The following is a 124,728-nucleotide window of genomic DNA, read 5'->3' as shown; positions in this document are numbered from 1 at the left end:
AGAAGAAAGTTCAAGAGAACAACAACAACGTAAAAGAGAAACAAAATACAAAGTAAATACAACCAAAAACACAATAAAACAAATCATATATAAATATTGCAAATTTCGTCACGTTGTACACGTGTTTCAAGGAATAATCTCTCATCAGCAGCATTATAATCAAATGTATAGGAAGATCTCAATGCAAAAATAATTTGTATACAAGCCAAATTCAGCGCCAAGAAATTCTACATTGTACAATACATTGGGCGGAGCGTTTTTGGGAGGTTTTGAATTTAGTGATATATTAACACTAGTATCTATTATTTACTAAGCACGTTCTACCACGTGCAATACAATAAATGATGTCTCTTTTGGAGGCTTTTGGCTTTTTAAATATATACATGTATCATTTCAAGCTATGATATAATTAATGTCGTACAGGTCTGATTACTGGAATGGTGTTTATCCTCGAAGCAATACGTGAAGGCAAATGTAACCACATGAAAAAGTTATATTATACACGAACATGGTACCTATACTTTCGCTGAATATGTGATGGAGGTAACTAGTTCTGAGGAAACTGATTATCACTTTCAAGAACAAAGTATAGACGATGGTTGTAGCCATCTGACTGTTCTCATTGCTCTTCTGGAAAGAAAACTACCACCCTCCGAGAACAGAAAATTACCCCCGTATCAAACAATCAGAATACAGCAAACTGACATGAAGTATTATAATGAGACATGATATCCTCTACAATATGGTCTAAACTTTGTTGGTTTCTATTAAACCTATAACACATTTTACAAAAAAAAAGAAAACAAAAAGAAAAGGAATGGTACCTGTATAGCGCTTTAAAGTCTCGTTTTGTGACCCTGAAAAGTCGCGAAAATGGCCCTTTACTTTCATTCAAAAGCACGGGACCTACATTAAGTTAAGCCTACGCTATAATTGGTGTGGCAATAACACTAAATGCGAAAAATTGATAACTTAGCCTCCTTATTTGCTCTCTATTCATCGGAAACATTACTGTCCACATATTGTTATTAAAAACCAAATCAGTAACCCGAATAGTAAGGAAATGTACTTTTAAATACATGTATTTAATGACATGGATAGGTTTTCAAATTGATGGTAATAATCATTCTTTTTAGCCCATTTAATAAGTATGCCATAAGTATTTATATAAGGTATTGTGCAGAATTATTCTACTTAAATTTAAATCCATGCTTTATTTAATAATACCAATATTTTACCAAATAATATCCTTAAATTTCTGTTTGGCAGTTACCAAATGACTATAAGATTAATCCGAATTTTAAAAGTAAAAGGTTGACCATGTGTCAAAATAAGAAATCTTGTTAAAATGTAGGAGTCCATTTTGAAGCGGAAGTTTTCCTTGTTGATTTTTAAAATGGCTGCTTTGCTGACCATCTTTCTTGCCACTGTATATATCTCTGGGAAGGTGTATGCCGTACAGCCAACCGGATGTTCTTATGACAGCTCAGATTCATCAACAGGATTATACACGTGTGTATGGGGTAGCTATAGTGCCCCATTGGCTTTCACAGGGTTTACAGATCCCTACCCACAGCGTCTACGTCTCACCGGCGTAACTGGATCGATGGGTTCAAATTCCTTTTCCGGGTTTTCTTCATTTGCCAGCAATTTACTAGATTTAGATTATTCAGCTAGCCTGGAGATAGTCTGTAGTTCTGGTGGAACATTATCCCTCGCGGCATCTACTTTTACTGATATGGGTTATCTTCAGGAGCTTGTCATACGTAACTGTGACGTACAGACGCTGCCGACAAGCGTCTTTCAAAACCTTGGAACATTAGATACTCTTCGAGTTGAGGGTGGGTCGATGGCAGCTCTAACAAACAATGTACTTACTGGTCTAACAATAGAAAGACTTGATGTTCCGCAGCCCAAGGGCGAACTCGTTATCAAGAACTCACAAGTAAGTGGGGGGATTCCGACGGGAATATTCGATGGACTCACGACAACTAAGTCAATCATATTAGACAATATTGGACTGACAACAGTGGACAATGCATATTTCAGCCTTACAAAAGCAGTGACGTCCTTGTCTCTTGCCAATAGCGGGATTACCACCGTGGATTATGCACTGATCAGTAGTCTGGAAGGGTTAACATCCCTTGATCTAGGTGGCGTACTATTCGACTGTACCTGCGATAATTTGTGGATCCTTACTTACGCTAACACTCACTCGATTGAACTGCCATCCGGTATTCTTTGCAATACCCCTACAGATTACCAGAGTACGTATCTTAAGTAAAAATACATGTAATGTAAATGTATATTTACAGTAAATGCAATGGTACATATATTCTTTACAAGTAATATCAATGAGCTGGGATTTGTAATATTCATGTGGCTAATAGACTTCTGCTTGTGCCTTCCTGTACTTTGTCCAATATATATGGACAAGAACTCAAAAGAATATGTATAACATCTGTACATTTATTTGACTCATTGTTCTGTAAGTGTCCATATTTCATAACTTTTTCTTTTTGCCAACAGCAGCAAAATAAAGAATAAACACAAACACAATATTGATTTTTTACATTTCAGACAAGAAGGCAGAAAAATATTGGAGTGACGTTTGTGATGATACAAACGCATGCACGGGAATTCCAGGTAACTATATATGCCACAACCGCATTCACGGGAATTCAAGGTAACTTTACTTGCCAGAAACGCATTCACGGGAATTCGAGATATCAGTAAATGAAACAAACGCATGCATGATAATTCTGGGTAAATATACATAACACAAACACATGCACATGAATCCTAGATAACTATATATGACACAAAGCTTGAACGGGAATCATAGGTAAATATTCATGACACAAATGCATCAACGGGAATTCCAGGTAAATTTACTTGCCCAGAAACGCATTCACGGGAATTCCAGGTAACTTTACTTTACAGAAACGCATTCACGGGAATTAAAGTTATCTGTAAATGAAACAAACGCGTGCATAATAATTCCGGGTAAATATACATAACATAAACGCATGCACATGAATCCCAGGTAGCTCTACATGACACAAACGCATTCATGGGAATTCCAGGTGACTATACATGAAACAAACGCATGCATGAGAATTCCAGGTAACTATGTAGATGTGCAAATCACGATCAATAACGAAACATACTTTATTGTCATGAAGAAAAAACAATTTATCCTTAATGATAGGTTTGATCTTCGATAACTTTGTTGCTACTCTTATTTTTATTTAATAGATGAAAGTTTACTTAAAAAATCTAATTATAATCATTTAACAGTAACTCCGTATGTTTTAATCATATAGTAATCAACTGTCCACCTGACTGTGCAAGTCACTACATGTGTAACAGTTGATAAAATCCCCAAACCATAACTGGGATTGGTGTCTGCGACCAAGCAGTACGTTAACGGACGTTATACATTATAGTTTGAATTAGTATTTCTTGTAATCTTCACTACACATACACTTAACAAAATACAGATAGTGTCCATTTTGTAAAATCGAAAAGTTTCGAATTGGGAAATCAGTGTCACCATCTCTGTTTGGCGGCATCTGCTATTTAGGTGAACCTTTACTGTATATGATGCAATGTATACTTAAATTTATACAATTTTCAGGAATAGCTCTTGGTTCCAACATATGCATGACGATAATTGAAATTGTAAGCTATGGTCTAGTGGCAATTACGTTAATCATAGCAACAGTAGCACTCATCATAATCTGCTACACACGTAGGAAACTGGTTGTTGCTAAAGAAAACCTGAAAAAGAAGCGAAACAGCTCGTGGGCGCGTGTCCAGAACGCGCTCAGAAAAGGCGGGACCACCGGACAGAAACCACCGATGAAATCCCAGGCTGTGGACGGCTGGGATGCATAGAACTTTCAACAAGTATACTCAGTGAGGTTGTAATTTATTTGTATTTTGATTTGCACTGTTATATGTTTAAATAAAGATGGATATTACGGTAAATATATCTTTTTTATTTCTGTATATTTAAGGAATATTTTTCGACCAAGTAATGTGATGTAACCAAGATTGAGACAGTTTGTGCAGCTCCTTACTACCTGGATTTGAGACAATAACGCCCACTGAAAGACGTATTCGTTTTAAAATCAAAATTCAAACTGTACATGTTAGGTGTATTTTTATAATATTCAACTTGTGCGTCGTACTCATTATTAAAGAAAAGAAACAAAATTGAATTTATTTCGAAAAAAAAAATAAAAAAAATATATCATTGCGTATTCAATGCGGGACAGTCGATGGGCATTTGTGAGATTAACTTCCGCAAGGCAGAGTTTGTGATGGAACAACAGAGGTATTACTTGAGCATGCTGATCGGCCATCCTGTAGTTAACACGAAAGGGTCTATTACGATAATACCTTATAATTTTTATGAGGTAATTCATGTATACATAATCATATTTGCCCTTGTTGTATCATGGACGGCATTTATTAATCTTTAAGACTTAAAAAATTTGTATTATCATTTCATATAAAATCAGATGGTACATGTACCAATAAATGATTTGAATATTTAAGTGACTATACACATCGAACAAACGAGGTATTTTGGTCTATAAACGTTATAATTTACATTGCCTTTTCTTTACACAGTTCTGTATTGTAGAGAAAACCATACGGTCATCTCCCTCTAAAATCAACTAACCCAAAAACAATTACTCTCACAAATGCCATACAGTGAAACCTGTCTAAAAATAACACCAGTTGGACTTCAAATTTGGTTCAATTTAGACAGATATTTGGTTTACCAAGGTTTAAAAACATTTTTAAAAACGGATTTAAAGAGCCTTTCAAAAGTGTCTGGTTTAGGCAGGTTTTCGGATTTTTCAAAGTTCGGTTTCAACAGGTTTCACTGTACTTTTCGACAGCGGAATGACAAGCTAATACAGTTAACAGTGTGTGAGTTAGGGAGCAACCATTTGATTTTTATGATAGGATAAAATTTTTCGTCATGGATATTTTTTGTGTGCTTAGACTATTCTGACTTTTTTTTATTTTTGACTCCAGTCTGTCCTGGATTTTTTTCACGATATACACAAATATGACAAATTTTAGTGCCTACAAAAACATATACTGATTTTTTTTCAAAAGATGCATCCCGCCTTTTTTCAAATTTAATCCTAGCCGCCATAAAAATCAAATGGTTAGTCCCTTACGTATAAAAGTAAGCTTTGTGGGTTTTAAAAATGAAAGAATCACTTCCTGCATGCCCGATCTTTATAAAAACTGCTTGAAAGCCTTGTAATTGTTTACAGGCATTTTCAACCACACACACAACAATAGGTTTCTAATAGTTATAATCTTCTCATCAGATATCAAGAACTCAACTCCGAAATATTTTGGCGCAAACATACATATATAATTAAGGAAAGGCATTAATGAGTAATTGAAATAAAGAGATTCAGTCAATCTGGAAATATTTCTTTCGAAATGAAGTTCCGGAATAATTCCTCTATCCAATGCAAACAAGCAAAGCATCTGTCAATTTAGATTAATTTCAATGAAAAAAAGTTCTAGAAAGATTTCTCTACCCAGTGCATACTAGCATCCTTTATTGATGTTGTTCTGCATGTGCGTCTGTCCGTCGCATAATAGACTCTTTTGTGGTAAGTTGGTGAGCATTCTCAATATACACTTCCTCGAGGTAGGGCTTGGGTAGAACAAAAGAATTTTCCTCGCAGAAGTGTTTATGGAGCATGCTCTACGCATGCCCATCTACTAGTCCACAGTTAGCACAAAAGGTCTATGCTTCTGATGAAACTTCTCCTTGACAGCCTTAATTTTATTAACCCAAGTAGTTAACAAGGACATATTTTGGTATGATGTTTGACCCAACATTATGAATAATGATACAATTTGACATTTTTTTAATAAAAAAAAAATATAATTTGATTTGTTTCGTTTATTGTTTTAGTTTGGTTTATTATTTTTCTATAAATTATATTTAGAATTGGAAGTGTTTCATGATTGATTGTTGGGGTTTAACGTCCGAGCAGCAATATTTCAGCTATATTCAGACGAAGGGAAGTGTTTCAAATATATATGGAAGCGTAAGAGACATAAGATTTACGGCGTGAATTTTCTACTTTGCATAAATTAAAATTTTGAGGAAGTAAAAAATATGTTTTCAAGCGTCAAAATAAAAATTTGGTCTTTGAAAATATTTCATGTCAATTATGCGCTTCCGTACAATATTAAAAATGAATGGGCTTTCTCTTTAATTCCTTAATCTGTTTAATCTTTACACAATTACCGACATACCGTTCTAATCTGTTTGGTTATGGGTACATGTACATGTATGCATGGGTTCATAATACGACTACACTAACAAAATGTCACTTTCTGGATGAAATCTTAAAAAAAGAGGAACAATGTTGAAACAGATAGCGATCCTGATAACCCTGTTTTTGGTCTCGCATGCAGCTGGTCCAACTGGTTGTACATACGATGGTACCTTCCATTCTACTGGAGTTTATACTTGTGTTAAAGGAAGTTACACGGCACCCTTAGCCTATGGGTCTTTCTCAAGTCCACTAGCTCAGAGGCTTAAAATAACCAGTTTTACCGGAAGTTTTACTGGACAATTTTCTGGGTTTTCAAGTTTCAGTACTGGTTCTTTTGACGTTAACTATCCGGCCAGTTTAGAAATAGAATGCAGTTCATCTGGTACCTTAACCCTTAGTTCAAGTTCGTTTACAGATATGGGTTATCTACAGGAAGTGACCATCAGGTACTGCGCGATTGCTTCATTGGCTTCCGGTATGTTGTCTCCCTTTGGAACGCTAAACTCGCTAAGGATTGAAGGTGGTTCCGTTACAACATATTCAGCCGATTTTCTTACTGGACTTACCATTGTGCCAGTAACAACAGCTCCCGAACCCAAGGGCGAGTTCGTGATCAAAGACTGCACACTGGCACCCACCACGGTGCCTACGGGTGCATTTGATGCTCTCACCAAAGCAAGAAAGATTCAAGTCGAGAACACCGCAATCACTACCCTCGACAGTGCCGCATTTAGTCTGACTGTAGCTGTTACCGATTTATCCCTCGCCGACAACGCCATTACAACGTTAGACAATAGTATAGTCAACAGCCTTAATGGATTGTCAAATTTAAATTTGGCGGGAAACCCGTATGATTGCTCCTGCACAAATCTTGGAGTGCTAGAGTATGCATCAAAGAACTTAATCAGAACAACAGGACCGATATGCAAGACTCCTGCATCCTATGAAAGTAAGATTTCTTTGAAGTATTTCCTTAAGGTGAATTATGCAATATATTTGTTTTTGTAAATAGGTTTTTTTTCAAGTCTCTCAAAGATGACCTTGAACTAACATAGTCACTATAAAATGTTAATAAAAAATACGTGGGTCCACGAACTTGATTCTGAGCTACTTGAGCCTTAATAAAAACGACTTTTGTTCATTCCATATAGATCAAGTAGAGAATTTAGCTATTTCATAAACTTTACAAATAAGACTTATAATGACAATCTTCCGTGTCTGTTGATTCCATGCTTATATTAGTTTTATCTTGTTATACATGTAAATGTTGTGTATTTCAAATTTTTGTATGCATATATATACACTGTTAATTTGTCTACATTTTGGTTTATCACTACTTGAATCACTACTTCTCTTCAGTTTAACCTGTATAAAAATACTTAATTAAGCATCTTTTAAATATATTTAGTACATTGTAGCACAATATCGTCTACACTGTATACCCATGTAAAAAGGGACTCAAACCTTTTTGGACTGATTTTAGGTGTGTTAAACTGTGTAATATTTTTCCACAGTGACCAGATTTTAAAGGGGGAGGGTGGTGATCACGCCAAAGTACGTTAACCCCGCCTTAATTTTTGCGCCTGTCCCAAGTCAGGAATTTCTGGCCTCTGTATGTATTCGTTTCGTTTCATCATTTAAATTTATGTTACATTGTACTAGAGTATATATGGTCAACTATTTGCCTGTACATGTGTATAGTGATGTATTAGGTCCAGCTGCAACCTACCCTGTGGTGTGAGGGTTTCCTTCTCGTTTATTAAAGACACATGGGTGGCCTTGGGCTGACATTTTATCCCTGTGGCATTGTTGTCTTTTTGACATATTCGTCATATCCACTCTCCTTATATATATGTACCTTTCCTACCTTGAGAAGCTACTATTTTTCATAAAAAAGAATCTAGTATAAGGATGTTTCTTAATTCGTCTGCGTTCAAATGAAATCAGAAAACGAGACGATTCATCACCCTTTTCCTTTCTATATTTTAATGCATATCCTAGTAAACAAAAAGTGAAACCGGTCATAACAGAACCCTGTAAAAAACGACCACGCGTTGATTTAACACTTTAATCTTTAAGAGTCCACATTTAAATATACAATGTACTTTTAACCTGCAGAAACCGAACCCTTGTCTTTACCGAACAAATATTACAGTCCAAAAGTAGTTCGGTTTAGAAGGTTTTCAATGTAATAAAATTTGCAAATATACATTGATTCAAAAACAAGACAACTTCTATTAAGAAACTGTCCATTTAAAAACCAGTCAGTTCCTATGATATGGATGACACATAGTGAATTTTATCCCACGGATTTTTTTTTGTTCCAAAAGTGCACTGTTATGTTTTATATCATATGTATGTGCAATTATAGTACAATCGACAATGGATGGTTCAGAAAACGATTTTACAGTTCCCTAAGAAAGCAACCAAATTTTGCACAAAATGAAAAAGTTATCGCCCCTTTCCAATGCTTTTCAGTGCTTTCTGATTCATTTCTCATTAACTGTTGCAGTTAATCAAAAACCAACATAGAACTTTGAGAAAGGATGCATTTGCAATGCGAAATAAATGGGTTTTCTTAAAACGCAAAATTTGTCATGTGCCACCCACTGCCAGGTTTTCGTGGACTTAATTTGCCTTCCTTCTTTTAAAAAATCTCTTTTTATCGATACATTTATGTTCTATAAACATAATACAAAATGTTTTTATACACTTAATTACTTTATTATAGACAAAAAGGCAGCAAAGTACTATTCGGATTCATGTGTTACCACCGTGGATTGTGCACGTAAGTAAACAAGTTCCGAATAGCGGCTCAGACTGGTCCTCTCAGATTGCATTAATCTTGAAATGTCGGAAGTGAAATTCAATTATATTTTCTACGTTTCTGTTAGGTTAAAATTAAATTTAACAAACATTCTAAAGCCTACATAATGAAATCTATACTATACTATACTCGCTGTTTATGAGCTTTTACTCAGAGCTGAACCATGCCCTTTTACGAAAATAAGTAATTCACGGATTTGTTTGTAACGAGTATATTTAGTGCCAATGACTTGCGGATTGATATACATGTACGCAGTAGTTGAATCAGAAAGTGGTTAATTATAAGCTAGTGAGTAGGTTAAACAACCATTATTATATAGATAGCAGTGTTTTATCGAATGTTCCCAAGTAGTAAATTTCGAGAATTCACACTGTGAAACGAATTAAATAAGTAATCTCACTTTCGGACTTTCTCCTCCGAAACGTCACAACTTTGATATTAATCCGCCAATCACAGAATTTGAAATTCATGTTGAAAATATCGATAAATTATGCAGAAAATCTTCATCATAAGTAGGATAATCAATTGGTTATCGTGAATAACAAAAATATGATCACTCGTGTCAACGCTTGAGGATTTACCTCGTGCGCGGAACAAGTTCCGCACACTCGTTAATCTAGGTGTTCTTCGGCACTAGTGATAATATTTTGGTTATTCACTCTTTCAAATTAATTAACCTTTGAAGAATTAATTACTAGTAAGAAATCTAGGCCGTGGTGAAAACGATAGAATTTAGATACAAACGCTGTGTACGGGTTCCTGTCTTAAAACAACACTTTTTTTTTCATTTTTTTTCATTTGTAGACATCGCCATTGGACCCACGTGCATGACAATATATGAAATTATCGGCAGTTCACTGAGCTTTGTAACCTTGATCGTGTCGACTATCGCTCTGGTCATAATCTGTCACACCCGACGACAGTTGTCGTCTGCTACGGCCAGTTTGGAGAAGAAACGGAACAGCGGCTGGTCAAAGGTAAAGGACACAATGCAGAACAATCGATCGGTGAAGCCGCCGATGAAAGGGGCGTCGGCAGTGCATAATGGTCGTTGATACATCTTGGTCCCCTTGATTACTCTCATATCAACCTCAATTCGGGTTTCGGTAATTTTTCGACAGTGTCATTCGGATACTTAAAGAATCCTAATAAAATATTTTGAGGTTTGAGGTTTTATGTATAATTGCCGTCTATACACATGTACATATTGTATGCATGTAATAATAATTAATATTTGAGGAAATAAAATGATTACTATAAAAATAATGAATTTATTATGTACATTTGTATTTTAGTATAGCTACGCTTGCCTTTCCTCTTGCTACAAAGGGTATTATTTTCCCCCCGCATTTCTTTCAAGTTTAAGACAAAAGGCAGTTGATTATTATTACATGTAGGTCCAATTACCCATTTTTCAAGATGAATATTGAACGCTTTTTACGATTCCTTCAATTATATTTGATAAAAGTTGAGAATCAATCTTATGAGACCTACTTTAAATTTTGAAATATGATTTTTTTTTTGAAAAAGTACTACTTATAGTTTTTCGGATGTATTAAATACGTATAGAATATATTGAAGGCAAAACAGATCAAATTGAGAAAAAAATGATGTTCCACCGGCTGCCTGATTTTAACATTGAATTGTAATTAAAAAGATAAAAAAACAAAACGGAAAATAGAACAAGCAAAAGAAAAAACAATCAAAATATACATGTATCTATACAAGACAATGCAAGATAAAACAAGACATGTATTCCCTGCCGAGGCAGATAAAGTGAATGAAATTGGACGCTTGTGGAAATACTAGAATATTCAAATTGGATTAATGGAAAAATGATGGATAAAAATTCGACTTAATAGTTTCATCCAAAGATCTTGTATTGATATACACATGTTAAAAATAGTCTAAAGTCCTATAACTTCAACAAAATTCGCAGAATAAAAATGGAGGTATAGGATGTACATCTACACTATACCATACCATATATTAAATTAATGGCTTTTAGAATAGTTTTATCAACACAAGGGTTTTTATCGCTGAAACATGCTACAATAAGTTTCATAACTCCAACAAAATTGACAGAATCAAAATGGCAGTGTAGTATGCATATCTATACTGCATTTCAATACATCATACAAAATACCTGAAAGATCCATTAGGCGGTTTCAGAAGATTATTGCCCACAAGGTCTTGTATAGTTGAAACATACTGATAATAGTCAATAACTCCAAAAAAAAATAGAAGAATGAAAATGTCGGTATAGTATGTATACTCGTCTTCACTTCATTACAATACACAACAAAAAATATCAAAAGAAAACGTCATGTTTATATTTATTCGACGAATTAAACATCTTATGATATGTGATGAATCGATGTATAAATTCAAAAAACTGCATGAACAAGATTAGCTTTTTAAAAAAAACTGGGGTAATTCTTGTGGCATATTTGAAAGAAACTTTAAATTCATAAGGAATGAAAAGTGGATAGAAATAGTTTTCAAGACCTAAATTAGAATGTATTTTGGAAGTTGGAGAGTTCGAAGCGTGGTGCAATATCCCATAATTCAATTTTAGCATTCTTAACTACTCGTCGTTTTCTTAAAATGTATCCTTCTTCACAAGATAAAGGCCGAGTGGTTGCGATTGGAAAAATACGCCGTGCATACGATATTGTAACCCCCAAACCATAGAAAAAAACAGCATTAAATAGCAAGCGGTCATGTCTGAGAACACACATAATAACCTAAATATGGAAACAAAATGATTTAATAATATTTTTTGTGATAAAAAAAAATCCTGGTCCCAACGGCCCATGACATTTTTGTAAAATCGAAACGCATTGTCTTGATATATAAATTTCAATAAAATATTAATTTATAAAATCAATAACTCTCACATTTTAAAAACACAATATTTACTTTAAAATAACTTTTAGGGCAGAGGCAAAATACGCAAAGAAGCAAAACCGGAACTCCGAGTATAGTTTTCATTTATATCAAAAGAAATGACTGTACTCACGCATAGAATATCAAGTTAAACTTATGCTTTTCATTTCATAAAATGTCGAAACACTGATTTCATTTATTTGCGGAATGACTTTGTCTTGTGCAAGTATCTTTCTTAATAGAATGAATCTTCCGTTGCAATCTTCAGAAACAGATATTTTTAGATCAACACTCTATCAATTACCTAGTGAGTCTATTTAGTAAACAAATGATTTATTAGCATAATTATGTATGTTACAATGCATTTATTTTTTTCCAATAGATCCTAAACATTTGTACAATAGGTTTTAAACGCTTTGAAAACAGATAGCAAGACCAAAGCATGGTTGAACCTGCGTCACCGTCAAAATCATATTTGTCAGCGTAAAAGTGTCTTCAATATGTATACCATGTCAAAAAGTAGCTAAATTCACCAAGCTAAGAATGTAAGAAAATAATAATCAAATTTTTCTATGATAAGAGGTTAACATCTTCATTATGTATGTAATCATTATTCAAAGTTTGAATAATTTTGTCTTAATACTTTTTGGGTTACAGATTACACAAAAAAGTACAGTTCACAACATAAATGGCGAAAATTGCCAAGTTATACGTGCTCAAATGAAGTAAAAAAATAATTACATTTCTCCACAAAAGGAGGTGCAACATGTATATAATCAATGTGCAAACTTTGAATAATATTGCATAAATTCTTTTTGAGCTGCATATCAAACAAACTGAATAGCAATCAATGTGACGGACGGACAGAGTGGAGCAGCTACTAAACCTATAAGCTCCGACACAGCGTATGGCGTTCGATATTCACCCTAGACGCTGAAGCCAGCCCTCTCAGAAAATGCAAGAATCTTGCAGTCGGGAAAATGTGAATAATTTTACGCGAGTTATTCCATTGTCAAACAACGCTTGATTCTTAATAATGTCAGAGAAATTGGAAATGCCTGTTTGCAGCGGTTAGTAGGAGAGGAAACGAAAGACTGCCGCTGCGTTGAGTTTGCAATACCTACTGTCACCCTTGGTGACGTAGGTAAGTAACACAAGTGACGGATCTGGGGATGGGGTTAAAATTTTGTTAAATTCGTGCAAATTAAGAGGGGAGTAAGATAATTGTCTGGACCCCTTTTCGAAATCTGTGGACCCACCACTGAACATGGTTCAATTTTTCCTACATGTGTCAACAAAACATTATTTTGTTCATGATATTTTAGGAAACATTTAAATGTTTAATTGTTTCTCAATTAACTCCAGATGTGATCTCTGTTCTTTACATGTTGTACTTGAAGGGTTTATATATTTGATAAGTGGATTATATTTTGGTAAGATGTTCATCATGGTGTTTCGTTATACATGTGCATGTATATTTCACCTATTTAAATATTCTTTTGTTGTAGGAGAAATTAAAACTTACACAATAACACTATTTTTATTAAAGATTATTTTTGACCTACTTTAATATTTGATCTTTTGGCCACCATTACAGTAAGTACACTAAGTATTCTAAATACTTATATGAATCATGTTAAAGAGATTATAAAAACACCGATTATTATATTGAACGAATTTACGTTTGCGATTTGTAGCCTTAGAAAAGTGACCTCAAATTTCAAAATGGCGGTTTGATTTCAAAACAAGATGTAGCGAGCGTTTATTGAAACAAAATGGCGCCTCTTCTCGTTATATTTCTGTTTCTGGACATTGTCAGTGGGGATCCAGTCGGATGTACGTATGATTCATCAACAATCCTCTTCTCCTGCAACGCCAGGAGCTGGAGTTTACCACTGGTGTTCTCCGATTTTACGACCGCGCAGCCACAAAGACTCATGCTGAAAGATGTTGACGGAGAAATTTCAAATAGTGCCCCTAATGGACCGGCTTTTTCAGGATTCAGCTCCATCAACACAGCTACCTTTGATCCTGATTATGCACCTGCATTGTACATCATGTGTTATTTTGGAGGTCAACTGATTCTAGATAAGGCCGCCTTCACTGATTTTGGTTATGTCGAAGAAGTAAAGATTATTAACTGTGACATTTTATCCCTGCCAGTTGAAGTCTTTGCACACTTCGGTGATGTTAATCTATTTCATATATTAGGGGGATCAATTTCCAATATGGTGGCCGACAGTTTCAAAGGACTAGATGTTAAAAGAATGACGACAGTCCCGAACCCAGTTGGAGAGTTTGCCATTATTAATTCCGAACTGACATCAGGCGCCCTTGCATTCGGAGCGTTGTTTAATATGGCAAACACCGAAAGAGTCTTAATAGAAAATGCACACCTGTCCACGGTAACATCAGACATGCTTTATGCTCTTGGCAAGCTGAACTATGTCTCCCTCAGCTACAACACTTTTACCAGTATTCCGAACAACGTCTTCGCTAACGTTTTGGCTCTTTCCAACGTAGATATGTACGGGATAAAATGGGATTGTTCTTGTACCAATTTATGGTTTCTTGAATACTTGGACGAAAACAATATCACAATGAATGGCGATATTGTTTGTGAAACCCCGGTTAATTACCAACGTAAGTTCGCGTATATATTATATAGTTAGATCATTTTAAAATGTAATAGGTTTAACTTTTTAAAATAACAACCAAAGGAAAATTTAATGTACGCATGCTACGTATTTTGCGAGTAATGACCTACAAAATCAAATTGAAACGCATCAAAAACAAGCAACCGTTCTTAGCATCTATTTATTTCATATCGCTCAGTATTGTGATTATAAAGGAATAAGATTATAACATTATATTAGAAAAAAACTAGAAACCAATAACCATCAAAACCTGCCAAACCACAATCATAAAAAAAACTGAAAAAAAAACAACAACAACAAAAAAAAACACTTTATGGTCAAATGTATATTGAAATTGTAGATAAAAGAGCCACTAAATATAACACTGATTCCTGCATTACAGTCGATGTCTGTGGCAGCATTACGGGTAAGTTTGTGAAATTTAATCTAAAATATATCAAGAAACTTTCAAACAAATAGACGTAAAGTACAACAATTAAGCACAAGACGTGTAAATGAATTGAATACCCTTTTCTACTAAAATGTATTTATTTTTAGCTTTCTATTGTGTTTCTTACAGTTTCCATCATTTATTTTCTGTCATCGCCTGCTTTGAAATCTTCTTTTGCAGACACAAGGGGTTTGATTTAATCCCACAGTATCGTTGGTCCAATATTTGTTTCTTTGACATGATTACCGCTTTGTTTATATATTAATTCAATTTTCAGGAATTGCCATTGGTAGTCGGTGTATGAGTATTTTTGAGCTAGTAAATTATATCCTACTCCTGATAACACTAGTCATCTCTTGTGTCGCCCTTGGCCTTATCATCCATACCAAACGACAGGTCAGTGACACAATCGAACCCAACAAACCAGCGCCACCTGCTGGAGGGAAGAAGGAAGATAACCAGGACGAAAACGAAATGAATCAGGCACCGGAACTTCCGGAGAAGGCCAGCATCAGTAACATTGATGCTGTAGAAACTCATGCCTAATTTGTAAAGGGGGTTAAAAGTATTATTTATTGAATAAATTTGTTTTTGTTTGGTCACTTTAAGTTAGATGATATTCAAATATACCTTAAGCAACATTAATATTTCATTTGGCTGTTATATATTCGTGATAAAAATATATAGACTATGCATGAAATTGGCACTTTGTAAACGTTTTTCCGACGCAGTATAGTTTCGCTTTTTACCCTTTGACTTTAGGGACGCTGTTCTATGGAAACGCAAGTCACCTAATCGTAATTCTGTTTTCCGATTGGCCAAATACTGATAACTTAGTGGCATTCGAAAAAACTGCATAGAAAATTTGAAAGTACGTGCCATGTGTTATTTCCTGAATGAAATGTAGAAAATTATAAGTAAAAAGAACTGCGTCGACTCTCTTTTTTAAAGATAGTACTTGCTATTCTTGGTTTCGGTTTTATTTTGGTGGGTGATGAATGCATGTTTTCTAAAAAAAATACAGATAGTTATGTATACCGAAAGGCCTATCGTGATATATAACATACATAGAAAAAAAATTAGTTTTTGTGGGGTTTTCAACACCATTAGTCACCTCTACCATAGGACGTGCCTAAAATTTATGTGTACTGGTACTTAATATATAAATACCTATGATTCAAAAACAAAATTAATGTGAATCAGCATTTAAATCATTCAAAACACATCACTGACATACCATTTTGTTGAAAAATAATCCTGCGCATCTACAAAATGGACATGTGACTAGTCGGACCAAACAGACCGACCGTTTCAAGATTAGTTATAATAGTTTTTGAAGTTGTACTGGTATAATGAAATTTGTGTATCTTCCGGAGAGTACCAAATAGCAATTGTCTCATATTAGTGCTCAATTACAACTCGAAATTCTCACTTTTAATTCACTTTTAATTATCCTTGCATTAAAGTTGAAGGGTGGGGGAGGGGGGCCAAGATATAATCTTTAGGGATAAGGTTAACAGTGATCGAAATGCTATTCGATCTCCTGAACAGGTATATTGTGTTGCTTTGATGTTTTTTTACGGCTTTAGCTCTAAATTTCTTGCACGAGTGTCACGTACGGATATTCTGTTAGTGGTTGTAGCTATTAGTTATACTAAATTTGGTAGAGGAGTCCAGACTTCGGGATTCTCGGCCTTCGAAGTGCTAGGACAGAATTAAGGTATGCCATTCTAACGGCAGAGCTATTGTGCTGACGCTCTTAGACTTGCTTACAACCAGGCCATGGACGCCAACAGAGAGGTCTAAGGTATTACCACTATTTCAAAAACTTTTCTTCTCAGTACAGAGCCCCCTTTATATAAACAAGAGGCTCCCAGGAGCCTGAATCGCTCGCCTGGTTAACTTTTGGCTTTCAACGGCAATGAATTTAACAAGGACTTGTCCAACAATTTTTACTCAATAAAACTTTGGTATGGCTTATCATAAGGATCATTTCTTCAATTGAAAGTTTTCTTCTATCTATCATAGTATTCAAGATATTGGATGAAAACTAAAAAAACCGTCATTTTTCAGCTTTCTAGGGCAACAACTCTTAGAAGATGTCGTCTGACAATTTTGATCCCTGAAGACTTTTCTAAGCCTTATAATAACTTAAGGATCGTTTCAGCAATCTAAAGAATTTGGCAAAGCCTAACAATTTTGGAGATATATGCAAAAAAAAAAACCAACTGTCTAACTCCTATGTTTATTTTTTGTAACAGCGGCCATTTTTTTTCTCGGAATAAAAATCCCTACATCAGTTCTATGCAGGATACCCCAAGGAACATTCATACAAAGTTTGGTTTCAATTAGTCGAGTAGTTCAAGAGTAGAAGATTTTTGTAAGAAATAACATTACAAATAGCAAAAAAAAACAACGTCGAGAAAGGGCAATAACTTGAAAAGTTGATCACAGATAGATCTTAACATGCCGAACACTTTAACTTGTTTCATAATTTTGGCTAAACCTAACGGTTTTGGGGATTTTTGCGAAAGACTACTGTCTGACCCCTATGTTCTATTTTTAGTAACGGTAGCCATGTTTTTCGACGGATAAAAAATCCCCACTTTAATTGTATGCAAGATACTCCATGGAACATTCATACCCAGTTTGGATCTAATTGTCAAGTAGTGTCAGAGGAGAAAATTTCTTAAAAGAAATAACATTAAAAATAGCAACCAAAAAAAAAAAACGTCGAAAAGGGGTAATTACTCCAACATGGCTTTAAAGATTGAAACGTAAATTTGACCACAGGTAGATCTCATTATGCTGCACACTTTTAGCCCATGTCAGAATTTGGCTAAACCTTACGATGTTTGGAGATATATGCGAAAAGCTTTTTCTGACCACTATGTTCTATTATTGGTAACGGCGGCGATACCATTTTTTGGACGGATAAAAATCTAAACACAACTTTTGTGCAAGATACCATAAGGACCATCTGCGCAAAGTTTCATATACTTCGGCTCAGAAGTTTCAGAGGAGACAATTTTTGAAAAATTGTTAACGGACGACGACCCACCAAGTGATGACAATAACTTTGACGTATTTACATCCTTTTCTCTTTGAAGAAATTAGTGCTGTGTACAAGTCCTCTCCGCATTGGTATGTCTTGGACTGATTTAGCTGCCTCTGTCTACGGTCTTAATCCAAGACTATCCCCCTATCTTTCATCAGTTCTCAGTCATGTTTCTCTTGGTCTTCCTCTATTTCTCTTCCCCGCTGGTGTCCATGTCGGGTCACTTCTTGGATGTGTGTAATGTCCCTCTTCAAGACATGGCATGAAGGCTGATGATTTTCACTTTATGTAACTACCCGCCAGGTTTTGTTTGTGATATTTTGCGGCAAGCGTTTAACGTTGGAAGGAGTTTAAACAAATGTGTTTCCACCCTTTCTCATCTTCCATGTTTACAGCTGTATAAAAGGGTGGATATTACGTTAAATTTGAATAGTTTATATTTGATCTTTCTACTATTTTGGCTAGTGCCTCATACCGTACCTAGCTTGAAAAAGCACGTCTAAGCGTGCCCACATATGCCCTCCTTGTGCATCCTGTATTGCCAACTTTTGTACCGAGATCACATCATCAACTTCCTACAATGTAATTCATGATTGTTAAAAATTGATTGTTCTTGTAATTTAGACGAAACTATGTTTTTGAACATTACTTTTCGGTCCTGTTGATGTTGCATGACTCTTAAGCCTGTTGACCTTTCCTTGCATCTGATTTTTTTGTGCTTAGGAGTAAGTTAATTTTGTTGTCATTTTCCCCCTTATATCTGTATTGTCGTCTGCTGTGCTTTGTCTCCTTATCCAATCAATGGTGTGAAGGAACAGTAAGTATGACACGTCACACGCTTGCTTAACTCGTAATAATAATAATAATAATAATAATTTATGTAATGTCGTTTTGGGGTCAGCTGCAGCATGTCTTTATGTTTTCCTCGTCATTCAACAAAGACTCAAGTTTAGCCCTAAGCTGACATTTTCCTCCCGGTGGGGTTGTTGTCTCTTTGACATATTCATCATATCTGTATGCCATCAATAGCACAGCATCCATTGTTTTCATACAAGATTTTTAATCAGTTTATCTTGTATGTGATATGTGTCATGAACTTCCTTAGAGGTATCACGATGAACACTCTCGATGTTGTCAACCCCTTATGATTTTCCCCTTTTCATTTCTTTTATAGAGTACTTTCTATTTCAACTATAGTAGAAGGACTTGTGTTAGGAGCTAGTTCTACCCGTTTTTTTTTCAATTATATTAATTGTACATTCATTACTTTGCCGAAGCAGTCCTTTCATCTAGATATCATTTTGGATTGTGTTTAAAGTTCACCTTTTTGTTTATCTATTGTCTTTGGTTTTCCACTGCCAAGTATTTTGATGATACCATAAACTCCTACCATATTCCCATTTTTGCCAGATTTTATTTTGTCGTTTGCCATATCGTTTTTCCATCTCCTTTTGTCATATTTTCCCCTTTACTTCCCTATTTTGTTTTTGCTGTCTTTCTCTCTGAGTTTAGATCTTAGACGTTCTGAATTGTTTCGTCTTCTTTGTGCTTTTGTGATATTCTCTCTTCAACCCGTTTCTAGCTCTTTTGACATTTCCATCCGGAGTTTTTTTCTTTTTTTGGTGGCCAGTAATGTTCCTTGCAGACTCATTATACACAGTCTTTATTTTATTCTGCCTTTCTTTTACTTCATCCTGCTCATTGTACTGCTCATACTGTAATGCATTGTACCATACTCTAATGCATTGTACCACACTTCAATGCATTGTGCCATACACTAATGCATTGTACCATAATGTAATGCATTGTTCTATACTCTAATGCATTGTACCGTACTGTAATGCATGGTAACATACTGTAATGCATTGTACCATAAAGTAATGCATTGAATGTTTTGGGGTCAGCTGCAGTCTGCCCTGAGTTTTCCTCGCCATTTAACAAAGACCCATGTTTGGCAAAAATTGCGACTGACTTCAATTCGCAATAATTAAAACTCGCATCATGGATCTTTTAAATATTATTGATCCTGGATATTTATTTAAACGCAAACATAAAAATCGCAATTTTAGTTTAAATTATAAAAAAAAATCGCAATATCTGTATGCTTAATTATCTTTATGATTGATCATTGTTGAAGCAATTGTTAAGTTGTTGATGAAACAAAGTGATGTGTATATGTGAATCGTTGTTCATTATCTTCCTGTTTATCATTTAACCACCGCTGGATACCGCCCTCTACTGTTATTTCACTCTGACGTAAAGGTCACCTACAGTGTCATGTCAGTACTGTATGTAGAGATTTATAGAAGTTGTATTTTGATGTTATCTGCATTTTGAGTAGGTGCGTATACTTGAACTGTTGTTATATCGATGAATCTAAACCAAAATTCTGCAGTGATTATTCTATTGCGTATTGGTACACATTTATACAAAGTCTTAGTTGCTTGCCTAGAGCAACTCCTTTGCTGTGGTGGTTATCTTGCCTTCCAGTATATATTATAATGATTGTCCCTTTTGACTGTGTTTTGATCTTTCCTGATCCCTCCATCGACATTCACTTATTATAAGTATATCTAGACTGTATCTTATCATTTCAGAAACGCCATGTGCTGTTTTCCTATTACATATTGTACAGGATAATATATTTCTTTCCTTCGATAATTTCATTTCTCTGGTAAAGGTATCATCTGTCTGGAATTCGAAATCTGTCTGAATTTTCTCTTGTGCACTTTGACTCTTTTATCATTAAGACAGCAGTAGTCTAACTGTGCGAAAGGCTATAATTGGTAAGAAAGAATGACGCACTTTCGCTTCATTTTCGTAGCAAACTTCTATCCAGTCAATCACGAAGACAGCAACACACACACTGTAGGCATCACAGTCATTTGGTAGACTGTAAGTAAGTAAAGAAACAAACAAAAACTTCGCTGACTTGAAAAGAATTGTGTTGAAGATTTGTGGAACATTTTTACATACTGGATTGTACAACTGATCTCATAGCTTTTGAACAGCTGGAGCATAGTAGCGTAGTGGTTTAGAGTTTACACGAAGGAGGTTATTGGGTCTGCGGTGGAGATTGGAGATGATTCAATTTTAATTACCGAAATACAATAAATATAGACACTCAAATGGGTATGGGTGGATTTAGATCCCATCAATCTGCAAAACAGTTCAAGTTCTATTTTCTGTTAGAATCAAGCGGTGGGTGAATCGCGGTGGAAACAAAATCACACTAGTCCTCTCATCAAAACTTTTTTTTCAAAATGTGATCTGAAATGCGGAAATGGTTATCATTTTATAAGTGTCAGTAATTCGAGGTATAAATTATAGGAAATACAGTCCAATTTCATCATCAAATGGAGATAACACATTTTACCCCTTTCATTCTATTGTAACTTTGAACTCAGTTTTCTGCGACCTCTGTCACCTTTTAGAGTGCTAGTCCATATAAAATGCAGACACTGCCTATGGTAGAAATCATTCATTGTGAACAAAACCCATCGAACAAACGGTGCTTTCTCGTTGTACATATGTTATAGTTTTAAGTAATGATAGTCCTTTCTGCAATTAGTTCGGACTTTTTTTTATAGAAAACCGTACCTTCATCTCCAACAAAAATCGGCCACTTAAAACAAAACCACTAACGATAACTCTTGAAAAGGGACAATTTAATACACAATCTATATACTTATCTCGAAAGAGCAACAACCAATTGACAAACAAAGACTGGTTATGTGGCCTGTAACTGTTTCTTAGTTTTAAAGTGAATTTCAGTCGCAGATCCAGAATTTTAGGTAAGGGGGCCCCAAAAACAATTTCGTGACAGGATCACCGGTGAAGATCACGAAGTGAGTGTTTTTCGTGATTTAACACACATACAATTTTTTTAACAATTTTTTTTTCTAAGAGGGGGCCCCAGATCCGCCACTGAATCCTGTGAGTTTTTGACATGCTTTAATTACCTCGTGTCTGACAAAAACTATGTGCCTACATCGTCAAAGTCGTGTGTTTTTACTGATTAAGAGTCTTTTTTTCAATTGTGCATGATTTTTGCAGAATCCAACACTTAGTTATCAAAGGGGGTACGGCCTGTTTATATCAAATTCGGCTTTGAATATAAGTTTGGTCAAATCAGTAGGGATTGCGAATGATATCAAGTAAAATGTGTGATTGCTTACTTTGGTAGCAAACATCTATTCATGACGTAGAAATCTTACTGCAGAATGGATTCAAAATGTGTAAGGTTTTTTTTTCAGTTCGGTGAATAACACTGTTAATTATTTCGTTACATTATTCTTTGCAGGATATTGTGAACACATGCGTCGACAACTTTAATATTCCAAATATTAAAGCGTATTATATCATAACTTTGACAAAATATCTAGTTTGTTGAAGCATGTAACGGATATGTCCGTATAAAAAACACACGCAAATTTATTTTGACGAGTGAAGATTGTAACATCTTGTAAACCTTTTTTGCCGAAGTTAAATCTTTTTAGTAGGCAAGCCAACTTTTTCATCACATTACATGGCCGGAAACTGGCATAAACGAATAATTACTTAAAATGTTGATTTTTAACTATCAATATTGGTACAATCTGATTTTTGAATCATAGTGGTCATGGAAGTCTTATTCCAATGTTGAAAATGATTTTTACAAAAATTATACTATTGTGCACTTCTATAGTAAATATTCTTGTATGATTTGCTTACAATCAAAACAATGAATGCAAAGAACCCGTTGATCGGTGACGTTACGATTTTTTGCGGGAATATTTTTTTCATCAACAAAAGTAATGTCCCAGTTGCTGAAGTAATTCGAAAACCGTCATATTAAGTATTTATAAACATTTTTAAAGACTAAAGAAAGACAACCCCTGCAAAAATATATGTAATTAACATATTACCGCGTTTTATTTTTCTTACTTACGATTAGCCTTAAATGGTGTAATTGTTAAACATAGCTATGTATTAAGCTAATAATATAAATTTTACGGTGTGTTAATCTTATTTAAAGCTTTTAATCTTTGTATGCAAGAATTTGAACTCAGTAATTTATACATGTACATAGTACATTGTACCTTTATCTGGTTCGATGCAATGAACACTTAAAACAGCAGAGAAAATGGAACGATTTTTGTTTGAGTAGATGGTTGTTATTCCGTTTTCAGACCAAAAATTATGAGGGTCCTCCAATGTCTGGTGTGCATTCTTGTAATAGTAGGCCATGATGGTGCGCCGACTGGATGCTCCTACGATTCTACAGAAGTGTTGTACACGTGCAGTGCGAGGTCTTGGGCACTCCCGCTGGCGTACTCACAATTTAACAACGGCGAGCCACAGCGAATATTGCTCAAAGATGTAACCGGTACCATCGGATCTGGTACATTTTCCGGCTTCACAAGCATCAATACGGGATCGTTTGACTCCCGATACGTTCCGAGTCTACATATCACGTGCTTCGCTCATAGTGACGTCATTTTAAGTAGTGCAGCCTTCACAGATTTTAGTTTTATAGATGAAGTGAAAATAACCGACTGTGGTATCTTGTCACTTCCGGCAAACGTATTCTCGGGTTTTGCTGACGTAAACCTTTTCCATATTATCGGTGGTTCGATAACAAACATGCAAGCGGATGCATTCAATGGACTTAATGTAAAGAAGATGAATCAATACGCAAGTCCGTTAGGAGAATTCGGCATAATAAACTCTCAGCTCTCGGGATCGACAATGGCCGCAGGAGCGTTGTTTAGTATGGCAGAAATGGAAAGTTTGCGACTTGAAAGTGCTCACATGCTAGTAACACAAGTCGATATGTTTTCTGCTTTGAAAAAAGTGAAACGAATCACTCTCAACCATAACTCATTTACTAAAATCCAAGAGAATGTCTTTAGCGGTTTGGATGCGCTTTCTCACGTGGAATTCCACGGAATAAGTTGGTATTGCACGTGCGGCTATCTCTGGTTCATAGATTATGCAGAATCGAACAATATAACACTGAGTGGTGATCTTGTGTGTACTGACCCAGCAGATGTACTCAGTAAGTTAACATACAGATATGATCTACTAAAAATGTATATATACTCCCTTTCCGACGGATGAGATACACCAGAGGGGGTAATTGTAACATTCTAGGCCGTTCGTCTGTCCGTCAACACTTATTTTATGAAAGCTTTCTCTGAAACTATTTGTCATAACTATTTGCTATTTTAACATTTTAACATTAGATTTAAGATTGTGTGCGTTTTATCTTGGGAATTGATTAGGCACAGGCAACTTCCCGTCTGACAACTAAATTTTTATAATATACGAAAGAGTGAATGCGAGGATCACCGGTGGCCATTGGCTCACAAAATTCAACTTTAACCAACCAAAATCCTTGCCCTGTAGATTGACATACAATTAAGTACATTTTTGTAACAGGTATTCATTAAGTAGGCTTAAAATTTATCCTTATTGTACAGCAGTAGTTGATTGTATCTTACAACTAAATGTCTTGGTTTTGGAATGATCGGCGTCTACACTTGATACCAATGCGATTTTACTGACGTCAATTTCGGACGCGTCAGTTCTTTTCCGAGAATCATTCTATTGCTTCCATGCAAATTGAGTATAACATTATACGGTCGCTTCCCCTGATTTTCCATTGAAATTAGTAAGCAAAATAGTATTTTGTACTAAATGTTTAAATGAAATTGAAGGTTTTTTTCTGAGTAGATTATGCTCTGATAATATTATAGTTGATAAATAGATTATATAAAAGCATACTGTGTATTTTGGCTGTTTCAGATAAACCACTGGCTAAATACTACCAAGAAACATGCGTGGAGTACAATGTTTGTGACGGACAAATTGGTAAGTTTTCCAACTGTGAAGTTAACGACAACACATACATAATTGAATGTGTGTGAAGAAAGGTATGTAGCTTTCCGATATAAGTGAACACATTACAAGTTTCTCAACGACACTGGCACAGACGACACAAAGGACGACTCTTAGACTAATTAAATGCAAGTTTTCGTGTTAGCGCGAGGCTATATATAAGAACAAACGCATTTAACCATAGTAACAAGGTCCGCAGTCTCCTTCAATTAATATCTGATGGTCATGATTAAAACAAAACAAGCACACAGTGTTTTTTTTACCATTTTGGTAACTCGACCTTTTTGCTAATAAGCATAATTATAGGATTTGTATCTGGAGTAGTGTTCGCGAAATAGACCCTTTTGTGGTAAGTTGGTGAGCATGCTTAATATACACTTCCGCGAAATGGGGCTTGGGTAGAACACACAAAGTGTATATTGAGCATGCTCTACACGAGTTCATCGACCTCCCAACGGTTAGCACAAAAGGGTCTATTCAATAGAAAATCATTGATACCCCGCGACCAAGAGTTCCTGGGTTCTTTATCGATTGACATTGACGAGACGAGAATTGCATTGAACATCTTGCTTTAAAGTTTAAATTGCCTTTCTCTTTCAGCATCGGTATAAATAATAATTACGTTTTCAACTCATAAAACAAACTTTCTTCTTTCAGGTTTTGCTGTAGGTGGCAGTTGTATGACCTTGACCTTATTAATGACCTATGGCCTCACCCTAATTGTTTTGATAGTTTCCTGCGTTGCTTTCGCCATGGTTATTCATCACTTCAGGAAGGCACGAGCAGCGGGATTATTCCGCTCACCGGAAGCAGAAAAGGGAAATATTGGCACATGGAAGAAATTATCAGACGATGATGCAAATAAACCAAACATTCGAAGCAAGACGGGTGATCCAAATCAAAGAAAAATGACCAGGTCTGCCAGGCGAATGAGTGAAAACCAAATGAATCGGGCAAGCAAAACTGCACCTACTGCAACGGAAAGACGAGTTTCACAGAAAAATATATTGAGGTCACCTCGATCTGACCCTTCAATACATGCATTCGATTTTTAAAATATTTTAGTATATGTATGTTTAAGTAGCATGCCTGCTTCTAAAACATGTTTAAGGAGGTAGACTTAGGGTAAGGGACACAACTCTTAAAACTCATTGGAACGTTTGTATTTAGCATTTTACAAACCTCTTTCAAAACTTTTAACTTCTATACTCACAACTGTCAAAGAGGGTCTGCAGTCCTACCACAACACTTGTTACTCCCGTAGTGGTATCAATTCAATGTGGATCCTGAAAAATTCGAAAGATCTTTTGGAGACAACCAGTTCAAGACTATTATCTGAATATAATAGCATTAAAACCTATGATTTTTCAACACTATATACTTCTATTCCCCATACTCAGTTAAAATCCCGACTTAAAAACATTATACATCGTTGTTTTTCCAAAAAAAAGATGGTACACCTAGATACAAATATATAGTTCTTGGTAGAGATTCCTCATACTTTGTAAGAAATAATTCCCAATCATCTTCCAAATATACAGAGGAAGATGTTTACAAAATGCTGGAATTTTTAATCGACAACATATTTGTCCAGTGTGGTGGACGTGTTTTTCAACAAACGGTCGGCATTCCAATGGGAACAAATTGTGCTCCTTTACTTGCTGACCTATTCCTTCACTCTTATGAGGCTGACTTTATAGCTGATCTGATAAGAAAGAAAGAATATCGTTTGGCTAGATCCTTCAATCTCAGTTTCCGCTATATAGATGACGTATTATCTTTAAACATTCCTAATTTCGGGGATTTGATACATCGCATCTACCCAAAAAAACTTGAGATAAAGGATACTACAGACACTGTGAAGTCAGCCTCATATCTTGACTTACACTTAGAAATCGATGGTAAAGGAAAACTATTGACCAAACATTACGACAAATGTGATGACTTTTCATTCAGAATTGTCAACTTTCCTTTCATCTGTTGTAACATCCCTTTGGCACTTGCGTATGGAGTTTTCATATCAGAACTCATGCGTTATGCAAGAGCTTGCCGAAACTACATAGACTTTTTGTATCGCGCTAGAACTCTAACAAATAGGCTTCTGGAACAGGGTTATGTTGTTACAAGATTGAAGTCATCACTACAGCAGTTTTATGGTCGTCATCATGAACTCGTGGATCGTTATGGTATATCCATCAGCACCATGAAAACTGATTTATTCAACGGGTCATAGTTTTCCTTTCATTGTTTGTCTACCCCGGACTTAACATTTTATGAGCAACTCGGCGGGTGTTTCTACAAAAGCAGAGGACGCTTACCCTACTGGTGCACCTGGTCCATGCTCCCAGTTTTTAGTGGAGTCCGGGTTGCTTATTTGCTTTTGTTACTTTGTATGTATGATTTTAGTAGCTTTATGTTCTTTGTTGTGTATGTCTGTTTTCCATGTCTGGTCTTTGTCCCTGGATTACATTCTTTTGATTACCGCTATAACCTTAGTTACCCTTACATCAATCTTATGTAAGCATCTAATTAGCTTGTATTCATTTCATTGGGTTTCAAAAGAAAGCTTGAGAGGCTTTGGTGAAATTGAATACAATACAAACATCACTGATTTCATGAGTTACGTCCCTTACCCTAGGTCTACCTCCTTAAGGTGTATAACAGCTTGTTGTACGGTTTATATATGGACGTGAAAAATACATGTAGTTTTACTGTTTTTTTTTTTAGTTTGTAAAAAAGATAGCTCCTCTTTGGGGGGATCAAATTTTGTATTCATTGATACAAGACATTTTTATGGAATTTGTGATAACAAGATCAGCTGAAGAACGAAATCAAAGTACTCCAACCCATCAAAAACAAAATTATCATACCAGCAAACTAACGACATCTTGTTTCTTTTGGTCAAATTTTCATTACGTTTATAGAGACACCTTGGCGAACAAGTTGCACATGTAGGCCTCACGTCCGGTATCATGAATGCACGTGATTAAAAGAAATACCACGAAATAATGATAACATGAACGTTCAGGAGACTGTATTATTCTCTTCTTATTCCATATGTCAACATTACAATTATCCTTGAATAAAATCAAATAAAAAGAAAAGTTTAATACACAGTGCAAAGTTTTTTTTGTGGAAATTTGTCTGTACTTACTTCTATGAACAGTATATTTGATATGTTGACACTTGACAATAATATTCATGACTACAACTGCCAAATTTAATTTAGTAAATACTTTACTATATACTTATACAATTTATGTGATATTTTCTCCCTTTCAACCCGGCTAATACATATTCAGTGTCCAAGCATATCGGAAATATGGGTATGAGGCTAAGAAACGGGGGTTTCGAGAGGCTTTACCGAGCGATTTACGCGTGTTTCGCGCCGAGTAACCCATATTTCCGATATGCTAGGACACTGGTTTTGTATTGTGTTTATCCTGCAAATAAAAAAATATTGGTTGAAGTCAATTCTATGTAAAATCGCTTTTTACGTGGTTTACAAAAAGTACCCCTATTGCGCCTCTAACGACTCAGCGCGAAGTAATATCTTAATGACAGTATGGGTATGCAAACCCGTGCGGGTCTACCAATTCATTTTAATATAATACATTCGGGAGAAAATGCTTTCTGTATTTGTAACCTGAATATATGTATAAATGTAAATGACTTTAAAAGTATTTTGAAAAAGGTTTTCTTGATAATTCCACGCCGAAAAATGATTCTTATACAACACTACGGTTGTGGGGCTAAGTTATTTCTTTTTTGCGTAACTTTTCTGAAGCACTTGTTGACAATGGGCGCTAAAATGAGTTATAAATTTATGATTTATTTTGAACTTTACATGTGTGAAAACCACACATCACAATAATATAAATGAAAAAGATAACTGTTTTACACCTGGATAAAAATGTCGACAAGTCTTGTCAAACGCTTTTACTGTATCATGATGTCACGAAACGAGTCATTCAGGCATGGAATTCGGAGGTGGATGCATGTAAACATTAAGATTATTGAAATTCAATGTCGGCGACCAGTCCATGTTAAATTGCGATGCAGGCTCCGTTTCACTGTCGGAAGACATTTGTGGACGACTACCGGTCGTCAGCAGTGGAATGCGGAACGAGAAGGATGTTATACAAAATAACACAAAAAATGCAAAATACTCAGACATCATTTATTTATACACCACATAAAACCAAGTCACGACTGATTTCAATATTCAAAATTTTATTACCAATGAGGAGAAATATTCCATGCAAAAAACGTACAAAAGGTATGACTGCTTTTCTAAGCGACATCGACACGGAGGCCGCCATATTGTTTACAGTTTCCAAGGCAAAAAGTAGTTCCATGTTATTCTAAAAATAACTGCCCAATATCGATTTACAATATTGGCAGAAAATGCGTCCTTTGCAGGATAAAACGAACGTTCAGGAGGCTGAACATGCATCGCTTACTACGGGGGAATAAGCATCGCCTATTATGAGGGAACAAGTATCGACTTTTACGAGGGAACAAGCATCGCCTATTACGAGGCTGTGGCAATTAGCGTAAAGCTTATGATGGAAAGTGGTAAAATTTAAAATTTTAAACAATTTGTCTATGTAAAAGAAAGTCGGCTAATTGCCAGAAACAACATTCTGACGTATACAATACTTTATTAAGCGTCAAAAACTGATTTCCGTAGCAACAATACATATAAATAATGACAAATATCCAAACAAACAAAAATACAAAAAAAATTCTACCAGCAATTACAACTATTCCTGGAAATTTCACATGTATCAACTTTACAAATACCCTAGAACAAAATCGAATTGAAATGAAAGTTCATCTATAGATATATTTATCAGTATGTAACATAATTATAATGATAAAGGCTCAATTAAAATATTTTTACATAAATACTACATGTACAACTGTAGAGTGCGACCTTGATAGCACCCGCCTCGCACAGTACAAACCAACTATTTCTTGGCCACGCCACTTTATCCGATTGTCTTGAAAGTCACTTCCAATTTGAATGATGTCCGAGAATTTCGAAAGAACTGAAGAATTAAAATTGATACAAGATTGAAGAATGACTTTCGCTGTATTGAGCTTGAGTAATGTTATTGTCAGGACGCGGAAGTTAGAAGGACGATAACAAAGAAACGGGTGAAAATAACAAGGGTGACGACGACGATAGTACCAACAATCAACATGTGATACCAAAACAAAACAAAACAAAAACAAATAAAAAAAAAACATTAAGCTAATTAAAAGTAAATTATAATATCATGCACCGAGAAAACTTGGTGCACCAAACTGGTAAATATCTTGTTTGGAGTGTTCTGTATCAAATTCAGATCAAGAATACAATGAAGAATTAAATTTTGATTATGGTGGAGATGTTCAGGCATCATATAAGTAAATGATTTTATAAGCGAACAGAAACCCAGTTCTAAAAGCTTACCTGTTAAATATTTCATACAATTATGACAGCCAAGAGCATGCGATATCATGTGTAATGGAACACTTAACAGAGATATCATTGAGGCGAAAGAATGGTATTCCTATCCCGTTAAATATGCATCAATATGAACACAAATTACCGTATATAGCATTTATAATGAAGATATGTATGTACAATAATTATTTACATGGTCTAGAATATATGCTAAAATTCGCTACTTGCATATCCCAAAGACGACAAAATTTAAAAAGGGAAATTTCAGATTTACAGATTTCAACTCATTTTACTTAGTGAATTGTATTATTGTTTGAACTATCACGTTTTAACATGATTATGTTTGCTATTCTTGTTTTAATAGCCTTTGTTTAAGGTTTCCAGGAAGTAACTATGATGAATAATTGATATACCTATACCCCACTTCAGTTAACTAATGCTAACCTACCACTTAAGAAGTATGAGTTTTCAGGTGATGAACTTTATTTGCATAAACTACGTATGACATAGTTCAAGAGAGACATATATACAATAATGTATAACAATTATATGCATTGGTGAAAAATACAATACGTAATTAATTTAGAAGATTAACCCGGACGACTGACTTTCATATTAATCAACTGTAAAAATCTACTTAATTTTTCTAAAACTATAATATTTGTTGTGTTGAACAAATTATTAAACTTAAAAAATATTAGGATGTTTCCAACAATACTCAGGAAGTAATTGTTCTAAACAAAAAATATTTGCAAGATAAAATGTAATGGAATTCGTCACCGATGTCATTCGAGTCGTAAAGTTGACAGAGTCTCTCGTTCCTTGGAACACCCTGCCACCTTCCTGTCTCGATTGGCAAACGGTAACTAAAACATTTAAATTTTCATAGAGTAAATAACAAATTATCTGATAATAATTCAAGATATTTTTTCAAATTGAAAAGGGAAATTATACAATCATCTTTTTATTCAGTCAAATCAAAAGCATACACAACTCTTTAAAGTTAAAGAAAACATTTAGTTGTATCTAATAGTGTTGAAATAGCCACAGGATATATCATTTAATTGAAGATCTATTTGTCAATTGAACAACAATAATTAATTGGTATTTCTATAACCTTTCAGATTTCCTAACATTTTGCATATTTCTATCTTATAACTTCATTTTAGAAGCATCAAAATGCATTGCTACTGACGTTTAAAATCGCCAACATGTAGCGATCTTATCATTGTACGAGTTTTTCACTAAACATTTGCTTTTACGGTAGACTGAATAAAGAAAAATATTTTTTTCCATGGAAAATCATAGTTTTAGTTGGGTATCTGTAGCATTTGCCACCTACATGGAGTGCACATAAGTATGTCAATCATTTATCACATGTGTTACTTGAACCTAAGAGACTAACAATATTAAAGTTAGCACATACAATCACGTTTGAACAATTATATTAGAAATTTAAACAAATCACACAAATCACTGACAAAATTGAATGGTTAAAATATGGAAATCCTGAAATTTCCCCTTCCTATTATATAATTTTAAAATCATATTGTGACAAGAAAGTGGAAATTTTAGCATCTGTCCTGGAAGATATGTAACAATTCTATACGTATACATGTATAATAATCTTCGTAATAAATGCACAAGGAGTATTATTTATAGTTTATGTGTGCTATAACCGATTATTTTCGTTTATATTGAGGCCTATTGTAGCGGGGTAGGGGAAACCATTCTTTCACCTATAGGTGCTTTTTTTAAACAGACATATGTTCACACATCGATAAAATACAAATATTTGAAATGAGTCTTTGTCAAAGCAATAATGTGATAATATAATATTTCAGCCCAAACACCAACCGTGCCAAGAACAAAGTCCTAACAAATTCTACATACAAATATGAAATGATAAAAAAAATCTGATTTTTCGATTATTCGGGAGGTATTTGAATAAAACTATTTTTTTATTTTGAAGTTCAAATCTCAAGGCAACAAGTAATCTTATTCATTTGATAGCAATTTAACTCCCTAAGATTTGACAGTCCAATATATTAAATCCCTACATTTTGTGAGATCCATCCTAAATGCAGTAAATGTATATTGATTTCTATAATTTAAGAATTAAATCGTTGTTGTAATCTTATTTAACGTTCAGTAATCTTTAATATGGCTAAGCACAAATCTTTGTAAGAATCAGACAAAAAGGGTAAAATCTAAATCATGGAAAATATAAACCTACCAATCTCTCTCTCGACTGGATGTCGTCTCTTTTTGAGATGGCCATCACTGCATCACCGTTTTTGTTGGGAAAATTTGCATTAGAACATTAGAAAAGTTTTAGGTTTATGGCAATGTATCTACCCCGAAGTGTTAACTTGCAATTATTTTATTTAAATTATAACTCACTTTAACAAAAGATATGAAAAAAAACCTTAACTCCATGATTCTGATGGTAACAAAATCAAATTATACTGTCAAGGTGGAGGATTATTTCATACACTGTTTTCCCACCCACTGCCTGCTTTTTACAGATACTAATGCGCATCTCATAATCTTATAATATTATGTAGGACACTTTTGAAACCCTGTACATGAGTCTAGTCTTAAATGTGTTCTAATTTTTAAACATATTTGAATTAATAAAAGTTCATGACCAAGAAAATTAATACATGCCAGATAGTATTCCTTTTGCATGGCCCCTTCCTTTTCGATATGGCAACCCGCTTACCTGTATGTAGAGTGGAATTCAAGTTTAAAATAGTTTCAGAAATTAAAATTGATAAACACGGCTCTTAAACAGACAGTTCCATGTTATTCTTGCTGAGATGTGTCAAGAAAATCAGTACAGATGGATCTGAACTTGCTACTTTTGTGGTTATGGCTAACACCTTTTACCATTTCACTTCCGACTGGGTGTACATATGATACAGATGAGAAACTATACACTTGTGATGCGAGATTATGGTCTTTACCACTGCAGTACTCAGATTTCAACACTGGTGAACCCCAGCGGATATTACTCCAAAATGTGGCGGGAAATATAGCGACAAACACGTTTTCTGGTTTTTCTAGTATCAATACCGCGAATTTCGACTCAAGGTTTGTACCAAGTCTATATATAATGTGCTACGCAAACTCTGACGTCATTATTGATGGAGCTGCTTTTACCGACTTTTCTTACATTGATGAAGTGCAAATCGTTGATTGCAACATTTTATCTCTTCCTGCAGAGGTATTTAAATATTTCGGCGATGTTAATTCCTTCCACATCAGAGGGGGATCAATAGACAATATGAACTACGATGCATTGAGGGGACTGAACGTTCTAAGCATGAAACAGTATCCTAACCCCTTGGGAGAATTCGGTATCGTAAATTGTGAACTAACTGATGGCGCTTTGGCATTTGGTGTTCTATTTAGTATATCAGCATCCGAGAGAATCCGAATAGAGAGTGCCCACATGACGAGTACACAAGTTGACATGTTTAACGCTCTAGACAAAATGACATTTTTGTCACTGAGTCACAACCCGTTTACGCTACTAGAGGATAATATGCTGGAAGGGCCGTCATCTTTATCAACGATAGAGCTAAATGGAATACAGTGGGAATGTTCCTGTCAAAATTTATGGTTTATTGCTTTTGTCAAGGATAACAACATTACCTTGCTGGGCGATATCGTTTGCGCTACGCCAGCTTCTGCTGCAGGTGAGTATGTTATGAAACAACGAAAAAAATTATATTTGAATTTGGTGTCAATTTATATCAATAATCCTCTTAAAAAAATAACCAATAGGAATTTCAGTCGCATGGTAGGAAAACGGCTAGAACGATATTGAAACAAAAAGAAAAAAAAAAGAGAGAAAAATAAAGAAGTATAAATATTAAAACGAAGCGAAGAAAACAGAAGCTTATGTAAATTACACATGCTTGTACGCTGTAAGACCTACAATGAAAACCCGAACACAATGAAACAAAGACCGTGTAAACTGATATGATTAGCATCAACTGCAATCTGTATTATTCAACAACACAAATTCCCAGGATAATAAGACAGTTTCACCTGAATACCGAGAGGAAAAGGCGACCAAAACTAGACAATAATGAACTTCTGCAATTTGTAGTTGCCCCCTTCGTTACAATGTAAAATATTATACATGAATAATTCCGGCTCAATTGTTGACAAATCAGTCTGTATCTTAGTTCTAAGAAGTCGCAACTCTTTTATGTTCAATCGTTCAATATACAATATGAAGAAGGCATCGTTTTTGTTATAGGTCAAAGGTTAGAAACATATCACCAGGCAAATTGTGTAGCCTTCAACCCTTGTCATGGTAAAAGTGGTAAGTAAGTTCTTCATAATTCTTCTCGTGTTGAAATGTGCTTAAAAACACTGATTATACATTTCCAATGCTTCCTACCAGAAGACCAGTTCTATATCAATCACTGAGAGTACACACACACATCAAAACGATTTAATTTCTAACACTGACGTCTTGATTTGAAAAATTACCTTACAACAACAAGAGTTGCTGAATGTAAGTGTAGAGATTTTTTGGGGCCAGATGCAGTCTGTCCAATTGTATGAGGGTTTCGTCGTCGTTCATTGGAGACCAATGGGTGGCCTTGGGCTACCTTTTTCATCCTGGTGGGGTTGTTATCTCTTTGACATACACCATACCTATTCTCCTTATATTAGTATAATTATAAAACCAGTTTGGTCCAATCCTTTTTAAACTGAGACTGGGGGTTTCGTTAAATTTGGAAAGGTTTTCGGTTTTCCCTTTTTTCATATAGCATTGAAACTGATACAAATGGGCTTCAGAGTACTGTAAACGTATTAATTTTCGCGGTTGCTGATTTCTCGGATTCTGTCAAGTGAGTATATTCGCGGGTATCAAATTTCGCGGTTTCTCAAAGTGATTACGGTTATAAAGTGTTCATAGTTGATTTCGTAGGTATTACTTTTAGCGTTTTTATGTCCACCGCGAAAATAGTGAAAATTAGCACACTTCAAAAATTAATACCTTTACAGTCTATCTTGTTTAGATAGGTATATCAGGCAAATTCAGGGATCGGGTCAGACAGGTTCATGGTAGCATACAATCAAAACGGCTAGATTTCAAATTCAGGGATCGGGTCAGACAGGTTCATGGTGACATACAATCAAATCCGCTAGATTTCAAATTCAGGAATCGGGTCAGACAAGTTCATTGTATCATACAATCGAAACGGCTAGATTTCAAATTCAGGGATCGGGTCAGACAGGTTCATGGTAACATACAATCAAACGGCGAGATTTTAAATTCAGGGATCGGACAAGACAGGTTCATGGTAACATACAATCAAAACGGCTAGATTTCAAATTCAGGGATCGGGTCAAACAGGTTCATGGTAACATACAATCAAACGGCGAGATTTTAAATTCAGGGATCGGGCCAGACAGGTTCATGGTAACATACAATCAAAACGGCTAGATTTCAAATTCAGGGATCGGGTCAAACAGGTTCATTGTAACATACAATCATTTCAAATTCAGGGATCGGGTCAGACAGATTTATGGTAATATACAATTAGAACGGTTAGATTTATCATGATATTGATCAGTATTAGCATTTTTGTTTTATTTTTTAACAGGAGTAGTGAGCGGGGGTCGCTGTATGTCAACAACAGAGATATTTATATATAGTATTACACCGTTCGTGATAGGGATTGCTACTTTTACTTTCGTTTTGGTCGTCATCGACTACCGGAAGCTAAAAATTGCACAGGTACAACCAGAAAGTGATCCCGAGAAGAAAGGTGAGAGGAAGAAAAGGAAGTCGAGAAGGAGAAAAGGAGACGATGATGTTGACGACGGCGAACCGAAACCTAACGGTCGTAAACTCAGTGGGTCTGCATGGAAAAATGTCGCAGGACCCAAGTCCGAAAGATCATTTATCGACGACGAAGAATTGGATGTTGTAGACAATAGGCGTAACAGCAGATATAAGGCTGCAGTGAACAAAGTTATTAATGTTCGACGGTTTATGACACCGGCTGAAGCGATGAATTTCTAACTAAAGGATACATTGCATATATAGAAGAGAATTATATGTAATATGTGCTTAAATTATATAATCAGCTGATTTGACTGACTACTGACTTAATCGACGTCAGTCACTTAACCTGCGATTTTCGCAAAATAAGTATTAAAGTTATAGTTTTTTTTTCTTGTCAATCGTTATGTGTTTCTTTTCTTTTTTTTTAGATACGATGTACTTTAGTGTTTACAATTATTGTGTTTAAATTAATCGAATTTTATAATTCCTTACGAGAATTCCAATATTATTCCGCCATCTTTTTTTCAAACCCAATACACGGATGACAGTTATCTTTGCATGATTTGATTTGATTTATAATAGTCAAAATTTTTGATAAGTTGGTTCTCTTTGAGTAAACCAAGTTATTTAGTATATATAACATGGTGACGTCATTTACATCAATCCGCAATTCGCGGTTAAAAAAAATCCCAGTTCTGATGACTGTTCAGTACGGTAGAAGAATGCAGCCATGCAAAAAATATTTCTTATGTCATTTCCTCAAAATAATATGTCGTTCCCACAATATAGTATGTAGTTCCCTTATGGAAGTTATATCGTTCCCTCAAATAATATGTCATTCCCACAAGGAAGTTATATTATCGTTCCAACAGGATAATATGTCATTTCCCTCAAGATAATATATCGCTCCCACAAAGTAGTTATAGAGTTACGTATTATCTTGAGGGAACGACATAATATATTAAGGGAATTACAGATCATCTTGAGGAAACGACATATCATCTTTTGGGAATGATATATCATCTTAAGGGAACGATGTATATATAGCTTAGCTGGCCGAGTGGTCTAGGGCGCTGGACTTCGTGCAGGCAGTGTTGCCATAGATGTCACAGCGGTACGAGTTCGAGTCCCGCGGAGGGAACGACCAAACATTTGCATCGCAAATTTGACAGTTCTAAAATCGTTTCAGACCTATCTATACGTTTATATATCTTCCCTGTATCAATTTGATCCGATGGAACAGTGTAGTGAATAGAGTCGTCACATTCTGAGACGTATATAAAACAAGATGGAACTAGTTCCCTCTCTTGTGGGAACAGTATAAAGTTTTGAGGAAACAAGACAACATTCTAGTGCGAATGATATAATATCTCGAGGGATCAAGATTAATTATTTCTTATTTTGAACAGGTTATCAGAACTGCTGTGTTCACTGATTTAATCGAGGTGCATGTGGCTGGTACTTACAATAAATAAATTGTGATATTGTTCAAGATATAGAATATTTTATGTATAAGTGTTTAATTTGAATAATGGGAGGTTTATTTGTATGTCTTCCCACAATCACTGGGTGTTAAGGGTGTAAGAAATCGAGGAACCCCTTTATAGCTCCCCTGGGCTTAAATGGGAGATCGCTGTATTGCATGATTTGTAAATAAACTGCATATGAATCAAACAAAAAAAAATTGCAGCAAACCAGATTAACTTGTAATTAACCTGTGCAAAAATATATATTTTAATTTTACTTTAACAAACAAATGAAGGCCAATATTTCCATGAGTTGTAAAATAAACATATGTTGGTTTTTAGTCAAAATCACTGACGGTCGCCTTGATTACATGTACATTCACGACCGATTTATCAATTTTAAAAATGATTTGATGTCACAAGATTTGAACAATTTATGATAAAGAAAAATGTATGCATGCGCATTTGTTATACTCTAATAGTTCAATTAATGCAGTAATGCAGCAGATAGCAGTAAACTTCGGTAGGCATAATATCACTAGTCAACAAGAAACGATACGATGTTGAATATGTCAATATCAATATATATATATATATCTTCAGTTGACACCTTCTTTATATGTTTATGTCTGTTAACAAGACTATAAAGGAACAAGCTCCGTGCAGCGGCGGTCGTTCATTTCCTCTCTTACTAACCGGTGCAGACAGGTTTTTCGAAATTTTTCGGATATTATTAAATTCAGATGGAATCATTCATTTTTTTTCAACTTTGCAAGATTCTTGCATTTTATGAGAGGGCTGGCTGGAGTGTATAGATTGAATTTCGAACGTCAGAGGCTGTCTTGGCGCTTGATAAAGTACCTGTTAATCCATGTTGTTAAAAACTCGGAGATTCCACGAATCTGATAAAAAAAAACACAGGCAGGTATTTTCAGAAAGAATCCAATGAAGAAACGATGCTGCAAAAAACTTTTTAAAAAATTATAGGTGGCGCTTGTACGCTTCCGTATTATCCAAGGAAATCATATTAGGTACATACTTTTTTTTAAACTTGAAATAGTTGATTTTGTTCAAAGTTTAACTAAAAAAATCGAGTTTCATTGAAAAGTTTCGAAATTTTCAAGTATAAACTAAAAAAAACTAAACTTCTTTCGAGTTTTAAATGTTTCGACAAAAATTATACGTAAAACTATGACCCTTCTATTCTTTCCTATAATTCAAAATTAATAAATACACGGTGAAAGACTGTTATTTATATATTCACATATCACAAAAATATCTTGGTTGACAGAAAAAAAAGATTTTCCCGTTTCATTTAACCATAAAGTAGATCGAATATAAACCTCATTACAGAACTAAAATTTTGGTAAAATTAACACCTTTCAGGTGGCGCTTCCGGCCCTAAAACGTATATCTTATTTGAACGATTAACATCAAATAGTAGTATTGGTCTAATTCAGAAACTTTCTGACTTATTTGTTTTAAATTTGGTGTGGTGATAAAAATCAAAAATAAGAATTATCAGAATTTTACCATTACCATAGAAGCTTAATGATCACCCATTTTTTTTGTTTTGTTTTGTTTTTGGTTTTTTTTAAACAGTCTTTCAAACAAAATCCAATAGATTTAGCAACTTACTGCCCTTAATATATTTATTCGAAAAGTATACGATTGTCAATTCATTGTCTATCCTTTGAACCCAGTTTTCAAAAATACAGATATTCGGCCCCTAATTGCAATACGTAAAAACTAAATAATTATTAAGTATTGTAATATATCCCACGTCTTGTCCGTTCAATACTCTACGTTACTACTTCAATTCCAGTCTTAAACTACTGGAATGGAAGTGACCGATTATGATCAATAATTCTTAATATGTCCTGGTAGCTTTCAGTAACTGCGAACGTTCCTTAATTGGATATCTCATTTTTATATAAGTAGTATTAATGGGATAATTAATTGGAAGGAGTGAATAACCAAAATATGATCACGAGTGCCGAAGAACGCCTAGATTTAATGAGTGTGCGGAACCTTTTCCGCGCACGAGTTAAATCTTGCTGCGTTCGTGGCATGAGTGATCATAATTTGGTTATACACGATAACCAATTCCTTATCCTATTTACATGTATTATATAGAGTTCCTTCATAATTCTTGTTGATTTCAACATAATTTTAAAAATTTGGGAACGGCGGATTGATATCAAAGTTGTGACATTTTGGCGGGAGAAAGTCCGAGAGCGAAATTACCGAATTTATTTCACGGTGTGAATTATCGAAATTTATTACACTGGTTTCTTTCGATAAAACATTGCTATCTATAAAATAACTTGAGGTATTCCATAAAGAAGAAATGGGTATATTACTGAGTGAATTTTATGATTTGTTTATTTGTTGTTTCAGTTAATTTTAGACCTTACGTGACCTGTGCAGGTCCGGGTGTTACAAGAATAGGCCTGCAGCAGCGCTAAGCTTGTCGTAAAAGGCGACTAAATAGTGCTCAGAACCCTAGCTGGGGGCTAGGGCGCTCTGCTCACAGAGCAACTGGGATGTGTGCCCCAGGTGGTGGAATGGGGTACCCCTGGCGTGTTACATGCTGGAGTTGTCAGGCTATAATACGGAAAACCTGACCGCAAACCATAGTGGTGCACCGTGTTGGGAAAGATGCCACGTTCCTTGCACGTTAAAGAACCCTACTGTGGTATTCTCCGGGAGTAGGAACCATAGGGCTCCGCCACAGGAGGCTAAATTGCCCGACCCTACCCAACTCTCCCTATTTCCAGTGGCAATCAAAATTTGTCGACCCCGTTGTCCTTGTGTCCCATCCCTTTTTCATTTCATCATCTCATGTTCATTTTATCATCCATTTCATGTTCATCGTCTGAATATAGCTGAAATATTGCTGCTCGGACGTTTAACCCCAACAAACAAACAAACAAACAAACAATAGATATTACGTTAAAGGAGGTAGTTAAGGCCTTATAAGACTAATTTAATTCCACCGCAGGCATGCGCCTGTCCACAGTCTGATGTTGGTCATTAATGAGTCTTTGTGTCGTTTGACTTTTTAGTATATTCCGCCGTATCTGTTCCCTTTAGATTTGACGTCTTACCAGATTGAATACCCACCTTCCAGCCACAATAAAGTAACTCCTTAGACACTAGTCAAAGTGGCTGAGTCGTGCTATCTTGTTAGTACGTTCACCAATATACATTTTTTTCTATGGAAATCTTCAAGTAAGTTTTTGGCCCTGCGTTGGTTTTAATTGCACGATTTATTGCTTTGTGATATCAAGTTCAAGATCAAATTTAAAATTTCAAACAAATATTTGATAAAGGACACATGGTTTATGATGATTTCACTATAAATTTCACTATAGATCCGTTCCCTTTTCTATGGTCATAAATAAGCTCAAGGAACTTTTTTCAGTGGGGGCAATTTGCAGTTGGTGTGTTGATTGGTTAACTTACTTTTAACACGTGATCTGTGTTATCAATCGAATGTATACTTAATCTCAGGTTTACACTGGAATTTAGTGGGGACTCCGATCTCCTGTCAAATGTACGCTACTCTTACACCAACATCAAACTATGTATTCGACCTTTTCTCGTTACATGTGCAAAAAATATACAAGTGTATATATCTTAATCAGAACACAAAAAGTTAAGGACTGACTTTGCATATTTTAGAGAACTTATTTATTCTAATAAAAAAATCAATCCTTTATAAATTCCTGTAAATATATTGCACAATACACAATATTTTGTTTGAAAAAATTGAGAAAGTCTTCTTCACTGCACAGATGTAGGAGTGGATTGAAGCGCTCAAGAAGCGCTGGAGCGGTCCCCCCCCCAAAAAAAAGTGTATAAAAGAGGGTGTCCGATCCTAAAATCTATGTCGGGATTTAACTAAATCTACAAAAATACCTCCCACCCCATAAATGGTTATAAATCCTGGTACCACCTTTCCGCCAATGACGCGACCCGGTTCGAAGATGTCCAATAATTCAATGGGTACAAAATTCACGCAAATTTAATTACATGTAGGTCTTTAGGCTTAACATGGTTCAATATCTGAATTAATATTCATAACAAATCTTACAAAATAGTTTTTGGACTAATGCGATTAAGTTTATATGCAAATAGAATTAATACGTTTTGGTATTATTTTTAACAAGTAACTCGTACGTCGTAAACAAGTCGATACAACTTGACATTCATTGTATATCATACATTCGGAAGATCGAAAATATATCTAATTGTGAAAACATACTACTCATCTGTTATAACATAAGTTTTTTTTCATATCTAAGGATGTAGATTCAGAATGTTAAGGAATGTTTCACAATGTATCAAAGTCGTGCTGTAATTCTTGTCATCTTGCTGTTTTTTTCTGCGAAATTCCACCGGAACGAAAGCCATGATTGTAAATATACCTGGATGTGTAAAACTAAATAAAAACGGTTCCACAGTTAAAACAGAACTTGAGTTTACATATCAAATGATTTTAGTTTCATAATGCTGTAGGACGCATCACAATGAATATATTGTGTAAATCGGTCTTTGTTCTGAACCTCCTGCCTTTTATCCGCGGCAATCCAGTCGGATGTTCCTACGAAACTAGCACCCTTTTATATACATGTAGCATGAGGTACTGGAGCCTGCCTTTACAGTTCACCGATTTCACAGTACAACCTCAGAGAATATTATTAAATGATGTCAGTGGTGAACTTCCTGGAACGGCTCCACTTGGACCGACTTTTACAGGATTTAGCGCCATAAACACGGCGACGTTTGATTCTAGATACTCTCCGTCTTTGACAATTATGTGTCTTGCTTCTGGTTTTCTAATCATTACAAAGGATACCTTCGAAGACTTCGGCTTTGTTGAAGAGGTAGCTATCACAGATTGTGACATATTGTCTGTGCCAGTATCCGTATTTCAGCACATCGGTACTCTCAACTCTTTCCAAATTTATGGTGGCTCAATCACAAACATGGTTGCAGATAGTTTCCGGAGTCTAAACGTCATAAAAATCACCAGTGCTCCGCAACCTAAAGGCGAATTCGTCATTAGGGACTCAGTAGTAACTTCCGGTCAGCTTCCATTCGGGGTTCTCTACAATGTAGCAAACGCATCGTCAGTGGTTTTAGACGGTCTGCAGCTAACATCCATCTCAAAAGACACGTTCTATGGTATTCCAAATATTAAAAACATAACTTTAAATCACAATAATTTCACCAGCATCCCATCGTTTTTGTTTTCAGGCCTTCATTCTTTGTCACACGTCAGCATGTGGGGAGTTTCATGGAGTTGTACTTGTGACAACCTTTGGTTCATTCCATTTGCCATTGAGAACAATTTAACACTAACTGGAGATTTCATCTGTTCATTGCCATCAGGATATGCAAGTACGTATACACAAGAAGAGTTGCAACGTATGGTTACATATGTGTTAAGCTTAAAAAAACCGTTTTGCCTCGTGTGTTAGACCGTAATAAAAAAAACCCATATGTGTAGGACTAATAAATCAATTCACGAAAAAAGGTAAAAAAAAATAATAATATGATTAATATGGTAATTACATGCCTTTCGTGAATATGTATGAAAGCAGTATGGTTTTCATTTATTGTTGATTAAAAGATTTGTTTCTAAGTGTTTAAATATATGAAAACATAAATATTGCAATCTGTTCCTGTGTACTATAATCAATTGATAAATTACTACATGTAACATTAAATTCCATATAAAATTTCAATATCATTGATTAAAATACAAGATGACTTTAATTTTAATCTATTAAATATGTCTTACAGGGGCAGGATTTATCTTTTTAAAGCATTCGAGCGTTAAATAAAGTAAAATAATTTATTTCTAAAAATTGTGAAGACAAGCGCTAAGTACTCCAATCCATGGTGAAGAACCCAATAGAATGTTTACGAATTCAAATCTGGTTATTTCTTGTTTTATGTGTATTTCAGACAAAAGGGCAGTATCATTTTATGCTACAAACTGTCTTAAATATGATATTTGTAACGGAGAACTTGGTGAGTTTTTTCTCTATCGTAACCTGGATATTATAATATTAAGTAAAACTGAAAAAAAAACGCGAGATTGTTAACATTAGTATACGGGAGGGGGAGTTAGTAGATGCGTGGAATAGGTTTAGAAGACACTAATGTTTTCTTCTGTAACACTACAAGGTGTACTACATCAAAAGGGCCATATGTGGATCAAAATAATATCCTTTTTTTACTCCAGATGTCATCCCCCCAAGCCAGGGTTTTGAGTCCACCCTCGCTCCCTCAAAACCCATGACATCACTCATTCATATTTAGCGGGTATCGTCCAGCCAATTCCGATTAATTGCTTCTCCGGGTGAGAAGCACCAATGAAAATCGATTCAATATAAAATTCTGTGGAAAGGTGAGCAATAATACGAGGTAATGGACGATCCGGTATAATAACTGAAAGTTGTATGATGTCATGAATAATGCAATGTGAGCAAAAATGATAACTGTAGAATCTGTTTAGAGTCTTTACTGAAAAAAAATGACGTTATGTGTAGCCACTTTGTAAGTTTTATCGAAGAGTTTCTATTACGAGTGATTTGATTGGGTTTTGGATCCGGGTTAAATTTAAGTAACTCACTAGATGGCGCTGGACGATACCCGCTAAATATGAATGAGTGATATCATGGGTATGAGTGAGCGAGGGTGGACTCAAAACCCTGACTTGGGAGGATGTCCAGATCTTGGCCAATTCATTTTTTGACAAAAAAAAAAAGCGAATAAAAAGTAAACCCCGTAGAAATTGCGTGGTGAGCACGAATATATATATACTTCTGCGAGGTAGGGTTTGAGTAGAACAAAAATATTTGTCCTTCGGTGTGGTACATGAACATGTACAATAACAATGCTCGTCGACTACATGTAGTTATAACATACACTTGTTGACTTCGTGTGCATGCTTATGTCACTGTTACAATTATTTACATGATGCTTTGAAATAAAATAATTATAGCAACAAATACCCTATATTTACAGGCATCGTTATTCAAGAGACGTGTTTGAAAGCGATCGATATCGTTTCATATGGACTTTTTGTGCCTATTCTTGTCATGACGGGTATCTCACTTACCATAATAATTTATCTTTGCCGGCGAAAAACTCAGATTCGAAAATATTTCGAGGAAGAAGTTATCGTCGTAGAAGAGTCGAGAGAAAGCAAGTTTGCCAAACTTATGCAACAAAAAATGGACCAAAATGACCACGAATTTGAACCTAAGAGTTACAAGGGAAATTTCTTAAATGCAAAAAGAAAGCTAGCTCTGATGATAGCACTGTCAAAAGGCGGAAGGAAAGTGACCCCTGAAACCGGAAACGAAAATACTGATTCTCAAAACACGGGTAATGATTTAGACGATGTATCATATCCAACAAAGACAAATCCTGTTGAAAATGGCATTGACGAAATGTACAATGATAATATCGACGATTACGTAGGTTTTAACAACGATATCGATAACGACGATGGTTCTATCGACCTTGCAGATTTAAGGAACGACAGACTTAATAGAGCATTGGAGGATAAATTGAAAGCGTTGGAGAATGTTCACCCTGTGTCTGGAATATGGGTTGTTCCACATAGAAGAAAAACCACAGGTCTTAATTTTTGACCGGTCACTTTATCTACTCATTGTATGTACTTCGGGAGTGTGCATTACAAAATAGAGGCCACTTGGACTATAAAAAAGTTATCGATGTTGACGTTCAAATAAACAGGGATTAAAAAACACACAACCCATTTTCTGACAAAGTTTATGACCTTTTACACTATGATAATGTTTATAACGAATGCAATATGTCCTTTTATTTATAAATTTCAAGGGTTTACTTTCAACTGTAAATAAAACAGATATTGTAAACATCTATTGGAAACAACCGCTCAACACTAATACTACATGACTTGTATAATATTGTAATCATAGAAGACGGCCCTGCTGAAAACAGCAATTTTAGGCGTATATTCAAAGAGAACTTATTGGGGTAAGAAATCAAAATTTTATACATACCTCAGAATTGAACTACAAGTATTTAACATACAGGTGAACCGACACTTGAGGTAGACCTAGGGTAAGGGACATAACTGTTGAAATCAGTGATATGTTTTCATCATATTTAATTTCATCAAAGCCTATCAACCTTTCATTTGAAATAGAATGAAATCAAAAATACATACAAAAACAAGGGCTACAAATTTTTATTTTTGTTAATAAGTTGCTTTATAAGTCTTAATGATGAAATGTATAATAATTATTCATTCCATTCTGTCTGCTCCGAAGAAATAGCTTTTGAATAGCTTCTATTGTATTTAAGTGTAATTTACAGAGTTATCTCCCTTAATTTGGAATTCTACAGTACATTATATACAGTATTTATCTTTTAAGAGGACGGGTTTTATGAAAAGCCACACGTTTATCTATGTTAACTATTTACATTTTAAACATAACATCAAAAATAAAAATATGTAGCCGAAGGCTTTCCAACCATGAATCAAATTTTGCATGATTCTTAGCTGAATTGCTATTTAAAAATAAGAATCAATCGGAGTCAAATCAAATTCAAAACTTTGAGGAAGCATATATAGCAAGAGTGATCTTTTTAATTCCGAAAAATATATGAGATGAATCAAATAAAACAAAAACAACGGTGAACCAAAGTACTCACGTACTGAATCAATTTATATCGGTCGTTTGAATTTTACGCCTCAAATAATCGTCAAATTACAAGACAAGGGAAAAAAGGAAAGCACGGGGGTCAAATTCAAACGCATTTTAACTCAAGATTATATAGTTCTAAATAGTTAATATTCAACTGATTTTTTATTTTAAATTCACAATTCAGATTTCGAAAAATGTTACAAAAAAATGAACACCCAATTCATGATACATCGTTGCCATACGTCAGTTTACGTAATATCCAGGTTCGATGTCGGTTAACACGGAATACCTAGATGAATTTATACAAAACTCTCCGAGATAAGTTGCGTAATTTAACTATAAAGTACTAGTTGGCCTTTCCTAGTTTATAAATTTTCAAGTCGAAATTTAATTTATAGACCCCAAGTCGAAGCTGCCTGACAAATTATTCAAACTTAAGCCAAAATCATTGAAATAATTCATGTCCTTAGATACATGTCCCTCTCAACTGGCTACATTCCTCTTTTGATAAGTGCTACAAGTTATCGCAGAGACACCTATGTATCATTTAAAGCACTTAGTTCCAAAGCACCTAGTTCTAGACACGCGTACATGAACATAAACTCCAAAGTCTTAGAATATAGAAAACACTAGCCATGCTCTTTTAATGCTCCTGCACCTGCGCTACTTTATCTTTACACATGGCCAAAATTGCCAAATAGAATGATTATTACAAAAAATAAATATCACCAGACCACAGATTGACACTATTTCAGAGAAATGCATTATCGAAATGCATATGCCATCGTCTAAGCAAGGTTTTTGATTTATCATCCCCCGACTTCCAATGTCATGAAGCGGTAACCGTAATAAAAATGTACGATACATTGAGTGTTACATCGGGATGCTTTCGGGGTATGCTACCATTTCGTAAAAAAATGGCCAAAAATTAAGGACAAATAATAGTATGGAACGCATTTATATAAGTTTCTTGATCGGATCCACAGCACCCTTTTTGGAAATATCTCACCAAGGCCTACGTGAAGTATCAGAAGACAGTTATTCCAATTGGTACTCAGCATCATTTCTATGATCGAAGACTAGGCACAGACTATTTTCTGGGGGTGGGATTTTATGTTGCGTTAGAATTTTTTTTCACACAGACGCGAAGAAGTATACAATGTATATATTTTTTGGCAGAGAAAATCTACATTAAGGTGAATATTATAATGGGGGGATATTTGATCATATTTTTTTCTGTCCATGGCTGAGTAAAAAAATTCCTCAAATTCGAAATAATTTTATTTTTTTTCGAAATAATCCCAGTCCCCCTCCCAACATAAAAATAGTCGTTGCCTTATAGTCGCGCATAATTTTCATTTCTAGCTAAACATCAAACGGTTTATTATGCGTCTGAAGATAAATAGTCAACAGTGAACGACTAGTGATTTATCCGGGAAAGGATTTATATATAACTCCTTGATTCGGATAAATGCATAGAAATAAACAGGGATATTTGTACCGATAGGAGGTTAGAGAACAATTATTTTTAATTGGATCGTTGATAATTATATAATTCTACTTAATCAGTATATTTAGTTCGCAGTAAAATGTGTTTATTGGGTTTGTTTATTGAAGTAAATTACATAAATCAAATTTTATAAATTAATATTTTAAGAATATCTATTAAATGGAACTAACTATCTGCATTTGAACCTAAATGGGGTATGCCAACGGGACTATTTTTTTTGCGGTAGTGTAAGATAATTGCAGATGCTATCAGGCTTTACAAATTTAAAGGCTCTGGTGACTACTATATCAATTCTGATTTTCGATCTGAATTGATAAAAAATCTGAATAAACGAGGAAAGAAAAAACAAACGGGTAAATTCAAATAAGGAAAACCAAAGAGGAAAATCTGTTGGGAAACACATATTCGAGAACGATATGAACTGACAATGAGACATACAAGAAAATACATGATTAAAAAAGACGAGCAGTACGAACCAACAAAACAACAAAAACAACAAAAAACAAAAACAAAAGCAAAAAAAGAAAGACAAAACAAAACAAAAATAAAAACAACAAGAAAAAAAAAAACAAACAAAAAAAAGCGGGATGCTCTAAGGTAAGCAAACTAAAGAAAGCAAATAAAAAAGACGTAAGTTCACTCAATACTCTGCCTAAAATCGAGAGCAATACCCCAAGTCTACAGCATGAATGGAAATTTGGCTAAGCCGTTTACAGCTACAACATGCTAAATCTTCGGAGTTGCAAATTGAACATAGTCTGTGGCATAAGACATCAACTCTAGTAACAAAACAACAAGAACTATGATGAAAAGTAAAAAAACTGTGATCGTGTGTGTGGTGAATAAAATGCTATTTTCAAAACTAAAAAAATCATAGTCATTTCATTTTATCCGTTTTTTTTTTTTTAATTTTCAATATTCTTTAATTCCAATTGAGGTATTTGACTCATAGACCCTGAATAATTAAGGACGAATATACATTTTAATCCATAAGTTGGTCGATAATTATGGTTTTATTAATCGAGAAGTAAAGCAGCAGATGACCCAGTTTAACTAAAAAGTTCAAGCTGCGGTTTAAATGAGACTTTCCGTAAACACAACTTCAAAATGGCGACAATCTTGCAAGTTGATATTGGTGTTTAGGTTGGTAATCTTGCGGAATCAAACGTCAATTACAAACAATGTGGTTTACGGTCTAATTCATACCGGACAAGGTATGAATTTCCAGTTTTTGGTGGTTCTTTTGATCCTACCACATGTTAATTTGAATCCGACCGGATGTACATATGATGCAAGTACCATATTGTACACATGTTCCGCTCGACTATGGGCACTGCCGCTGACCTTCACCGACTTCCCCGTACAACCTCAACGTCTGCTTCTAAAAGATGTCAGCGGAGAACTTCCTGCAACTGCGCCGTCGGGGCCTACTTTCAGTGGTTTCAATGCGATTAATACGGCTTCTTTTGATGCAAGATACTCGCCATCTTTAACTATCATGTGCTACGTTAATGGCATTCTCATAATTACGAAAGATGCCTTTTCAGATCTTGGATGGGTGGAAGAAATGTCTATTATAGATTGTGACATAGCATCATTGCCAACTGCAGTTTTTGAACACATTGGCAATGTCAATTCTTTTACCATTGAAGGCGGATCTATTTCTAATATGGTGGCAGAGAGTTTCAAAGGACTAAATGTGCAGAAAATTGCAAGTGCCCCAACTCCAAAGGGAGAATTTATTATAAGAAATAGTAAAATGACTTCCGGTCAGTTGGCGTCCGGTGCTTTATTCATGACTAACAATGCTTCCACCGTTGTATTAGATAACCTTTCCCTGACTTCAATAAGTAAAACAGTTTTTTCTGGTGTTCCAAACTTACAAACAATCTCACTGAGCTCAAATAGTGTGAGTAGTTTAGGAAACAATTTGTTTTCTGCTCTTTCTAAACTCAGTAATGTCAATGTCTGGAGCACCAATTGGCACTGTAGCTGTGAGAATCTCTGGTTTATATCTTACACGAAGAAAAACAACATAACTCTGGATGGTGATATTATTTGTGCATCTCCAAGTAGCTATGAAGGTAAGACAAGTAATATCAGTTTCGTATAACTCATTTCATCCAATAAAATAATTTCTACTCAACTGTCATATTTTTCATGGATCAAATATTGAAAAAAACATACCCAAATGTGTTCCGACGAAAGATCGAACACAAAGTCAATATTCTCTTTCACTACTGGGCCAAATAATGACTGATATGACCATCAACAGTCGTTTTTTTGACTGATACAGACACAAAATGTCTCAATCAACACTTTTCGGTCCATGAAAAATACATTTTGTCCACCACAATGGTAAAAAGTGTTGAATTAGTCATTTTGGTTGATTTAGAAATAAAATGACTACGATACCACTTTTTGCGTTGAGGTAGACAAAATGTGTCAACCTCAACACAACAAAACGTTGTATTAGACATTTTGTGTCCTACTCAACACTACATTTGCTTTGATGTTTTAAATGGTCATTTTAAGTGTTGATATAGTCAGAATATGATTAAGTAAAACAAAATGAGCGTTTAAGTAGACAAAATTTGTTTGCTTCAGTTATATTTTGACTGTGCATAGACATTACAGTCATTATTTTAGCCAGTAGTGTTTTCTAATTATATAAATTTATAATGATTTTGACTGTTTGAAAGAAGTCCATTTACTAGTAGTTTGCTTTCAAAATTGTGCTCGTGATGATTTGCACATCCGGTAGCAAATAGATAGGAATCTTAAACCTTCATCTTTGGCTTTATCTAACATTAAACTCCCCGCCTACTTAAGTGCAAAAAAAACAATAAACCCTTTTCACTTATTAATATATCATGTTTGATTTTTCAGGCAAGCGTGCAGCATCGTTTTACCAGGCAGAATGTGAGAATTACAGTCCCTGTGATGGAAAACTGGGTAAGATAATGTCATCTAATGATGTTCAAAAGCGGATCGAAGGGAAGCGTCTAAGGAGTAGATAATTTTGTTAATTTGTAAGACAGTAATTGTACACAGCCTGTGGCTTTTCTTGACTGCTTCAGTATGTTATTTGACATTTTATGAGCAACTCGCTGGGAGTTCATAGAAAAGCACAGGACGCTTACCCTACCGGTGCACCTGGTCAATGCTTCCATTTTTAGTGGAGTCCGGTCAGCTCATTTACTTTTTTGTGCGTATTATTTTGGTTACTTCGTGTTCTTTGTTGTATGTGTCTATTTTTCCCTGTTTTTTACTCTAATCAACTAAGCAAGACTGACACATTGAGGAAGTGGCAAGCACACTGGTCTGGCACTGTGCACTGCGGGTTGTTGTCCTGAATGTATACAACTTAAGGCCTTGGTTACAAGCAAAGGTTACGCGATGCACGTGCCGTTGCGGTAATAAAAATGTAACCGACCCTCAATCTATCGAAGATACAACCCGAAAACTCATGTTTATAATTTTTTTTCTTTCAGCTGTATGGTCCAGTATTTTTGTTTAAAATTTGATCTTAAACCTACTGTACAAATTACCTTGTTGCTTGGTGCTTCAATATTTTTTTCTTTCTAGGTATTGTGATTGGCGATAAATGCGTTAAAGGGTTAGATTTATTCCAACTTATCATCTCCTTCTTCTCAACCGTCTTTTCATTCACGGCTTTCGGTACTATAATTATCATCATGTGCAAGGAGAAAAAAGAGGAAAACAAGATACAGGCCGTCATGAAAATCAGAACGGTAATGGCGGACAAGATCGTTTTAAAACTGAACCAAGAGATTGAGCGAATGAAGACCTACATCGAGGACCTTAAGGATAACTATTCGGATGATTTGTGGAAGTCGAGAGTTTTCAAAAAGGAAGAGTTTAACGAAGATATTGAATTGAAGCCTTGTGAATCGGACGACAGCGACGAATATGATCCAAACTGGGAACATGAAGATAAAATAGAAAATATAAAATCAGGAATGTTAGATGAAATAATGAAAGATAATGTGAGTTGCAATACAGATGAAACATCGGTAGATGATGAGGACGATGACGATGAATATATCACAGAAACGTGTATAGACATCAACAAGGAATATGATATTAGGAATATAAAACTCCCTGATGATTTAGAGGAAGAGATCGATGACGACGATCGTACAGACGATGAAGCGGCTAACGATGAATACGATTCCGACTCTTTATCGGACTTCTCCGAAACAGATTACAATAATACGTGCTATGTTTAAGTTCTTGTCAAATAAATTCGGAAATTATTGGATTGCTGTTTTTATTATTGCAATAACTTCGACAAGACTGTAACATAGTCCTGAAATAAATTTTGGCTATGTTAATAATTGTAAACAGAAAATTTGGAAAAATATATAAAAGATATTTGGCATTTTCTTCTATATCACAAAAAATATAGAAAGAAATCATAAAATCGTTTCCGTCTAAACATGTGAAAATTTATCGGTATTAACAGAATTTATATTGTTTTGTTTAATTTGTTTGATATTAATGAACACCCTGGATTCGTTTTAATACTCCTCGGTCTTAGAAACAGGCAAAATGTGTGAAAGGTGTTGCACATGAAGAAAGCAACCCGAACATTTTAATGTATTATCCAAGTATAAAACCTAATAACCTTCAGAAATACGCATGAAAGTTTGACTTTTCAAGATATTAATAGGTCAAATTTAGTTGAAATGCACACATTAGACTAGTACATTTTCTTTGAACTTTTTAGGCCCGAACCAAAATTAACATCTTATATCGAATGAGGTTTTAGGAAAAGTTTTAAGATAAGTAGCTCGGATTTGGAATAAAATAAGTAATATTTACAATTCGTAGTGTAAAATCCACTGACAGTTTTTTTCTCAAGATCTAGAAACAAACTTAAAGTCAGGGATAGAAATTCGAATGAAAAGGCCGGGATATGAAACTTTAATCCTAGCCACCTTATAAATAAAGACAAATTTGTAATCCCTGAAAGATCGGCACCTGGTAATAAACCGATTCCAAGTTACATGGAAGGTCATATGATATTTTTCTTTAAGCAATAATACGGACGCAATGCATGAATGCAATCTTTTACATAAATGGAACAACCAATACAAATTCCAACCCCGGATCCCACCTAGTTGCAAAATTTGCCAATTTTGGTGAAAATGAGCCAACTTCTCTCTATATTTTAGCGATCCTAGGGTCGCTTATAATATTGACCAGGAAGCCAGATTAAATATTACCTTACACAATAGATCGGCAAAAAAAATAACCGAATCGTCAGCAATGGGATAATTCAATAACATTAAAATCAAAAACATGCATGGCTTAAACATGAACACAGGAAAGGAAAACGATCTACATATACACATAGCAAACGTATATTACACATACGCCACACAAAAAAAATAAAACATTAGCAATATGTTCTTCCATAAAAAAACGGAAGTGACATCGGGTAAGCGTTTCCTGCATCGCAAGCGACACCCGTCATATTGCAAGGGAGTATAATCCGGTAATAATCTAGCAACAGTAATGCAGCTCCCCGACACGAGGCACAAATGAGTTCCTGTCAAAAACGATTAAGACTAGGGCCAAATAATTAAATTAAACAAAGTATCATGACGTTAACATAGTAAATAATTTGGATATTGTGGAAAATGATCAAAAAATGACAAAATCAAATTTACAGGATAAAAATCACCATAAAACATACTACATCAGTCAACTGTATAATTGAAAAAAAACGCCTGGATTTAATCTTGAGCTTGATATGACAGCAATAAAATCATGCGATAAAAATTAACATTGTGCCAAAATTGTGAAAATTTCAAAGAAAATGAAATGTATAATCTGTGAATTTTTTTTAATTAATATATTAATTTTATTAATTATCAATTATTAGTTATTAATTTTATTAATTACAAAGGGAGATAAATCAATTCATGTCTATCACTGTTTAATTTATCCATTTCCGGTTCAGAGTTCATAAACACCACCATTTTTTTTTGGGGGGAGGGTTGAAAATCTTCATTCTGCTTTTATATTTTTCGCTATACATAATCCCATTCTTTATGCTTTCTATCACTTCCCAATTTATTCTCTCAGCAGCTGTGTGGGTGAGATCAACGCCTCACACGACAGTACGACGCTACCAAACAATAAACGACTTGTTTGAAATAAACAAAAAGTGACGAAGATTTTTGAACTAATAATGCTAAGACATATATGCGGATTCTAGGGAGACGAGTATCTTTAATGGTGGATATCGTGTTGCTCTTGCTCTAAAAGTTTGCTTGATGAATTTAAAGGGGAAGAAATTTGAGTTCACCTTAGCCCCCTCTTTTGACCAGTAGGAACCTTTCTAGATCCGCCACTGAAAAGATTTTGTTTGAAAGCAACTATTTGATATTATCAGTGCTAGGACCAAATTTTAGGAATATGACAGGACCAGAATGCTGTTTAAAACGCACGTGTATGACTAAACCTATGAAAAACCTTTCACGCCACCTTTTTCCACAAAAAAAGGAAAAAGTTGCATTCTAAGTGTTTGCCACTTGAAAGAGAACTTTAAAAGTAATTATGGCTGGAATGTTCTGTTGTATAGAGCTAGCGTATTAATACAGGCATGAATCGTTGAGATATGAAATAAGCTCATTATACATAGTTAGAAACTTAATCTACGGTTAACTTGAGAAGATTATTTAAGATTATTGAATATACGTAATCTACGATTGTGTCCTACATTTGAACATCTAACCTTAAAACAAAAGATGGCGGAACCACTGGCATAACAGAAATACGGAAACCAAAACAATGACACAATAGAGTAAACATGGAACTTCAATGGCTGCTGATACTGACATTTTTATGTGACGTGAGCGGTAACCCAACAGGCTGCACCTATGATACGACAACAATACTGTACACATGCGACAGCCGAGGATGGGCACTGCCACTGGCATTTTCACAATTTTCGGTACAGCCACAGCGAATTTTCATCAAGGATTTTTCAGGGGAGCTAACCAATTTGGCGCCAAATGGTCCGGTGTTCTCCGGATTTAGTGCGATGAATACAGCTAATTTTGACAAACGATACCCGGCCTCACTCCGGATACTCTGTGTTTCTGGAGGTTCCGTAGTAATGGTTAAAGATGCTTTCACCGACTTCGGGTGGGTTGAAGAACTTACCATTCAACACTGTAATATTTTATCACTTCCTGCAGAGGTATTCTCTCACTTTGGAGAACTTAACTCGTTTATTTTCGATGGGGGATCAATTGATAATATGGTACCGGATACGTTTTTTGGCTTAGACGTAAAAAAGCTGACCTCTGCCACCAGCCCCGAACCCAAAGGAGAATTTATTTTACGAAATGTAAACCTAGTTGACGATACACTGGAATTCGGCGGTCTCTTCACACAAGCAAATGTAGCCACCCTGGTTCTGGACAATCTACACATGACATCGGTACGACAGGACACGTTTAGTAAAAATACTAAACTGACCAATCTTTCCCTTAGTTACAACGAGTTTAATAGCATACCGTCAGGCTTATTTTCTGGGGCTACTTCGCTTGAGTATGTGCGTCTTGACGGGATGTCTTGGGCGTGTTCTTGTAGCGAACTGTGGTTCATTACCTATGCACAAGATAACAACATAACCCTGGATGGTGACATTGTGTGTACATCGCCAGCAGCATACGTCAGTAAGTACACATAAACTGTCCATATTCATTTTGAATGTTTGAAATATGTCCATGAAATGTTTTTTTCTTGAACTCTAAACTGCTTAAATTAATACGGTATATTGCTGTCAAACAAGACTCTCGTTTTGTTGGAAGCCTTTGCTTATGGATAAATTAAGAAGAGCAAAGAAAAGCCTCGGACCATATCTTTCAAACTCTCACTATCTTTTTTTATTTTTAAGAATTGGCAATAATACAAATTTTGACTTTTGAAAAATAACATAAATTTTCCATGTGTTTATTGTTTATTGCGCGAAGTGCTTGGGCAATTACATGGGTCTGAAGCACTTGGGCAATTACATGGGTCTGAAGCACTTGGGCAATTACATGGGTCTGAAAGGGTAATTGATATGGCTTCTTTAAAGTTATATCAATCTTGTTTGGGATAACAAAATGTTTTCATATATACATTGAAACTTAAGTGTCATGTTCGTTTAAGCAGTAGAATGTTTCAAATACTGCAGAACAATTGCATTTTGGTCATGTTTTAGTGCTAATTTTTGCTAATTGTAACAATGTCTAATGACTTTAATAATAGCTGAGTTTATACTGTTACCCGTTTTTTGGGTGCATAAAACAAGCAGATGTCAACAACCCGCTAATTGTTGTTTACTTTATTTTTTTTGTTCAGATTATAGAGCTGCGGCCTACTATAGCGGTGTATGTACATCAACTGATCCATGCGCAGGAACATTAGGTAAAAGTAACGTCAATATCAAGGAAACGCCCATAAAATTTGCAGCGTTGCTTTAAAAATATTATTTTTTTCTTACTATAAAAACATCATATCAAAGAGTTTAATTAACTACACCTTTTAATTGAGTACTCGTTAAAAATACACCGTTAAGGCCAGAAAGTGTAAATGTTTTTAGCATTTCCTGAAAAAAAAATGCAATAAATAGGAATGTCTGTTTAGACCTATGCAATTAAGAGGAATTTTTAACATGGGAGAGATGTGTAATGATTTGGTTCTTGAAAATACTATGCAATTAACAGAAATGTGTAATAATCAGGCATGCGATTATATGGAATCCTCTGTACATAAATGACCTTACTGGGGTAATGTGAAGTTTTGCAATGGTAGATTTCATTTAGATACATATAGATATGCAAATCTGTCTAGTAAAATGTCTATCGCAACATTTTCCGCTAAAATTCGGACATCGTTCAGGTCCGTGAACGCCACCTGTCGGATATAGTAGACACTATGCCATGAACTTCATTTAATGATGTCTTCAATAATAAACATAAAAAGTAACACATGCTTTGATATAGAATACAAACAACATATTTTGGTAACCCGGATATGCAGATTTAAATTTTCGTAGACAAAAGTTATACTCTTTTTATGAGTATGGAAAATAAATAATCTTGTCAAGATTATGATGAAAATAAATAATCTTACTTGCCATGCCCCTTTAAGAATTTAATGGTCGTCCCTTATAAATATTTAGATATTTTAACAATATTTATCGTAACCTTTAACGTAAATGGGAGAACTTCACCACGTTCTCTAAAGTTTAAATGGGATGAAACAAATTCATAAAAATAGATGTCTGTGTGCGGGAACTCTTAAATTCCAGTTTAACGATGTTTATTCCCGAAAACTGATGAAAAAACTATATTTTACTCTTGCTCCATGTAAGGAATATCTTGACTTGATTTTCAATTACAGTTTATATTTATGTTAATAACTGGAGTCCAGAAGGGCAACTAACCCGCAGAACTGCAGTGTAAAATGTTTTTTACATGTCAGTTGCAGTCTGACATGTGAAGCTGTCCTCATTGTACCTCGAAAATTCTTAGGTTGCTTTTGGCTGATTTCGTATTGTTGTCTTGACATATGCCCAATTTCCATTCTTATTCTGTGAAAGTGTAATCAAGAGAACCAAGATTCTAGTGGAAATCAAAAGAATGTAATCCAGGGACAAAGGCCAGACATGGAAAACAGACAAACACAACAAAGAACAAATAGCAACTAAAATAATACATACAAAGAAGTAACAAAAGTAAATGAGCATATCGGATTCCATTCAACACTAGGAACATGAACCAGGTGCACCGGTAGGGTAAGCGTCCTCTGCTTTTCTAGAAACACCCGCCGAGTTGCTCATAAAAATTCAAGTCCGGGGTAGACGAAAGAGGAAACGAAAACTATGACACGTGACACGTTGAACAAATCAGTTTTCATGGCGCAGATGGATCAATGATGACGACCATAAAACTTCTATAGTGATGACTTCAATCTTGTAGCAACATAACCCTGTTCCAGAATTAAGCTATTTGTTAGAATTCTAGCGCGATACAAAAAAGTCTGCGTAATTTCAGCAAGCTCTGGCATAACGTATGAGTTGTGATATGAACACTCCATACGCAGGTGCCGAAGGGATGTTGCCACAGATGAAAGAAAAGTTGACGATTCTGAATGAAAAGTCATCACGTTTGTCGTAAAGTTTGGTCAATAGTGTTTCTTTACCATCGATCTGTAAGTGTAGGTCAAGATATGAGGCCGAGTTCACAATGTCTGTAGTATCCTTTATCTCAAGTTCTTTAGCGTAGATGCGATGTATCAAATCCCCGAAATTAGGATTGTTTAAAGATAATACGTCATCTATATAGCGGAAACTGAGATTAAAGGATCTAGCTAAACGATGTTCTTTCTTTCGGATCAGATCAGCTATAAAGTCAGCCTCAAAACAGTGAAGGAATAGGTCAGCAAGTAGAGGAGCACAAGTTGTTCCATTGGAATGACGACCGTTTGTTGAAAAACACGTCCATCACACTTGACAAAAATGGAAGGAAAACATCAGTTTTAGTTCGTCATAGTTAACTCTTGTCATAACATTATTATTAACACACAGTGTTACATGCATACTTATATGAACATAGCGTCAGCGACATCCCATATATGTAGAATGTAAGACCAGAACTATAAGTGGCTAAAAAGTGTCGACACGGAAGTTGACGCTTGCGCAAGACTTCAGTGCAGAGGCACTGTTTTGTCTTTTAATACGTCGATGGATACGATTTTATATTTATTTATTTAATATTATTGACTGTGTAGAAATGTATTAAGCTTTCCCAAATGAAAGTCTCACATATTTTTCTCACCGAATGAGACTTCATGGCGGTGCACCGTAAACAAAGAATGAGCTCCGTCCGTCATAGGCATAGGCTAAACTCCTATTAAAATAAAACAATAAGCATATTTCTTGTATTGTAGGTATTGAAAGTGGACATTCGTGTATCGCCGTACTTGATATCATTATCTACCTCTTCACCCTGCTGAGTATGATATTTACAATTATCGCCTTCGTTCTGGTCATGCGCATGTTTCTTCGGATTAGAGAGATCCGAAATAAAAGACGAGGGGCGATATTGCGCCGGATGTTTGGTGTTGATATTAAAAGACCAGCGAATGTCAGGGTACCAGTTAAACCCAGGGATCCTGCATTTGACTGATACAGTAGTATCCGCCTTTCTAGTGCCAATCTACTTTCAATTTGAGCACGTGGGAGGGATAACATTTTTGTCCAAAAGAACATAAAATTAAACTTTCGTCGATGTGTTACTAAATTCATGTAGTAAAAAGTAATTTTGAAGAAGCGGCTTTTCAGTCTTTTTCGATGCATAAACAATAAATATTTTTTTCGGCCAAATTCGACACATCTAATTGCAAGAATATGACATGTTGGAATACGCATGCCCGACAATGATACAATGAAAGTGATGAAAAAAAATAATCTTTATGATGGTACTTGTTGAACGAAAATGAAACTTCTGCACTTAAGCATATTTTGTCTTTCTGAATGCTATTGCTTTGAATGTTGAAACAGTACTTGCCCTGATAAGCGTTCAGTGGTCCCATATAATTTCAAGAAGATCTATTATGAAAAGCAAACTCGTAAATAGAGTTTGGATCAGCAGTGTTAGGTTCCATTTATATCGGACTTCATACCACAAATCTCTTTGCTTGAATTTCCCAATTATGTACGTTTGACTTGACATGACGAAAATATTACGCAAGTAATGAGGCAAAAAGAGACATTTTCAAGAGGGTTTTGAGGGAAATGCTACATGGGCGCTCGTTATGAACAAGTTTGAAGTTAATGTTAAAGTTTGAAATTTATTTTCTTTATAAATCGGTATGTCATTGTAGAAATATATTTTTAAATATAATTTTATTTAAAGAATCATCGAAAATAACACTGATAAGCTATTTAATACAAACTACATTCTAAACATTAACCATTGGAGTACTTACACTACGTACTATGTACAATGTAAGCATTTATCAACAATGGAAGTACGTACACTATGTACAATGTAAACATCCATCAACAATTGGAGCATACTATGTACAATGTACAATGTGAACATCCATCAACCACTGGAGTACATTATGTACAATGTACATTCAATGTGAATATCAATCAACAATTGGAGTACATTATTTACAATGTACAATGTGAACATCTTACAACCATTGGAGTACACTATGTTCAATGTACAATGTGAACATCCATCAACCATTGGAGTACACTACGTACAGTGTACAATGTAAACAAACACCAATTATGTGTACAATGCTACATTTCTATATCTAAACTTCTACCGAACAAAAAAAATTTTTTTGGTTATGTTTCTCTACTTTTTCTACTGTGTAGAATACATAAAATATTTTAAAATATAATCAAAGCTGCTCAATCAGCACAACCGGTAAAAAAATCCACAATCATTAAGACATTTCATACTCAGTACACGTGTATCAGTCAACACTGAAGTGTCAGTTTTTGTAAGAATCAGGCCAAATGGGAAAATCAGAAACAAGCATGTCAAATCCCCACTCATCTGACAAAACAATTTCACTCAAGGATGCTTTCTCTCTTGGACAAGACCATTATTTGATCTTTAGATCATTGGATTTGCTCATAAATTTTTCAATAGAAAGTTACCAAAATAAGGTTTTTGACAATTATCTGCTTTTGAAATATTCATTTTAAGTGCATTTCAATGAAATTATAACTCAATTTACAACATGATATGGAAAATCTTGTCTTTTTTCCTTGTGTCTGATGGTGCAAATAGTCAAATCAAACTTTTAAAATAACGTATTCTTTAATACCATGTTTCATCTTTCAAAAGGATGTTTTTTTCATACCAAATTTTACCCACTGCCTGATTCTTACAGAGACTAAAAGTTGATAGAACCAAATCTTTACATCATTAAAACAACTAAAAACTAATCAAATCACTCAGGGAAGAAATACAACTTTTTAGTTAATGTTTGTGTTGTCTCAACCAGCTGTTCGTCGTCCTCTGCCAACGAATTCATCTGTAAATAAAAAGCGTACCGTATAAATATATATTTGAGTTTTTAAATATTTAAATGTAAAGGCCAGTACGTTATGATTGAACAAAAGCAAAATGAAGCTTAAAATCGCTTTAAAGTAGAGAAAATTTCATCAGTAACTTTTAAATGATATGCGACTAACTTGCTATAAAAGTAAAAAAAAAACCTCGTTTCATACTGCCTTAAATTTTTATTGACTGTGCAAACATGAACATTTTTAAAGCCTTTAAAATTTATAAATAAATGTTAATATAAAACTTAGTAATAGTGTTTGTTTTGCTGCTATATCAGATCTTACATTTGTCACGATATTTAAAAGGTCATCTAGGTGTGCTCGATTCTTCATAATATGCACAAAAACTTGAATGAATCGAAATCCTTTCGATTCCTGATTAGAAATAATTGGATCTGAAAAAAAGAGATGAAATATATAACAAAAATATGTAAAAAAATGCGATAAAAAAGCACTCAACCAAAATTAATTATTAGATTATAAGCTATGTTATATTAAGTAGCAGTTTTTATTTAAACCAGACAGGAGGTAGTTTAATGGTGTCAAAAACCCACTGAGCTCACTTTTATTTCTTGTTCAGAAAGTGTTACTGATCACATTCATTTGGAACCTGACACTTTGCAAGAGTTATTGTTCTTGATTTTGTTTGATTTGGTTGATTTTAGTGGGATGTATGATTTTCTCAAAAGTAAAAATTTGAATATAAAATGGACAACTGTTTGAAAAAGCATCATTTGTTCGGTGTGTTTTTTTCTTCAACATGAATCACTTTAATATTGGCACTGTCAGAATTTTAAAAGAACTGGTACTTAAGTATGTATAATTGTTCACTAAGAATGCACTTCTAACAGTTCAAAATATGAAGTTAAAACCACTATATCTGAACATATATATTTTCGCATATGCATAACATGTTGTAATAGACAGGCTGTCACTCTTCCACACTTGAAGACAATATTACGAAAAGTAGACTTTTTCCCCAATGTTTTAAAATGATTGACATTTAAGGATAAATAGTTATGAACTAATACCAACATACCGTATCGCACAGCCCTAGCTAAGAACATATCCGCTTTCGTTAAATGATGATCTGGGTGTGTTGGTTCTGGAAACAAACTTATAATATTCACGTCTGTATGCCTTCCATGATCTACAATTCATACACATAATTCGATTTATAAAAAATGAAGAACATTTACGTTTTTTTTTACTTCTTTACATTGAACTAATTAAGTTCCTTTTTGTTTTTGTTTGTTTGTTTGTTTTGTTTTGTTTTGTTTTTTTAGGGGGGGAGGTAAAAACCTTGTGATAAATCTGCACTTATACCTGTCTGAAAATCAATAAAATAGACTGTGCAGCAGCAACAAACCTATTAGACCGACTATAAATATTCAGGACTTGGGGTACATGTATGCCGATTTGACAAAAAGTAGCGTAGAATCTTAGTTGTTTTGCACTAGTTTGAAGTAAGTTTCTAAGCCATACGTAGTAAAAATATTGGTTTAAGAGATCAGTCTCATGCAAACTGACACCCATTAAGACTTAATTAGATACAAGTGTCCAAAGTATTACGCATACTGCACATGTATAAATGGCTTTACACAATAACAATTGTTTTTCAATCTATATAAAAAAACAAGACTGTCAAACTGACTGCAAACCCGATTTTCCCTGTCTTGAAATCAGAAATGCGAATAAATTTATTGTTAGCTGCATCTCAAACATGACAACAGTGAAAGTCACAATTTTGTAATAAAATGGTCACCACATGAAATGGACAAGAGCAATATCTGTGAAAAACGATTGATTGATTGTTGGGGTTTAACGCCCGAGCAGCAATATTTCATCTGTATTCAGACGATGAACATGAAATGGATGTTAAAATGAAACAAGGGATGGGACACAAGGGTAATAGGGTCGACAAATCTCGATTGCCACTAGAAAAAGGGGGGATGTGTAGGGTCGGGCAATTTAGCCTCCTGTGGCGGAGCGCAAAGGTTCCTACTCCTATAGAATACCACAGCAGGGTTCTTTAACGTGCGAGGAACGTGGCATCTTTTCCACCACGGTGTACCACAATGGTTTTCGGTCAGGTTTTCCGTATTATAGCCTGACAACCCCAGCATGTAACACGCCAGCGGTACCCCATTCCACCACCTGGGGCACACATCCCAGTTGCTCTGTGGACAGAGCGCCTAGCCCACGGCTAGATTCCTGAGCACTATTTAGTCGCCTTTTACGACAAGCTTAGCGCTGCTGCAGGCCTATTCTTTTGACACCCGAACCTGCACCGGGCGTGAAAAACGAACTTACCTTCATTTTGGGACATAAAACAATTCAACCAAGTTTGAAAAGGGTTATTGTTGGTTTTTGAAAAATAGAAACGTGAAGTTCACGTGGGAATGCAGCATATAACCAAAAACTTGTTACAGCTATCAATATACATATCAACGTCATGTAACAACCATTATACTTGGAATATATTCTTTTAATTACAGCCCGAAATCTGGTTCCCTTGATTACTCTTTCAAAACAATAGGCCGCCACTCAGAAAATTGTAAAAATTAAACTTCACCTCTACTTTGTCACATGAAACGACTTGCAAAGGATATGCCAAATACTTTTCAAGTTGTACAGACAATATTTCGTAGCCTCCCGGTCGCCCTTAACTACTGGTAATAACTAATTTTACCTCCGGAAAATCCAGTCAAAACATAAGCATAGCAACAAAAAACTTGTACGGATGGTGCACATGTAGCTATGTGCTAGATTCTTTTGACCTTCAACTTACCGGAAGGGCAGGCATGTATGAAAAACAACTTCGGTTTCCCTTTCAATTTGGGACATTTTTCTGCATTAAATTCTTCTAAAATATTCTGAACACGAAGAGGATGTCCATCGCTCATAAAAATCAGATCACCAGATCCATGGGTTAAAATAATCATTACAAAACAGTCATATGTCTGTTCGCTATTTTGTTCCATTGATACGCTGTATAGTAGATCCTAAAATATAATGAAAGGATTTTGTCAGTAAAATATTTTTCGCTATTTTTCTCGTTGGCAAATAGACGTGAAAATACATGTAGTACTCGCCTATATTAATTTTTTATGCTAGTTCTAAGAACATTTTTTTCCATTTCAAAGTTAAATACTTGTTCATGCAGGGATGTTGGACTTTGTTTTCACTTCAATTACCTACGCAGTGATATTGCTTTGATTAGTATCGTCTTTGAAACTAATTACTAGTGCTGTAATGTAGCTCTGTTTTTCCATTTTAAATTTACCACCTGTGCAGTGGATGCTTTTTATTTACTTTATTGTTTTTAAAAAATCACCTGGATGCAATGAGGTTGCTTTTTATTTTCATTTTAAAGTTTATTACCTGTGCCGTTATGTTGCTTTTTGTTTCCACTTTAAAATTTAACTTTTTAAATAATGCGGTTATGCTTGTGGCTGAAATGTTATGGGCCTGCTCGTCACGTGACGGAATACCATGGTCCTCAAATTTAGTAATATTTATAATTAAGACTTTTCCTTTAGGTTTGGTTTCGAGCTTGTAAATCTGAAAAGTAAGAGAAAAAAATCATTTACCAAGCAAAAAATTAAAATTAGGTACAAAAAATATGGAACAAAATTAGTTGTTTTTGGGGTCGAATTGATCCTCGACCATCTTTTGAGAATGAAAGAAGAAATTTGTGAGCGATGGCTCACAAATGATACCCCGGCCCACTTTCAATCACGATATTGGAACATAAACAAAGTCCTTGGTTATCAGAAATTTGCTGTCGAATTGCTGAAAAATACTGTGACGGAAAATGTGTTACAGAAACACAGAGAGACGAAAACACGAACGCACGGAAAAGGTTTAACCCCCTTATACTTCGGAGCGGAAGTAATATAAAAATGTCACCATGGTAACAAGTACATGTAAATAAGGGGTCGTTCCGAGATGAAGATGCCATAGCGATTAAAACATTTGAAGTGATGGCTTTAATATGGCAACATATAACAATAAAAATACAAAATTAGTCCTTTATGTGCTCTGAAGGTCAAAGTTACATGCCTAGACCGAAGTTCATCTCGACTTCTGGCAAGCTAGCATATTAAATATTTTTGCCATATGCTGCATGTGTTTCATTACGAATTTAACGCACACTATTATATATCAAGTGTTTTCAATTCTAAAAGATCGAAGCCAACATTTCGTTGTTGGCTTAAGTGATGTCCATATGCGATTTTCTATGAGTGGCGATTCATGTCACAATAAGGATATTTCTATAATGATGCTTTTCTCTAGATCTCGTGATAGTTGTAACTTGCATCATGATACTAGTAAGGAGTATACTTACTTGAAGTATCATTATACTAATTGGATACTTTTGGGGTTATCTTTATAAGTAAAAGGGTGTTTCTCGCTAGTATCATGATACTTGTTCATAGTGTAATGATAGTTGTTGAAAGTATAATGATACTTCTAAGAAGTATAATGATATATGTTGAATGTATAATTATACCTATACTCGGCGTCACATAAATAACATACTGTTAAAATTTGAATAAAAATATTTTCTACGACTTTATTGACACCAACCGTCGTTTAAATTGTCTTAAATGACTTGCTCATTCGTTTAGCCAAACAGCTTCTCAAAAACAAGTCGCTTATTAGCTTAAATCATGCGTAACAAATCCTTACGGGAAAATCCCATACTAATATCCGCCATGTTGGTTTTTACGGGACGATTTGTTTACAAACGAAGTGCGTAAGTTCCCGTCGAACACCGGTGACAATCGTCTGCTTGATCAACTTCTCGGTATTATACGTTGTTCGCGTAAAATAAATCCGAGATATCCGAAATAACGCCGAATTGCATTCTGGGTTCTTCGGTTTTTGGACAAACCATTTAAACGTAAACAACATCTCCTAGCAACCCGATCACTGTAAACATGGCCGACTTTTTACAATGTAAATATTGCCACCTAGAATTAAAATCTGACCGGAATTTAACGATTCAATGTTTAGGGAGAAGCCGTTTGGCTAAACGAATGAGCAAGTCATTTAAGACAATTTAAACGACGGTAGGTGTCAATAAAGTCGTAGAAAATATTTTTATTCAAATTTTAACAGTATGTTATTTATGTGACGCCGACTATAGCTGTTAATAGTGTAATAATAATTTTTTGAAAGTATAATGATACTTATTGAAAGTGATATGATACTTATTGAAAGTGATATGATACTTATTGAAAATATCATGATACTTATTCAAATTATCATGATAATTTTAGTGTTTCAAATTTTCAAAACATTTAAGGTTATTGTAATAAAATCATTATACATTCAACAAGTATAATTATACATTCAACATATATTATCTTCTTAGAAGTATCATTATACTCTAGATAAGTATCAATATATTTTAAAAAATCATTATACTTCTAACACGTCTTATAAGTATCATTATACTTTCAACAATTACATGTATCATTACATTATTAACAAGTATCATGATCCTAGCGAGAAACACCCTTTTACTTATAAAAAATAACCCCATTCCCCAAAAGTATTGTGATACCTTAAACAAGTATCATGATACATCCAATTAGTAAAATGATTCAATATTTATACTCCCTCCTAGTATCATAATACAAGTTAAAATTATCATGAAAGAGAAAAGCATCATTATAGAAATATCCTTATTGTGACACGAAACGCCACTCATAATTTTCCATTGATATGTGACCAAACACCTGTTACAGTTATAAACGGTTGACACAAAAAAACGCCACGTGACAACATTGCAAATCATAAATAGTGTATATGTACTATTATTTTCACCATGTCTTACCGATTCATCGCCTTGTGTCGCTAGGATTTCCAATTTATTACATTTTTGAAGTTTGATATCCAGTGGTTTGTGAGTTTCTGGGTCAAATGGCGGGGAATGGGATTGGTGATGAAGATGGGGTACTTCCAATACTATGTTTGATGCTCCAGGTATTTCTGAAAAAAAAAATCATAGTACAAGATAATAAGTATTCAAATTCCAAAATGCCGATACTAAAAATCATATTTCATAAATGACCTATAAATATTCACATAAAATTAAAATTTCATTAAAATGGGCACGATATTTAGCAAGTTGCATGTAATCATTTTGTTTCTCTTTCTGTGGTCGCCGTTTGGTCCCCCGGGGTCTGGATATGACCTTCACAAAACAATTTGCATCATATTGATTTGAAATTAAATTATTCAAAAAGCTTATCAAAAGGGATTACAGGCTATCACATGCTCAACCCCCCCCCCCAAATTTTACACACAATTAACATGATTTTTCAACAAAAAGAGGGGGCTCAGAATAGGGGAATCTTTCTGGATTCGCAGGTGTGTTTAGATGACAATATGGAATCAATATATTTTAGCATTAATTACAAAATTTCGTTAAAAAATCAAACATCGTTGAGTAAAATTTAGTTCGCACTTTCCAATCGGACCTACTCGGCCATTTCCGCTACAATAAAAATAATGTTTTTCTCCGTATAACCAGAAAGGCCGAGTAGTTTAAACATATTTTAATAAGTAATTTGCATATTTAACATCAAACCAAAACAATAGAATGAAACGAACAAAAGCAAATTAAACAAAGGGTTCAGAAACAAGACTTAAAGTCTTATATCAATCCGTCTCCTGAAATCACGAATAATTGTATCGTATTGCATAGCCCAAGGAAGTATTGCTCTAATGCTCATAACGTGCATTTGGTGAGTTTGGTGCAAAGCGAAGGGGTTGATATTTAATGCTCTATGTATTTACTCAGGTCAAAAGGAATTTTCAAAATTATTTCAAAGAAGTAACTATGTAATTCAGGTTGTTAATTTGAAGCGTTTGCTCTGTATCAAAAAGTTTTGAACCTTGGTCAACATTTCAAATTATACTAATCAGACATCTCATCTGATCCAAGTAGGAGAGTATTTGAAGTCTGTTGATCAGGAAGTTGAAGTGCTGAGATATCTTGTCTCCTAAGCGGTTGATATAATGGACAAAAGAGTAAGAAATGATTCGAAGATTCTATTTCGCCGCATTGACATAATGGGGATGGAATAATGTCTTTGTCGAATAGGTCTTTATTTAGCTCGCTACACGGAAGACGAAGTCTGACATGTAGGATTGACCTCGGCGCGACCCGCAATAGTAATATATTGGTTTTTTGACTACCTCATTTTCGAGATGAGTTTTTAAAATTTTTACTGATGGCGAGGTATTAATATCACTTGGTAATGTTTTCCATAATCGAATAGTGGAAGGTAGAAAATAATTAGAATATTGGCATGTTCTACAATAAACCTTACTGACTGGATTAAGTCAGAATTACGAGTGGAGTAGTTATGGATTTGGTTTACTCTGTTAGGAATCAGAGTTTGAAGATAAGGCGGTGTCATATTGTTCAAAATCGTGTATATTAATGCTAGTTTGTGATTTTCTCATCGAAAGAGTAATCAAGGGAACCAAGGTTATAGCGGTAATCAAAAGAATGCAATCCAGGGACAAAGACCAGACATGAAAGAGTAATCAAGGGAACCTAGGTTATCGCGGTAATCAAAAGAATGCAATCCAGGGACAAAAACCAGACATGAAAGAATAATCAAGGGAACCAAGGTTATAGCGGTAATCAAAAGAATGCAATCCAGAGACAAAGACCACACATGAAAGAGTAATCAAGGGAACCAAGGTTATAGCGGTAATCAAAAGAATGCAATCCAGGAACAAAGGCCAGACATGGAAAACAGACATACACAACAAAGAATATAAAGTAACTAAAATCGTACAAAGTAACAAAAGCAAATGAGCAACTCGGACTCCACTAAAAACTGGGAGCATGGACCAGGTACACCGGTAGGGTAAACGTCCTCTGCTTTTCTAGAAACATCCGCCGACACATATTAATTTCTGCCATCCAGTTTTTATATATAAATTGTTAATTGATGTTAATCTAGTATCCTCTGTAATTATTCTTGCTGCATTCATTTGAATCTTTTCAACTTTGAGTTTAAGAGTAGCAGTGTTTGTATCCCATATTACATCGGCATATTCAAGAATCGGTCTAATAAAAGTTATGTAAAGTTTTTCAAGGCTCTGTCTATCTAAAATTACTTAAAATTTTCGTAATATATTTAAACGGTTGTATGCTTTGGTTGTAATCATATTAATATGACTATTCCACCCACAATCATCAGATATTGTAAGACCTAAGTGTTTATGATGATTAATTTGGGCTATGATGTCATTATTAACTTGGGTGATAAGGTTTGTTGGTCTTTCTAGAGATTGTCATGCTTTCTGTTTTACGGGAATTGAATGTGACGAGCCATCGCTCAGACCACAAATGGATTTTGTTAAAGGCCGAGTAGTTCCGATTGGTGCATTTCCAAGTCAATTTAAAAAGAAAATGGAGGGTTGATGAATCCCGCTAAGGGTATCAACATTCCTTTCAAAACTTTCTTAGTATCGCAAGACCTCCAACCTTTTATCGAGTTTAACAAGTTCCGCACACTCGATAAATCTAGGCGTTCTTCGATCGGCACTCGTGATCATATTTTGGTTATTCATTCTTTCCAATTACTAATATGATGAAGGTGAACCTTTTAACGCTCCCTAAGAAATATTAAGTAAAAACAACTTTAATATTTTTTGTCAGCTCTGATTTGATATATCATACTTATAACATTCAAATATGGCAAATTTTGTGATAATATATGTCCTTAAGCATACTAAAGTCATGGCCTGATACGTCTATTAGCCAAAATGGCCGGCATTCATAAGGAATTATTGGTTGTCATGGTCCCAAATGTCTTTAGATCGACTGTCCGGCACTGGTAAACATTATGGTTCTTATAATTTGCGAAACGTCTTAAAAGATTTTATAGTTTGCCTCTCCTCGTTTGTCTACCCCGGATTTGACTTTTTATGAGCAACTCGGCGGGTGTTTCTAGAAAATTCACAACTAATAAGTAAACATCTAATTTTTTAGTGGAGTCCGAGTTGCTCATTTGCTCGTTACTTTGTATGTATGATTTTAGTTACTTTATGTTCTTTGTTGTACATTCTTTTGATTACCACTATAACCTTGGTTCCCTTGATTACTCTTTTATTCAATTTAGTTTCGATTTGTATCGTGTAATTATGTTTTTGTTACGATTTGATTCATTTTATGGAATTGTTTCGCTTCGATTATTTCTTTTATCAATTATTTTCGTTTCGTTTTGTTTCGTTTACAATTCACCATTTTTATGACCCGAGAATTGTGGATAATATTGATAATGTAATTTTCGTAAACATCTGGGTGCCATACTGCAGATTATTATGGCCAACCCTATCTTGGAAAAGCTACGATTCGATTTGTATTTAATTATCGAAACTAGCGAATACTTTCCGAGACTGATTTGGCTCTCAATCGCTTATATACAAGTATACGCAAATGAAGCTGCCAATATGCTGTTTTTCAGCTCCTGAAAATGGAGGTACAAACCGGACATTAATGCTTTTTCTTGCCATAAGTATATAGAACCAAGTTGATAATACAACCTTAAACGCTCCCTTCCGGAACGTATTAATATCATTGTCAAATATCGAAGAAAAATTGCCAACTTCAGCAGCTGAAACTATTCAGAAGTTAGACTCACCACTATCCTAATATTTTTGAAATGTTGAAAATTGTTCGCACTGTCAGTATAACAAGTTGCGAGTGTGAACGTTCAAACAGCGATAGCTTTTATGCACGCATGAGCATTACAATCATAGCCTTAATCTTGATAAGAATGTAGACGCGTTTGCTCGCAGCCATCAAAGGAAAAAGAAACCATGTGACATATTTGTGAATAGCGTCTTTGTAAAATGTGAAAGAGTATCTTATAATGCTAATACAGTTATTTTGTATATTTGTTATTTACACTTTGGAGTTTGGTATCACCCCAACCCAAGAAAATTTCTTGGTCCACCCCTGGTAAGGAACAATATGTATTTATAATCATGTTGAAGCTGTGTACCAAAAACTTTGTCAATTTTATTTTAATCATTCTGCATAATAGAAGCACAGAAAATGCTGTGGGCTTACAGACGAACCGGCAGACAATGTGATCCCTATGTAGTCCTTAAACTTCTTGTTATTGAGTGATAACATTGATGTAATATAATATTTATTACCATTTCGGTGACTATGACCGTTGCACAACTGGAACACTTACGGTTAGGGATATGTAAAAGCAATCGGAACACCATAACCTTTCTAGTTGCACAACAGAAAAAACCTCGGAGACACTACTAGGATGAAGGCTAAAAACCACTAATTCCACTTTCCATAGGCTTCTATGCTAATTTCATAATGTTCAATGGCTTCTCTGGACTTTACCTTAACTTTAACCTGCAGAGGACTATATATCAGCATGATTCTACATATGTCAGCTCACAATCCTCAGAATGGCATGTGGGGTTAGCAGACTTGCAGTGCAGTACTGGTCACCGGAAGTGAAGGGTCTATAAATAGCATGGGAAATCCCAGTGTTTTCACAAGATAGGGGTATATTTAAAAATCATTATGGAGATTAGGCTTCACATCACAAGAAGCAAAATGCACCTATAAAATGTACAGAAATGTTTTTCCTTTCAGAAACTGTTTAAATTTTTTAAATAAGATGAGAACTTTTTTCACAGCACTATGAGCAACAGGGGTAATTTCTGCGTAGGACTATTTTTGCGTACGTTCCAAATGCTCATTGGTTGAATTGGTGGTCTGTAACCTGAATCTGTCCGGAATTTGACCAAACTGATTCTAAAATTATTATAGTTAAACTGGTTGATTTTTTTACCATTACTTTTTTCCTCAGCTCTCCACTTCGCGCCAAAATTCTTGAAAGAGATGTTGTTCTTAATTTCTAGTGATATCCAACTAAAATTTCTAGCGCCACCTGGTGGATAGAACTATACTTTGATTCGCGTATGACTACAATGCCAGCAAATTTTTGTAAAGAAATTCTCCTTTCTGCATCCGAGACTTATTTTTTTAGTGTAGCGGGAATGGCCGAGTAGTTACGATTGATATAAAAGCTAACCTCTTTCTTCTAATTCCAGGTCTTTAGGTCGTCCAGCGAATTCCGGTTTTAGAAGATCGGCCATTTCTTGCTGCCCTGTTTCAATCAAAGCTTGATGTAAAAAACTATAGGCGTCTTTGCCCCGGCGTGGTATAATATCTAATAGCTTTCTAACTCGGCCATTTGAAGAATATTCATCCTTTTGAGACAAATGGAAAAAGGTCATGGAAATATATTAGCAAAACAAGGGCGGTGGGGCACATTCCATGAGACAATATAATTGGTAGTAAACGTTATATTAGATACCCTGGAGATAAAAGAATGGAAATTGTGCTCCCCCTAAATTGGGAAAATGTTATTTTTGCTTGGAATTTCGGTATCCAGCAAATTTTACTCCAAAATCCCAACCAGCAATAGACCTTTTTGAGGTAAGTTGCCGAGCATGCTCAGTATACACTTCCGCGAGGTAGAGCTTGGGTAGAACAATAGAATTTTCGTCGCGGAAGTGTGTATTGAGCATGAATCACGCATGCTTATCGACTATCCCACAGTTAGCACAAAAATATCATCTTTCATTTACTCTTTCCATCCAAAACCTGAATTCGGTAGTATAGAGACAGGAACTATGGCTCCGTTCAGCATTCGATGCTCTCAGGACTTACACGAAATAGCAAGCTCTTCTTGGAGTTTTAAATAATCTAGTAAGTAAATTCAATATGAATAATCACCATTTTCAACAAGTGCAATGTTTTCTTTTTTTTTTTGTAAAAATCTCAATTCTCTTAACAAAAATATGAAATATATTGTTTGTTAGAGTAAAGATTTGTGAAAGAGAAAATACTACTTCCACAGTTTTCTTTAAATGTTTTTTTTTGTATTTTGAAACATATAGGAAATCTTTACCATTACTTCTGATACCATGTTTTCCGTCAGGACTCCATAACTGAGAAGTCTATCACATAGTCCAGATATGTCAGACAAGTTTTTCACCAAGACAACCCTAGCTTTCCTCAAAATACCACGTTCTCTATCGTCCATATCAATACAAACTGTAAATAAGATGTAGATTCTTTAGTGCTATTTTTCTGAGCATGCAGGATTTTTTTGTACCTCCACGGGATATAAACAGCGTTTAGAGTTTTTACGGGAATATGTGGAACATTGTATTTATATACAACATAAACCGGTAATCTGGTCTTTTTGCTTCCATTGAATCAGTCCTTTTGAATATTCCTAGTTGCTACATTGTAATTCACTTCAATTTATCTGTAACTGTTCGCTTTTGTTGCTTATGTTGTGTGTGAGTTTGTTTTGTCTCTTTTCTCATAAGACAAATTCAATCTTTTGAGATGGATTTTAACGACTTTTCAAAAGCCTAAATGTAAAGCAATGCATCGCAATTAAACCGACAAGGTATCGATCTTAAAATAAGTTTAATTACTTGCCTTTCGAACTCTTTGAGAGCACAATACTAATGTGCGTATATGTCGCAAAGCTTCTAAACATGAAATGCCTTAATTAGTGTGAGTTATCTTCAGAACTGATTAGGGAGAACACTGCTTTGGTATGAATAGGGAAAAACCTAAAAAATTTTAATTGAGACAATATGCGCGATGGTATGTCTATTTATAGACAGGCTTCTTCAAGGAAATATTTAAATTAACTTGATCTATGTCCGATCTCATATTATTGTTGTTTGTGATAAATTTAAAAAAAAACTTTATACATGTATGCAGTTACACAATCAGTCTTTTAAGCTAGTTATGTCATACCTAACGAGACAACCACAATATCAATTTTTGGAATTATTTGTTTTTTTAAACTTATATAAAATTCCGGGTTGGTTTCAGGATTTCAAGTCAGGGTGGCGTAAATAGAGTTAAAGACCGAGCGAAGGAAGGCTAGAAAACTAACTAAAATTTGTGGAAAATCACGTTTACGCACTTTTTTTTACTGCGCTTGGAAATGCTTTCAATGCACTGACAACCATTTACATTCATACCTTATCTAAATATATTAGGTATATGGTAAAGAAATGCGAGTTACTAATTTGCATCTTTATATTGACCATATTTGAACCAGTCAAAATTATAAAACGTTTATTTCCATATTACCATTTGTCTGATTCTTAAGGAGCCACCAATTGATTTTATGTGGCAGGTTTGCATGAATGAAATATTTATTTTTTTCTGCAATTCAGACATGATAAGCCAAACTCCAGAAGGTTTTCATTGTTCATATTTAGTTCACGATTAAAAAAAACACAACTTATCCTACCTTTTTCTCAAAATTAAATTAATAAATTTTCATCCCGGTTTCTTTACCCTGTCGCTCCCTCATTCTGCACTTTTACTTTCAAAGGTCGGAGTTAAATTGACTCACTAAAGTTAGTATACGTTGTATTTGACACTAACCTGGATACTTGTAAGGTCTAGCTAATACATTTAGGGGATATCTCCAGCGCCGAAACCCAAAAGGGATTAAGGTCTAGCTAGGTCGAGTACTCTACAGCGTGTTCGATGTTACTATTATAATGGACGAAATGCATGAAGAGAACCCATGTCAAATACAGAACAGACAGAAATTACAAGTACACTGAACAATGTCAATCCTGTACACGTATTTATAAAGTACAAAGTTCGAATCTGACCTGAGCACTATATGCAGCAGTGCTCAGGATCGAATTCAAGGTTGGTCCATGCAGAGATCATTGCAGCTGCAATATTGTGCCTTTGGCTGGTGTGCTACACGGTCTACAAGGTATATAATACAGTATCGTGCATATAGTAGATATAAAACAAATTATCATTCAAGGAACAAACTAACACATGACATGTGCACAAAAATATCCACGATGCGTATTTAAATTGTAAACAAAAATGCTGTGCACAAATATTAACAATGCATGACTTATGACAACTAAATTTAAAATGGGGTTTCCCATTCCCATGCATAATAACAAATGCAAGACCCTTACTTGTTTGCCTGATAGCTGAGGTAAGAGTTGGTATGATCACGGAAAACAATGTAGATCTACATCACGGTAAAAATAGGGGAAAACCTTTTCTATAGGTGTTCTATAAATAGCAAAACTTTACAAATTAATGGCAACATGTTCGATAGTATAACTCAATTTGTGGTCACGCAAATTTTGTTACCATGTCAAAAATGATACAAATATTCTTTTATTATAATGACTCTTAGGAATATTTTTGGTTTTTCATAAATCAAAAGTATTATTTCCCGTTGTTTTATTCAAATCAAAACTTAAAAATTAAATAGCGGTGGAAAAAGTTTTAGCAGGGTGAAACATTTAACACACGGTGCATACCATTGGACGCAAACAATCAAGTGTTGCTGAAAAAAAAGACTATCGAGAAAAGAAAAAGACACTTGTGCAAGTGGAGATAGTGTAGTGTCAAGGCATGCACAAGGTTGCCTGAGATTTCCCAGTTTTGCATGAGAAAAGCTGGTGTTTGATTCTCTTTCACATTAAAAACTACAAGAGATAATCAATCCCCGGTATTCTCGATAAAGTCATGATTTTATTAGAAAGTTCAAACATATGATATCGTAACTAATGATCAATCGGAACATCGATCACTCGGTCTTAGCCGGGAAAAGGACGATGTTTCGATTTTTCACGGGAAAGCGCCCGCGTACTCTGTCGACCCGTGCTCGCACAGCTAAACCTAGGAATGTACTTGCCTCTTTAATGAGAAAGTAATAATCTTTTACGTAATTACTATTTTATCTAATCAAAGTACTCATATACTGAATCAATTTACACTGACTGTTTTAGTTCTTGCATAAAAGAGCAAGAACGGAAACCGACTTCAAACCAGGGACATATAATACGTTCATATTATATGTCCCTGCTCAAACGTATGTAATCAATTCTTTGATGTATATCATTATTACATTAAACTCTTTGATTTAAATTCACCACACTGATTACGAGTTTCATTCGATATATTTTATAAAAAATCACCCTATATTGAAGCAATGCGCAAGCTTGTGTATTATTTATGTTCGTTGTCGATCGGTTTACATGGATAACCTAGATGAATGAACAAGACCATGTATAATTGAGTTGCAAACTATTATTTCGCATGTTCAGTTTCTACATGTATAAGTCGTAATACAATTTATCGGCCTTAAGGTCGAAACTGTCAGTTAAATCACTAAAACCTACATAAAACTAATATGCAATTTTATTTCGATTTTTCGATATCACAAGGCAATAGCCCTATACTGAATACATGGAAAATGGATACGGTGGATATGTAAAAGAGACACCAACCCCATCGAAATGAAACATATCATCTCAAGGCCACCCTTGGATTTTAACGACGGAGAAACCTTCATACTACTGGGCAGGATGTAGCTGGTTCCAAAATATTATACACAGGTACAGCGAAATAGTTGCCTCTATATACTCCAGCAGCAAAAAAGTAAACTGAAAGTGAAAACGAAACAAGACATGCAGAGACCAGAAATTCCTGACTTGGGACAGCCACAAAAAATGCTACGGGATTAAAGTACTTTGACGTGATCACAACCCTCCCCTTTTAAAATTGGGATTCATATATTTACCTTCAAAGATTGAAAGGTCCTGAAAGTTAAACCGAAGTTCCACTTAATTTAGGTAAAACTCAAGATTTCCTTTCTAAGATTGATGACTATTTGTCTACTGACAAGAGGTTAGAGGTAACATATTTTGGATTGGATCTTATTAGTTCAAACAACGAATGATCAGCATGTTTAATTCAAAGAAAACGTTTTATTTGCGTTTGGTAAATAACATGGCATTAGTATTGATATAGTGCAAATACATTTGTACCTTTGTATGCAAATGGAACTATTTTCCTGCGGTGATGCAAGAGATAAATACGGGTGTTAACAGGCTCTAGTGCCTGCTTATCAATTCCGATCTTCGATCTAAATTGATAATATTAAAGTGAATACTAGTTTTCATTTGCAAATATGGTGTATTTTGAGGTGTGCAATGGAGAAATGAATTAAATGTATTATGGAATGAATTTATTGTGTGTTTGGACATGTCCGTATACTGTATACGTTCACTGTCCAGCACGTTCCTGGCATAAAACTTAAGATAAAATCAGTGAAAAGAAAGTTACAAAACCAATAAATATCCAAAAATGGTAAGTACCACCAGAGATCAACAATAAAGCTTTCAATGAAATATGTTGTAGATTTTTATTAGGCTTTAACAAGTATACACATATAGGTTGAAATGAATAATACTGGAAAAAATGGACAAAAATAACTTATTTATTAGGTGTCAAACTGTGGACCATATTACTCATGTAGTACAATGTCCTATAGAATTTTCTGATGAATGTTCCCAGTTTTGCATCTTCTTATCCTTGTGGAACACGTGACCCCTATGGATGCGATTGAATTTATTTTGACTACTTTTGATGATTGACGTACACAGTGACAGATTCAGAGGTACTGCAAAGGTTGGAAATCTTCTCAAAAATAAAATACTTCGTTGGACGCAGCTTGATACAAGCAACCACAGAAGCCATGAACTGAACAGTTGAGGGCAATTCAAGTTTTATATATCTTTGAATATTGATACTGATGAAATATTTGACGCATGATAAGAATTTGACGGAAATCAAAATGACTCCGTTTTAAACCTTATTCATTAATGGATCCAGTTGCAATGCTTTTTGTCTTTTTGTTTCTTCTGACACCTAATTCCAAAGCAGTTTTAAGTTACAATCACCAACCTCAATCAAAGCCATGTGGCACAATTTCAAAAAAATTCATTCACTTCATGATTGTCAAGTTATTATCCAGGTATACAGAAAATCCGTTTCTAGTCCCTGGTCCTACACGGTGCAAATGACATCCCCAAATTCTTTTGCAGTATGGCACCTTGTACCTTGCACCTTGGTACAGTATTAAAGAGATTCATTTATTTATTATAGTCAAATCATGAAAATGCATGTTCCGCAAAATATTAAGTGACAACCCCAAAAACAATTCCAGCCTTTCTCTTGTGGCATGGCACCTTGTTGCATAATTTCATGACAAGTTCATACCCTTAAATCAAGTTTTTGTCTGGAAACCAAATTGCCAATGGATACTAAACAATGATGACGACAGCAGCATGATACCATTATATGACAACAATTAGATATATAATTGTTATTTTTTGCATGAAATCTTTTTTCCATGATCGTATCTCAAATAAGATCAAACCTCGCCCTATGCATTTTAATATCTTTTGGTCATCAAATTTGATATTTTAGGTCTGCCTTAGGATGCACACCAATAATGCATTATTCAAATCATAAACCTAGTTTAAATAGGTATGAGGTACATTTGGTGTACCATATACATTTAAAGAAGGATGGTGTCTTAGCCCACAGTGATAGGTGAGACTTGAATAAACTTTGAGAGTTACTGATCTTCAGTCATAGCAATGTTGTTGGTGATCAGCTAACTATTCTAATATCTGGAGTATGGAGGGATGTTATTCCAACCTCTTACATTGCACAAATGTAAATGTATCATAAGTTACCATAGATAATACCAAATGTTAAAATGTTCATAACATTAACTGCTCTTTGGTAACCATGGCAACAACTAAATGATCATAAAACGCAAATGGAAATTAAGGCCTTTTATTTGCTAATGTTAAAAAATGTACAAAAGCCATGATGATCTAAAATCTCTAACTACAAAATGTCATCACAAAAACTGGTAGTCCACTGAGAGCCATATTACACATAGTATGCAGGCTTCTTAACATTGATACCATACTCGGCCAGAGCTGGGGTCAGGTCATCCATTGTCAAGGTTAATTTCTTGTCCTGAAATTAAGATATTGAGCATTAATGGAAAATTAAGTGATATCCTGCCACATTATGGTAAAAAGGGGATGGCAAAATGTTCAAAACTGCATAACTCAAAAACTACGTTTTGAAATTTTACTGAAAATTGAACTGGACCTGTATTTTATGGTACTGAACAACTGTGCAAAGTTTTAAAAAGATCATTGGTCTATTCTCAAGGAAACCATTGGGGAAAGAACAGACAGATGAACTGAAAGACATAATACTTCACCATTTCTTGTGGCAGGGTTAAATAAGCAAACAAGAGGCTCCCAGGAGCCTGAATCGCTCACCTGGTTGCATTTTGCCTTTCAAGGGCGACAAATTAAACAAGAAGTTGTCCAACAATTTTGACTCAAGAAAACTTTGATAGGACTTATAAGGATTATTTCAGCAAATGAAAGTCTAAATCTATCATAGTTTTTAAGGCATTGGCTGATAGCCGTAAAAAAAAAAAACCCTGTCATTTTCCCCTGTCAAGGGCAATAACTCTTATAAGAAGGCATCTGACAACTTTTATGCCTGAAGACTTGTAATCCTAAGAATAAGGATCATTTCAGCTATTAAAGAGTTTGGCTAAACCTAACCGTTTTGGAGATATATATGCAAAAAACTAATCTCTAACCCTTATTTTCTATTTTAAGTAACAGCGGTCATGTTTTTCAACGGATCAAAAATCCCCACATCAGTTCTATGCATGATACCCCAAGGAACATTCATACCAAGTTTGGTTCCAATTGGGCAAGTAGTGTCAGAGGAGAAGATTTTTGAAAGAAAAACATTAAAAATACCAAAAAACTTTGAAAAAGGGCAATATCTCCAACATACCAGAACAAATTAAAATGAAAATTTGACCACAGATTGATCTCATCATTCAGAACACTTTTACGCATGTCAGAATTTGGCTAAACCTAACCGTTTTGGAGATATGTGCGAAAAAACTACTATCTGACCCCTATGTTCTATTTTTAGTAACGGCGGCCATGTTTTAGATGGATCAAAAATCCCCACATCAGTTCTATGCAGGATACCACAAGGAACATTCATACCAAGTTTGGTTCCAATTGGTCTAGTAGTTTCAGAGGAGAAGAGTTTTGAAAAATTGTTGATGATGACGACAAACGACGACGGACGCCAAGTGATGGCTTTCTTCCTAAAAGTGGGCCATTGAATGGTGAATAATAAAATCAAGTCACTTTTCACATCATATACTTTATAAATCCTTGCTGGGTGTTTTTAGAAAAGCAGAGACTGCTTACCCTACCAGGGCACATGATCCATGCTCCAAGATTTTAGTTGGTTTTGAGTTGCTCATTTACTTTTTTTCTTTGTATGTATCATTTTGGTTATGTTCTTTGTTGTGTGTGTCTGTTTCCATGTCTGGTCTTTGTCCCTAGATTACATTCTTTTGATTTTCGCTAGAACCTTGGTTCCCTTTGATCAACCTTTCAGGACAGAAGCTTATATAACTTCTGTCCAATAAGTCATGAGATATGAAAAATGCCATAAAATAATTTTCATTTATATTACACATATTTAGTGAGCATGCCTCTAGGGTTGTCAAGAATTTAGAACCCTTGCAGTTATTGCCCACTCTAATATAACTTATATAGACGATTTTCACGTTCACCGTTTACTTTGAATATGGTCTAGGGATTCATTCTAGACAAAGAGAGGATATCAGATTTTAAGGCTGCTAGAACAGTAATAGTTGTGTGGAAATATGCCTCTCTGAACTTAAAAATATCTTTAATACTTGTATAATACGTGTATAAATATCATTTAAAAATTCTCTGTGCAGTGATCGATTCAAGTTTCTGTTTCTTTGGCTCCCATTGCAATGTCTCCCATCTTACGGCTGTTGACCTAAACATAAGAAACAAATTTTTCCAGAACAGAAATGTCTAAGTTTCTAAAAAGTATAGTCTAAATGTAATGTGTAAAATGTGACCTATATACTGACCTTTCCTTTACTTTTACTCTGGCCAGAAGATGATTTCATTTTACAATGCTGGAGAGCTTCATTGGCAATATCTGATACAAACTTCTGTGCTGCAATTGACACAAGTCGAGTTCTGAAAAATAGTTTCAAAATATCAGGTTATTAAACTAAAACTTGGTCTTGACCAATCCAATCTCCAAAGGGGTCCATGAATGGTCAGCACTGCCTCCTCATGAAAATGCAAGTTTTTAAAATTATTAAAATTTTGATATGTTAAAACATGATAAATACTCTGAAATGAAAAATAATTCATTAAATGATCATGCAAATTTGTTTGCTAGTATTGTGTCATTAAAAGCAGATAAATATATTCTGTTTTTTTTTCATACAAATATGTATTTCTTAACAAAAGCAATTTGCACCCCCTATAAATCTCTAGATCCACCACTCCTTTTTTACAACTGCTTACCATAGATTTTATAGAGAAGAAAAAGGGATGAATGACTTGATTTTCACAATTTTAAAAGCATGAGAAGTGAAACAGAAGGTAAGCATGGAATCTGATTAAGCATTCCATTTTTTTTTAAAAGCAACACAAAAAGATACATAAGAAACTTAAAATCTATGGAACAAGCCTGTAACACAGCTTATTATAGTTGCTCATGACAAAGAATTATGTCTACCACAAAAAATGTTAGTGATACTCACATTCTGGGATCTGATGCCTCAAACCCTGCCCTGTTCAGGTAAAATGCTGTCACAGAGTCAGGTATCTGAACAAAAAGTAATCGAAATTAGAATAAAAATAAACCCCAAGACAAGAAGATTCAAAGTTGTTTATACATGTAGCATTAAAGGTTTGGTTTCTGCACGCCTTACATGAATCTGAAAAAAATTGATGTGATGCCTGAAAAAATGTCTACCACACATAAAATTTTTTGGTTTCATTTTACAATATACATTAAAATTAGACATATTCCATTCAGTCACTACATGCTGTTAGACTGTCACTTTCAAAATTTTACGATTGATTTGTTTAATATACTGAACTAAAAGATATGCATTAAAGTAAGCATACATACTGTTGGTGCATAGTCTTCCAGATGTTGAACAAAGTCTGTCAGTGGTCCTCCTGCCCTACTGTCAGAGGTCACCTGGGTCATGTTACCATGGCTACCTTGTTGTGAACTCTCATCTGAAAAACAAAATTATACATAGTCTTTATATAAAATCAACAGCTTTGGACAATTATATTGATATGTAAATTCTTAACCAATTGTTTGCATATACAGGCTACCGAGAAAGAAAGCAACAGAAATTGAGACATAGGTTTTTTTCATTGAAATTATCATGTGTGTGGACATATGGATGGACATGCATTTTATAAAAACATTAATGTAAATGTCTGTCAGTTAAGTACCAGTCTATAGTAGATTATCTCCCTTTGGTGGACAGTCTATATGTACTATTCAGTCTCTTATAAACCTGAAGAAACCAACCCAATAAAATAAACATTATTTCAGTATGACCTTATAAGTCTTTACCCAAGCACAGTGTCACCTCTTTTAAACCTGAAGAAATACACTCCACAAAAAACTAAACATTATCTCAGCATGACCTTAAATGTCTTTACCCAGGCAGAGTGTCACCTCTTACAAACCTGAAACAAGGTCAACAAGTCTCTCCACTCAATATCTCTACAAAATCGTGCAACAATTTATGTTTACCATAAATCAGTGTCAATATCTACTACCGGTATACTGTGTCTATACATTGTGCATTGAACTCTGATACTTTGTCAATACCTATATCACATGTATACCTAAAAGGCATTTAAGGTAAAATGAGCTACATGTACAATAATTTGTACCAGCACATGAAATCCAATTTAAAAATGTATATAGCAACAAACTTCACAGAAAAGTTAGACAATATACAGTGAAACCAAACCAAATTTTTACTTTAAATAATTGTTTGGGTTCAACAAGTTCAGAGTTTACTACAATTAAGCGATACATAAAAAGAGCTGACTTCAAAATTTGACAGGCTTCATTTGAGTTATGTACAGACAGGTTTCCAATTTAATCAGGGGTCAGTTTAGTAGACAGATTACCGATTTAAGAATTGCATATTGTTCAAGCATTTCTGGATGTGGAAATTTGAGTGATACATAATGCACCTGGTATTGTCTACACCAATATCAACCTAATTCTAAACAAATCGTATTTTCTCCACACAGGGTCATGTACATGTAGATTTATGAAAAGCATCATTTTGTAGTAGATGGAACTTCTCATGACATTCTGATGTTAAGGCAGGGAAAAAAGATTGGATATGGTGGAACCCAACAAAGGCACAAGTTTATAGCCTAAATTCAAACAGAGATCACAAATAGGTCTTTTCTGGATATTAATTTGATTTCACATCTTGGACACTGTCCATTATGTATTCAATAGTAAAAGACTTATTTACTGTGATTTATCATCATGTTTTTCCCCCGTGTGTGATATTTGCATTAGATCTGTTGTATAAAGTGTATAAGAGTTGTTTCTGGAGTGGACTGAATATATTTCAGCAATAAAATTATTTACAGAAGATATTTTATTTGATGTATCAATGTTACCTGCAGAGCTCTGCCTTATTCTTACATTGAATGGTGATTTTGTTGACTTCTACTTGTGTCCCATCCCATTTTTCATTTTATCATCATCATTTCATGTTCATTTTATCATCTATTTCATGTTCATTGCCTGAATATAGCTGAAATATCGCTGCACTGGCTTTCAACCACAGTCAATCAATCAATCTATTGATTTCTTAATGATTAATTCTTTCATCATTGTATACTACCGTAGATCAGCAGATCTCTAAAAGTGAATGGACATATTGAAGGTGAGTAACAGTTAACTTCAGGGAAAAAGAGTTGTTCTTGCCTCGATTAGACAACAATCATCCGACAAACTCCATTCGGTAGTTAACAGTTATAGTTAAGTTTCCACCCTTTGAAAGCTGGTAAGCTGCCCTGGCTTATGCAAAAATTTAAGATGAAAATGAGACTGGGTCAGTCTCTACATCACAAGTCTCTTCGTCAGTAGCTGTCAGCTATTTTAATAAATGGTGATTGATGTTACGGATATATATGATTATCGATCTAGTTTTGAAAAAGTTAATTTACTATTCAAGTGTCAAGTAGTGTGTGGCTTATGGAGATTTAAACTAAATTCTATCATTTCATAAATTTATTTAAGTTTGAAAGAAAGAACTCTTTCTCCTGAAGTAAACTATAAAACTGGATGTAATAAATTTCAGCAAAAATGTTAAATGTATCACTGTTACTACTTATCGGCCCTGCCTGCTTCTGACATTGATCTGTAGTTACCATCCTGTCATGGCAGCAAGACTTGAAACAATTAAGACAAAACAGTGTATACTTTTATTGTATATAAAACAAAAATCAAGCACCATATGATGAAGACAAAAAAGTCTGCATAGTTACAACAGATCTACTAAGTATATATGTATAGTGTGACATTGATATGTGACAACAATATAGGCATATCAGACAGTCAATAGAAAGTCAGGGCAGAGTCAGGATTAAATTGAGGGGTCCCTAGGTGTGAAAATAACACAAAAAAAAAAAGAAAGTGGTAAGATGTTTAAGACCTGATTCTTTTAAGGATTATTAATGCAAAAGAAATTTCTTTTCTTTTTTTTTTAATTTTAAGGGAGGCACGTAAACTGAGCATGCACACCATTATTCATAGAAGGTAAAAATTGTGTCTGTTTTAGTTCAGCCTTTGAACTTTGGGACTCATGAAAAGCTATTATAATTCTACAAAGAACTAGAAAGCCTGGTAAATATTAATATATTAAATATAAAAATTCTGTCTTCATTTACACCAAAAACAGTAGTCACACTACTAGGCATGATGTTGCTTCCTTTCCCCTTTCTGCCATCACCCTGTCATTTCATAAAATCATTCACAATAATACAAATGTTACATCATCGAAGTTAAAAACTTCATAAAATTTAAGTTAAACAATAATACATAAAAATTGTCCATAAGGACCTGACAATGCCAAATTTAGAGCACTTAATGTTTTACCTAATCTGATATGCCTTAAATATACTATTATACTAACACAACAATAAATCCAAAAGACTCAAAATTTGCAAAAGGAAAGACCAAAACTTTTCTGGATTACACAATTTCACAAAAATAACTTTCTATTAATCAAGAACTACAAAAAATTCAAAACAGTATAAAAATAAAATTATTTATATGTTCTAAATTTAACACTTGAATTATCTCCCTTTTCCAGCATGATGCCTTTTGTTTCAATTTTCAACTATCCCCCTTAGAATCCACATAGAACAAAAACAAATAATGGTTTTACATGTAAGTACACAAATACAAAGAAAAAAAATTAATACATCACTAACAATATGCATTTAAAAGTTAATAAATGAAGCAAAAATGACTAGCCAAACATAACAAACCATACTAAAAACAAAACGAAAAAGACTAGCAAATCTAACTGTAAAAAAAAGACTAGTAACAAAATATAACAAGGTTAAATATATGCATACGATTAATATAAAGTCTGGATAAAATGCCATATGTAGAAATGTACATAAACCCAGCTGTGGATTCAAAAATTGGAGGGGGGAGGCTGACTTGTTGTTGGAACTTCCAATTTTGTTTTATTTTTTTTAAAAGTATTTGGGCAAAATAGGTAAATAATGACAAAAAACCCTTCAAACATAGTACATTTGTACCTTCTTAAAAAATCTTGGATCCACACCTGTTTATATGCAACTGAGACATGTTAATACATTAAACGCTAATAAATTTCATGAGTAATTTCATAGATTTGCAGTTACACAATTACAATTTCCAAGAAAATGGCAAGACCTGCAAAACCCAATACTATGGAGACATTTTGAAATTATAATAAATTACACTGACCATTCAACGCAGGTTTACATGACCATCAATGTGCAGTTCTTGAACTGTGTTAAGAAAATATGAACAAAATATGGATTTCTCTATAACATGAAACAGTAGACAGCAGGTCTAAAGGAGTAGGTTAATTACTTTATTAAATATGAACCCTATTTTAATTCCTCTCGAGGGTTAGCGAAAACATACTGGGCATCCAACACAACAAACTGGAGAGACAAAACCAATGCGGGGCTGTTTGGGAAGACACAATGAAAATTGCTCTATAGAGACAATGTTAATCAAACTTGTGGTCTGTTGTTATGTGTGTCCAGATAAACATAACCTCTATAGCGCTGCATTTATTGTGTCTTCCAAAACTGCTCCCAGTTCTTTGTGTCACTCCAGTTCGTTGTGTAAGGATCACCATGATCACCAAAACATGCCTTCTAGTCTAAAAAGGGAGGGTACAGGTGGATTTTTTTCACTACTTACTGACATGAAAACAGTGCAGGTATGTACACTGTATTATCTTAATTTAGCACACATTTTGTTTCACAAGAACATCAATAAATTTCTAACTACATTTTTTTGAATTTCTACCAAAAAAAAATATTAAACAACAAATACATTCAGTTTTGATTGATAATTGCATTTCTTTGGTATAAAAATTTAGAGGTTCTTTGTGACAATCATTGTTAGTTATGTTTTAAACATCCAGTGTTCATGTACATTTGTTCTGTCCACATAAATTTCCTATCAATTAAGGAGGTAGATCTAGGGTAAGGGACACAACTCATACAAATCATTTGAAATTTGTATTCGTCATTTTACATCAATGTCATGTAAGTATCAAAGTAGCTTGGACTGTTTTCATTCTGTTTCAAATGAAAGCTTGATAGACTGATAAAAATGAATGTGATACAAACATATCACTGACTTCAAGAGTTATGTCACTTACCGTAGGTCTACCTCCTTAAAGACACTCAGAAAAAAAATCCTCAATAGGTACAGAGAAAACTTCTGAGATGACTTCCTGTTGACATGTAAACTAAACTATATTGTAAATATACATGTATGTTTTTATGTTTAGAAAAGCTCTATAAACCTGGATTAATTATAGACTAAAAATGACACATATGAGACATATAAAGATGGATCTATAGACCTGTGTTTGCCACTTGCCCACTTGTTCTTTTGCCTACTCTACTAATAAGCAAGCATAATCTAACATGTCTAAAATGGGTTAGGCACAGCCTACAGCCCAGCATCATTCTTTCACATTTAAAATCATTAAATAAAGGGAAGATAGCTGAAAGGGGTGAGATAGGATAGGTAAACAGCTGTCCATTTAAAAAAAATCACTATACTGGATCTAGATACTGTAAATAATTCTTTTTTATTTTTCTTATTTCTTGTTTTTGAATTGCATGTCTTAATTCAAAGACTTCTTTCACTTTGAATTCACTCCCTTGACCCATTTCAGAATGCCTGTCTGATAACTTGATAGCTATCTTAAGCCTTGTATGCAATAGAGTATGTAAGTCTTGTTGTAAGTCTCGTTCTAGTTTCATTTTCTTTACTGGAATTTCCCATGTAGAACGTATTGAAAACCGGAGACCGACCTGTATTTTATTGTTTACTTCCAGGTACTCGAAATGCTGCGAACAATGCAAAATCTTCTAGTTCATATTTTCTTCTTTTAAAATACATTTTTATCATGTAGAAACACTGTACAAAACGAATTGTAGACTAAGACCATTCTCGTGAAATCACCGGGGTCACGTAACAAGACTTACATAACCTATGCTTTGAGAATAGAAATAATTAATTACTGTAGCAGGATTTCCAAGTACATGTATGCTTATTGGATGTAAAAAAAACACCTAACAGGTACCTTTAAATGTACATTGTAAAATATGTTTTAAGTGGGCAAGTCTCAAACATTGAATACACATGGAGACAAGAAAAATTGTAAATTATGTACAGATGTACATAAAAATTGTGTCATAATATAAACATTAAAAATACACATGTACACGTGTTTAAGATATACATAAATGTACATGTATTAAAATGATCTATAGGGCAAATATACAAAAACATGAAAATACAGCTATTAGAAAAAAAAACCCAAAAAACAAAAACAAGAAACAAAAAAAAAATGGATACTGTAGGTCTTGAATTTTTTTTTTTTACCAATGGTCAATGTTAACACAAAATTTTTTAAAACACCACTTAATAAAATGCATCTACTGTACCATTGTTTTGCAATGTTTAAAAATTCAGGAAAACATGTACAAGAAATACAGCTGCTCAATGTACATGTATGAGTAGTACAAAATGTACATGTACTTAAAAATAAATATTTACAATAAACAGACTAAATAGCACTTTTCCATAACACAGGTTTTGAGCACTTACATTTGTAGCTTTACATGTATGTAAAAATTTCACTTTTTATTGATAAAAGACCTTAAAAATGTTAAAATCTACAAATTTTCTTTGTACATTGTACAGTACTACTCCTGATTTTTATACCAAGGTCGTTAAAAATATTGACCTTTGAGACAGTTTATAAAGAAATATACAACTTGTACAGTAAAACCAGTCTAAACGAATCACCATTTCAGCTAAGGCAGGTTCAACTGCATGTAGATGTACTTATGCACATGTACATTGTAGTATGTACTTCACAGCTGTTGATACAGCATCAACTTGTACCTTCACACTGTTGGGTTATTTTACCTTATATTTTTGGGGAGTTTTTTTTCTGTATTCTAATACACAAACTGTTCACAAGAGTACATCTCACCAGCACATAATCTCCAAAAGGCTTACCAAACTTTTTTTTCACCCATGTATATCATTAGGTAATTTTTTAAAGCAAAATACATGTTTCAGAAATCTGTTTTATAGTTGTTTTTTAACGGTAATTATGCCATGAACTTGGTTGACAGGAAAGAAGAAAAAATCAAGTGGCAAGAATTACTTGTACAAATCCTAGACCAGCATATGTTTTTCCAAAATATACATGTTTACATGTACAAATATGTATTGAAGTTAAATAAACCATCAGCATATCAACTAACATGTGAATGCAATAAAGGTGAGTATTCTGAACCCTTGAATAATGTTGCCGAACATGTACATGTACATAACATACAAATATATTCATGTACAATGTCAAAATGGTAAAGATGATATAAAATTGATCAGCAGGCACACCAAGTTGATAAGGTAATACATAAGCTGCTTAATAATGCTGAAAATGTGAATACAACCCTTCATTTGTTACAACTTAAGCCATTCATCACATAATGCTTAAATTATCTTCCTTTTTTAAATTATTTCTCTTTATTTATACTTTCAATGGAGTGTCAAATGAGAACTTTGGCTGACTGTATCCGTCTGTGCTATACAGTTTCATTTTCTCCTCAGAGAGAGATGGAGTCTCTGGTTTAGACTCCCAGTGGTAGACAATCTCCTGATCCGATGGACACGTTCTTCGGAATGTTTCATCCTTGTAAGCAGCCTTCAGGTATTTCCATAATCCAATCATGTCATCTGGTATCTCAAAATCTTTGAAGGCTTTAGCAGCAACACGAATGTGCTGAAGTTTTGGCAGCATAAGGCAATCTAAATGAGTGAGCTTTTCACCACACAGAAATGTAGTGTTGGCAGTTTCCAAGAAATCGTTAATTGCCTGTAGCTCCTTCAACAGATGGTCAGCTGAGTGACTCACTTGCTTGATGAAGTAGGAGAATTTGGAGAAAATATCAAGACAGACTGAGTGTGCCTGCATGTTATCATACTGAAGGTTTGGATATGGGAATGTTTCATCAATATACTGCATGATTTCATCATTGTCCGTCCTAATTTCATCGCCATGTTTCAACACTGGCAAGCGATTGGCTAACTTCTTGAAATCTAGAGGTGGTCTAGCCATGTTGATGGTTATCACGTCATAACTTAATTCACCGGCTTTAGATTTAAGATCCAAAACCATATAAAACCTCTGACAGAATGGACATGCTCCATAGCATTCACCATCTTTACCTGCACGCACATACAGTTCGACATGATTTGTCGGCAAAGAATCACCATTAACACTCATTTTCCAACAGAAAGTAGAACCCAAGAAACAAGGCTGACTGGGGAAAAGTTTTAACCAAGAATCAACAATTAAAGTTGCCACAACAACAGCCACTACCAACAAAGATCAGTCAACCTGAAGAGAGAAAGAAAGAAATGTTAGAAATTCTAGAAATCACAATTTTTCAACATAAAGCCCAACTCATGCATGGATACCTCTTTTAGTGTAAGTGAAATGCTGCCTTTTAACCCCATTTTCTTTGAATGGCCACAAAGGTGAAACACCTTTTTGTAAATTATGCCAATTACAAGTACATTTAATGTATGCTACATAAATTCAAAAGCCAAATGAATTTCATTTGAATTTAAAGAAGATGCAACTATGATTGTTCAAAAGCACAAGTGTGATTCATCCAGGGCAATGGTCGATATGCAACAGGTACAAATACTATATGAACTAGTATGATCAAAATTGTAATGATTTCTGATTTTTAAAATGTCAGATGTTGATATTTTTGGTGGGTGTGTTGGATTAGTGTAGGAGTAATTGTCTTCCTGGTTGCCATTTATAACTTCTTTTTAACGCCCAAAACATTGAATGTTTATTTGTTTATTTTTCTCTTTCAGTAAAAACTCAAGAGTTATTTTTCATGAGTTATTGATTCAAATCCTGCCTTTTTCATTCACCCTGTATGTATTATGAATGTTGTTCAGTGTAATATATACATGTACGGGTCATTGTCATAGATGGATTCAAGGGTGGTGAGCCCTGAAGCCCTTCCTCTCTAATCTCAAAAAGTTTGGTTGCTTATGGTATAAACATATACATGTAGTAAAAAATGAAATTCACTTGAGTGGGCCCTTCAGCCCCCCTATTTTTTTTTACAATTTTTTTTTTGGGATGTGCCACTGATTGTCTTCCCAGCAATACTACTGACAAATCAATCTTACTATAACAAGTAATTTTATGAACTAATGGAATTCCTAGCCCTGTTGTCTGTTAATGTCAATGTGTACTTTGACAATAGACAAGAAGCCAAAACATTACGATTATATTATTATTGATCAACAGCTTTAGATAATGGTCTTAAAAATATATCAGTCAGTGGCTTGTGGTAAGATGTTAAAAGATGTTTGGTCCCTTTGTTTACATACCAGGGATATCCACTACCGAGGGCGAAAAAACCATTAATAAAATGTCAGACTTGTAAGTTGTATGTTTTTGCCATTCTTTGATCCACTGACACTTGACTTAAGTAGCACTCCAACTAAGGATCATGCAAAATCTGATTCATGGGTAAAAAGCCTACATATTTTTATTTTTGATATTTTGTTTGAAATGTCATAGTAAACAGAAATTAACATGTGGTTTTTCATATAACCCATGCTCTTAGAAGATAAAAATTATATAGAATGCACTGTAGATTTCAAAATTAAGGGAGATAACTCTGTAAATGGCGCTCAAATACAATAGAATCTACTGGATTTTCAATGTGGATTATCTCCTAAGAGCAGGCAGATTTGAATGAATAATTACATATTTCATAGTATAGACCCATAAAACAACTTATTTACAAAAATAAAAATATGTAGCCTTTTTTGGGGTGTATCACTTTTTTCAGATTTTGCATGATTCTTACAAAGACAGCTACTTAACATGAAATTAATTTTCAGCCCACCTAATGTAAAAATATTCTTTTCCAGAATTTCTAACATTCCTTTCCATATACAATACAAGTATGTAAATAAAGTTAAATTGAAACATGTAAAACCAACACTCAATTAAAGCTAAAGGAATTATCTCCCCTATTCATAAATTCTGTTTGGCAGAATTACTTCCCTTGGTTTCAAAGAGTATATATGCCATAAATTTAAGCACTGAAAAGTATTTTTTTTCACTGGATACTTTATGTTAAAATTACATCTGATGATCAAACATTAAATGCAAACACTTTTCTTATTTGAGACACAAAATATATATGACAATTTCAAAGTCAAATTTACTTAAAAAATTGACAAAGTTCAATAAATTATATAATATCTATACCTTAGGAAAGATCTAAGTAAATCCAACATGCACCGACATAAAGTTACAGTATTGAACACCTTTGTCAAAAATCTGATCAAAAATAACTTTTTCCTTTATAAACTACTCATTCACCACCTCCATATGACCTCAATAATATTTGGTCGTAATCATTCGACCTGCGGTAGCAACATATTTCTTACACTAAGAATCGGTGATATTTGGGCCACACCTTGTTGTTATCTATCCTCAGGGCCTTTAAACGTAGAGGTATAACCAGCGAGATAGCAGTATGTACATACCAGGGCTTAAGTATTAGCTCTCATCAAATTCAAACAATTTAAATATTTCAGTGTATCGAAAATGAGAATTGATTGACAATGAAATTAAATTGTACCTTATCTGAATAACAACTACTGTTCAGAGAGTCGACATGATAAATGCATGTTCTGGGACATGTTGTCTTAAATGGTTATATATACAATGTATGCACATGTACTAGTATCTGATCACTTCAAAGTTTTGTTCTTTTTTTTAGAAATAGAACTATAACTTGTAATCAGTTTTTAAAAACAGACTCTCAATTTTTTTAAAACCACATACATAAATGATATATAAATACTGTAAGCAGTAATATACTGCACCTCCATAGATATAATCAGATAAATCCTTTACAATACACCAAGTCCAACACACAATCACAAGCATAAATATACTGTTTATTGTGATGACTGCACTGCATAATATGATGGCAATAAAGTAAAATTATACTTGTCTCTTGTACATAGAAAATAACAAGAAAAATCACCGAATTATTAGTCAAAAACTCCAGGTTTATATTCAAAGAAGGAGAGTCTATATAAGAAATGACAATATACATGTACATGGAAGAATTCAAAATCAGACAATGTCTCTTTGTATTGTTTAGAAACATTTTTATCTCATTATAGACTAAATTTGTTTACAAGAGTCCATTCCCAAAAGATATGTTCATATACATATACATGTATACCATGTATGTAAAATTTGCACACTTACATTGTAATAACAGATCTAATGCTTTAAAAGAAAAGACCACCATGGCAAACATTTCAAACTTCATTAATGCTGTCTTATTGGTACCAACCTTATCACATGGTTTGTACTTAAAACATCCAACAGGAAATGCATCAAACTGAGATGAAAAAGAAATACAACTGCAAGAGATAGGAGTACCCAAAACGTAGCTATTACTATAGCAGAAATATTTTAAGCATGACATCATTATGTGATGAATGAACTCAAAACCATCCCCATGTCCTCTGCCTCTAAGGTACTTGTACAATTTTACATGTCAATCACCTGATATGACCCCTAACTCAATACATCTATATCTATTTGATGTATTTTTGCATATATATTAAAATTACATTAGACTGATCAGTACAAACTGGTACACGTACATGTAAATTAGAAGTCTGAATGAAGTCTTATGGGATAATTTGGGCAGACGCCTAACAGTTGTGCCCCCCCAAAAAATGTGCAAAGCATGTGTCATGAATGTCTTAAAAATGTCCCCTTGATTTGACCTACAAAAAAGTAGGCATTAGGTAGCAGTCTCTTACAACTTTATATGTAAAATGAAAATACATTTTGTACTTTATTCAAAAGATAGCTTCAATATAAGGCTCGGTATACATGTACATGTATATGCTAACACGATATAGAAATTACGTATACAGGTAGGTATACCTCCATTCATACACATCCTAAAGCAACCAAAATCACTTACATGTATAACATAAGGCCCAACTATATAAAACGATACAACAAATTTAAGATGGATTCATCCACAGATTGTTGTGACAAAAGTTTTCTTTTTCAATCCATGTTGTCAAAAATGGCAAAGGTCCCATGAAACAAGAAGTTGATATCTGACAGCACCTAAAATCCCTTACATCATATGCCCAAACTATATAAAGCTACATACTATATATGAAATCAATCCATCAATTGGAAGCTGACATAACTGCAACAAAATTCCAACAGACGACAGACGGACAAGGTGATTCCAAAATACCACCCACTCGTTACTACTGAAGTCACTGAGGGTAATATTTTTCTACCACCACAATACATGTACACGCATTTATCTAGTATTATTCAAAAATCAATTATTTAAACCAAGGTAACATCTTCATCTTCAAAAATAAAAGAGTAATTCATAACATTACATGTACCTGTATGCATGTCCTTGAATAAATTCCATCAAATATAAGAAGGCATGTGAATGGTGTTGATAGAAGTTTGAATGAACACGATGTAAATTAAATCAGGCAGTAAACAAATCCCACTACAGACTTGTTAATAACATTGATTGGCAGTGAAGACAACATCTTGATAAAATTCACTGGAAATTCTCCAATACAATTGTACATTGTAATACATGTTTAGGAGAAATAGGCTGGAAGTCCCCCAGAAAATAATTAACAGAACATTATGTCTACAGTCTGTACATGTACATGCTGTACTGGTATATTTTTTTTAATGTACAATACAAAATGCAGATGTAATTTATATAATTAGACTGGTGAACACATATGAATGTACATCGTACAAACACTTAATTCAAAATTAATATAATACATGACATGTACATTTCAAATTGAACTGAAATTTCTATTACAATTTCTTCCAAGATAATTTTGGAAAAAAAATTCTGCTTTATCACTAATCAGTAATCTTGGTACAATATGTACCTAAAAGACATTGTGTAATGAACATTACATGTACATGTACAATGTATACATATATATATATATGCATGTTCAGTTTTCTTGAAACACATTTGATGATCCTACCTCAGTGCCATGAAAAAGGTACAAAATTCTTTGGCATGATGATATGAAATTCCTCAAGGCAGTACACCTAATTATTAACATCAGTCAATTACACTCATTTATTTTAACACTTACTATAATCCTCCTACATAAATCTTCATATGTCATACCCTAATTAAGTAATACGTTTATGATGTCAGATGATGTCCATTTTTATGTTTACAAATATCCTGTCAGGCCAAAAAAATAATAAGTCCTGTTTCTTGCCACCAGCAAGAATGAAATAGGATAGGTTGGTATGGAAATTATTTTTCATAAACTTTTTGGTATCAGTCTTGTATTACATATTCCTGAGCAGGTGTACATCAAATCATGGAGGCTAAAAAATACAGTGTGCTTCCTTTTTGCCTTTTCTTGTTTTCATTTCTAGGCAAATGACTATCATTTTTCATCACAAGTACAGGGAAAATATCAATCTATGACACAAAAATATTGTTTTTGAAGAAAAACAGTATTTTCATGAAAAATAATGCTTCAGAAAACAGGTCTATTTTATGAACTCAAAATAAAAGTGGAAGTAGAAAAAGCCTGTTTTTAGTTGACCTGTTCTGGTGTACCAAAGTTCGTGCCTTTTTTTCTAAAATGGACCTAAAATTATTTTTGACATTTCCGTAATTGAAAAACATGGTCAAACTATAGATTGAAACTTTGTCTATTTTTTTAAAAATCATGAAAATTTAAGGTATACTACAGAAGCCTATGGGTAAAAGAATACATGACTGAGACCTTTTACCTTGAACTAAAGGGGAAATAATCTAGACTTCAACAGTGCTCGAGTCAAAAAGGCTGTATAATGACATAATAAATATTATGTTTAGGGTATGCATAAAAAATCAGGAATCAGGAAAAAGACATATCATTTTTTTTGGCCTCACATGTAACAATATTTTCTAATTGATCATGACAAGCATATAATATGGCAAAAAATATTAAAATAGCATGTGGTAACTGTTCAAAAGATACATTTTTAGAAGCTTTGAGGAACAAACATTTAGCCTTAATTGGCTATTCAACTTTTCGTCAAGGATGTTAAAATCCCTATCAGAGATGGAGGCAAACATTTAACTTTCATTTTGCAGGTGCTTTCAGATGTAAAAACATCTTCTTGGTTGAAAATGAGTCAACACTTTTAAAGTACAGGGGATTCTTGTTAATGTCTGAAAAAATTATGCAATTCACAAGAACTTTGCAATTACAATGTTACAGAAATTCCCATTTCAAGGGAATACTGTATATTACAATGCTTTCAATGTTTAAGTACTTTTCTGTCTAAGAATCAGGCAAACCCTGTACAAGGTGTGGCACATGAAAAAAAAAAACTGAGTTTTTATTGCACTATCCAAGAGCAAATGTACATGTATTTACAATCTTATAACCTCCAGAAATAACCATCAAAATCGTCCTTTTTCAGATATTGAAAGGTCAAATTTTCTTGAAAAGCACAACAGATACCAGGAAAATTTTCCTGCACTTTTCCCTTATATAAGTAGTCAAAAACTATCTGTCACATACTTGAGGCAAAAAAGACCAAACTGAGAAAAATGATGTGCCACCCATTGCCTAATTCTTACACAGAATGGTACTCAACAGCTATCTTTTATTCTCCTAAATGTATGTAATCATGTCTGTCTCGAAAAGCACAGAAATAGGCTCAAGTTTTTACAAAAAATTCACAAGTACTAAATAATTGTTTATAAAAATGAATAAATTTTGAAAAAAAAAATATTGAAGCAATTACTAGGAAGATGAATTTTTTTAAATGAAAATTTAAATTACAACAAATACATGTACTATACATACATGTACATGTACATGAAATAAAAATAAATATTATTACCATTACAACATGTACATGTACATGTAAATATTTTTATGGTCAACTGCAAAAAAGTTTTAAGACAGTATGGGTCACTTAAAAAAAAAAAACAAACGAACTTGAGTCCATCACAGTCCTTTCCTTCAAAATTCTCAACGACAAGCCCGAATAGTAGAGGACAGTGTAGTACGAAACTTGCCCAAAACAAGAAAAGTACACACTATTTCACTTGCCCAATCAATGTATACTAGCCCCAGGCTACAGGTTAGTGGCTAAAGCCGAGCACTGCCATCAATACATATATAAAACAAGTCCTTCCCACACAGTGAAAGCAGCCCCCAACCCTTTATTTTTGGGAAATTTTTGCCGTATTTTCAACACATAATATGATATGATATAAGGGACAGAACGGTGTTATACATGTATACCAACCAGAACTGAAAACAATACCAAACTGATAAATACATACTCCCAATATTCATTAGGTTACGACTTGCTGAAAAAAAAAAAAAATTCCCCATAAGTGAACAAAGTACTGTGCTGAGAAATAGCATCTCAAGGAACATTGCACTGCCTTCTTTACCTGATTTTAAAAAAATTATGCCTGAAAATTGGGAATTTCCCTCCCTTTGGGAAAAATATTTTTCAACATTTTGGGAAATGACTCCAGGGGAAACAGCTGATATTCAGCTGCAATAAAAGGGTAAAATGAAATCACTATTACATGATGTACTTTGTGTATATAGCCTTCACCAAATTACATGTGTCAAGTATCCTTTCATCAATAAATGCCATGACAAATATTCACCTTGGTATGCAAATTGTACATAAAATATATCTCATCTTGCCAAGTTACATTAAACAAAGCATATCTCTATGTATTTAGTCACCTGAAGTGTGTATTTACTGAGTTTATGTGTTGGGAGTTACCTCAGCATTCTGCTTTTTATTTACATGTATTAGATTTCAACAGACACCTATCCATTGTGGTCATACTCTTCTCTATACAATGTATGTACACCACAAGTATAATATAAACAGCTACAAGATGGCAACAAAATTTGTACTTTACATGTATGTACATATATGTAAGTATCTTACAATGTTTGCCAAGTTCATAAACATGAACATTTGTAAGTTATATACCAGTAAATACATTTGTACATGTACTTTGCACAATCTACAAGTATACATATGTATGTACATGTACATTGTATCTGAAACTATGAAACAGCTAAAACAGTCAGTTGACTACCAGTATAAATAGTTCTTAATGTATTTAAGCTCAGTTAAGACTATAGTTACATTTTGGTTTGACGCAAAACCTAGGTGTTCCTACATGTACTTGCTAATTACAATAGAAGGTGCAGGACCTTTTAAAATTTGGAATAATAGGTCCCCTTACCGAAAACCAAACCTCTTCCGTACAGCTCTGTATAAAGTAATATTGGTCGATTGATTGATTGTTGGTGTTTATTGCCTAAGCAGCAATATTTCAGCTATATCCAGGCGATGAACATGAAATGGATGATAAAATTAAAGTTTGTTCTTGTCTACAAAAACATATGTCTTCCCCTGTGTGGACCACTTGCAGTATCAATCATTCACAGAACAGCTTCATAAAATTCTGTTGAGAGGCTGCAAAGAAGTTGTGCTAGCCAGTTCAGTAATTTGAGAGTTTGACCTGACAAGGGAATTATCAGTTTCTAAGTTCAAAGGGGCATAACTCCCACAAAAATTAGGAGATCAAAAATTTCTTAGTAATATGCACATTAACAATATGTTCTTGCTACATATGATGTACCACATCTAGTAAAATTTGGTTCAGTAGTTTCAGAGAAGTTGCATGTAATTTATGAGGATTTTTGGCAAATTTCTAAGTTCAAAGGGACATAACTCCTAAAAAAATTGGGGTATCAAAATTTTGTGGTAATATGCACAACTACATATGATGTTCTTTAGTTTCAGAGGCGTTGTGCTGATGAACTTTGTGAGGGGCTGACGGACAGCCAGACAGGCCAAATATGAAATGATAATGATAATGAAATGAAAAATGGGGCACAAGGATAAAAGGGTCTATAAATGTTAATTGCCATTGGAAATAAGGAGAGGGGTAGGGTTGGGCAATGTAGCCATGATTCTGAGCACTACTTACTGGACCTTGGACCAACACTAATTTGTACCCCTAAACACAGTTCTTAAGGTAAAAAGTTTACTTGTACATGTACATTATACATACAATGTATATACTACAGTACAGCTCGCAGCATAGTCTGATAAATACCTGGCATCCAATGCCAGGTATTCATTGCTTATTGGCCCTTAATTAACAAGACTCCCATCCCCCAGCATCACCTTTATCAAATATACAACAGGAAATGACTAATTAACTGAACAGGTACATGTACCTACTTGTGGTTTTACCTGTACAGTTAATTATAACACACTGGTGGCTCATCTCAGCATTTTAGAATTAGTATACAATTAGAATAAATTAAAAAGTTTTTTTTTTATAATTTAGGGTTTGAAATTTTAAGTATATTTAAACAAATTTCAAAACTATTTAGTTCTCAGGAAATTTGTAGATGAATTAGTGTATTTACCCAACATCATACATGTAGAATTTTTTTTGTCTTAGATAAGTTTTGGCATTTTGATATAAAACTGAATTGTATTATTACATGTATGTGACAATTTTTATAATTATTATTATCATTTTGAAATATTTTGAAAAACTAGTTTGCAGTTTGAATATTTTAAAAACCATAATTTGGAAGCTATATTTGTTTTTTTTTTTCAGTTGTATGAACACACATTTTTCTGCTTTATGATTTAATATCTGAATTTATTTGAGATGTAGTTAGATTTATTTAATTATTTGTTAACAAATTAAAGTAACAACAAACATTAAAGTTAAAATTGGTTTATTACAGTGGAAATTTTCATATATAACTGCACAAAAAAAATCCCATATTAAAAGCTACCAAAATTCTTTAGAGGTACATTTAACATTGAATATACCACTTATGATAAAACACCTCTATACAACTTCGAGTTGCTACATGCAATTATGATTTGATTTTAAATAAAAGTTTAATAGTATTGCTAACAAGGGAAAGACTACACCATATTTAAGTTAAATGTAATTTACTTAATTTAGTTTTTTCCAGACCAGGAGCATGTCAATTTAAATACACAGCTTTTTCATGTATTCCCAGGTGCATGGTAACCATAGCTGAGAGGTTGAATAAATGATTAGTCCACTGCTTAATCTGAATGTAAGGACTGCATGGGTAATGGGTTAAACCTGCTTTAAGAAGGCCAGAATACAAAATAGGCATTGATAAAATCAGATGTGAATGAATGTACATGTATACCAGTATACAAGTATTATTTTTACTATATGTACACTTTGTACAAAGTCTATGTAGTAAAAGTAAAACAAATCTTTAATGCAATGGTCAAATCTAGATTTCCTATTTAGGTAAAAAAAAAAAAAAAAACAAATCAGAGTGATGTCTGTTCAAGTGTACTCCCCAGGGCCTTTTAATGTGATACTATTTTGATATGATGCAATGATACATTGTATCTTAACTGATCTCCCTGTAGATAATGCTACAAAATAAATGTGATGCTACAATGTCAAAGGAAAATCTGCTATCCATTATTTTTTTAGTTTACCAGGATGCAATGTTAAGTTGTAATATATATTCAAGTTATGTACATGTACAAATGTCTCGTATCAACAGGAGTTTTAATCATTTAGAAAGGAAAATATTACAACTAAAAAGAGATAAAAATGTATTTAAAACACTGGAATACATTAGAAAATATATTAAAAGTTCTCTTAATGAAGGACGAAAAATGATAAATGGAAAAAATTTGATTGCAAAATTTCAATGATGAATCCACCAGTATTGACAACTTTGGGAGTATTGACAGGGGTGGTTAAAACCGATAAAAAAAAAACTGCTGGTAAAAATCGGGTGTCACATTTTATTTACATTACCCGTTACCCTGATTTTCTTGGGAGAACACAGTGTTTAAGAGGTTACCCTACCAACCCTAACTGGTATTTTTTTTTTTATGAAATGCCACTTAACTATAGTTTTTCGGTTGAGCAGGATACACATTTTTAACTATACCTGTGTGTACATGTACCTTCCATTATTACCTTAAAAAGAGACATTTTTTTCTTGATCTTACTTCACCAGATGAAAATCAGGTTTGTTATATACTTTTGTACTTAGGATTATTTATACAGGTAACTTATTGCTAAAAAAATCATCTTTTAGTTTTTTTATACAAACAGGTACATTTGGGGATTCAGTGGGCGGCCAAATCAGAAAATAGCTCCGGACACTGAATCCCAAAAGGGATTACCATGCACACTACAATGTATAAACACTATACATGAGTAAGAGGTATTTAAAGGTCTGGGACTATTCTTTCCAGTCCATCTCTGATACCAACAGTAACACATACATGTGTAAATAAAGTGACATCTATACCTACATGTAAATTCTAATAATGAACTTTAATCTGTTTATTGCCATATTGCCATTGGAAATTAAATTTGATAATTTGTATGAACATGCATGTATTTATTGAGTCATTGGCAGGTCACTGCGGTAACAAACACCTTATGACATGCTTTAAATTTGGACTTCATGTGGATGACTAAATTTCACATCCCGATTAGAAGCCGAGCATTTTAAAATCAGACTTACATGTCTAATGAATGAAGGTAATGGGAGATAACTTTGAGAATAATAACATTAATTTCTGAGTTTCCTCGTAAATTCCGCCCTACATAGAAGATGCAGACACGACAACACTTTATAAATTATTACTTCAGCAAAAAAACACGAAGTTCTAATAAAAAGAAAACCCCTTGGCGCTGTAAAAATCACAAATTGATTCTCTAATTCTTACCAGCTTCTGTGTTCATATTATCATAATCGGTTTCTGTAAGACGAGGGCGGAATGGTTAATTCATTAAATTGTAGCCAATCACTGCTAGCATAACATTTTCCCCATAATGAGGTATCTTAGAGGATATTTCTTAAAAAAAATAATAACAAAGTGTGAAGGATTATGAAAGGGCAGATTTAGGTAAAACATATATTTTCTTTCTAGTTACTTAGAATTAAAATGAGGAAAAGGTGGACACAGAAAATTTGTTGGAGTATATTGTAAGTAATTATTTTTGTCTTATCAGCTTGTTTTGCCAACATCTGCCAGTTCGGGAAAAAATATATGTTTCCTGCTATCCTACCCTAGTTTTTTGTGCCTGTCCTTAACATTATATGGCCATTTATAACAACAATAAAGTCTAGATTGTTTCCCCATTACCTCATTGTAAAATGTTTTTGAAATATAAGATAATTTCCCTTACTATTTTTTTTGCTAGTAGCAGGAAAAAATGAAGACTGTTTCTGTTTTTGTATTGCTTTAAGGTATCGGTACATTGACAGTACAGAAAACGGTTATAATTACTTGTTACAAAATCAAACAAATATAGCCCTGGAATCTATTAAATTGGTCAGGGAAAGTATATTGTAAAACAAGAGGCTCCCAGGAGCATGAATTGTTCACCTGGTTAAATTTTTGCCTTTCAAAGGAGTTGTCTGACAATTTTGACTTAATATGGTGACTTTGATAGGGCTTATTATAAGGATCATTTCATCAATTGAATGTTTTTATCTATCATAGTTTTCAAGATATTGGCTTAAAACTGCTAAAAACATATTTTGACTTTCAAGGGGAAGAACTCTATCAATGAGTTGTCCGACAACATTGATTCCTTGCAAACTATTGTAGGCCTTATCATAAGGACCCTTTCATCAATTTAAAAATTTTTCTAAACCTGGCATTTTTGGAGAATTATGAAAACTTTTGACCCCTTTGTTCTATTTTTAGCCAAGTTTTTTTAGACGGATAAAAAGTCCACATCATATCTATGCATAAAACCTAAAGGAATTTTCCTACTTTGTTTGGTTCTAATTGGTCTGGTAGTTTCAGAGGAGAACATTTTTGAAAGAAATATCATTCAAAGAGCAAAAAAATGTTGAAAAAAGGCAATAAATCCAACACAGCTTAACAGATTAAAACAAAAATTTGTCCACAGATAGATCTTTTATCCATGTCAGCATTTGGGGATTCAGTGGGCGAAAATCTTATGGTTTTGGAGATGTATGCGAAAAACTTCTTTCTGACCCCTATGTTCTATTTTTAGTAATAGCAGCCATGTTTTTCAACGGATACTAAATTCCCACAATAGTTCAATGCTGAATATCCTAAAGAACATTCATACCACAGTTGGTTCCAATTGGTCAAGTAATGTCAGAGGATAAGATTTTTGAAAGAAAAAAAACATTAAAAGGGCAAAAAACAGGTTAATTGAGAAGTTGGACCACAGATAGATCTCATCATGCTGAGCACCTTAACCCTATGTCAGAATTTTGTCAAACATAACGGTTTTGGAGATACATGCAAAAAACTTCTGTCTGACCTCTATGCTATATTTTTAGTAGCAGTGGTTATGTTTTTCAACAGATCAAAAATCCCCACATCAGTTCTATGTAGGTTACCCCAAGGAACATTCGTACCATGTTTGGTTTTAATTGGCAAGTAGTGTCAGAGGAGAAGAGTTTTGAAATTTTTTTAAAGAGGACAGGCAACGATTACAATGACAACACACACCAAGTGATGCAATAGCTAAAAACCTAGCTTTTTTTGTCGTATGACATTTTCCTGTATATTTGTATTTAAAAATTTGCTTCTATGAATTGTGAAAGTTGTTAAAAATTAATGCACATTTTCATAGATTTTCATATAGGTCATAATGTTGTGGTACCTTAAAAAGTTGAAATTGTTTCATTTACTCTTGCTATTAAAATTGTTGTTTCTTGAATATCTTTTCCTTTGTCTTAGTTGGATATAAGTCCCTTTGAATTGTTAACATGACTACTAGTGATTATGTGCACTGGCAAATCCAGGAAAAAGAGGGTTTCCAGTGGATAAACTTCCCTTTTCAAAGAAAAAAATGTTGACTTCATGTATTTCTTGGAGGAATATTGATTGATAATAGCTAGTAGCCTTCTCGTTTGAAAATTTTATTAATTCATTTACCAATATCAGTCTGAAAACTCCCTTTCTAAAATCTCCAGTGCTCTGCCTAAATTGTGCTTACTCATGTGATCTTCTTATCAGCTGGTTGTTGTAGAAATCCTTCACAAAAAATGTATATAGTTTTCAACCCAAGTCTAGAACTTGCTCCTATTACTTCATGTTCTTGGTGTTACCTGTTGATTAATATTACTTGGCTTTGTACAACATTGAAAATGTTTTAAAGGGTGCAATAACAGGTTACCAAATGATGGCAAAAAATACCAAAAGCGTCAGCAGAAGGATAATTAAAAAATACAAAAGTCCAAAAACATGAACATTAACACATGAAAGAGAGATGATCTAGTGAGAGTCATACTTGGTGTTGAAAGGTACAGACAAAGCCATCTTGTTTCCTAATTTGTTATGATTGACGGCTGTCTCATTATCAGATCATCTTTCCTTCACTATCACTACTTAAGCAGCACTCCAGCTAAGAATCTTGCAAAATGTGATTCATGGGTAAAAAGCCAGCCTATATATTTTTATTTTTGATATTTTGTTTGGATTGCAATAATAAACAGAAGTTAACATTCACTTTTTCATATAACCCGTGTTCTTAGGAGATAAAAATTATATAGAATGCACTGTACATTTCTAAATTAAGGGAGATAACCCTGTAAATGACACTCTAATACAACAGAATCTATTGAATTTTCAATGTTGATTATCTCAAAACAGGCAGATATGAATCAATAATTACGCATTTCATAGTAAAGACCCATAAAACAACTTAATTACTAAAATATGTAGCCTTTTTTTGGGGTGTATCACTTTCTTAGATTTTGCATGATTCTTATAAAGACAGCTACTTATGGAGATAGACTTAGGGTAAGTGGCATAACTCTTGAAATCAGTGAAATGTTTGTATCATATTCAATTTCACTAAAGCATATCAAGCTTTCATTTGAAACAGAATGAAATCAATCCAAGTTACTTTGATGCTTACATAAGGCTGATGTAAAATACTGAATACAATTCTTACGATTAATTGTAAAAGTTAAGTCCCTTACCTTAAGTGAATGGAAAAATGACATCATTCAAAAAGATGAAAAAATATATATTAATATTTTTTTTTATTTTAAAAAATCATCCTCAAATTTGTAACAATAAAAACAAAATTATACAACCATTAACAATTTAAGCACTTCTATGCCCAAGTTATTCTTACTGTGAGTATAAAAAATACAAAGTACAAGTTTTACATTAGTATAAAGATATAAAATTTCCCAAATACTTTTACAATGACAATGTTGAAAAGTTTAAAAAAAAAAATTGAATAATTTTTTTTTTTGATACAATTTATACGGACGGAGCAAAACAGGTATGGCTCAAGATTGTATATTTGAAAATAAATGATTGTTTGAACTGTAAACCCTGGCAGGCACATACTGTAGCAATGGGATCTATAAAGTCTTACATATTATTTCTGTTAGTTGAGACATCATCCCGTATAACAACACCGTAGTGCATTATCAACAAAAAGCTCCATCCCTGATAGGCAAAGCCAAAATCACAATGGGATTTCTGAGGGTACTTACCCAATGTCTATCATCAATGGTTCACCTGTTCAAAGCCAGTTCATAGTAGAGTCCGAGTTGCTCATTTAGTTATGTTAGTTTGTATGTATGATTTTAGTTACTTTGTGTTTTTTGTTGTGTATGTCTGTTTTCCATGTCTAGTCTTTGTCCCTGGATTACATTCTTTTGATTTCTGCTAGAATCTTGGTTCCCTTGATTACTCTGATGGAATGAGAGTATCCCTTTATTACTAAGCTTTCTGTATATCCTCTTATTGTTGTCCCTGTTTTAATTGTCTTTGTTTGCCATTAATAAATTTGTTCAAAGGGGAATAACTCCATTTTCATACTGACTTTTTCTAAGTTCAATCCCATAAAGTTATGAAAACATGTCCATATAAAACGTAGACATTTGTAATAAATTTGTCTAAATAAATTTGTCTAAATCGTATAGTGTACTACATTCATAGAACTAGTACATGTATTACTATATTTGTAGCACATGCAGTTCTACATTTGTTGTACATGTATAGATGACGAATTTATTCACACATCACAAAATCCAACAGGATGTAAGAAATAAGCCCACTTTCTTGAGATTTTCCAAAGGAGATTACCATTTCATAATGAGGGAGGCAAGGGGCTTGGAAGATTTAATATGTACATGTATTTCAATCATCTGAACAATTTAAAAAATATCTATTATTCACATACATCAAATCCAATTATTGATTTTCATACATCAAGTAAAAGCATAATGTTCAGTTCAAAGTGATTTGAAAGGATCAAAATAATTTTTTCTCCAATCTTAACATTCATTTTCTTACATGTCTGAATCAAAATAACTATTTTAAAATTTTTCCAGGACCTTCCCCTCAAAACCAAATGGTTGTCCCCTTAAATATAATAATATCACATAGAAAACCAATAAAATGCAAAAAAAAATATATATATATACACATAGACTATATATAAAATTAGAAATGTCATATCTAAATCTTATAAACCACCACTGGAATGACAAAAATCATATTATATATTGCACATTTCAGAAAAAAAAAATCAGGTTAAAATTACATATGAATTTGACAGACATTACCAACACAGAACATTTCAATAGATTTAGCCCTATTCAATGGAATTCTGACATTAGTTCACCTGATGTTTTTTACATAAAAAGTCTTTCATGAGTCTAAAGGAAGCAACAAAGCACATTCATAGACACAAATTATATCTCCATCACAAAGCAAAATTTACCCAATTCAACAATACAATGATGTAGGTTACACACTCCAGTTCACTACCGGTACATAACTTTGTAGCAACCACTTTAAAGCATACAATTTCATAACACCCCAGTTTACTTCATAGCAACCACATCTAAACACCCCAGTTTACTTCATAGCAACCACATTTAAACACCCCAGTTTCTTACATAGCAACCACTTTTAAACATCCCATTTTCTTACAAAGAAAACACTTTTATACACCCCAGTTTCTTACATAGCAACCGCTTTTAAACATCCCATTTTCTTACAAAGCAAACACTTTTATACACCCCAGTTTCTTACATAGCAACCACTTTTAAACATCCCATTTTCTTACATAGCAAACATTTTTATACACCCCAGTTTCTTACATAGCAACCAGTTTTAAACACCCTAGTTTACTACATAGCAACCACTTTTAAACATGCCAGTTCAATACAGAGCAACCAAAGTTACACTGTCAACATATATTTCTTCCATATAACAGATGTTACTTAATCACTGACAAATTCATATTCAAAATTCATGGTGGAATGAATATGATATAACATTTACTCTGTTAGAATAAATATTATTAAATTCCATAATATTTCTTCAGATTTGAACATCTGTTATTGAGGAACTTCTGTAGTCAATTTCACAAACTTTTATCACAGAGGTGACACATGTATCACCCGTCACACATGGTGGCTGTTATTCAATATGAAACTGACATGGATTTGTAAAGTTGTGATGCTAATGCAACTATACACTAAATACAATTGTTCTAGCTGGAGTAGTTCATGTTAATCTGACCTAATCAGAAGAAAACTTTACATTAAAGCCCTAAAAAGAAATTTCAAAATCAACTAATTGTGAAGAGTAGCAGGTCACAAACATTATTTTTTTTTGGCCTAAGCATGATAGAGATATGGAACTTTCTAGTGACCGTAATGAAACTAAATATCTAATATGATTGGCCTATACATGTAGCACAATTGATTCATGCTTAACTGACTGAATCAGAAAACTTAAACATAGTTTTGAATCATAACAAGAAATTTCAAAGACAATAGACAATGACTGTCTCAGAAAAAATATGAGGCCTGGATCAACTTTAAATTAATGACTGTCTCAGAAAAAATATTAGGCCTGGATCAAGTTTAAATCAATGACTGTCTCAGAAAAAAATATGAGGCCAGGATCAAGTTTAAAAAATAGTTGAAAGTGTCAAATCTATTGTAAGTTTTGTCTACAATTTGTATTTTCAAGTCTAATCAAAATTTATATGCTGAGATTCTTATTTGTTATGCTGGAGAAACAAAAAAAAAGGTAAAAAAATATGCAAGGTCGAATTTAACATTTAGACTGGTATTTTCATATTGTACTGCCAGGCCTAGACTTGCTACAAGCCCCTCTTTGCATATGAAAGAATACATGAATAAGTTTACTGATTGCATGTATCCCTCTAATAGAAAAATCAACTTATTACTACAGAAATAAGTAATGGCATTATCAGAGAGGTTAATTACTATGATAGTACTTTAATTCGTGGATACCAATTTTTGTGGCTTCGGGAAGAAACACTAGATCTTGGATTCTTAAATTTGTGGTTTTGAGGTTTCCAGTATACACATCAATGGGACTTCTCCTTTTTGTTGGGAACTGAATTTCATGGTTTGGCCTACCCACGAAAACCACCAAAATTAGTCTTCCACAAACGGTAGTACTTTCACAGTACATATATTTCCTGTGTCATACATATAATAAAGAGGGACTTGTACCAAGTCTATGTCAGATCTCCCAAATACTTATACACTGATGACTTCTTGTGAAATAGACTACTGACCTGGTAAATACTGCATATGTATCAATCTATAGGCACATGTACAAAATGTATGGTTTTTTTTCCAGACATAATTCTACCTGATAAACAAATGATACATGTATATCAAATAATAGTAAAACAGTGCAGTTACACAATAAGTAGTGGTAAAGGCTAAAAACCACTAATTCCACTTCCCATAGGCTGCTATGTTAATTTCACAATATTCAATGGCTTCTCTGGACTTTACCTTAACTTTAACCTGCAGAGGACTATATATCAGCATGATTCTACATATGTCAGCTCACAATCCTCAGAATGGCATGTGGGGTTAGCAGACTTGCAGTGCAGTACTGGTCACCGGAAGTGAAGGGTCTATAAATAGCATGGGAAATCCCAGTGTTTTCACAAGATAGGGGTATATTTAAAAATCATTATGGAGATTAGGCTTCACATCACAAGAAGCAAAATGCACCTATAAAATGTACAGAAATGTTTTTCCTTTCAGAAACTGTTTAAATTTTTTAAATAAGATGAGAACTTTTTTCACAGCACTATGAGGAACAGGGGTAATTTCTGCGTAAGACTATTTTTGCGTATGTTCCAAATGCTCATTGGTTGAATTGGTGGTCTGTAACCTAAAGAGTCACTTTTTGTCTTAGAAAAAATAAATAACTATACAGGTGTCTTCCTACACACATACTGAATGCATTTGCAAAGTTTCAGTGAAATGTGACATGCACATTTTTAAATATTTGATTTTTAAATATAGGGTAACCAAGTTGTGCGAGCAAAAAAGTGACAATCTTCCGCCATACTTAAATGCATTAAATATTCGCAAAGAACTTTTTCTGACTTTTCAAATAAAAAATAGCAATCACAACTTGTTTTTTAACAATATTAATGAAGAAATAGTTTTAAAAGTAATCATTTTCTGAGAAATTGGTCTATTTTTAAAAATTTATTTCTGATATGCCTCCCCCTTTTTCTTGATCACATGTCAAAAATCCTAAATATTTAAATTTTCACAAAAGGTGATATATTTGGCTTTAAATTTGTAAATACAGTGTTTTCACATTAAAACATGACCAGTAAAGGGCACCTAAAGCAAAAAAAGTACTCAATAATGGATTTTCCATGTTGCCATAGGGGAATGCTTATATGGCCTTAACCGCAGTAATGAAAGTGAGTTTTTCCTCATTTCTAACCTAATTTTTGCTCAAATCTACACAAAACTTGATTTAAAGTGCTTATTACCACCATATTTAGGTAAATATAGCCCTCAAAGTTTAATATTTGATATTTTTACTAAATTTTCTACACTTTTTACAAGATAGGACATAAAAATCAGCCAAAAAGACCAATTTTCCATAATTTGGACCTATAACTTAAAAAAAATGCATATTTTGAAGAATTTTTGTAGTTTATTCCTCTCATGGCAAAGTTAACAAGATCTTCAAGTAGTTTAAAGCTATTTCAAGAAACTTTTCATTTTGCCATGGCTTCAGCTTAAGGCTAAAAACCACTAATTCCACTTCCCATAGGCTGCTATGCTAATTTCACAATATTCAATGGCTTCTCACGACTTTACCTTAACTTTAACCTGCAGAGGACTATATATCAGCATGATTCTACATATGTCAGATCACAATCCTCAGAATGGCATGTGGGGTTAGCAGACTTGCAGTGCAGTACTGGTCACCGGAAGTGAAGGGTCTATAAATAGCATGGGAAATCCCAGTGTTTTCACAAGATAGGGGTATATTTAAAAATCATAATGGAGATTAGGCTTCACATCACAAGAAGCAAAATGCACCTATAAAATGTACAGAAATGTTTTTCCTTTCAGAAACTGTTTAAATTTTTTAAATAAGATGAGAACTTTTTTCACAGCACTATGAGGAACAGGGGTAATTTCTGCGTAGGACTATTTTTGCGTACGTTCCAAATGCTCATTGGTTGAATAGGTGGTCTGTAACCTAAAGCGCTCAAGATATGTAAAATATATAAACCCACCAGAAGTTAAAATAAAAATAGGTAATGTGTAGGGGTGTATCTAAAGACTTTTTTTTAAAATGGCAGGGGGAGGGTTTAAGGCTATTATTTGCTAATTTTTGCCAAATTTTTGCAGGAAATAAAAAAGCTTTCTAACAAAAACAGATGGGAGAGGGTACACACTCATATGTGCTAAAAAAAGAAAAGTAAATAAAATAGGAAATTATCATTTAAATTTGGAATCATTTGGATTTTTTTTTCTCGAAAACTGGTCAAAAACGATTCGTAAAATTAGTCCTAAACTAAGGTTGGAAAACGGAAGATTAATCAGATACACATAACTAAAGACAAGATAAATTAACTGACAACCAATGTAATTATGGCATGTCTAACTGTTTTTATAGGGGCAGGTTGCATATACCGTTTTCTTCAGTAAAATTAATTTAAACTCAAATGATACCTTGATTTATACATTTAAATGTGTATACATGTATCACAGATCATGAGACAGAATTTGAAATATGAATGAAACAAATGATCTATTTAAGGAGGTGGACCTAGGGTAAGGAACATAACTCATGAAATCAGTGACATGTTTGTATCATATTCAACTTCACCATAGACTCTCAAGCTTTCATTTGATGCAGAACAAAATCAATCCAAGTTAATTAGATGCTTACATAATATTGATGTGATATGCTCCATGCAAACGTTCCAATGATTTTTAAGAGATGTCCCTTAGCCTAGGACTGTCTCCTTAAGGTACCCTAAGAAACCAAGGGCAGATTCAGAAAACTTTAAGGAAAGGAGCCTGTTTATTGTATCTAGTATAATTAATGAAGTTATGTTACAGATACAGTGTAGGGAGTTTCATCCTCCAAATTCCTGTACTCTTTATCTATTATTGTATTTATACTTCATTTTCACCCACAACTATCAATATATGACCCTAGCCCAATATCTTCAATATGGTTTTTAACAAAATCAAGAAAATATTTCAGTTTACAAAAACCCTGTAAAATTTTATTCCTACAAAAAACAACAGATGAAGTCACATCATTTCCATTGTAGAAAAACTTCAGAAAATAATGGTTTTTAACATCATTTTTTCTATACAGCTCTATCACAATTCTAGAAGCAAAGGGAGGCCACTTGCCCTCATTAAATCCCAAAACTGTGGCAAGTGGAGTAACTGTTATATCATGTCCAGAATAGAGAACAAAAGGTTTCTTATGATCTGATCGTGTTGCTTTTATCATTCTTGTTGCCATTTCCATTAGCAGTGGATGGAGAAATAAATGCACAAATTTAATATAATCAGGATTACGTGTCACCATAAATCTCCCTATTTTGTCTTGCATTTGAAACAGGTCTTTCATATGGCTTTTACTCAAGCAATTTCTCTGACTAAGAGGACATAGAAACCTAATGTTATGGCACACGTAAGTCATAGTAAAATCAATTATGTTAAAAGTAAGTATATCATCACCTATTTGAACTAATAAGGAAGCCATTATATCATCAAGCATGTCCCTTTTAAATTGATCATTTCTCTCAAACTGACTTGCTAGTTTTTTTGCCTTTGATAGATATTGGTTAGCTGAAGGACAAGAACATGATACTGAACTTAACTTTTCGCTACAAAAGGACGTTGAGGCTGATTTGAAAATTTGAACTTTTTGAAAATCATCAGGGTCTAACAGACCGTGTAGAACAGCTACAGCACTTTGGTATGTTCTACTGGTACTTGTGCTACGGACATGAACTTGTGTCAAATTAAGAATATTTCCATATCTGCTTCTCAAATATGCCCCTGTTGTGATATGCTGTTGCATGCCGTAAGGAGTCAAAGCTGAACCCTGACACTGATCAGACTGAGGGTACATGAGGTAATCTCTGAACCCAAAGTTTTTGAAGTTACGTTTCCATTTTTCTTTAGTTCTTGCCAAAACAAAGGTCTTGTTAAATTGATCTCTGAATCTGCAGCTTACAGGAGCATGAGGTACTCCTCTTATATTAAACATTGATGTTCTTGCCCCATGGCGCATGATCATGTGAACACCCTCCAATGAATATCCATTTACTGTTCCTCCTGGAATAGAAAAAAATCATCATTTAAGAACTGGACTGGATAAAAAAAAGAAGCTCCCAGGAGCCTGAATTGCTCGTCTTCTTGAATTTTGCCATTAAAAAGGCAATAAATTAAACAATCTTGACTCAAGAAGTCTTTGGTAGGACTTGTCACAAGATCTTTTCAACAATTGAAAGTTTCTTTTAATCTATCATAGTTTTCAGGATATTGACTGAAAATTATTAAAAAAAAGTAATTTTTCCCCTTTCAAGGACAATAACTCTTACAAGGAGTCTGAAGACTGAAGATTCCTACCTTCACTGCCACTATTTATGTGAATCAGGGGATTACAGTATTCCTACCTTCACTGCCACTATTTATTGGACTCAGGGGATTACAGTATTCCTACCTTCACTGCCACTATTTATGTGACTCAGGGGATTACAGTATTCCTACCTTCACTGCCACTATTTATTGGACTCAGTGGATTACAGTATTCCTAACTTCACTGCCACTAGTTATGTGACTCAGGGGGTTACATTATTCCTACCTTCACTGCCACTATTTATTGGACACAGGGGATTACAGTATTCCTACCTTCACTGCCACTATTTATGTGACTCAGGGGATTACAGTATTCAAAGTCATCTGAAATCAGTTTGTATTGTTTTTCTCTTTTCCTATACATCAGTTTCCCTGAAAAAAAAAATCATTTACATGTAATTAAGTTTTAATCTGAAATAAAATTCTTGAATTATAGTAAGTACATGATACACTGTACACTCTATATGTGTCTGGAAGTATTACAACCGGTAATGGCAAAATTCGTCGGATTGCTGGTCATATCCAGTATTTTCAGGCACTGGCCTGGTAAAACATTTCAGATCATTTCCAGACCAGATGTCCTTCATTGGTCTGGAATTAGACATGCCCCAAAAAGTCATTTCTGGTTAAAGATGGTGGCAAAATGACTTGAAATAAACAAAAATGTTGCCGTCACTACAATATCATCTGGATGACATCCACAGCAAACCTCTTGGTCAGACAGATAATTGTTCGGTCTAGTAAATTTTTTGTCTGAACAAATGTCAGACAGGGCAAAAAATAATTCTGCCAGGTTTGATTGTAAAAAGTGGTTGGTGGTAATTTTCCAGTAAATGTTCATATACTGTACCCTAGATGGGTTATTGTCTCATTGACATATTGTCAAAACTTATTCTTGTTATATTCAAAAAGCTATGTACATGTAACTTTTGAAGTGGTTAAAGTTGGGTGAATGTCTTCAGTGGCTTCATGGTTTTTTTGCTAATAACAGAAATCTTAAATGAATTAAACAGAAATCTTATCACTCCTTACAATGGTTGCCGAGAAATCTGGGACAGAAAACTTCCAAATACCACAACATACCAAAAATCTTATGGTACCTGGATTAGCTTCCAATGGGTACTGAGAAATCTGAGACAGAAAACGTCAGAATACCACACATACCAAAAATCTTCTAGTACCTGGATAAGCTTCCAATGGGTGCTGAGAAATCTGAGACAGAAAACGTCAGAATACCACACATACCAAAAATCTTATGGTACCTGGATAAGCTTCCAATGGGTGCTGAGAAATCTGAGACAGAAAACGTCAGAATACCACACATACCAAAAATCTTATGGTACCTGGATAAGCTTCCAATGGGTGCTGAGAAATCGGAGACAGAAAACGTCAGAATACCACACATACCAAAAATCTTATGGTACCTGGATTAGCTTCCAATGGGTGCTGAGAAATCGGAGACAGAAAACGTCAGAATACCACACATACCAAAAATCTTATGGTACCTGGATAAGCTTCCAATGGGTGCTGAGAAATCGGAGACAGAAAACGTCAGAATACCACACATACCAAAAATCTTATGGTACCTGGATTAGCTTCCAATGGGTGCTGAGAAATCTGGGACAGAAAACTTCCAAATACCACACATACCAAAAATCTTATGATACCTGGATTAGCTTCCAATGGGTGCTGAGAAATCTGCAACTGAAATTTTCCCCATACCTCACATATATCAAGTCGCAATGAAAACAGGAAGAAGATGACCTAGAAAGCTGGAAAGGGGAGACATGGTATAAGTCATCATGCTTAACCCATATACCAAATATCTAATCATTCCCTCCAGTAAAAGCCAAAAAATCTGTGGCAGAAATATTTGTTATGGACGAACACCCCAATCACTATATATCCCTCTAGTTTTCAAGCCGAGGGTACAATTAAATGACACAGGGCTCAAGGACAGCTTGGCACTCCCATTATTGTGTATTACAATGTACATGCTCTTCTGCATACATAGGTTCAGTAAATTATGCCAGTGTGTTTTGACAGAATAATGTACTTGCCTAACTTAATAAGTATAAGTGCATTTCAATACAGAAATACAGTCCTCTCCTTCAAAATTCTCAACAATTAACCCGAATAATAGAGGACTGTATAGGAATCAACTAGCCTGAAACAAAAAATGTATATATCATTTCACTAGCCTGAATTAATCTTTACTAACCCTGAGCTTTGGGCTAGTGGCTAAAGGTGAGCACTGAAAGTATGTTTTCTTTTACAAGTTTGAAATGAAATATTCATTTGGAGAAAAATTTCGTGGGGATTTTCTTTCATTGAATTTGTTCTTCCCATGAAATAAAGGAAATTAAATCCCCATAGAAAATTTCTGCTTTTTCAGTAGTTTCATGAAGTTGGGGGTACCAAACTAACTTGCAATTTGTGATAGTTTAACATAAGTTTAATACTGGTAATACATGAAGCAAGGATTGAAATTATCCCAAATTGTTAGAAAATTTTAGTTTGTACAAACACTGAGTAAAATCAGGAAATGATGACTTTGAAATCCCCTCCTCCTATTTAAAAAGAACCAAGATGTCTAGATCTTCTCCTGTTGGTGGTACTTTACTTGGAGTTGGTGATATAGATAGGCATGTACATGTAAATAGCACCAGTAATTTAGTAGCACTCCTGATAAGAATCATATGAAATGCAATAATGGTTGGAAAGCCTACGTCTTTTTATTTTTGATATATTGTTTAAAATGGTATAGTAAACAAAAAGTAATGTGGTTTTATTTTCATATATAATTATACTCATAAGAATAAGAACAAGAATGAAGTGTACTGTAGAATTCAAAATTATGAGAAATAATTCTGTAAATTACACTGAAATACAACAGAAACTATTAGACTTTCGGCATGAATTACTTCCTAAGAATAGACAGATTAGTACAATTAATAACACATTTCATCAAATACACTGTATACCCATAATGCTACTTAATAAGAATAAAAAAATGTGAAGCCTTTTGGGGGGGTGTACTACACATTACAGAATTCATATGATTGTTACAAAGACTTTTGAAGCAATACACTTAGTCAGGTAGTTAAATTGTATTTACATTTTGTCTACAATGCACATGTACATGTCCTGTGGTTTCATTGTATTTTATGTTTTTGTTTTTGTTTTTGTTTTTTTTTTGTTTTGGTTGGTAGTGTGGAATCCCATAATCAACAATCCAAATATCAATCACAGTGGATGAACATTAACTTGGATCTCATCATTTATGTCCAAGTGCCATGGTGGGAGAAGCCATATCAAGTGGTTGACAGTCTATTCACTCCTAAATTATTCATTTCAATTGCAAATCATTTTAATCAATTATTTATTAGTCTTAAATACAATATACATGTAGTTTTAGGGGCTGCATTACATGTATGTAATGTTAATTTTAACCATACATGTTGAACTGCCTTTTAGGTGCATTTAATTGTGTAATACGTGTATTTTTTCCCACAGTGGCCAGGTTTTAAAAGAGGAGGGTTTTGGGCCTGTCCCAAGTCAGGAATTTCTGGTCCCTGTTTGTCTTGTTTTGTTTTCAGCTTTAGTTGTTTTTAATATTATTTGAGTATTATAGGAGCAACTCTTACTGTATTTGTGTATAATGATGTTTTGGGGCTAGCTGCAGTCTGCCCTGTGGTATCAGGATATCCTCATCATTAATTGAAGATTAATGGGTGGCCTTTGGCTGACAATGTCATCCCAGTGGAGTTGTTGTCTCTTTGACATATACACCATACCTATTCTCGTTATATGTATATAGATATAGATTGCAATATCAACTTAAAATGGCTGTTATAAGATTTTTAGCATCTTTCCAGAATGCATCATTTAACATTTGCTGTACAAAAATTGTAAATGTGACATTTGGTAAACTCTGGTTTTAACCATTTCATTCTAAATGTAACTGTAGCAATAGCGTCTGAATATGTATACACAGAAAGATTGGCTTGTAACCTGGACTTCAATCATGTTTTTTAATGCTTTGGAAGTATGTTAACATCCAGTCTGTCTAAATGAAAAAAAAAAATAATACTTCATTATGATACCAAAATACTCATTGGGCATACATGTAAGGTCCAGAGGGCACAAAATCTTCAACGGTCAAACCCAATTTTTACCAGATATGTCTGAGGGTCCAACAAACCTTGGTAATCAATTCATTTTAAGTACCTGAATTGATCAGTAGTTACTTAAGACTTCGTAGTTGCACAACATTTGTTATTTGGATGTCTAAATGCCAAGTGTTGCCCATGTAAATATTCAAATTAAAATGTTGCATAAGTACAAATTCTTACGTTAGGCAGCAGAGCGTTAATTTGTAGATTCTCATCCCCGCCCCCCCCTCCCTTTCAAAAGGGCCCACCCCAAATTCTTATATTTTTTATTTTTTTTACAGTTGTTCAAATTTACGGATTCTTTTTTGTCTGTATACGTCACCACTCTACTTATACACAATACAAAAGACTTCCGGTGGAAAAATGAGTAACATGGTGTATGTTTACAGAATACCTTGATATTTTTCGGCAGATCTCAGGATGGTTTTCATTGTTACTGAAGTTGCATTATAAGGGAAATAAAGAAATAAAGCGTTAGTATGGCACTAACATAACCAAAAGTTCACATTTCCAGGAGTTCTTCAACAAATTTGTCAGTGGGAATAAGATTTTTCATATCTTGGAAAAATAAAAAAATAAAATCCTCCCACCCGCCCCATTGTTTTAGTTGCTTGGTGGATCTTTTGGAATGGAACAGAGTAGAAATGATTTTTAAAACCGAAATCTAACAGAATATTTCAAAATTCTGCTGAAAAATTACGTGTCCCAAAGTAACAAGCTCCACCTAGTCTCTATTCAGAGGTTTCATTATTTTTTTTGAAACACAGGTACCTTTGGTTTTGTTACCCATGCAGATCCGGGTGTTAAAGGAATAGGCCTGCAGAAGTGCTAAGGTTGTCGTAAAAGGCGACTAAATAGTTCTCAGAACCCTAGCCGGGGGCTAAGGCGCTCTGCCGACAGAGCAGCTGGGATGTGTTACATGCTGGGGTTGTCAGGCTATAATAAGAACCCTGCTGTGATATTCGATAGGAGTAGGAATCATAGGGCTCCGCCACAGGAGGTTAAATTGCCCGACCCTACAAACCTCTCCCTATTTCCAGTGGCAATCAAAATTTGTCAACCCCATTGTCCTTGTGTCCCATCCCTTTTTCATTTCATCATTTCATGTTCATTTTATCATCAATTTCATGTTCATCGTCTGAATATAGCTGAAATATTGCTGCTCAGACGTTAAACCCCAACAAACAAACAAACAAACAAACAAACCTTTGGTTTTGTAGGAGATACTTTTCATTATTTTGTTTAATAAAAATGTATGAAAGTTGAAAATTCTGTAGGTACCTTTCAGTAGTTTAGAAGGGTAAAAGTACCTGGTACTGCCTCTTAATGAAAGGCCTGTCTATTACGGTTCAAAATGTCAACAAAACAGGGTCTCTCATGGAAAATGATCGAAACTTCAATAATAAATGTAATTTTTGTAGAAGGTTGAAGGGCGGTACTCAGGGGTACAGCTAAATCTCCAACTTTTTGTATAGCACATCGTTCTGACCCCAACCCGACATATCAATATCCAAATAAAAAAAGAGCAGGGTTGCAGGGTCAGAGAAAATTCGGACTATGATGCATTCACTATGAGACTCATATATTTTGCCTTGATCTGTTTTTTTTCCTCTTAGATCTCCAATCCATTGAAAGCTTGGCAGCCTGTGAATAATAAAAAAAAGGATAAGGAACAGTGCCTTATGCTAGCTGGACATTCGAAAGCAGTGGCCCTTTTCACAAAAAATCGTAAGAGTAAAATTAGTCGTAAGTTATGACATCACAATACTTTTATTTACTATGACGTCATAACTTACGACTAATTTTACACACGATTTTTTTATGAAAAGGACCACTGGACCCCCCAGGCCTACTAAAGGCTACTTACTGAGTTATAAAAAGCACTCTGTTGGTGCATGTGGTGTTTGAATCTACCAGAAAGTAGAAGCACCAGCAACTTCACACAGTAGACAGTATTGTAAGTCAAACCAGCAAGCAGCAGCTTGGCAGAGCATCATGACTATTCATGTTCATGTGCCATGATGTGTATCCATATAACCATGCATTAAAACAAATATGTGCAGCAACCAATGGAAGTTGCACAATATAATACCTACGAATGATTGAATATGCTATTAAGACAAAGCATGCTATGTAAATCATCAAAAGACTGATTCTTTTCACGTTCATCCTCATTCTCGGTAAGTCTTCAAGAATCGTTGTGTAGGAAAATGCCGGGTCTCACTAATTGCCAACAAGAAGCGTCAAGAAGCGACAAGAAACTTGAATTAGCGATTAGCGACAAGACACTTTGAATTAGCGAAAAGAAACTAAAAAAATTACCGATAAGAGGAGATAAACTATATTTATTTGCTGTTTGAATAATAAAAAGATGATTTTTTTTAATAGGAGAACTGAAAATGGAGAAGATTGTAAGAAGTTATATTAAAAAAAAAACTTTTGTACATGCATAGTTGATATGAATTTGCCATGTAAGGTTAAAAATACAAAAGTTAGTGACAAAAGAATGAAGAGGAAATGATTCTTTGAGCCAAATAAATTTTGTGACTTTAATAGTAAAGTTACCCATTTCCGATGCTATATTTTATTGTGGTTTGTGCGTTATACACGTGCTTAAAGTTAACCAAAGTTCCAAAATAATTGTTGTGTCTTTTATAAATTTATTTTTGTTTAGGTTAAAATGAGGTTAACGTGTTTAAAAATTTAAAATGCATGTATAAGATGAGTTAAGTTTTGGCTTCAGTCAGCTTGATAGAAAAACAAGTTCTGTACTATAGTCGGCGTCACATAAATAACATACTGTTAAAATTTGAATAAAAATATTTTCTACGACTTTATTGACACCTACCGTCGTTTAAATTGTCTTAAATGACTTGCTCATTCGTTTAGCCAAACGGCTTCTCCCTAAACATTGAATCGTTAAATTCCGGTCAGATTTTAATTCTAGGTGGCAATATTTACATTGTAAAAAGTCGGCCATGTTTACAGTGGTCGGGTTGCTAGGAGATGTTGTTTACGTTTAAATGGTTTGTCCAAAAACCGAAGAACCCAGAATGCAATTCGGCGTTATTTCGGATACCTCGGATTTATTTTACGCGAACAACGTATAATACCGAGAAGTTGATCAAGCAGACGATTGTCACCGGAGTTCGACGGGAACTTACGCACTTCGTTTGTAAACAAATCGTCCCGTAAAAACCAACATGGCGGATATTAGTATGGGATTTTCCCGTAAGGATTTGTTACGCATGATTTAAGCTAATAAGCGACTTGTTTTTGAGAAGCTGTTTGGCTAAACGAATGAGCAAGTCATTTAAGACAATTTAAACGGCGGTTGGTGTCAATAAAGTCGTAGAAAATATTTTTATTCAAATTTTAACAGTATGTTATTTATGTGACGCCGAGTATAGTAACCCTTTGAACGTAAATGACTAATAAAACAACCACGATTAGAATCATCAACAGTGTTTTTTACTTTACTTAGTTTTCTGTTTTATGGCTTCATAAATTATGATGCTAAAAAAACTTATTACGGCCAATATTATTTTTGATTTTTACATCAAAATAATCGGTGTGTTTGATTCTGAAGGTTACAACAACAATTCTAGCTACCAAGACTCTTGATTGTGAGATCAAAGGGTGATTGGCTTATTTTAGGTAATTAATATCATAACTACCTCTCTTAAGAATTTGACAACCCACGTGCCGGAGGAGGCCCACGTGCCACCATAAGTCAGTGATTAACACCTTGTTGACTGGCGCGTGGATAGTCCGAATTCCCTCTGACCCTGCAACCCTCCTCTTTTTTATTTGGATATTGATATGTCGGGTTGGGGTCAGAACGATGTGCCATACAAAAAGTTGGAGATTTAGCGGTACCGCGGAGTATCGCCCTTCCAGGCGCGTAGCTGAGGCCAAATTGAAGTGTAGGCAAAATTACGGCAGAGGGTCCCGGGGGCGAAGTCCCCCCCCCCGAAGCTCTGCGGAGATAGCGTTTTAGAGCATCATTTATGCCTCTCCTGGGTGTATTTTATCTAAAAAAAAAAAAAAAAGATGGCAAAATTAAGTGCAGGCAAAAGCGCGGAGCTTGTTACTTTTGGAACGGAAGGGTAGCGGGCACGTAATTTTTCAGCGGAATTTTGAAATATTCTTTTAGATTCCGGTTTTAAAAATCGTTTCTGCTCCGTTCCGTTCCAAAGGTAACAAGCTCCGCCTACTCTCTATTACGGTTCAAAATGTCAACAAAACAGGGTCTCTCGTGGAAAATTATCGAAACTTCAATAATAAATGTATTTTTTTCTAGCAAATTTGGTATCAGCATACAGGACAATGATTCCGGAATCGAACTAGGTAGGTGTGATATGCACAATTTCAACCTAAAAGTCGTTACTATCGGTTGAAGGCAGGCGCGTAGCTGCCGTTAGGCAAAAAAGCTTTTGCCTGCACTTAATTTTGCCAATTTTTTTATGAGATAAAATACATCCAGGAGAGGCATAAATGATGCTCTAAAACGCTATCTCCGCGGAGCTTCGCACCCCTGGACCCCCTGCCGTAATTTTGCCTACACTTCAATTTGGCCTAAACTACGCGCCTGGAAGGGTCGATACTCCGCGGTACCGCTAAATCTCCAACTTTTTGTATGGCACATCGTTCTGACCTCAACCCGACATATCAATATCCAAATAAAAAAGAGGAGGGTTGCAGGGTCAGAGGGAATTCGGACTATCCACGCGCCTGTCAGCAAGGTGTTAATCACTGACTTATGGTGGCAGTGGGTTGTCAAATTGTTAAGTGAGGTAGTTATGATATTAATTACCTAAAAGAAGCCACTCACCCTTTGATCTCACAATCAAGAGTCTTGGTAGCTAGAATTGTTGTTGTAACCTTCAGAATCAAACACACTTATTATTTTGATGTAAAAATCAAAAATAATATTGGCCGTAATAAGTTTTTTTTTAGCATCATAATTTATGAAGCCATAGACCAGAAAATTAAGTAAAGTAAAAAACACTGTTGATGATTCTAATCGTGGTTGTTTTATTAGTCATTTACGTTCAAAGGGTTACTAGTACAGAACTTGTTTTTCTATCAAGCTGACTGAAGCCAAAACTTAACTCATCTTATACATGCATTTTAAATTTTTAAACACGTTTACTTCATTTTAAACTAAACAAAAATAAATTAAAAAAAAACACAACAATTATTTTGGAACTTTGGTTAACTTTAAGCACGTGTATAACGCACAAACCGCAATAAAATATAGCATCGGAAATGGGTAACTTTACTATTAAAGTCACAAAATTTATTTGGCTCAAAGAATCATAACCTCTTCATTCTTTTGTCACTAACGTTTGTATTTTTAACCTTACATGGCAAATTCATATCAACTATGCACGTAACAAAAGTTTTTTTTAATATAACTTCTTACAATCTTCTCCATTTTCAGTTCTCCTATCTTTTTATTATTCAAACAGCAAATAAATATAGTCTATCTCCTCTTATCGGCATTTTTTTAGTTTCTTGTCGCTTCTTGTCGCTAACTCATTTTCTTGACGTTTCTTGTCGGTAATTAGTGAGACCGGAAAATGTCTGTAGTGTTCCGATAGTCACAACAAGTACCATTGGGAAACCGCTAAAAACCCGAGAAAAACAGTTTCGAGCGAAGAACAAGTAGTTTGATAACAGGAATCATATAATACTAAAATAAAGTCCCTGTTGGGAAAGAGTAATACAAACGCATATTTAGACAAAAAAGCAAAAACAAAAACACAAAAACACAAAAAACACAAAAACAAAACAAAACATAAAAAACCTATAAACAAAACAAAACAAGACAAGCAAACAAACAAACAAAAACATGTCATTTAATAACCGTTTATCATATTAAAGCAGTGAGTATAACGCATAAATACTTTTCAGACTACATGCCACCTTTCTTTGAGGATTAATTCATGAGTATATTGTATTTGCACGTTATCCTTGTAATTTTATCATATTGTATTTGTATAACTTCCATACAAAAAGGGTAAGAAAATCAACAAGTAATTTTATATCTTATATTTACCAAGAAGTTAAGTAGCACTCCAGCTAAGAATCATACAAAATGTGATTCGTGGGTAAAAAGCCTACAAATTTTTATTTTTGATATTTTGTTCGAATTGCTGTAGTAAACAGAAACTAACATTCAGTTTTTCATATAACCCGTGTTCTTAGGAGATAAAAATTGTATAAAATGCACTGTACATTTCAAAATTTTAGGGAGATAACTCTGTTAATGACACTCGAATACAATAGAATCCATTGAATTTTCAATTTTGATTATCTCCTAAGAGCAGGCAGATTTGAATAAATAATTACACATTTCTTAATATAGACCCATAAAACAACTTAGTTACAAAAATAAAAATATGTAGACTTTTTAGGGGTGTATCACAAATTTCAGATTTTGCACGATTCTTACAAAGACAGCTACTTAAATATAGAGCTATATCTAAATCCTTGTATTAACTTATGAAGAATTTTCCCTTTTAGAAAAATAAATATTCTTATGAGCATACGCATACAAAAAAAAAAAAAAAAAAATTTGAAACTACTACTAAGGCTCGAGGATTTTAACGTTCTTGACTACCCTATCGAGTCTCGCGCGGACGGTATTTTTGAAAAGCTTAAATTTGTTATATATACCAAAACAGACAAATTCATTTAGCAGACCTGGCTTGTTAAATTCTATTCAACTATACGCAAAATTTCTAAAAGGGAAAAATATATCAGTGTAATTATAAAATGGATTAAGGCACATGTCGGTATTCCGAGTAATGTTTTGTTTGTTTGTTGGGGTTTAACGTCCGAGCAGCAATATTTCAGCTATATTCAGACGAACCGAGTAATGAAATTAGCGACAGACTGGCAAAGCAAGCTAGCTCTATCAAACCCTACTATTGGTGTAACAAAATAGGGATAAGTTCAAAAGAGTTTATTTCTATTATTTCCAAAATCTTAAAACAAAAATGACAGACAAACTGGGAAATTTTGAATCACATTTGGCATAAACCGGTTAGACCTAATGTAAAATCAGCATTTTACAGTGGTAAAAGGCATCACGCAAAAACAATTACTAGACTCAGACTGGGCACAACCATGGTACCAAGTCAGTTTGGAAAATATGTTAAAGATATATCGCCTTTATGCCAAAAATGTGGAGTTTCAGAGGACATTAAGCACGTCCTTGTAGATTGCATAGAACACCATCAAGCGCGTTTGGAACTTAAAGAAAATATTCACAGATTGGGTCTCCACAATCTCTCGGAACTAAGCCTTTTTAACCCAACAAAATCAGTTCAGCAACAAGTCTGGTCAGCACTAGCGCAATTTATTTCAGTCATTGGTTATCATCATAAAATATAGCATACTTTTGTTTAAAATACGGTAATTGTCCTTAAATAACTTAACGCCCTATATATACAGTGCAACTGCATTGATTTCAGCCGAGCAGTTTCACGTGGTCATGCCACGCACCAAAGTATGTACGGCATACATAATCTTAAAAGCAAATAAAAATCATTTAAGTAGGTACATTTT

General features: G+C 34.2%; 11 protein-coding genes across 21 annotated transcripts; 8 read left to right on the top strand and 3 right to left on the bottom strand.

Annotated features, from left to right (window-relative positions):
- The first annotated feature begins 1,396 nt into the window (after positions 1-1,396).
- On the top strand, positions 1,397-3,922 carry LOC148601578 (uncharacterized). Its single transcript, XM_088554417.1, has 3 exons — positions 1,397-2,267; positions 2,581-2,646; positions 3,641-3,922. The coding sequence occupies exons 1-3, from the start codon at positions 1,397-1,399 to the stop codon at positions 3,898-3,900; spliced, it is 1,197 nt and encodes a 398-aa protein (XP_088410543.1). The 3' UTR covers positions 3,901-3,922.
- A 2,497-nt stretch (positions 3,923-6,419) lies between these two features.
- LOC148601577 (uncharacterized) lies at positions 6,420-10,253 on the top strand. The gene is made up of 3 exons (XM_088554416.1): positions 6,420-7,281; positions 9,064-9,120; positions 9,964-10,253. Exons 1-3 carry the CDS (start codon positions 6,420-6,422, stop codon positions 10,212-10,214), a joined length of 1,170 nt encoding a protein of 389 aa, XP_088410542.1. The 3' UTR covers positions 10,215-10,253.
- A 3,570-nt stretch (positions 10,254-13,823) lies between these two features.
- On the top strand, positions 13,824-15,681 carry LOC148601576 (uncharacterized). Its single transcript, XM_088554414.1, has 3 exons — positions 13,824-14,691; positions 15,046-15,111; positions 15,413-15,681. Exons 1-3 carry the CDS (start codon positions 13,824-13,826, stop codon positions 15,679-15,681), a joined length of 1,203 nt encoding a protein of 400 aa, XP_088410540.1.
- Positions 15,682-23,374: 7,693 nt separating this feature from the next.
- Positions 23,375-26,201, top strand: LOC148601575 (uncharacterized). The gene is made up of 3 exons (XM_088554413.1): positions 23,375-24,233; positions 24,983-25,048; positions 25,733-26,201. Exons 1-3 carry the CDS (start codon positions 23,375-23,377, stop codon positions 26,128-26,130), a joined length of 1,323 nt encoding a protein of 440 aa, XP_088410539.1. The 3' UTR covers positions 26,131-26,201.
- Positions 26,202-33,782: 7,581 nt separating this feature from the next.
- Positions 33,783-36,750, top strand: LOC148601574 (uncharacterized). Its single transcript, XM_088555890.1, has 3 exons — positions 33,783-34,234; positions 34,804-34,869; positions 36,164-36,750. Exons 1-3 carry the CDS (start codon positions 33,820-33,822, stop codon positions 36,583-36,585), a joined length of 903 nt encoding a protein of 300 aa, XP_088412016.1. The 5' UTR covers positions 33,783-33,819; the 3' UTR covers positions 36,586-36,750.
- Positions 36,751-42,349: 5,599 nt separating this feature from the next.
- LOC148601573 (uncharacterized) lies at positions 42,350-45,490 on the top strand. Its single transcript, XM_088554412.1, has 3 exons — positions 42,350-43,223; positions 43,794-43,859; positions 44,859-45,490. Exons 1-3 carry the CDS (start codon positions 42,350-42,352, stop codon positions 45,488-45,490), a joined length of 1,572 nt encoding a protein of 523 aa, XP_088410538.1.
- A 3,770-nt stretch (positions 45,491-49,260) lies between these two features.
- Positions 49,261-52,297, top strand: LOC148601572 (uncharacterized). The gene is made up of 3 exons (XM_088554411.1): positions 49,261-50,128; positions 50,934-50,999; positions 51,633-52,297. Exons 1-3 carry the CDS (start codon positions 49,261-49,263, stop codon positions 52,295-52,297), a joined length of 1,599 nt encoding a protein of 532 aa, XP_088410537.1.
- A 2,470-nt stretch (positions 52,298-54,767) lies between these two features.
- Positions 54,768-59,842, top strand: LOC148601571 (uncharacterized). Its single transcript, XM_088556476.1, has 3 exons — positions 54,768-55,762; positions 56,433-56,498; positions 59,025-59,842. The coding sequence occupies exons 1-3, from the start codon at positions 54,889-54,891 to the stop codon at positions 59,261-59,263; spliced, it is 1,179 nt and encodes a 392-aa protein (XP_088412602.1). The 5' UTR covers positions 54,768-54,888; the 3' UTR covers positions 59,264-59,842.
- A 123-nt stretch (positions 59,843-59,965) lies between these two features.
- On the bottom strand, positions 59,966-75,341 carry LOC148601570 (caspase-9-like). 4 transcript variants are annotated; one of them, XM_088556472.1, is made up of 10 exons: positions 75,229-75,309; positions 73,697-73,833; positions 73,155-73,300; positions 72,273-72,450; positions 67,016-67,170; positions 64,552-64,731; positions 63,959-64,172; positions 62,207-62,317; positions 61,453-61,562; positions 59,966-61,136 (listed from the first exon to the last, which is right to left on the bottom strand). In XM_088556472.1, exons 2-10 carry the CDS (start codon positions 73,755-73,757, stop codon positions 61,053-61,055), a joined length of 1,239 nt encoding a protein of 412 aa, XP_088412598.1. In that variant the 5' UTR covers positions 73,758-73,833; positions 75,229-75,309; the 3' UTR covers positions 59,966-61,052. The 4 variants fall into 4 exon arrangements, with proteins under 4 accessions (XP_088412598.1, XP_088412599.1, XP_088412600.1 ...); XM_088556473.1 differs by lacking the exon at positions 75,229-75,309 and adding an exon at positions 74,666-75,063; XM_088556474.1 differs by lacking the exon at positions 73,697-73,833 and having other exon boundaries at positions 75,229-75,341.
- A 3,556-nt stretch (positions 75,342-78,897) lies between these two features.
- Positions 78,898-101,796, bottom strand: LOC148601569 (transcription initiation factor TFIID subunit 10-like). Of its 8 annotated transcripts, none has more exons than XM_088556468.1 (5): positions 101,760-101,796; positions 82,148-82,260; positions 81,774-81,838; positions 81,087-81,198; positions 78,898-79,102 (listed from the first exon to the last, which is right to left on the bottom strand). In XM_088556468.1, the coding sequence occupies exons 1-5, from the start codon at positions 101,773-101,775 to the stop codon at positions 79,013-79,015; spliced, it is 396 nt and encodes a 131-aa protein (XP_088412594.1). In that variant the 5' UTR covers positions 101,776-101,796; the 3' UTR covers positions 78,898-79,012. The 8 variants fall into 8 exon arrangements, with proteins under 8 accessions (XP_088412594.1, XP_088412595.1, XP_088412596.1 ...); XM_088556469.1 differs by lacking the exon at positions 101,760-101,796 and adding an exon at positions 97,294-97,315; XM_088556470.1 differs by lacking the exon at positions 101,760-101,796 and adding an exon at positions 94,349-94,432.
- Positions 101,797-105,053: 3,257 nt separating this feature from the next.
- LOC148601568 (2-phosphoxylose phosphatase 1-like) lies at positions 105,054-119,361 on the bottom strand. The gene is made up of 3 exons (XM_088555131.1): positions 119,247-119,361; positions 113,249-113,347; positions 105,054-112,672 (listed from the first exon to the last, which is right to left on the bottom strand). The coding sequence occupies exons 1-3, from the start codon at positions 119,323-119,325 to the stop codon at positions 111,504-111,506; spliced, it is 1,347 nt and encodes a 448-aa protein (XP_088411257.1). The 5' UTR covers positions 119,326-119,361; the 3' UTR covers positions 105,054-111,503.
- Between the last annotated feature and the right edge of the window lie 5,367 nt (positions 119,362-124,728).

The sequence above is a fragment of the Perna viridis genome, chromosome 12, assembly GCF_037379345.1.
Source record: "Perna viridis isolate PV_CMFRI_1.1 ecotype Kerala chromosome 12, ASM3737934v1, whole genome shotgun sequence".
Classification (NCBI taxonomy): Eukaryota; Metazoa; Mollusca; class Bivalvia; order Mytilida; family Mytilidae; genus Perna; species Perna viridis.
This window is presented reverse-complemented; position numbering and strand designations above follow the sequence as displayed.

What these genes read in the sequence shown, in the direction of transcription:
- LOC148601578 (XM_088554417.1), top strand. Translation starts at nt 1,397, where the DNA reads ATGGCTGCTTTGCTGACCATCTTTCTTGCCACTGTATATATCTCTGGG. An exon ending in TACCCCTACAGATTACCAGA is followed by an intron (nt 2,268 to 2,580) that starts GTACGTATCTTA and finishes TTTACATTTCAG; the next exon opens with ACAAGAAGGCAGAAAAATAT. An exon ending in CGCATGCACGGGAATTCCAG is followed by an intron (nt 2,647 to 3,640) that starts GTAACTATATAT and finishes TACAATTTTCAG; the next exon opens with GAATAGCTCTTGGTTCCAAC.
- LOC148601577 (XM_088554416.1), top strand. Translation starts at nt 6,420, where the DNA reads ATGTTGAAACAGATAGCGATCCTGATAACCCTGTTTTTGGTCTCGCAT. An exon ending in GACTCCTGCATCCTATGAAA is followed by an intron (nt 7,282 to 9,063) that starts GTAAGATTTCTT and finishes ACTTTATTATAG; the next exon opens with ACAAAAAGGCAGCAAAGTAC. An exon ending in TACCACCGTGGATTGTGCAC is followed by an intron (nt 9,121 to 9,963) that starts GTAAGTAAACAA and finishes TTTCATTTGTAG; the next exon opens with ACATCGCCATTGGACCCACG.
- LOC148601576 (XM_088554414.1), top strand. Translation starts at nt 13,824, where the DNA reads ATGGCGCCTCTTCTCGTTATATTTCTGTTTCTGGACATTGTCAGTGGG. An exon ending in AACCCCGGTTAATTACCAAC is followed by an intron (nt 14,692 to 15,045) that starts GTAAGTTCGCGT and finishes TTGAAATTGTAG; the next exon opens with ATAAAAGAGCCACTAAATAT. An exon ending in TGTCTGTGGCAGCATTACGG is followed by an intron (nt 15,112 to 15,412) that starts GTAAGTTTGTGA and finishes TTCAATTTTCAG; the next exon opens with GAATTGCCATTGGTAGTCGG.
- LOC148601575 (XM_088554413.1), top strand. Translation starts at nt 23,375, where the DNA reads ATGAGGGTCCTCCAATGTCTGGTGTGCATTCTTGTAATAGTAGGCCAT. An exon ending in TGACCCAGCAGATGTACTCA is followed by an intron (nt 24,234 to 24,982) that starts GTAAGTTAACAT and finishes TGGCTGTTTCAG; the next exon opens with ATAAACCACTGGCTAAATAC. An exon ending in TGTTTGTGACGGACAAATTG is followed by an intron (nt 25,049 to 25,732) that starts GTAAGTTTTCCA and finishes TTCTTCTTTCAG; the next exon opens with GTTTTGCTGTAGGTGGCAGT.
- LOC148601574 (XM_088555890.1), top strand. Translation starts at nt 33,820, where the DNA reads ATGAACTACGATGCATTGAGGGGACTGAACGTTCTAAGCATGAAACAG. An exon ending in TACGCCAGCTTCTGCTGCAG is followed by an intron (nt 34,235 to 34,803) that starts GTGAGTATGTTA and finishes TTTTTGTTATAG; the next exon opens with GTCAAAGGTTAGAAACATAT. An exon ending in CCCTTGTCATGGTAAAAGTG is followed by an intron (nt 34,870 to 36,163) that starts GTAAGTAAGTTC and finishes ATTTTTTAACAG; the next exon opens with GAGTAGTGAGCGGGGGTCGC.
- LOC148601573 (XM_088554412.1), top strand. Translation starts at nt 42,350, where the DNA reads ATGAATATATTGTGTAAATCGGTCTTTGTTCTGAACCTCCTGCCTTTT. An exon ending in ATTGCCATCAGGATATGCAA is followed by an intron (nt 43,224 to 43,793) that starts GTACGTATACAC and finishes TGTGTATTTCAG; the next exon opens with ACAAAAGGGCAGTATCATTT. An exon ending in TATTTGTAACGGAGAACTTG is followed by an intron (nt 43,860 to 44,858) that starts GTGAGTTTTTTC and finishes CTATATTTACAG; the next exon opens with GCATCGTTATTCAAGAGACG.
- LOC148601572 (XM_088554411.1), top strand. Translation starts at nt 49,261, where the DNA reads ATGAATTTCCAGTTTTTGGTGGTTCTTTTGATCCTACCACATGTTAAT. An exon ending in ATCTCCAAGTAGCTATGAAG is followed by an intron (nt 50,129 to 50,933) that starts GTAAGACAAGTA and finishes TTGATTTTTCAG; the next exon opens with GCAAGCGTGCAGCATCGTTT. An exon ending in TCCCTGTGATGGAAAACTGG is followed by an intron (nt 51,000 to 51,632) that starts GTAAGATAATGT and finishes TTTTCTTTCTAG; the next exon opens with GTATTGTGATTGGCGATAAA.
- LOC148601571 (XM_088556476.1), top strand. Translation starts at nt 54,889, where the DNA reads ATGGAACTTCAATGGCTGCTGATACTGACATTTTTATGTGACGTGAGC. An exon ending in ATCGCCAGCAGCATACGTCA is followed by an intron (nt 55,763 to 56,432) that starts GTAAGTACACAT and finishes TTTTTTGTTCAG; the next exon opens with ATTATAGAGCTGCGGCCTAC. An exon ending in TCCATGCGCAGGAACATTAG is followed by an intron (nt 56,499 to 59,024) that starts GTAAAAGTAACG and finishes CTTGTATTGTAG; the next exon opens with GTATTGAAAGTGGACATTCG.
- LOC148601570 (XM_088556472.1), bottom strand. Translation starts at nt 73,757, where the DNA reads ATGTTTAGAAGCTTTGCGACATATACGCACATTAGTATTGTGCTCTCA. An exon ending in GCTCTCAAAGAGTTCGAAAG is followed by an intron (nt 73,301 to 73,696) that starts GCAAGTAATTAA and finishes TCTTATTTACAG; the next exon opens with TTTGTATTGATATGGACGAT. An exon ending in ACATGGTATCAGAAGTAATG is followed by an intron (nt 72,451 to 73,154) that starts GTAAAGATTTCC and finishes TTGTCTCAAAAG; the next exon opens with GATGAATATTCTTCAAATGG.
- LOC148601569 (XM_088556464.1), bottom strand. Translation starts at nt 90,125, where the DNA reads ATGAGTGTTAATGGTGATTCTTTGCCGACAAATCATGTCGAACTGTAT.
- LOC148601568 (XM_088555131.1), bottom strand. Translation starts at nt 119,325, where the DNA reads ATGAGGATGAACGTGAAAAGAATCAGTCTTTTGATGATTTACATAGCA. An exon ending in AATAGCATATTCAATCATTC is followed by an intron (nt 113,348 to 119,246) that starts GTAGGTATTATA and finishes TTTTTTTTTCAG; the next exon opens with GGAAACTGATGTATAGGAAA. An exon ending in CATAAATAGTGGCAGTGAAG is followed by an intron (nt 112,673 to 113,248) that starts GTAGGAATACTG and finishes TTTCTATTCCAG; the next exon opens with GAGGAACAGTAAATGGATAT.